General features: G+C 41.9%; 1 protein-coding gene across 1 annotated transcript; it reads right to left on the reverse strand.

The window, feature by feature from the left end:
- Positions 1-32,652: 32,652 nt before the first annotated feature.
- On the reverse strand, positions 32,653-102,076 carry SDG2 (SET domain protein 2). The gene is made up of 21 exons (XM_087370758.1): positions 99,727-102,076; positions 99,575-99,637; positions 97,872-99,383; positions 97,319-97,722; positions 96,422-97,186; positions 96,064-96,218; positions 95,091-95,949; positions 94,795-94,989; positions 94,435-94,506; positions 71,874-71,984; positions 71,664-71,764; positions 68,734-68,833; positions 68,525-68,620; positions 68,214-68,381; positions 68,000-68,116; positions 67,847-67,900; positions 67,487-67,734; positions 67,292-67,400; positions 66,899-67,204; positions 33,098-33,667; positions 32,653-33,017 (listed from the first exon to the last, which is right to left on the reverse strand). The coding sequence occupies exons 1-20, from the start codon at positions 101,711-101,713 to the stop codon at positions 33,488-33,490; spliced, it is 7,602 nt and encodes a 2,533-aa protein (XP_087226884.1). The 5' UTR covers positions 101,714-102,076; the 3' UTR covers positions 32,653-33,017; positions 33,098-33,487.
- Between the last annotated feature and the right edge of the window lie 42,103 nt (positions 102,077-144,179).

Below are 144,179 nucleotides of genomic sequence, written 5' to 3' on the forward strand. Positions count from 1 at the left end.
TTGTACATAACCAGGGTAAAGGCACAGTGACCTTTAACCCCCACAGAAAAAATGCGTAGGAAGCCTATCAATCATAAGGACCTTCTCATCCTTAGTTGATTGAGAGCTTCAAAAAGCTCTTTCTAAGGGGGGCTTGTTTAACTTGTTGCCTTCAGAGGGTCAATCCTATCTTTCAGATTTCGCATAAGGGATGTGTTCCCAATCTGGTTCATGGGGAGGAGCCTTCCTGAGTATTCCCTTAACATGATTGAGAAACAAAACGCCATTTTTTTGGATGTGCTAGCATCATTTCTCTTGTTTGCTTATTCGATCCACTTCTTCCTATATCATGGTATCACTGCAACATCTACTTTAAAGAATATAGTTTATAAGGACCTTTGCAACTCCTGCTACACAACAAGCTTCACCAACGACGGTCCCAACAAACTCGTCTCTCTCCAAGGTTCTCATTTGGTCAAGACTTCAAAGTAACTCTTGTTGCAACCTCAGTGCTACAATCATTGCATGAGCTCCTCGTACCTAAGAAGAATATTGTTCAAACTTATCACTACAGCATCATCGGCTTCTATTTCTTCCTCATTTGCAATGTTGATGGAACCAGGTGCTGTGTGATGTTCCATTTGGGAGGTGGACGCATTCTCCTGACCTATGTTGGAGGTGGAAGCTTTTGCATGAGAGAGTTGTGCATCATATATGGACATGTCTGCATCCCTCATTGAAACCAACATCATCAAGAGAAACTCTTCCATTGTCTGGTCTTTGGAACCTAAAACCTTGGGATCTTTGACATTTGTGTCAACATCGAACCCTGATAGTGTTGAGATATCGAGCTCCACTCGTGATATGCCAGGGTGATCGTTGTGCATTTATGTCACTGACTTGTTAGCTGCAGATGCGGTTGGTACACTGCCCATGAATAATAGCTGGATGACAGCTATCTTTATGTACTCTAGTTAGTGGCTCAGTTAGTATGCCACCTTAGTTAGTTGAGTTTGGTTTGAGACCCACATATAGGGTTTACCTATTCTTTTGTACTTAGAGTTCTTTTGGATTTCACAACTAAGAAGAGGAAAATTGTTTTTAGCCTCCATCTTTGTGTATATTCCCCCATTGTGTATGTGAGAAAGCTGCAAGTGAGACTCCTTCCTTCTCTCCCACTCTCTTCACATGGTATCAGAGCTCGGTTCATGATAAGGAGCTCAAGAAAGCAAACCAAGTTCGTGGTGTCCTAGTAAGAGGATCAGTGTTGCTTTCCTTTTTTTTTGAGTTTGGGAGCAAATCTCTGTAAGTAGCACAGCCAGAAAGTGCAAGAGTGCGCTGTCTCAAATTGGGATGCCCTTCATGGTGTGGCAAGAGGGCAGTATATGCAGGCACTTTCGAGGCCATTTTAGGCCCCATTTTGGTGGCAGAAGTTTTTCGCAGGCACTTAGGAAAGTGCCCTGTTTTTGCTGTGTGACCATTGTACTACAAGTCAGTGAAAAGTTATTGTAGAAAATACATCGTATGCCTATGCACAGAGATATTGGGAGTGACAAAATCATTCTTATTGCATGTTGATGCATAATCGTCACTAGGAAGTGACTGTGTGGTCAAATACCACTCTCATCAATTTTGCATATTTGCCCTTGTGAGGCAGAAGTTGTGGTTTTTTTGCAATGACAGAATATTTTGCAGTGTTCTATAATGGCATCTAATGCTCTTTCATATATTGTCACTGAAAAGCTTGACAAGAACAACTTCCAAGCATGGAAGTTTAGAATGACGAATTTTCTTAAGGGAAAAGGCTATTGGGAGTTCATTACTGGAGCTGAACAAGAACCAGTTCTTCCTAATGTTCCCAATCAATAGGAGTTGCGAGCATTTAAAGGCTAGCATGAGAGAGCCAGAAAAGTTATGTACTAGCTATCTATCAATATTTTAGATTCTATGATTTTGCATATTTAGGATGCAAGCACGCCAAAGGAGGCGTGACATACTTTGACAAAAATGTATAGCACAAATACGCAAGCTAGGAGCTCAAGCAGGAGCTGCATAATGTGTAGAGAGAAAATATGAGCATCAATGACTACCACATGAAGGTGAAAAAGATTGCAGATGCACTTGCTTATATTGGGTTGCCAATGGAAGATGATGATTTAGTTTCTGTGACCTTGAATGGTCTAGGAAAGGATTACGCACAATTTCAAACATCCATTGCCGTCTGTGAGAATTTTCCTGATTTTGAGGAGTTGATTGCTCTTCTAATTTGTGAAGAGCAGAGAAATGGTGGTGCATCTTCTTCAGGACGAACATCAAAAGAAACTATCTTCTACTCAAATGTTGAAAGAGGTAGAGGTAGAGGTAGTAGAGCAGGCCAATTTGGAGGCCATGGTAGAAATCAGAATATGTAACAAATTCAAGAAAACCAGTCCTATGGAGGAGGACGTGATAACTTTAGAGGCAGGGGGAGCCAAAGAGGTCATGGTGGATGTCAAAGAGGCCAAAATGCAAACAACAATGTTGAATGCTACTACTGTGGTAAAATGGGTCATATGGTTAAAGAGTGCTATAAAAAGCAAATAGACATCATGACTGGAAAATTGCAGTAAGGCAATTATGCATCCTCTAGTAGACAGGGTGATGACAGAAATGAGCATCTGTTTATGGTGCAGCACATGACCAATTCTGTGACAAGTGCAGAAGAAAGCAATGACGTGTGGTATGTTGACTTAGGTGCATTAAACCACATGATAAGTCATGCAGAATGGATGCAGGATGATGCAAGGAAAATGGAAAGACCAGGATTTGTGGAGACTGGTGATGATACTACACATCCTATTGTGCAGATTGGTAAAATTCCTTTGTCTATGTAGGATGGGAAAAAGAAATACCTGTCTGATGTATTTCATGTCCTGAATATCACCAAGAACCTGGTTTCTGTTGGTCAAATGGTTGAGCAGGGCTTGCAGGTCAGATATAATCCTCATGGATGGTTTATTGAGGATATGAAAAATAAAGGTCGCTTGATAGCAAAAGGAAGAAGAAGGGCAGGATGTTTATGTTGGATGCGAACATGCCTGAATTGAGTGCAGCAATGTTTGCACAAGGAACTGGTGTAGTTGCAGATATTGATATGTGGCATAAACGCATTGGTCATGTTAATGTATAGCGACTTAAATTAATGCAGGCCCAAAATATTGTTGCAGAATTGCCTAAGTTCAAGGTTGCAGAAATGGATAAGGTATGTGAAGCCTATCAATTTGGAATACAGGTAAGGAAACCATTTCCTAGACATCTTCAAGAGAGTAAGAGGCCATTGGAATTAATCCACTCTGATATGTGGACTACTAAAGCTACATCTATTGGAGGCTATCATTATTTTGTCACTTTTATTGATGACTACAGTAGAAAAGTTTGGGTGTATTTTATGAAAAAGAAAAGTGAAGTGTTTGGGAATTTCAAAGATTTTAAAGCTATGGTTGAAAAAGAAAGAGGCCTGCAAAATAAAATGCCTAAAGTTAGATGGAGGGGGAGAGTACCTCTCAAATGAGTTTGCAAGTTTCCTACAAGAGCATGGCATAAAGCAACAATATTCATGTAGTCATACCCCACAGCAAAATGGACTTGCAGAAAGGAAAAACAGGCATATTGGAGAGGTATCTCATGCCATGCTCAATGAAAAAGACTTGCCAGATTATTATTGGGCTAAAGCAGTTGCTATAGCAGTCTACATAATGAGCAGGACTCCCACTATAGCAATACATGGCATGATGCTAGAGGAGAGGTATACTGGTAGAAAACCAGATATTTCTCATTTGAAAGTTTTTGGTTGCATTGCCTATATTCATGTGCCAGGTGAGTTGAGATCCAAGTTGGATCCAAAAGCTGAGAAGTGCATCTTTATTGGTTATTCTCTGCAGCAAAAAGGGTATAGATGCTATAAGCCTTCTACTCGTAAGTTTACAGTGAGCAGAGATGTTGTTTTTGATGAGATGAGCAGCTAGTATAAACCAGTAAATGTGATTGATGATGTAGATGCACAAAATGGTAATGCTGCATAGAAATCACAGCAGCAGTCACAAAATATTAGTGGACCTATAGTTTCCTCTAGCAGTGGTTCACATACTTTGCCATGGATAGGCATATTGAAATCAGGAGGATCTCCTCAAAGCAATGCAGATAGTGGTATGCAAGTATCATGAAAAGGAAAAGAGAAAGTAGATCAGCCCATGGTTGATGTGAATCCAAGTCACTCTTATGTGGATGGTGAATCTAGTGGCTCAGAATAGAGCCTTGATGATGAGTTGGGTATTCCTTCTATTGTTACACCTCGAGTAAGGAAGATAAGGGATGTTTTGAGAGCACCTAGTAGGGAGCCTATTTTGTGCAAGTCTACTAGAGCTAGGTACCCTATGGATATGCTAAAATATGATGGATTTACACCATTCACTATGCTTATATGGTCAAAGTGATACATGAACCAGAACCCACTTCTTTTGAGCAAGCCATAGGAAAAGAAAAATGGGAGAAAGATATGGATGAAGAAATGGATGCCTTGGAAGCAAATGCTACATGGGAATTGGTGCTTTGCCTAAAGACAAGAATGCAATTGGCTGCAAGTGGGTTTATAAGGTGAAGCACAATACAGATAGTTCTGTGAACAAATATAGATGGTTCTGTGAACAGATACAAGGCTGTCCAAATATGGGATGACAGGCTATAAGCCTATTTTAGTTCCTTTGGAGCAAAATGTGAAGTTGAGCACAGATGCAGGTGAGCTTCTGGAAGACCCTACTATGTATAGATGCATAGTAGGAAGTTTGATTTATATGACTATAACTAGGCCAAATTTGAGCTATGTTGTTGGGTTGGTAAGTCACTTTATGCAAGCTCCAAGGAAACCGCATTTGGATGCGGCTAGACGTATACTGAGGTATGTGAAGTCCACATTGCAGTATGGACTATTTTATGAGACTGGAGTTCAGATACAATTGCATGGATACACGGATGCTGATTGGGCTGGTAGTATTTTTGATAGACGATCTACAAGTGGATATATGTTCTCTTTTGGGAGTGTTGCAATCACTTGGAGCAGCAAGAAACAGCCTACAGTTGCCTTGTCGAGCATAGAGGCTGAGTACAGGGGTGCAGCAATGGCTGCATGTGAGGTAACTTGGTTGCATAAGCTACTTTATGATATGCATCAGTCTACAGATGGGCCAGTTGTCATTTATTGTGACAACATGAGTAGTATACACTTGGCAAATAACCCAGTCTATCATGCTAGAACAAAGCACATTGAGGTGCATTATCACTATGTGCGGGAGAAGGTTCTAGTAGGTTTTATTGATCTAGTTTATGTCAGCATAGAGGATCAGGTAGCTGACATATTCACGAAGGCATTGGGTGCAGAGAAGCTGCGCAAGTTCAGAGACCTGCTTGGTGTGCAAGAATTGGGATTGAGCTCGAGGGGGAGTGTTGAGATATCGAGCTCCACTCGTGATATGCCAGGGTGACCGTTGTGCATTTAAGCTGCAGATGCAGTTGGTACACCGCCCATGAATAATAGCTGGATGACAGCTCTCTTTATGTACTCTAGTTAGTGGCTCAATTAGTATGTCAACTTAGTTAGCTGAGTTGGGGTTGAGACCCACATATAGGGTTCACCTATTCTTTTGTACTTAGAGTTCTTTTGGCTTTCACAACTAAGAAGAGAAAAACTGTTTTCAGCCTCTACCTTTGTGTATATTCCCCCATTGTGTATGTGAGAAAGCTGCAAGTGAGACTCCTTCCTTCTCTCCCACTCTCTTCACAAATAGGACTTCGAGTTCCTCATTCTCTCATAGTTCAAAAAGAACCTCTATGTGATGAAGGAATACGTACTCTTCTCCATCGATGATGAGGGGGGACAAGGATCATAAGTCTGTGATTCTAGGTGAGCGGTCTTCGATGCAGATTCTTGCTCTACTGGGGCTCTTGAAGTAGGCTCAATGCTTGAGCTGCTTCCATCTCCTCTCTTGCATGGTCAAGACTCTCTTCCATATACATGTTAGAGTCTAGTCTAGGGACGAGCAGATCAGCAGTTCTACTAGAGGGGGTGCTGGACGATGAGGCTTCTTCCTCTAAATTTCCTTCTTGGAGAAGAAAGATAAATGTCATCTCCCATAAAAGGTTTTTAGTGCCTATATTTCCCATGATCCCCACTTCTAGGATGTCTTTTACTTTGACCGTCCTAAACCATTCCTCTGTAAGATTATCAGAAAAGCGGGCCAAGCGCTTCACAAACTTGGGTTCCTCTAGGAACAGATACTTGATGCAATCTATGGGAACTCATCTCTTCGAAGAGTGGTCAAGTGTATAAACAAAATTTGTGAAATTCTCTTGCATGTGGAGGATGAGATCTGAGAAGTCATCCTTGGCTCACATATATGTGCCTAGGACATCTGAATTCCTATCAAACACTAAAAATAGCACAACTTGCAAATGCAGTTCGTGAGATGAAATCATGGAACGCAATTCTAGCTGAATCCATAGCAAATAGCGACTGATGGAGTTAGTAACTTTTGAGGGTGGGAGTTTCTATAGCTCTCTAAATGTGAAAGTGAGAATGTGATGTAAAAAGAGCCCTTACCCTTTAATATATATCAAAACCCCCAAAAAAAAAATCATAAAATCCCCAAATTTTTTGAAATACATTTACCATGAAATGAAAGGAGAAAACATCAAAAGAAATAACATTTCAATTTTATTTTCCATCATCTTTTGAAGCAATAACTAGGATTTGACCCAAAATTAAATGCTGCACTAGTCAAACACATTGTTAGCAATCTACAAAGTTGCAGGAGGAATGAAATTGGCACTATGCATGCACTTCTCCACATGGCGGCTGATCTTACTACCATTTAAGGTAAAGTAGAAGGACTCTGACATGCCATCCTCCATGACCAATAGGTGTTCTCACACATCCCTTAGAGTCCATTGCGATGTGACATTCACATTCTTGACATCTCCCTCTTCAACATCAATAGACAAACTTACCCCCGTATTGTCTTCATCATTAGAGTCTAGGAAAAGCCACCAGCCATTTGTTTTCTTCGAGCACCTGTATTGAAAAGTTAAGTACAACATTTGGCATGACAAATGGTATCTAATAACCACATTGTCTTTACATGCATGACATTGAAACACATCACCCTCTTGGTCGCCTAACCTGGTTCCCCAATTCATCCCGAGTAAATCTTCAAGAGCATTTTCATCTACACGCTTGTAGGACCACATAGTTTTTGTTCTATGCATATGTATATTCTGAAACAAAGAAGCAAAAATGTGCAAAGGAATAAACCAAGATAACCTTGCCCGTTTGGATCCAAATGTAAACTTCATGGCCATGCCCACATCCTTTGCAATCTTGTCCTCTTACGATTGCAATGTCCTCGAGTCCACATTGCTGCAATCCATGTCTTGAAGTTGTGGTGGTGCAATGGTCTGCAGATGGCCATAGCTTGATGATGTCGTTGGAGTGATGTATGTTGCATTATACCAATACACATTCTTCATTCGCAAGGAGGCCAACTTCTCCCCTACATGCATTTGCTTACCTAAATCCTCATTAATCACAGTAGTGAACTTGCCTATGAATGATTCAACTGGTTCCCACTCCTCGAAGTCTAAAGGAAAAACATCTACCACTGTGAATAAGAGCTCTTAGAAACCAAACACAAATTTTTCAAATGGACTCATTAGACTTACAGGTGAAAAAGGTGCATAGATGAAAGGATAGTATCCTATATTGATTGAATGATGGAGGAAGCCGCATATCTTTTCCCATGTAAACATGTTGCACTTTTGTGAGGCATCCTTTCTTCCCAAACTTGAACTTCAAGATGCGCCCCTTCCACTCATGCAAGATATCACCTCTCTTGTTCTTAGGAAGCTTATGTGGACCTTTGGCTGATCCTTTCATCACTATCCAGTCATTTAAGCTATAGGTGCAAGGGATCCACTCATCCAATGCATTTCTAGAGTCATGGAAGACACAAGAGGTCACAGCATTGCGTGGTCTTGTACCCTTGCTCCTCACCATGCTTGTAGAGGTTGCAATAGCAAGAATGGGACTCCTACACAGGGCAATGTAGCTCCAACAGAGGCACAAAAGAGGGAGAAGGAGAGGGACAGAGGAGTAGCAATAGAGGCATAGAAGAGGGAGAAGGAGAGGGACAGAGCAACTCCAACAGAAGCACAAAAGAGGGAGAAAGAGAAGGACAGAGCAGCACCAACAGAGGCATAGGAGAGAGAGAGAGAGAGAGAGAGAGAGAGAGAGAGAGAGAGGAGCTGCAACAAGCAGGCCAGAGCAGGAGGGAGCAAAGAAAGAGGGGGAAGAGGGAAAATGCAGAGGGGAGGCAATTCAAAAATGGAGGGAATTGGCAAGCCGAACCAGAACCAAGTGGGAAGAGGCCTTAGAAAGAGGGAGGGGAGAAGAAAAATTCACCACAATGGCCCTACCATCCCATTAAAGGCAAATTTGGGCTCATGTGGGGGAGGTGCACCTGGTAGGAGGGTCAAACATGGGTTAAGAGGGGGGGATGGTTTGGGTGGTCCCTAGTGTAAGGGGAGCAACCAATAGGGGCTCTCTGCAGGCTTGCTCACCCTCCACGTCAACATACCATTGCCCCACACCTTCTAGCACTCTCATTGGTACACCTCAAATCCCTCTCTAATCCCTTGAAATTAGGAAATACTTATTGGAGGCCCTTTTGAGACCCCATTTCTCCCCTAATGGCTAGGACTAGTGATTAAGGAGCTATTGGGACAAATCACATCCCACAATAAAGAAGGAGAGTCCAAGGGCGTGTTTGTTCTTTTTCATTATCTTAGTCATTTTAACGAGACAAAGATGGTAATGAGGACCATACATATGATTTAGAGTGCTCATTAAAGCTAAATCCCAATTATTAGGACATATAACCATGAGATATTAAATATGACTCTTGGTTGCAATAGTATTAGGGGTTAATATTGGGGGTTGTAAGGAGTAGAAGTTAACATGGTTAACATGGTCACATTCTTACAACCCATAAATCATGAAGGTAAATGTATGTGGTTATTGACAGGCACATGCATGTAAATAATCAACTACTAGTAGGGAGGCATATCCAAATGAAATATAAGATTCAATCAAGAATTACCGCATGGAATAAGGGTATCAATAAGGCCAACACTTGTTCCTGTACTAGATCGTGTGTGCAATTCTGGTTAAGAAAACAAGTGTGTGTGTGTGTGTGTGTGTGTGAATTCTTCAATAAATAAATGTAGAAAATTAGTATATTTATTCTTATATCTCCCAAGTAGAGAGGTTTACCTCTATCCATCTTTTTGTAAAAAGTTATCATAGTTTCTTTAACAAACATTGCTACAACTATCCCACTACATCCTTGTCTGGGGGTTACCAGAATCATTGAGAACCAGTAACAAAAAGGAGCTACTTCAACGCATCAAAAAGTAAAGTACATATGCTCGTACTAGTGCTTGAAATGACTACCTGGGGCACATTTGAAACAATAAATTCATAATAAAAGATGTTCCCAAGTTACTTTACTACATTAAGCTTCAAAATTATCAACCAAAGGCTAGAACCAAAATAGTATTTTCTAGAAATTCATAACAATGTGCTAAAAAATGAGTGGCTTTGTTGTGATATTTGTGATCAAGGGCTTGCTCTAAGGTGGAAGTGTGCATCTAGTAGTCACATGTATTGTGTGTGTGTGTCTGTAGTGAAGCACACTTAGTGCTATGGACCATGACATAGGTGATGATGTAATGCAAGGCCCCCTCTAAAGGAGGTGCCTATGATATAGGAGTGATCTCCTTTGATGTAGGAGAGGTGCCTTTGATTTAGGCAAACCTCCCACACACTCTATAAAAGAGAGTTACCTCTCTCACAATGAATGGAACACTATTTGGCTTCATCTTGTGTTCTCTTGCCTTGAGTCATCATGCATCTATTCTACTCCACCATTTCCAACACATGGTATCAAAGCTCTAGGCTCTAGTGAACTCTCTAGCATCCTAGCTGCCATCTCATCATCTTCTTCTTCACTCTCCACCTTCTCTCTCATTTGCCTCCACTTAGCCATATTTTTTTTCTTGCTTATTCTCCAACCTTAGTGCACCATTTTCCCAATCCTTCTAGCCATAGACTCCTCTACTAGAGGTGACCCTATAGCTCTAAGAGCTTTTCTGGAAATTGTCCCACCATAGCCAGTGTCGATGCTTTCTGTGTTCGATGACCTTTCAACAAATTCAACCTGTGTACTCTAAATTGGGAGACATCAAGACCTAACTTGTGTCCAAATCTAAACAGAAATTAGTCCACTAGGCAAGGAGAATTCTGCAAAAGACTAGTCAGGATAGGCACAACTCTCGCGGGCAACTTCGCACATAATTTTGTCAATCCTCCTTGGTGGACATGAGTTGGTATAAGATCTTTAAATATGCAATGAAAGCCTCTCAGATATGCTTCAAATTGTTTGAATTGAGGCCTTGGTCAGTTTTGTCATTGGATGCTTGATGCAAGCTTAGAAATGTGTTAAAGATGATTTATTGAGACAGTAAATTTTTAGTTGGTAATTATTATTCACAATGCCTAGCTCCTGTTTCTCTTCTAATGCTAGATATGTGAAAGAAAAAGGGAAGAAGAAGAAAGAAGCACCTAGATATGTCAATAGAAAAGTGACAAAGCTGTAAAGAAAAAGCCATATAAACCATACTATTGTTTTGATGCAAAAAGACTAGGATTCTCTAAGGTCATTGCTTGCAATATGCACTTGTATGGTTGAGATTTATAACCATTTGTAAGAGAGTAGTCACTGCCTAAACCTAAAGGTAAGACCCTCTCATGGCTACCTTTAAGATAGACAAATTCAATGGCCAAGTCTTCCATACTTGGCAAATGAAAATTAAATTTGTGCTTATGAAGGAGAATTTGTGGGATTTAGTCACAAGAGGGTGAATCCACCACAACCAAAGGCTTTGGAAAGGCAAGTGACTCTACTTCAACAACACCAGCAGATACTAAAAAGGCTAGAGAAATCCCATGCCATCATTGCATTGGAAGATGATTATGTGCATATATTTCAGATTTGGAATCTCCTTCTGAGGCTTGGCATAAGTTAAATGTACTATTTGGTGCTAGCCCTGATAACTCTAAATTGACTTTGAAAATTAAGTTCTTTGAACTTAAAATGGATGGAGATTGTGTTGCAACTCATGTCAACACTATGAGAAGCCTTATAACACAATTGACCTCAGCTAACTCTCCAGTCACTGAAGATGATACTGAAGATGATGCAATGGTTGTGCTCTTAAAGAGTATGCCTCAGGATTTGGATGACGTTGTGACTACTTTGAAGAATCTTCCCCAACCAACACTAGAGAGCATCATGAGTGCTCTATAATAATAAGAGAGAAAGAAGAATTCAAGGAAGGTAGAAGATCAAATTCAAGCACTTACTGTGAAGTTCTCATCAAAGGGCAAGTACAAAGCATGCAAGCATTGTGGAAAGACAAATCATCTTGACAGATTCCTACAGGATCAATCCTTGCCACTTATTGTGGCAAAAACAATCCTTCTAAGAAGTTTTCCAATGAGAAGAAGAAAGTCAAGGCAAATATGGTTGAAGAAAGAACTTCATCAAATAATGAGTAACAAATTTTATGGTAGCATCAGCAAATGAAGAAACAAATTTTGGGGTAGAGGAAGATAAAGATTGGACCTTCTAAGTCCAACATCTTTGAACTTTTGTCATCACTTGGTCATGTAGTCAATTTTGAGGTTCTCTACCTAGAGTAGTACTCCCAAAAGAATGTTATGGTTATGTGTTATTTTCTTATAGTCTTTGTAAATCACCTCTGGTCACCATATGATGTAGTCCATGTGATATGTGTTTGCCTCCATGGTACCTCTTATAGACATGAGAAACTAGGTCCACACAAAGGCCTAAGATTAATCCTTGTACATGCAAGGGAGATAACCATTTGGGGGGGTCTAATCGTGTTTTTGTAAACCTTGACCCTTGGGTGCCCTTGCTAGCATGAGGTCCTAGCCGTAGATTTATCCTTGACCACCATGAGATGGCATGTGAAACTATGTGACTAGATGCATCCTTGACATAGCGTAGGGCAAACCTTTGAGGGGCGGTACCTTGGGATATTTGTGATCAAGGGCTTGCTCTAAGGTGCATGTGTGCATCTAGTAGTCACATCTTTGTGTGTGTGTATGTATGTGTGTGTGTAGTGAAGCGCACTTAGTGCTATGGACCATGACACATGTGATGATGTAATGCAAGGCCCCCTCTTAAGGAGGTGCCTATGATATAGGAGTTCCTATGATATATGTGTGATCTCCTTTGATGTAGGAGAGGTACATTTGATTTAGGCTAGCCTCCCACACACTCTATAAAAGAGAGTTACCTCTCTCACTTGATGAATGAAACACTATTCGGCTTCATCTTGCGTCCTCTTGCCTTGAGTCATCATGCATCTATTGTACTCCCACCATTCCCAATAGGCTTAGTAGTCCCCTTGCCAAAGGACTAGATCCCTATAATACCAAGGCAAAATTGTGCTGGAATAGCTTGCAAGCATAAAGTATTGTTGCACCCAAATCCAACCATAGCATCCAAAGGAATCATGCAAACCTTTTAGAAAAGTACACCAACTCACTTGCCACCATCCAACGCAAGCTGTTTGTAGTGGGAAGACACGCTTCACTACTAGTGTAATGTTGTCATCCATGTCCTCCTACATAACTTGCAAACTACCGTCCTAAGAGCTATGTAACAAATTCATGAACTTGTGCATATTGAAAGTGGTTCTCCATTTACCCTTATATTTAATTGTGTGTCACAAAGCATAAAAATTCACCCTTTTTCTCAAGGTGCCAATAAATGCCTAACTTAGTGGTTAATAATTGGTTGTCCAAAATATTACTAGCCAAAGCACCAAAATATTACTAGGTCAAAGCACATATAGGCTGCATAACCCCCTGCCAGTACATTGATTTTTAGTGTTCAAAGCACAAACCATTTAACTTATCATTTTTTAAAGGGAGAGGGCTTATTGGCTAGTTAATATGATATACTAGTCTTTTCAAAAGTAAACAAGTTGAATGCTCATAAATCATTCATAAGGGCTATCTACCTTAGATGTGGAGCATGAAAAAGAAGATAGAGTGGAGAGAGGGAAAGAGAGAGAGGGAGGGAGGGGGTGTGAGAGAGAGAGAGAGAGAGAGAGTAAAGGAGGATTTTTTTGGGAAAGAGAGAGAGACCGGGGATTATGTGGAAGTTAAAGTCTAGTTGCATGTGGAATATGTCCAAAGATGGGAGAGAGAATTTTGGGAAAATAAAAATCATAATTTCAATTCTTGAAGATGAGTTTCTTTACTAAGGCTACCTTTCAGGCAGGCCAAAAATGCCTCATTCTTAGCGCAAGTACAGTAAACCTTGCCAACATCTACATTATCAATAATTTCCATAACTAGAAGTCAATGCAGGGGCCTCTCTCCTCAGACGATGGAATTGTTACCCGTCCCAGTCCTTAATCGAGTAGTATAGTGGCAGCTAATACACCATGTTGCTTCCAATGTTTCAAAAGCAATTTATAATGAGTGCTACCTACATTCTGCCACCATTACAGTATGCGTGAACATACACAACTAATATAATTGGTCTCTCACCATGTCCTCGTATCCCATTATCGAATTACTATTCCAAATTCTATTAACAAAGCCACCCCTCCATCAAGCTGCATTAGTCTAACGAATTAGGCCTTGTATGGTACCTCGGTGTGGGATACAGGGTCTTTGGCTCATCTCCCAAGCTTTTGTATTTGCTGAAGACCAAAGGTCACGTGTATTAGTTATTTTTCCTAAAATCCCATCAGTACCTTGGGGATTATATAACATAAATGAACTTCAATAGAGGTATATCATTGGCCACAACTAGCCAAAAATCAGCACAAGACTCTTCCCTTTCTCAAACCCAAGGGGTCCTATGCCATGCCTCAAGGGTTGTAATCCACTCGACCCAAAGTAAGGGTTAATTAAGTATAAGTGTGGCTTTTCAATACTACATGTTCCCTTCTATATACTTATACATATATATATACCTATATAAAAATGTATATATACACAAACATAGACACATTTATACCGACATATATAAATACATTTGTTGTGAACATTAATCAAAAGGCTAGAGTAGAGAGAGTTTTCTTTAATAACTTTCCTTGGGGCAAGGGTTTTTAGCAAGGTCATAGTAACTAAAGCTTTCTCTATCTATACCATAATCAAGTCTCAAGGGTTTTTAGTAAGACCATATACCGACATATATAAATAAATATGTCATGATCATGTATCAAGGCTTTATTCAAAATCCATACTAGAAAGAGTTTTCACTAATACCTATCCTTGGACCAAGGATTTTTAGCAAGCTCGTAGTACTTGCACTTTTTTTTATCTTTATGGTAATTTATTCCCAAGGGTTATTAAAAAGGCTCTATTGACTGAAGTTTTGTTCTTTAACTCTGCTTCACACACACACACACACAGAGTAGGTTTCCGTGCATGCATGCATGTGTGTGTGTGTGTGTAGCCACACACACACACACAGTAGGTGTGCGTGCACGTGCATGTGTGTGTGTGTGTGTGTGTGTGTGTGTGTGTGTGTGTGTGTGTGTGTGTGTGTGTGTGTGTGTGTGTGTGTGTGTGTGTGTGTGTGTGTGTGTGAGAGAGAGAGAGAGAGAGAGAGAAAGAGAGAGAGAGAGAGAGAGTATGCGTGTCTGTAACCATATACACAAGCCAATATGTTTCTATAAGGGCCTTAAAGCCATAGCAATAAATTTGATAAATCAAGCTTTACCCAATATACTCGTATTCAAAAGGGTACCTAACCCAAGGGGGGCTTGTGTCCTATATCTTTCATATGGCCCTTGTTTCTTTCCTATGTCCATAAGGTTTAGCCATTAGTTCCCCCACCATATTTATTCAATTTTCTTTCCAAAGGGGGGTCCTCACCACAAGACCCTGACACTGTTCTTGTTCATGAAGTAAAAAATTGTTCCCATGCCTCAAGGAATATAGAATACCCATTATTACACCGAGGTTCACCTTATTCTTTTACTTGAACTTACAACACTCCATTAGCATAGGTGTATCTCTGTCAATGCTGTCCACAATTTTTTCAAAATCAAAGTGAGGGGGCCCTATGTAAGGTGGCAGAAGCACGCGTTACATAGGGATGGAGTTTGTAGGGATTTAGCTGGCAAAGGGACGGACATCTGCAGGGTAACAAAGTCTGTCCACCTGCCAACACAAGGAGGCTATTCGGTGGTGCTGGTGGCAGCTCTATGTCATGAACACGAAGAGCAGGGCAAACCCATGCTTACCTTGGTCTCATAGTGCTTGCGAGTCCTCCAAGGTCCAATCGCAACGGGGTGCTCCAAGTCTCCAAGGTCTCCAATGGCCAAGAGTTCTCTAAGGTCTCCAAGGTCTCCAATCTCACAGTATAGGGAAGGGGAGGCCAAGAGTTCGGGTTCCAGGAAGAAGGGGAGATTCGAGGCAACTGGCATGATAGAAGAAGGGGGGGGGGAACTATAGGCATGTGGCGACTATCTCATTCAAATCAGCATCAAATGTGGTGGTCCAAGGTCCTCTTCCACCAAGTCCATTATTTACCCCACTATGGAGTAAATGACACAATAGCTATATGCTAATCCTCTTGGCATCTTGAGGCAGCAAAGCCTTCTCGAAGCTAAGGGATATTTTGTGTCAATTGAGAAATGCCATTTCCTTCATTGAACATAGTTCCATGAAAGCAATCTTACATTTAGGCGTGTGCTCTCTTCTCTAAATTTCATATTCAGTACTATCTACTTTAATGGAGCATTTCCTAATGTCATTAGCATGGTATGTAATCCCATGACACATCAATGATCAAATCCTCTTATGATTATAGCATAGAATTGGAGTGAGGTAAATAAGAAGAGAGAGTTTTAGAAACAAGGTCATGCCAATAATATAAAGACAATCACCATTCTCTCATGAAGGCAGCTGAAAAGCTCGTATGTATATCCTCATGAAGGTATATAAAAATCACATATGTGTATCATGATGCATCTCAGTCAAATAAAGACATTCACCATTCTCCCAATAAGGTAACCAAAAGTATCATATGCGATCATCATGCATATGATATATCTACATTATGGATTGCAACATTTAACCAACTGCTTCATGAGCCAAATAAACCAACCACATTTTGTAATGTTCCACAATAGGCTAGCATGCTAATACACAAGATGAACATGTATCCAAATCAATGCACAAAAATGTGGGTTGTACCATTGAAACACATCTTATACTTACTTGCTTCAAATAATCCTCCATCATAATCATGCTAAAATGACAAACTCTATGATCGTAGGCAACTCTTAATACACAAGTATGGTTGTTGATGATACACCCCATAGTATATAGTCCTAGATCGTTATCAATATATCATTCTATGTCCAAAGCAATGGCCTTCTAAATTGTCTTGAAGACATCACAAACCAAAATGAAGGCCTGGCCCTTCAATATGACTCTAGTATGAGAATGAGTGTGTTGCAATTAGACATAAAAATGGTTGTTTACAAGGACTGCTAACTAAATAGCCATATTCTTGTCAATTTGTACACACACCAACAAGCAATTCATCTAATTTAAAACAAATAAATTGACACGTCAAGCCTATAAAACTTTATACGGTCATGTAAGCATCCAATAAGAACCAAGCAAAGCATACACAATCAACATGCAAAAGGCAAACTACAAGTGCTTGCAAACATTACACAGATAAACATGCAAGGGAAGCTATGGCCTTTGCATGAGGTAGATCTCTATAAACCTTTTAAAGGCTGATTACAACGTGAGATCATGAAGACTAAATGGTGACTCAATTCACTTAAGCACAGTATATTTGTGGCACAACGACGATGTCTAAGATCTAATAAGAGGTCATAAGCACGATATCTTGACACATCGACTTGCACATCCACTCAGTAACACGTCATTTCTTGGAACAATCACATATAAGGGTGCTAACCCTTGAAGCACACACTTTGGACTATGTTCACCTTGTTTTTGCATAGAGGTTTTCCTCCAAAGTGGTTTGTGCCTAGCCAAATCTAAGCACCTCCTTGATCAATCCATTATTGCATAATGTCAAAGTTGTGCCTAAATGAAAGAGCAATTTCCAGTTAGATTGCTAAATAAACTTAGAATTTAAACCATCAATACTTAGAAATTCACACACATGCACATAGGTAGAGGAAATTTAAAAAAAGTGGACTCCATCACCTAATGATGTAGTCAATCTTGATATTTTGCTGAGATCGAGCTCTACTCCGAGGGATTTTAGGTAAATTACTATTTATGTCCTCAACCTAATGGCTACCTAAGATCTAAAAATTCAAGATCTTCACAACCTTCCATCAAATTCACGTGGGATTTTTTGCATTGCAATTGTAATTTTGAGATCTAATTGACTATGCATTTGGTATTGGCATTGGATCAATACAAAAACGTAAATTTGCAGGAGTTGTATACAAAATTCATCTCCACCTTGCCCCTCTGCCTCCGCCTCTGCCTCATCGCCCCACACCCTACCTCCTCACAACTGCCTCTACCTCGATAGCCCTTCCCTATCCTCTGCTCAACCCCACTACCCTTGTCTCTCTCGGAATTATCTCGACGCTCTTCTCCCCTTGCTTGCCACTTGGATTTTGTGAATCACAGACATGGTTGGGAAGCTGATTGGATTTTGCGAATCAAGGACCTTACAGGCAACGTTGAATGGAGGTGATTGGCAAAGGGCAATCGGCATCGATGATAACACACAGAGGGAGTAGCAGCGGGAGTGCATGGCGAGTGCAACAATCAGAGGGAGGGAAGCAGTAGCGGGAGTGCAAGAGACTTTGCGAAAAAGCAAAAGAAAATAAACCAAAACAAAATCAATGTCCAAGCACGAAGGGCTCAGGAGGGGCTCCGTGAAAAGCAAGCGACAGTGAGGCAATCATCATAGGCAAATGGAGCAGCAGTGAAAGTGTAAGAGGCAGAGGGAGAACTCACGAGGTGCAAGAGGCAGAGGGAGGACTCACAAGGTGGAGGGCAAGAAGAGGGAGCGTCCACAGTCGAGGTGAGGAGAATCGAAATATGTATGCATCCATGGCGGTTCTCAAGATTTCTCGAGGCGCAAGGACACGTGCCTTCTCCCAATTTTTCTCTCCCCCCCCCCCCTTCCCCATGGACTAATGCAATTTTTCCTCTCATAGCCCCCCTATTGATGTAGTCAATCTTGATATTTTGCTAAGATCGGGCTCTACTCTGAGGGATTTCAGGTAGAGGAAATATGTTGATGCCAACATATTGAGATTCTAATGAACTCAATGTTGATATTTTGCTGAGATCGGGCTCTACACCCCCTAAAATCCATCAGAGTAGAGCTCGATCTCAACAAAATATCTATCAACATTGAGTTTATTAGAATCTCAATATGTTGGCATCAACCTATCTCTTAGTCTCTAAAATACATAGATTTTAGATTTAAAATAGCTAGAGTTAGAAATTCTAGTTGAAAAATCCGTAAGAGTCAACGTTCTATCACACCAAACATGTCCACAATTCTCACAATTCAAGGAACATAAGTTTAAAATAAGTAAAGTCACTTTCAAAAGTGGCTAAAGAAGAAAAAAAAAATCCTAACAAAAACAACATGAAATCTAATCACAATTTCAAATTTTGCAAATATACTTACCTCATGATTTGTCAACTGAAGCAAAATTGAGAGGGATTGCAATAATTATCAGACTAGCAAAAGTGGGGAACAAATTTAGACTAGAATTTGCCTATAAAAGCAACTTCACAATGTTAGAACTGAGCTATAGGTGGAGGAAATTCAACTCCAATTTTCCAAGGAGGTAGTCTAGGTGCTATGAATTGATTTCAAACATTCCCTTTGCTATAGAACATTCTTTGTAGGTTAGCCACGTCCCAAACAGTTGCAAGCTTCTCCTAGATTAATTGCATGATAGATAGGGGCCTCCTCAAAGTGAATATGTATGGGAAACAAGTGTGAGTTGCAACATTAGGGAAAAAGGGAACTCATTTTGGGGCCCTATAAGAAATTCACTATTTTTTGATTCATTTCTCTCCTAAAAGACCTCAAAAATAGAAAAATACAGAAACGTGGCTCAGAACTGTCAGTAAGGACTACAGAACTATCAATTCAAAAAGGAATAAGATAATCTTTTGTCTGACTAACACGATTTTGCATTAAATATCTCCTTAGATTTTTTTTTGTTTACCAAAGATTCCGCATCTCTTTTGTTGACGTGTGCAGGCCTTTCATAAAGAATCCATCACTGAACTTGGTGATTGCAAGTTTTCAAAATATTCACTTGGATACCGCCACACTTCCACGATTCATGTTACAAAACGACTATGAGATTGAAAAACAAACTTCGCAACCTCAGAAGCACAAAAAATGGCCGATACTAGTGAGTCACTATCTCAGAAGAAGCGATTACACCATCTTCACATCGACTTAGAAGAACAATATGCTCCAGCACAAAAAAGACGAAAGGATATGGTGCTGAATGCTCAACAACGGGAAAATATGAGAAGAGAAGGGCTTCAACATATTGACTTATGGTGCGATGGAAGCATATATCCAAAATGTCAAGTAAAAAACTCTACACCTCCATTTGTCAATCCCACCACATTACTGAGGTTTGTCGGCGATGGACAAAATGGACTTCTTGGTTATATTTCAGCGTAGTCTGTATTTATGGAAACGTATAAGATGATGTACCTACAAGAAAAGGGGGCCAAGATGCAAGAGATAGCCATTCGTGCAAAATTGGAGCAGCAGTTGCAGAATGAAATTGAGGAGCATTCAAAGAGTAAAAAAGAGTTGAGAAGAGCAAGAAAGAAGAGAACTGTGCTTGGAGACAGACTACGTAGCAGGAAGATTAAAAACATTGCAAATTTGAAGGCTAGGACTGGTGGATGCAAGCGACGAATTCAAGAAGCAAGGTTAGATTGAAATTTATCATTTTGTATACTCAAAAAGGCTCTCAAATGACTATATCTATTTCGTCGATTATCGCAAAACAAGAATGGAGGTGCTAAATGATATAGGCATATTGTGTTGTTACTACAGGAAATTATTGGAGCCTGCAAAAGAAAATATGGACCCGAACCTTCTTCCTGTTAAACAAATGAAAGGATTGCTTTCTTGCGGTGTAGCAAAAGGTTTGATTGAGGAAAAAAAATACAAAACAGTCAAACGCAATGTTGTAGAGGACTTTGTATCCAATAATCAAGTTGATGGCACTATAATCCAAGAGGCTCTTGATGTTAGTGGAGTTAGCAGGAAGGGATATAGTTCGATTTTCCATGCGATATTCTCAACTTTGCAAGATGAAAGGATTAAACGAGTTTTACAACCAAATGCAGCAACCGTGTGGAGGATAAGAGGTCATTTGAATGAAAGTATAGATGAATTTATTGGGCAATATATCCATATTGAAGAAATATTTCATGGTGGTAAAGGAACCACTGTGTATGATCCTTGGAACAATATATTTGTAGATCTACAACAACTTGAAAGAAGAATGGTCGAGTTTTATGGAATAACATTTGAGGAGTGCAAAGGCATTTTGAAATTTGTTATCAAACTGGATGAGTGTGAGGTTGTAAAGGAAAAGAAAATGGAAAGAGTTACTATTACATTGATGAATGGAGCAATTGATACATCATTGACTGAAGTGAGTTCGAAGTATTTTAGTGTGCAGTCAGAGAAACACATATGGTGGTTGGCTCGTTCCAGGTATGATCATTTTTTGTTTTATACTTGATTTTGGTCATTGTTTTCAAATCTGTTATAGTAAGACTTTTGTTTTCTATAATCTAGCAGGTGAAGATAGAAGACCATGAAACACTAGATTGGGTGTTTCACCACATGGAAATACCAAGAATAATCAAAAGACAAGTGCAAGGCGAGAATCTCCATGTTGCAGGAAAAGGTGATTTTCAAGTAGAGTGGCACATGGCCGGGGATCTTAAAACACTTAAGTGCATGTATAACATTAGTAAAGGAGGCAACTCAAAGTCTCCTTGTCTTTAGTGCAAAGAATCAGCTCAAGTAATGGATTCAAAATGGTGGAAGAGAGCACCTAATAGAGATAAAGTTGACCCTGACTTCAAGGCCATTCTGGACATTCCACTATGTAATGTTCACATCTGCACATTGCATGGTCTATGTCGAATTATTGAGAAATTGGTATTTTTATATATTGGATTTGCTTGGAAACTCCGTCCCAAAAAAAATAGAAAGGATGCTCTTCAAGCATTGGAAAAAGTGTTATCCGATATAGGTCTGCATGGAGGAGATGTTCAAATCACAAAGGATTTTAAAAAGTCTACCAATGGCAAGGAGGTACCAATCAAGCCCTCTATTGGTGGTGTTAAGGCAAGAAGATTCTTGTCTCGACCCAAACATAGTAAGCAAGTAAGGCAAGGTAGAACAGTTTCAAAGATTAATTATGGATTGTGGAAGCAAGTCCATAATGCTGTGAAAGATCATGAGGTGGATGGGGAAGCACGAAATAGGAAGGCAGAGGTGTGGAGGTCTCTTGATCAACTCTTCATGTTCTGTGACAAAGTAACACGGACATACAAGAACTTTGAGGAGGCAATTAAACAATTTGGGAAGTCAATGAAAGACGCATGGACAGCTTGCAATATAACTCACTACATGGTAAGGTTCTGTCTTTTTCTTTTACTTAAGTGTGATCCTCTTTTTTTTATTACTTACTATGCATTCTTATGTCTTACAGCATATCATCTACAACCACCTTCCCTATTTTGTCAAAAAGTATGGATGCCCAGCAATTTGGTCTACCCAAGGCATGGAGAACTCTCACTACATGGCACGTAATGCATTTTGCAGACACACACAACACTATGGAGGGAGTCAGAAGGCAAATAGTCTGAAGGAAGTCTTCCAATGGTTTTACCGAGGCATACTACAAAGGCTGCATGCTAAAAGAAAAGTTGCTAGCTCCAAAATCAAGCTTGCTTTTCTTCTAGCCCAAAAGCAAAGACGAAGACAAACTCTAGACAATTCAATGGCAGCAGAGAGACATAGACAATGGAGGGAATCGAAGATATTTAGAAACCATAAATGGAAGTGACTCTTGGTGTTATGCATCAAAAGTATTTCTTTTGTGAAACATATGATCTAAACGTAATACAATTTGTTCACAATTTCAATATATTGTTTGTTTAATATTTAACAAAACCACTCTATCTAAATGTACAAATCATTCATCTTCAACTTATTGTTCATTTATACAAGATCATACCAGATATCAAAGACTTTGTACAAATCAGTTCAACTTTAATATAATGTTTGTGCTATATTTGATGACTAAATCCTATTTCTCCTAGGGCCTGCCAATCGGAACTCTCTTTTTGATCTTGATTGGAGTCTTTTTCTTCTTTATTGGCTTGATGTCGACTGTCTGTTTATCAATGCTTGCCTCTGTTGCTTGTCTGGGAGGGGTATCCTTTTCTTCAGCTGTCTCCACCTGTTCTTCTTCTTGGATTGTGTGGCCTGATGCAATCATGGGTGGCTCTCAAAACCTTATGAGCTTGTGTTTTCCATAGCCCTCCAGACATTTGGGCTCCTTAACACCACATGCTAATGCATAAGAAGTGTAAGACAAAAAGTAAGCAACCCTAGAGGCTTGCTTATTCACATAATCTCCAAATATATCTATGGTAGACAACCTCTCTATCAAAATGATCTTTTCCTTTTGCCATGAAAGATCATGTCCACCTAAAGCCCTGGACAAACATTTTAGGAAGTAAACAATGACTTCTCCATTGTTGCTCAACTGCCTATGGTAAATCAAGATCTTAGCACTGCCTAGATCATGAATATAATGAGCTAGGCCTGACATTTTGCGAAACCCAACCGGCCTGCTTCCACTTGATCTCTAGAGGAATGTGTCATCCTCAATTTGTAGCTGCCACATATCAAAAGATTGGAGTGAGCCTAATACACAACCTACAAAACAAAGTTAAGCAGAAGACAAAGTATTTGATTTGAAGTACCTTCTCATTTTCATCAGCAACAAGCAGTTCATCTTTCAAAGATTTATTCCTCTCCCCTCTTGTCCAGTCTCTTTTAGGCTTTTCTGTGTATAGTGCTGAGAGATTCATAGCTTCCTGTGTGAGCTAGAAGGCAGCTTCATCTGGCTCTTGGAACTTTTTAGCCTCTTTGAAACAAAAAGTAAGGGCCTCTGCAGGATCAAAAATTGTTTCCAAAGCCAGTAGTGAATGGTCATTCTCTATGCCAACCTCCTTGTCAAGCCTTGAAGCCTGGGCAATAAGGGAAATGGCATAGTCCTCCCTCAAATTGAACATACACTCTATATCATGGAGGAAAACATTTTCCACCAATCAAGACACCTGGAAGCATGGGCACTGCATAGTTGCTGCTCTGAACATCAAAATCTTCAACTGGCTTTGCTCCCCTCAGATTTTTTGTCCTCAGTTGAACAAGGTCAAGAGCAGCCACTTGCAGCCCCTCATCCTGAAGGTTGATATCTTCTTCTTGCTCTGCCAATTCTGTTACCAAAGAAACATCCTCTTTTTCCTCTGCTTCAGATGTGTCTTCTTCTTCAGTCTCCTGCCCTTGTTCATCCAAAGACTCCTAACTGAAGACAATGTACATAAGGAATGCCATGGTTTCCTCAAGCACTCTGCACTTTCTGGTGTGCAAGTTATAGTTGAATTTATATTAATCAGGCAGGCTGTCAAATCTTCTGTTCACATGGTACCTCAGCCTGTCAATGGAGACAATATGATTTATATGCACAAAAACCTTTTCTCCTTCCACAATTCTTCCTGCCTCTGTCAGTTCTTTAAAGGTATCCCAATAGTCTGAAAGAAAATCTTTGTGATGCTCTAGTACAGAGCTCATTGTGAACTCCATGTTGAAAATATTGTGGTATATGTGGAAGTTACTCTGAGCCTTGCATTTGTGAAGAAACTCAAATAGGAGCAAATCTGGAGAATTGTCCTCTTCTGGTTCCTTTTGTTTTGTGATGGAAGAATCAGCATTCTGCTCCAGTCTTTTCTTTTTGCCTGTTCAAAAACTTATATACTTTGAATTCTATATGCTGACATATGCAATCAGTGAATGCATAGGATATCACCAGATAATTCCTTCATGAGCTCTCATGACTCACCTGGTGATTGCTATGGTCTAATAATAGCAGCAGAAAAGTCCAGCTTCCTCTTGAAAGGAGGGGCCTAGGAGTCAACTGTTCCAAAGCAAAAACATTTTTCATCATCAAGGAAGAATTCCACAGGGCTAAAGATAGCAAAACAATGAGGTAGACGTGAGAACCAAATCAGACACAGGAATTTGCAGCAAAACGCGATGGGGGACCATTTGGAAAATATAAAGCACTCTCCTCGCATTTTGTTGCAAATTCTCCAGTTCTGTTCATATGCATGTCAAATCAAACACTAGGTTCATCTCATTGATTCCTGGACAGTATGATTTGATATGCAAGAGAAAGGTTGAAGCTGAGTGAAGCTTTTCATGAGAAATGTGTCAACAATAGGAATTTGCAGCAAAATGCGATATGGGCTATTTAGAAATGTATAAACCACTCTCCTCGCATTTTGTTGCAAATTTCTAGGTTCTATTCATATCCATCTCCAATCAAATTTCTGGGTGATTTACCACATTCTTGGACAGTATCAATTGAATATGTAACAAGAAGGGTGGAGCTGAGTGAAGACATTTGGACATCAAAAATCCAATGGATGGAAGAAATATATGTCAAAAAACATTAAAAACAATCTAGAATTCTGACCTTTTTTTTCCTTTTCCATGCTGTTGGAGTTGCACTCTGGTGAATCTCCTGCTCTTTCACTAGCTTGAACTCTGCACTCTAGGTAACCTGGAGATCTGGCAGTGGTAGTAGTCTTCAGGCAGGTTGCAGTCTGGATGGAGTGTGCTGGGTAGGAAAGGATCAGAGAGAGAAGGAAATGGAAGATGCGAGGGTCCTGGCAGGGATGAAAGATTGGGAGGCAAGGGAGGGAAGAGTGGTTGTGGAATTGATTATGAAATCATGAATGGCACAAGTTCCAAGGCATAAAGTGTAGCTTTCACACGTGCCAAATTTCATACTCCAAGAGATCTGGGTCCCATCCACACGTGTGAAAAACGACTACATTCTACACGTGTGGGATTTAGAGGATGCCTTATTTGTATTTTGCACTTATTTGTGGTATCTTGTTTCAGCCCTCTTGCCCTCCAATCTCTGCTCTCTTGCCTCCCTACCTCCATACTCTGCAACATCAACATCGTGACCAGCAGCACAGGTTCATCCCCATCACAGGGTACTCATCAGCAGCACAACACATCCACAGATAGATTTCAGGTTAGTAATAATGGATTCTTCCCTCAGTCTCTGCAATCTTCTTGCCTACCATAGAAACAATCCATCCTGCATGGAAATGCATAGACTCATTCCATATTTTATTTAGTTGTCAAGATAGAGAAATCACTGTAGGAATGCAGATCTTCAAGTGTGATATTTGCATGTGAGGGTAAAACTGTACTTATGGGTTCTTCCTTTAGTCTGTGCACACTTCTTGCCTTCCATAGACTCAATCCATCCTGCATGGACATGCAAACACCTTCAAATGACTGAAGGCATATTCCAACATGCTGCCTCATGAATTTGCAAGAAAACGCGAGAAGGCCTTAGGAATTTCAAACAGCTGAAATCGCGTTTTGTTGCAAATATTGAAATGTCGCTTCATCCACCCCTGTCATTCTGGTTTTGTGACTTCCATAGTTATCCATGGCTGTACTCTTCTTGCATAAACTCCATTCATACTGTATTTAGTTGTAAAGACAGAGAAATCACTATAGGAATGCACCAGCATGTCATTTCAGGAATTTGCAGGAAAACGCGATCTAGACCTGTTGGAATTTCAAACTCCTCGTATCGCGTTTTATTGCAAATTTTTCTATGTTGCTTCATCCACCCCTGTGATTGCCTTTTTTTTGTTAAAACATGTTCTCCATGTCTGTAATCTCTTTCCATTGCTTTGTATGCAGTTTGTCAGAGTGATGGCAAGAACCAAGTCAACTGCAAGGAAAGCTGGCAAAGGGCCAGGGCTTGTAGCAACAGCAGCTGGGGCAGGTACCAAGAAATTTAGTGTGCCTCCAAAAGGAAGAGCTGCACATGGCAGGAAGGGTAAGCCAATGAGCCTGCTCAAGCAAAAGGCCAAGAGATTGAATCATGGTGCAGGTGTGCTAAGGGAGATCAGGAAGCAACAGAAAGCTATAGGCTTTGCAATCCCCAAGGCACCTTTTCAAAGACTGGTGAGAGAAATATGTGATAGTTGGCACCTTGGGTTCAGGTGGAACAAAATTGCCATTCTTTCCTTATAGGAAATGGCAGAGGATTACTTGGAAAAATATTTTGAAGATGCAATGCTGGTAGCAGCCCATGCTCACAGGGTGACTTTGATGGCCAAAGACTTCAACACTTTGTCCAGAGTGAGATGGAGGTATGACAGGCTTGTTCATCCTGTGGAATGGCAGGACATAAAGATGAGAGACATATTGTTAATTCCACCTACAAGGAAGTTGAAGGTAGATAAGGTTAAGGTTGTTGAAGTAACCCACTCAAAGAACACCAGAGGGAAGACTACTTATGAGGAGTCACTGAAGCAGCAAATAAAAGAAACAAAATCTGTTATAGATGTGGAGACTAGAAAGAGGGAGCTACAGATACATAGAAGGTTGCAGGAGCTGGGCCCTAATATAGTTGTCCATATTGAGGATGAATTTTCAGTGAATGATTTTGACTTGACAAAACCATGCTTGGCAGCATTGGCTCATAAGAATGAGTATTGCTCAGATACTATCATTCTTGCAATGCTCTAGTAAGTGTCTATTATTTTATATTTTTTGTAAAACAATCCTCCTTGTATCTCCTTTATACCCTACCCTAATTATTTTTTGGTCCTATGCAGCATGATGAGAAGCTAGCTTCACCCCTCTGTACAGCATACAGTCCATATCATTGATCCTGCCATTTCTTCTAAGTTTAGAGATGCAAAGGAAACTCCCGTCAGTATTTCCAGCTGGTTCAGACACTGCAATTTTGAAGTAATTGATGTTTTGCTACTTCCATACCATAACAGGTATTTGGGTGACTACTTCTTTTAAGATTCTTCTTTAAGATTGAGAACTCTTGTAGCCTTTGATTTCCTAATGCTTTTTTCCTTATGCAGTGACCACTGGAGTTTTGTTTCTATTGACATCCAGCAGAAGCAATGCTTTATATTCAACTCTCTTAAAAACACACACAGAGAGCTGAAATTATAAGTGCTGTGTGTGCTTTTTGAACTTAAAACTTCATTATTTTGATATACTAACTAAATTATATATATTGCAATTGTATTAGAAGGCTTTTAGATGCATTGGATCACTGTCCTCCCAATGTCTCTCTTTTGGATTCAATAGAGCCAATAAATCTAGAGGTAAAAAGTTGTTTCCTCTACTGATGTCTATTTCATGCTATGTCTTTGAACTTATTGAATAATTTTATTTTGTTCAGATGTTAACAGTTTCTAACATATCTTTCCAACTGTACAGACACCACAACAAGATGATTCAAGTAGCTGCGGGTGGAGAGTGCTGATCAGTGCCAAATATCTACTTTCAAGCTATTTTGAGAAAGAACAGCCAGACCTTGTAAGAAAAAATAATTTTCATTTAGCTTGAAGATAATTCATAATGATACAAAGTGTTCTAAATTATCATATGCCATTGCAGATGAAAGAAGATAGCTTCAGCTCAAACTATGTATATAATTTTAGAGCTCATACAATTTGGAGGTTTTTGAGCTATGCCTCTCCCAAACTTATTGTACCAGCTACTGTGGAGTTGGGTGAGAGCTCTAAAGTACAAGAAGGTATCATACACCTTGATGCCACAGATGAAGCACCTAGTGCTGAGGAGGAGAAGCCACAGAATCAAGCACCTAGTGCTGAGGAGGAGAAGCCACAGGAGCAAGGACCTGCTGCTGATGTTGAGGAGAAGATGGAGCAGCAGCAAACAGATGCTCCTGGGGCAGTGGAGGAGACAATGGAGCAGCACCAACATATTGTACAGGACAGGATGGAGCAGCAGAAAAAAGATTCTCCAAAAAATGATGATAGGGAGATCTTGGACCATGTAGAGCACTCTCTGGATCAAGCTGTACATAAATAGAAAATGAATGTCAGAAATATGTTCTACATGTTTAACTAAACACTTCTGTACAAAATCTTACTTGATTGAATACAAAACCTTTGTCTATGAAGTCTGTGTTATCTCAATTTTTAAATTTTCAATGTCTTTGATTTTTATTGAGCTCTCTTCTTTTGAGCAACTGCAAAAAAGCAATATGAATCAGAGCGGTAAAGTAAACTAATAGCAATGCTTAATGAGACTAGGATAAATCAGATGGTGTACCTTTTTATTGTTGTAGATAAATAAAAAGTCGTTTGAAATAGAACCTTCTGTCTCAAACAAAATGTCATTGTGCAATTGAGCTAGGGAGCAACATTCTCTTAATGAGATATTGACTAGCACATCACCATTCTCAACAACATCAATATCAAGAAGTTTATTTTCTGCACCAAAAGAATCTTCATCTTGATCCATTGGGACTAGTTTTGTGCCTAGCATTCGACTGCGCTTGTAATAAAAAGAGAAAATAAAATTTTGTGATGCAACCATGTACTTCAGTTGCATAGAAGGTTGGACAACCTCACAAAACACTAAACTACATGTCTTCTTATCCCAACCTTTATCCAAAAATTGTGGCATGCATGTCGAACTTGTTACTTTAACTGTGAACATTGTTTTTGAAACCTTCACTGGAAATGTATTAAACAAGTTCACAAAAACTATGAGAGGCATGTATAAAGAAATTTTTATTATCCTTGTCGCAATATTGAGCCTCAGAGCTTTCTGTACTTCTTTGAAAAGCTTGGCCCTATATGCCTCTGTAACACTAGAATGTGGGTGAGGCCAATCCACTGAATTCCATGCCGGAAGGTCTTGTTTTATTAACACACCATGTGTGTTAGCATTGCCCAGTAACTGATAATGTGATCATTAAAAAATATACCCGATTGAGCTAGCTCTGTTGCACATCGACCTTGGTATTGTTGTTCTCCTATCGATCCATGCAGAACATCTATAAATCCCAGAATACAATCGATGTTTTGCCATGTCTCATACGATGAAGGATATAAATCTGAAATAAAACAACACAAGAATGTCAATAAGCAAAGAGAGAAAGCTTCATCTTAAAAATCCATACACCTCGTAAAGAAAAAAACCACAATAGAAAAATATACAATTAGGCCTGTGTTGCGGAAGATCTTTTGGATAGTCTCGCAAGACAAGTTCTTTATGCATGTACATATGCTGAATCAAAACTTCTTTCACGGATATCTTCTCTCTGGTGATTTTAAAATCTCGTACTCTTCCCTTCCATGACGCCAAGAAAATATTTTTTGTTTGGGGTCTTTTTCTTTTGCTAGGTTGCATGAGCACCCATGCTCCTTTCAAAACACTAAACCTTTCCCAAGTTCCTTCCATTTTGACTGTACTTGAATTCTCTACCGACGAAATAGAAGCAACAAGTCGACGGGGTAAGGATGTGTGGTATAATTCTGCCTTCATAGCATTATCATCCACAGAGCGTCTTCCACAAGAACGACCATGGTTTTTATTCACCATGGAGATTTTCTGAATCTGTAACAATAGCAAAGTAATGTAAATAAGATAACAAATTGAAGTTTTAAGAAAGAGAAAGTGGACAGACAAACAGTTGACAAGAAACATCTTACTCTACGCCAAACAGGATCAAGGGAGCAGTTTTAGAAAAGAAGAGGCTGCTGCACAATGAGGCAGTGGTGTAAAATGGTAGACCTTTCAAAGGAAAGGCGGCACAACATTTCAAAGTTCAAATAAAGGTGGAAGCGAGAAGGCCCTTGTCATATAAAATGTCAGTTTAGATTCTATCTTCTTGTCCAAAGATCTTATGGAAATAAAAAACCAATCTTCACATTAATGTAGCACGCTTGTACCTACATAAAGTATTATTTCTTTTTTCTATTTTCTCTTATTTTCGTGAATTTCCAACGTTACGTTGACCCTCTATTGATTGATTGAGAGCTTATTTTTCCAAACCGTGAAAGATCCCAAAATGAGCTCTCTTTTTTCCTAATGCAAGATGATGGAAATTTACAACAATGCTTTCTTATATCACCTCATTGGAAAGTCGAAAGCCCTAAAAGCTTAGTAATAAAACAAGTTTAGAAAATCATTGAAAGTTTCAAAAAACAAGTTCTAATACTTAGTTTCTAACTTCAATACTTAATTAGTTATTCTAGGTTTGAATACTATCTAGTAATTAGTATAATCTTTTAATTACATCTTTACATAATTTCTACCCCATGAACGCTCTACCCATGTATACATAATTAATTAAACATGTAGATCCAAACCAAATACAATCCTCAGCTTGCTAAACCCACAACTTGACCTATAGAACTAAGAATTTATCCAAACTGAAGTCTATCTTAAAGACCTCAACATGCTCTATCTAATATGATTGAGTGATCAAGATGTTATCAGTGGATGTGGAACTGAAGATCCATCACTATACTATAGCTTCTGTAAGCAAGACCATACTCTAACATAGTAAGAATAACCATAATGAAAATGAAAGAGTCATTCTCAAGATTACAAATCCTGATAGATCACTCTAAAGGTGATAGTTGGAGATGTTGAAGGGTTCATGGCCACGCTAAAGGTTTCTAAGACTATACCCAAGACAGCACTGTAATCACACGGAAGGAGACATGGTCACACTAAAGGTGACAAGCTACACTAAAGATAGCATACGAGGTGATTATCCATGATAAGAACGTGCTCCAAACTGCAAATAACCATGTAAACAAGATTTATAGAAGATAACTTGCTGAGGGGGTGAAGTCCTATCGCAAGAACTTGCACAAAGAACTCACATGGAGCCAATACGATAAGAAAGTAAATGAAAATAAGACATCTAAGAATGGTCCATAAATGTAGTGTCAAAAAAAGGGTAGGTCTCTTCTACATAACCACTCTCTCCTTTGGTTGTATCTCTTCCAAGGCCACAACATTTAACATTTATATTTAAACAAAAACCTACAAAATATATTGATAGCTCAATTACATTTATAATCACCCTGTGTCTTTGGCATTAACCATCCCATCAAGATTACAAGGCCATATTAAAACATTGTAGACAACTTAATGATAAAAAAACATCTGATTATGTAAGTTATGAAATGAACCAATATAGCCATGCCCTCCGTCAATGCTATGTCCAAAAAAGTACTAAAAAAGGGTAATGATGATTCATTATTATGGCAAAGTATGAATGTATCATATATGAGACTATGGCTCAAAAAATAACCTGAATCATATATGTTAATCAGGGCTACAGTATGGCACTAATATTATGTCATAGCCATAAATGATGGACGAGCAAACATAATCGTGGCAGTACTATGTAAGTGATTGTTATCATCAAATCCCATCCCATCATGCACGTGCACATGCTCAGCTGCAAGGAAAGAGGGCATGTGAGTGTCCACACGTGCACTCCTTGGAATGCATTATAACAGGCACCAAAACAATCATGTCCAACAACTTTGTCCACGTACAAAGATTGTATGTCCGTCCGTACATGGTGTAACCCTTTCCACTTGTCAATCATATATTTTGAAACATATATACAGAAATGAATTTCAAAACCGCAGGTATCGCTGCTACTGTCCTTGTTCTCCAAAATTTAAGAAGTGATCCCACATACAATTGCCTTGAAAGCATGTCACTATCTAAGATCTGCTTATCAAAACCCCGCAGTTTTCGGTATTTCTGAATTTAATATTTTGGCCATAGTACTGCAGTCAAAAACATACAGCTGCCTCTCTTCAGATTTTTTTTTTCCTTATGCAGTACAGTAGCTTACAGGTAAAGAGCCAAATGGCAAGGTAATTGCAGTCTGCAGACGAATTCAAGCAACTGTAACTCCGTCGTTAAAAGCTGCTTGCTGAAAGTACCAGCCGAGAAAATGGGAGGTTTCAACTTCCAAACCAACCCAATAAACTGCAAGCAGATCATCACCTTAAGAAAGATACAATTAAAAGGCCATGCTAATTTGTTCACTGCATGTAAGTTGCACTTAAGATGTTCATCCAACATGGTATTACATCTATTGTCAGAGAAGTCATTCATCAGTCATATTCAACATGCTAAGCAAAATTTATGTAGCATGACTAACGAATCTGCATCCAATAGTTTAGCAGTTAGCATACACCAATGAGGATGAGATTTACTTGGTGATGCTATACATATTACAATACTTGATGATAGTGTGTATCCTGGTGTAGCAAGTCTAGCATCACTGAGCAACCTGCATCCTTATTGTTGTTAGATAAACTGTGGGATGCAGAGTCCTCAGTGATGTCACATTATTTACAAGAAATGTTGAATATGACTGATAACGCCTACAACATTGCAATTAGAAGAAAGAGACACAATTGGAAACAGGAAAATTTAAATTTTATCAATAAGAAAAGCCACCCAATGGGTAAATAATGTACATGGACAAGAAAAACCCTACCCCACCATATAAATAGTTAGTGCAAAGTTGCGATGGTGCAAGGCTTACAGACGAAAAAGAAACTCTTTGATTTAAAGACTTCATCATGGGAAAGTTGTGATGGTGACAGCCTTTCGGCCTAAATACAAACCCCATCATTTAGCTTTATCGTCTGCACCGTCTTCAACCTGCAACAAATGAACTCGATCAATATAACCATCAAAAGAACATCATGTTTAAACAATTTTGACAAAACGAATCAGCTTACTGTTTAGATTGCTGAACTCGGTCTACGTCCTTTGTGCCTCTTCAGACATATTGTACATACAATTCACCACCACAAACCCCTTTTGGCAGATCCATCCATCCATCCATCCAGTACGAGAGTCTTCTAGGAATTTCTTAAGGCACTCGAAATCACAAGCTTTGAGTCGAGCAAAGAATAACTTCACAAAGTCTCCAAAGGTAGTTTCCAAAGTAAATCAGACCTAAGGGGAGGCTGGATCTTCACAAAGAATACAACCAGAAACAAGCATCTCCTATACAAGGATGATGACTGTCAGCACCACTGTTTTCAGATGATTACTAGCTCCAATGCAGGTACCGTCCTCCAAAATTTGGCTCTCAAATAATCATCTCAAAACAAAGTGTCACACTTCTATTGATTATCCCATGGACCCTTGAAATCTATTTCCCGTTTCTTCAACCAGTCCATCATCTCTTTATTTACAGTAGTTCCCTGGCTTATTGCATCCATCATAGGACTCCCAAACAAACCTCTGTTACTCTTGAACTCCCAGAACTCTTGCCTTGGCCACTGTTTCTGTGGCTGTTGCTCCTGCATTTCAGAAAATTCAGCTGAGCTCTCTCTCTTTCTTTCTCTCTCTCTCTCGCCCCCCCCCCCCCACACACACACATATACACAGCAGTGGGCATTGGGACAGGGTGGGTTCCAGAGACAGCATTCCACTCTTGATCAGATCTTCACCCTGTGGGCAGTCATCGAGGAGGTGAGATCGAGATCCCAAAATGTTTACGCTGGCTTTGTAGACTTTCAGAAGGCCTTCGACAAAGTCCCACAATCTCGCATGATTCGGCAACTTCAAGAGATGGAGATCCCACGATTCATGATTTCAGGGGTGATGAGCATATATGAGTCTGTCAGAGTACCCCTAGAGGCCTCTCAGATTGGGTCGAGAGCACGATAGGAATGAAGCAGGGGTGCCCCCTCTCACCGACAATATTTGGGTTCTACATTGATGAGATCACAACCTTCGCCTACGATGTGATGGATCGCTGCTGGTTGATTTGATGATACAGATACTGTTGTATGCAAATGACATAGTCCTTCTATCCTCTTCAGCAGTAGGCCTATAGACACCTAAAGACCCGAGCGGTGTTTCGTAGAGAGAGATACTTGATACTTGATAGTCAAGGTCATGATTTTCAACACCTCACGCGCATCACTTCAGCCACAACTTCACTTACATAGAAGAGCCAATGGAGGGCCAATCAGCAAGAATGAGTGGCGGCATTTCGAGAGGCTGCAAGTGATTATGGGATCCAAGATGATTCGGGGTAAGCCTTCAGTCCCCCACTAGATCCAAGAGGCAAAGCCCACGACACCACTCTAGGTTGATGCCATCTTCCAAACGCTCACTTATCCTCACAAGGTCTGGGCCTTACCTAGAGAGAGGCTACCGAGGTTGGCATTGGACTCATCTCTACGACTAGCCGAGATTGGGGTCCATACCATCTATCCAGATGGTTGGACAGCCACGGTATTCAGATGGACCATCTTCCCCCCCTTTCCATACAGCTTGGATCCCTGTAATCCCTTGGTCCCATGAGATGAGATCGATTGTATTATACGGTTGGACCTACTCCAACTTCATATGTCACACACTTGGGGAGGGGACTAGGAGTTCCCTAACAAGATACAACTCTACCGCGACCACTTGTTGAGAGTATCGGAAGATGGAGTGCTTATCAGACCCCAGTACCTAAAGGACATACGAGTCTCACACGCCCTAAGGATTGCCATCGAATAGATACACGTCTCCTCCCATCAATCGAGCATAGGTACGCCTAGAGAGCAGCAGATTTGCCGATTATGCACGTTAGGTGAAGTAGAGACAGAGGAGCATTTTGTGCCTGCCCAATTTATTATGAGATCTGAGGAATGGTATGGCAGCCTGATAGTCTCCGCGTGACTGGGCTGCTAATGTGGAGGCACCACACTTTGGAATAGGTCTCCATCCTTGCATATCCTTTCTTGTTCACTGCTCTCCTAGCAATAGGTCTCCATCCCTAGCCCAAGAAGCTTGCACACAGCCCGAAACTATCACTAGTGCCCAACTAGTCATCCATCAGATCAAAGCAGAGAAAGAAAGCATACCAAAGCTTTCTCCACTGTCAAGGACTGCCATGACCAATAGTCTCTCACCCTAGGCTAGACCTTGGCTGTCTTCTAGGGCAGCAAGGTGTTGCGATCATCTTCTAGAGCAGCACTTCAGGGAGCAGGAGGAGCAGCAGACCAGCAGCCTATGAACCTACATCCAGGAGGACATAGAGATTGGAGAGTTGCAGACCTAGCTCAGCAAGGTGCAGGCTGATTCACAGGCAGTAAGGTGGAGAAGAACACTCTGGACAGAGAGTCTACATATGCTCGAGGTGGAGCACAGTGCTTGACATCTAGTAGGAGAACCTTTTGGTACTGTATCCTGTCCTACTTTGTGGACGGACAGAAATATAAAGAGTTTCTTCTATATTTCTTTGAGCATTGTCTATTTACTAGCTTGCACATCTATGCACATTAAGTTAAGAAGTTTGTGATTCCACACGCCACACCACACTGTGTGAGCTCCTGAGCAGTTCTATCAGTCTTCCGCTGTGCGTACCCTCTGTTGGGTCATTTCTAACATCAAGCAGTAAGATACATCACTGATCTGTTAGCATACAAAGCTAATCCCTACAAAAGCATCCATCTCTTGTCACAAAGCTGGCCAAAGACGTGTGCACTGCCTTTACAAAAGCATCAGTACATCGATGCCCTGCATGCTAGGCTTGAACTGCTTGTAACACCAGAGACGACCATGCATCTGAAGGAATTCATCTCTGAGAGTATAATGCAAATGTTGTTGTCCATCAAACAACTGATCATAGAACCTTGCAAAATCCACATCCTTTGCATATTAGTCCTTCATTGCATCCAACTCAAGACTCAACACATATGCTTCTCAGATAACGCAGTCGGAGTGAGGAATATATCTCAAGGTCTGATGATCTGTCTACACAGTGAAATCAGCCCCGAGCAAGGAATGCTCCCACGCAAAAAGAGCAAGAGCCACAGCCATCGACTCTTTGTTTTTCTTTTTTTCTTTTTTTTTCAAAGAAAAGAACCTTCTATTAATGCTTGAAAGATTTCATACAAGACAACAGCCCCAAAGGTGTTGAGTATGAAAAAATCGGAAAAGGCTGAAAGAAAAACCGGCCTGTTCGACAAAAGCCCAGCTCACTGCCTAGGGGATCTCGAGAACTGGGGCTAACAGCCAAGTCGGGGGACTGTACATCCAGCGAATCCCTCGTGGAGTGAAGATGTAGAAAACACCTGCAAGCCAAGCCTTGCAGAAACGAGCACACCTCTCAATAATCGCCTTGGAGCCTGGAGTCCCACGCTCCCAGGTGGACCGTAGAGTGTAAATGATATCCTGCCAGATGGCAACCAAGGTAGCCGAGGCTGGAACCGGGTGCTGTCCCATCAAAAGACTGCAACGAGCCACCCAAATGTTCCAAGCTGTGATGCTGGCTGCCACCTCCCAAACATTGTCTTCCCTGGGAGAAGGAGGAGCTAGGGCGTCAGGGGGACCTGCCTAGTGGAGTGCAATCCTCTGACTGCTCTCACCCTATATCTGATAGACTGGGGGAGATCTCATCAATCTGAAACGCGTGTCCTCCCTCTGTCAACCAAGCCACCATCCCCCAAGTATAGTCTCTGAGAAGACTTTGCATGCGTGTCATGATCCTGAGGGCTCTCATCCAAATCCTCGCTGCGCTACAACAGCTCCATAGGCAGAGTGGGATAGTCTCCAAGACACCATCTGAGCAACAATGGCACTGCCCCTCCACTCGCATTTGCTCCAACCACGGGCCGATGGGCAAGCCTCCGTGGGCTGCCAACCAAAAGAAGTATGAAATCTTCCTCGGCTGCAAGCTGGACCACAACCGCATCCAAAACTTGGAGCGAACATCCCGAGGCACTCTTTGGATCACCCAGTGTCTCTCCCTCGAGGGAGTCCATCTCGACGAGCCCATCCGAAGTCTCCTGCCATTCCGTGTGGTGTAGAAAAAGAAAGGCACCTCACTTATCGTCTCAGCTAGGCCGCCCTTAGGGGGCCAGAACCACTCCCCCAGGTCCCACTAGACCTCTCTCAAGGGTCTACCCTCCCATAGCCAGAGGCGCCATCTAGAGGCGTCCTACTCTGAGATATTGGGAGAATCAATGTGCCACTCCTTCCCCAAGCGTCCTATGTCACCACAATGTAAATATCCTAACTAAAAGTGCAGTTGACCATTTATTTGATCATAATTAAAGAGTTTTATATGTGTTAATTATGGTCAAAGAGTTCTTTTAATGGTCAAAGAATTGACTACGGTCAAAGATACTTGACTATGGTCAAGTAAACCTGACCTCGATCGAGGAGACTTGGTTTATTACCAAGAGGGTTAACTACGGTTAACCAGAGAACTACAGAGCTGACTACAATCAGAAAGTGTTGACTTCGGTCAACGAGACTTGGCATGCGCCAAGAAAGTTAACCACGCTTAACCAAGATGTGCCAACTTCGGTTGGAGAGTTATGCCAACTTCGGTTGGAGAGACTTGGCTATAATTAAGGCGCATCGACGCTTGGTCAAAGCTTCTAAAAAATGATCAAGAGCGTTGACTTCGGTCAACCAGAGAATAAATATATAATTTTATATTTGTTATGTGTGCACATGTGTTCAGTGGGGACACCCACCGTGACTAGAACTAGTCCACAATGTATTGTTTGCATGCGAAGCGCTAACAATTAATGGGTGCCATGGTGGTGCGCTTTAATTAATTGTTGCAGGTACTAGGAAAAGTTATTTTCCTAGGTGCTACGGGAGCCTAATCAGAGTCTGGGAGGCGGTTCGCGTGACCGAGTACTTCGAAGACTCCAGAATTGCCCTTAGTGGCATGTTATTAGGAAAGTAGTGTAGAAATTGACAAGTGGCTTGTTGCCAAGAAGGGGAGCCTGAGAGCTCATGTAATGATTCATTCATTCATTCACATTTTGGATTTTCATGTATGAACAGCTCTACGCTGAACTATGTACTTCATCTTCTCTCAAGTAATAAAATCCTTGGGGGGGGTCCAGCCCGACTGTTGTCCTGGGCCCTGGTGTCTCTATTGAGAGAGGGAGAGAGGGAAAGAAATGAGAGTGTCTCTGCTGTATTTTACGACTAAGGTTACAATATAGAGAGTGTTGTTGGTTGTTTTTCTGCGGGCAATATTTCATTGGTATCAGAGCAAGGCATGAATTGCCTTCTATGGCAATCACGATCAGAGAAAATAATTCATGTGTGACGATGTAAAAATGAGCAAGGGCTTTGCTCATAGTTTGACTAACAATATACTTGTAGGTTGACGAGAACGAGGACGAGCAGAGAGGCTCCATTGATTTGGGCCTCGGGTTTCTGTGTGAAGGAAGTAACGATATTGGCGAAGCATTTGCAGAGGTATTTGCGTAGCACTAATAGAGATAATGGACACCTTCACACAGGTGCACATGGCGATAGTGCGACGGATTCGATGGGATTCGTGACGGACGTGATGGCGACTCCAAGGGTCTGGGCTCTCCATGCTTCGGGGTAGATCCAAGAGGGGCCTAACGGAAGAATTCGTAGCAAATGAAGTGCAAAGATTGATTATGCTGGCCACACCTTCACGCGGATGCTTGGCGAAGGTGCGATGCACGACGTCGTAAGAGAATCTGTCGCTCGTCTTCACCTAAGGTCTCACACCTTAGGTGACGTGGCTTTCGTGACGTGGCAGACACGTGTACTGCGCTGACATGGCACCTAGCCAAGCAACTGATGACGTAGCAGGTAAGCAGATGTCATGGCGCACACACATGTGGTGCTGATGTGGCAGGGCTGACAGGAAGCTGACATGGCAGACAGGTCAGCTGCTGATGTGGCAAACCAGTGGTTCAGTTAACTTTGGTTAGTTCACCCTGGTTAGAAGTTCAATTAGTTGGTCTAACCAAACCAAATTGGTTAGACAAACCAGGTTTGACCAACCAACCTTGGCTGTAGTTAACCAGACCATAGTTGGTTAACTAGAATACAGTGGTTTCAAAATCAGAAAAGAAAGAGTACCCCAAGGTTGAAAAGAAAGGGTTTCAGCCTCAGAAGCCGAGGGGTACTCAGTTTTCAAAGACTTACAAAGGCAATTCCCATTCACTCCTGAACAAATAGCTAAGTTTCGCAGAGATGGGAAATGCTTTAAGTGTGGGAAAGAGGGGCATGTGGCTGCCCAGTGCCCAGAAAAGCCTTCAACTTCGAAGGGAAAAGAGGCAGAGAAGCCATGGGGACTGCAAAAGCCAATGGCAGGAGGAATTCCTGACATATTGAGTCATGTTTCAAACCCAAAAGAATCAGAATTGCTGCTATCATGGGGCAAAGTCGGGGACCAGCAAGCGCTAATTTTATTTGATCCAGGGGCTACTGATAATTTCATATCAAAGGACCTAGCCCTGAGGCTGGGAATAAAGACGGAGGAGTTGGGCAGGGCTTTGGATGCCGATCAGATGTTCTGTGGAAACCCTATGGCAATCACTCCCTTGATAGGGAAGCTCCGTCTTCATATACAGAGTTATGTGGATCAAGAAGACTTCTTCATTTCTCCACTGAAACATCATAATGTAGTCTTAGGTATGCCTTGGTTTCATCGCAAGGCAATGAAGTTGACTCTTCCTGAAAAAGTGCCGGAGTTTGTACATAGGGGCAAAGAATATCGTGTGATTGCTAGGAATAGAGAGGAAACTATTCCCATTGTATCAAATAGTTGTGTTGGAAAAGAAATAAAGTCTGAAGATTTAGCTTATATGATTTTTGTAAAAGAGAGAGATGTGGAAATGTATGCTGAAACAAGTGAGGCAGATCAGAATAAATTTGAGTTTATTGAAAATTTTAAAGATTGCTTTTCTGACCCTTTGCCAGGGGAGTTACCCCCTGAGAGCCCTAAGGATCATGGCATAGAACTCATTCCTGGAAGCGAGCCACCCAATAGGCCCCCATACAGAGTTAGTGCAACTCAACGAGAAGAGATTATGACTCAGGTGCAAGACTTGTTGTCCAAGGGGTTGATTCAGCCCAGTTCTTCTCCTTTTTGTTCCCCTGTACTGCTAGTATAGAAGAAAGATGGCTCATTCCGTATGTGCGTCGATTACCGCGCACTGAACAAAATGACCATCAAGAATAGATTCCTTATTCCGCACATTGATGATGTGCTGGATCAATTAAATGGAGCTTCAGTTTTCAGCAGGATAGACTTAAAGAGTGGCTATCACCAAGTGAGGATATAGCCTCAGGGTGTGCACAAGACACCGTTCCGCACTACTCTTGGGTTGTATGAATATCTGGTGATGCCTTTTGGATTGACCAATGCCCCAGCTACCTTCAATAGGATGATGGATCGTATCTTCCGACCCTATAGACAGTTCAATGGTACCTTCTTCAATGACATAATTGTCTTTTCTAAGTCCGAAGAAGAGCACAAGAAACATCTTGCTATAGTGTTTCAAGAGCTGAGAAATCATCAGCTCTATGCAAACAGCAAGAAAAGTGAATTCTTCTTGGAAGAAATCCATTATCTGGGGCATATAATATCCAAGAATGGGATACATATGGATCCAGCAAAGATCCGTGCCATTCAAGAATGGCCAGAGCTGAAAACTGTGCATGAAGTTCGAAGTTTCCTAGGCATGTGTTCTTACTGTAGAAGGTTTATCAGGATTTTGTGGATATAGCCGCTCCACTCCACAATCTTACTAAGAAAAATGCAGCTTTCAGATGGGGAATTCCTCAAAAGACAGCCTTCACCACACTAAAGAAGAAATTGACTACAGAGCCAATCTTAATCGTTCCAGATTTGTATCAACCATTTGATGTGGATTGCAATGCTTGTGGGGAATGTGTTGGGGCTGCATTGCATCACAATGGTCATGTAGTGGCTTATGAGAGCAGGAGACTCCGGGATGCAGAAAGATATATGGGAATCTATGAGAAAGAGTTATTGGCTGTAATTCATGCCATCCATACATGGAAGCCCTATCTTTTGGGTGCAGATTTTACTGTTAAAATAGATCACCCAAGTCTGAGATACTTTTTGACTTAGACCAAGCTTTCCTAGAAGCATATGAAATGGGCAAGCATACTGTCAATTTACCATTTTCAGATTGTCCATACCCCACGAATTCAGAACAGAGTGGCAAATGCCTTGTCCCGAAGGCCCCAAGTCAATAATGTGACTATTGCTTATCATCAGGACCTAGAAGGCATGAGGAAGCAATATGCTAGTGATGCAGATTTTGTTGAGATTTTACAGCAAATGCAAGAGGGGCAATCTACCAGTCACTATTCCCTGAAAGATGGGTATCTAATGAAAGATGATTGCCTATGCATCACCCAAGAGATGAGGAAAAAGATTTTGGAGAAATGCCCTGCACCTCCCTATGCTGGACACAGAGGAATTACAGCAACAACTCTAGCACTATTAAAGAGGTATTTCTTTTGGCCAAGGATGCGGAAAGATATACATCAGTTTGTTACTGAATGCCTTACGTGTCAGAAAGTGAAGTATGATAGACAGAAGGCACCTGGCCTACTTATGCCTCTTCCCGTGCCTCAGGCACCATGGGAAAGTATTACAATGGACTTTATTTTTTATTTGCCAAGATCAAAGTCAGGGAATGATGGGATTTAGACTATCATTGATAGATTCAGCAAGCAAGCTCATTTCATTCTGGTTCGCAAAACCATAAAGGCAGATCATATGGCTAAGCTTTTCATGGCACAGATCTTTAAGCATCACGGTATGCCTGAGTCCATTGTTAGTGATCGAGATCCCAGAATGACCAGTCTATTCTGGAGAGCTTTATTTGATAACATGGGTTCTTCTTCTTTCCATCCCCAGACAGATGGTCAAAGTGAAGTAGCAAATTCTACAGCATTGGATATGCTGAAATGCTACGTGGGTGACCAAGGTTCAAACTACCTACCATTGGTAGAGTTTGCTCAGTACACAGCTCTACACGGAAAGCCCCCTTTGAGGTCATTTATGGGAAGGTGATTTTGCCACCTATCCTAAGGACCAAGGATGAAATATTTGCAGCTGATCAGTTTGTGAGAGACCTCCAGACAGCTTACAGCCAAGTCCGGACAGCAATTGAAAGGTCTCGAGAGAAACATAAAAGAGCTGCAGATAAGCACAGGAGACAGTTAGATCTCAAGGAAGGGGATTGGGTACTTTTGAAGTTTGAAAAAGCTAGGCTCCACAATGCAAAGTTATCTCCCAGATACTATGGCCCTTTCAGAGTTACAGAAAGAATAAATGAGGTTGCATACAGGTTATCATTGCCAGAGCATTGGAGGATTCACAATGCATTCCATGTGAGTCTTCTAAAGAAATTCCAGAGGCTAGAGCCTACAGAGCCAGTATCAGAGGATCCACCAGAAGTGGATGAGCTGGAGGAGGTCCTTCAACCAGAGCAAATTGTGTACCATACTGTACGCAAAGGCCCTCAGGACAAGGAGTTTTACAGGTATCTTGTAAAATTCAAGAATTATATGGCATTAGATGCCAAGTGGATGGACGAAGACATGTTATCCGATCATCCACAACTTTTGGATGTTTACAAGGAAGCTTTTCAATTGAGGTCAACTGAATAGAAGCCGACAATGTAAATATCCTAAGTCAAAGTATAGTTGACCATTTATTTGATCATAATTAAAGAGTTTTATATGTGTTAATTATGGTCAAAGAATTGACTACAGTCAAAGATACTTGACTCTGGTCAAGTAAACCTGACCTCGATCAAGGAGACTTGGTTTATTACCAAGAGGGTTAACTACGGTTAACCAGAGAACTACAGAGCTGACTACGGTTAGAGAGTGTTGACTTCGGTCAATGAGACTTGGCATAAGGGGCTAACGCTCGAACTCCTCTTTGCATCTGGGTGACTAGTCTCTGCCAAACCCAATGAAGACTCCTCACCAAGGGAGAGCCCTTCCCCGTAAGGGGGCCCTCTGACAAGATCCATCTATGTGAAGGCTACCACTATCCCCCAGTGTGTGGGGTGTTCCTCAGAAGCCCTCTTTGTAAGAGGAGCTTCCAAGGCTCGGCACCTGGGGTGAGGCCACGAACCACCAGATTGCCCAGAAGGACCCTGCTCTACATCTCCAGATCAATGACACCCAAGCCTCCTAGTGCCTGCGGCATGATCATTGTTTGCCAAGCTACTCAAGCCCTAGTGTTCCTCCTGCCGTCTGAACCTGCCAGAGAAAGTTCCGTACCAACCGTCGGAGCTGCCCAATGCATCCTCTGTGAAAGCACCAACAGGAGGCAATATACCGAGCGATGGCAAGGACCTGGTTTGCCACTAAGGCACGACTTGCCAGGGAGAGTTTGATCGACCTCCAATAGAGACGCTTACGCCGAACACTCTCAAGGACCGGGGCAATCTGCTGCTTTGCTGTAATGTCAATACCTACCAGGCATCCAAGGTATCTCGTTGTCTGGCCCCGCGGTATCCATCTAAAACCAATGTCACTCCACCCACTCACGGATCTCCTGTGTCTCCTCAAAGCCCGTGAAGAAGCCTATGGATTTCGTCCAATTGATATGTGCCCCCGAGGCCTCACAATAGATAGCCAAGGCGCCTCTGACTCTCTCTAAACTCGCTGTGGTGCCCTCAACATACAAGGCCGTGTCATCTGTAAACTCCGAGTCGAGGAGCTCATCCTCCTGCCTGATTGGGAGCCTCAACCCTGTGAGACTCGCTACGTGTGATCTCAAATAGTAGCCCAGAGCCTCTACTACAAACAAGAAGAGGAAGGGAACTAGTAGGCAGCCCTGGCGAGCCGAGCGAGAGAGAGGAAAGGCCTCGCCTGTGTGTCCTCTGATAATCATCTGACTAGAGCTCCCTGCGTATAGCGTTGGAACTCCTCTAACCCATCTATCTAAGAAACCCAATCTCCTCATAGTGCCCTGCAAGAAAGACCACTCCACCATGTTGTAGGCCTTCTCAAAGTCCACGAGAAGGATGGCCAGTGGCTATGACTCCTCCCTGGACCAATCCACTGCCTCCCAGAACGTGAAGATGTTGTCCAAGATGCTGCGCTCCTGGACAAACCCAGTCTGTATGTCATGGATGATGTCGGTAAGATGAGGCCATAACCGCAAACTCAAGACCTTGACGAGGATCTTGTATGCAGTATCAAGCAGAGTAATCAATCTCCACTGTTGAATATCTTACCTTTCTCCCCCTTTCAGGATCAAACAGATCCACCCCTTGCACAAGGACTGAGGGAGAAGGCCTGTGTCAAAAATCTCCTCGCAAGCTAAACGAAAAGGGCTAGAGATAATCTCCCAGAAGTTTCGGAAGAAGGCTGGAGTCAAGCCATCCTCCCCCGGGCACTTTTGGGTCGAGAGAGCCGTGAGGGCTTCCTAGAGCTCCTCATCTGTGAAAGGCTCCTCAAGTCTGTTGCATAAGTCCCACGAAACTACTGTCGGAACATGATCCCAAACTAGCTCTCGAGCCACAAGACCAACTGGGGTCATCCTCTTTGTCTGAAAGAGCTGGCTATAAAATTCAGTGGTCATGTCAAGAATCTCCTGCGGGTCAGTGTGCATGATGCCCCGAATACGCTGTAGTTGTGTGCTGGTCGATCGAGGCCCAATGGTCTGAAAGAACTGCTTCGTCATCCTGTCCTCCTACTATACCCATCCGGCCTGGACGAATGGTAGGAGAACTCAGTCCACCGCAGCTCTGTGTCCTGAAGCTCGAGACGAGCGCTCTCCAATCTGTCACTAAGTCACTGAGAAACTTTGTCATGTTCCCTGAACCTCTCGATGGAGGCGAGGTCTCTCCTCAAAGCCCGCTCTCGCTCCTGAAGGATCCTCCTCCACCTAAGGGTGTAAACCTGCAGCTCCACACTACTCTGAATCGCATCAACCACCCACGCAGCCAACCCTCACTCGGTGTCATCTGTGAGTGCTCCCAGATCTCTACCATAACCTACTGAATGTCCTCGTCCTGCAAGAGGTCCTTTCGAATGCGGACCCCCTTCTGGGGGAGACCTCGACAAGACTAATCCAAGTGAAGTACCACTAGAGAGTGATCAGACATCGTGGTACCTGTCGAAATCCCGATAGAACCGCCTCTGTATAATTCCCAATCCCCAACATAGAAGCAGTCTAATCTCCCTGTCGGGGACTCTAGCACTGTGCCAAATGCCCGGCCAATGGAAGAGAGGATGGAGGCTCGATACTCCTTGGGAAGCCCTAGGAAGCAAAGTGTAACCGAAAAACCGTGGAACATGGTGTGTCGTATCCATGTCCTCCACTGTAAACCCATGATACCAAGGAAAGAGGTAGACAAGATGTGGGCCAAGGAGAATGGGACTCTGCTCCACAAGTGTCGAGGCAGTGTCAGGGGAGCTCAACTGGTGAGGAAAACGCCTCGTCCATAGATGGTGACCTCCTGGATGTGGTCGCCCTCTAATGTCAAGCTCACCTGGATCCACTCTCGCACCTGTCTCCGTGTAGGCGTGAGGCCCATAATTCTGTCCACAAGCGCCTTGTCCTAGACGGGGACTAGACTGCCTGCTATACTTGTTGCTTGTCAGCTGGGAAAAGAAGAACCTTAACGGTTGTGGAAGTCAAGGGTGCTGCCATAGAGCCCCTCTGGCTAGACCAAAGGTCACCACCAAGATTTTATTTCACCGTAACAAACATGAATGCTCCCGCTACACGGAGGCAAATGAAAAAGGGACGATGCGGAGAGGCCGAGGAGAGAGAAGGAGAGGACAGGGGAGGAAGGAGGAAGCAAGGAGAGGAGGAGAAAGGAATGAAATGGAAGGAAGCGAGAGAAGAGGAGAAGAAGGTGAGAGAAATCTGTTACAAGAGTTCAGCGTAGAGCTGCCTGTTACAAAATTCAACGTGAATCCATATTACAAGAGCTTCAAGCTCATTCAAATTGGCAACATGCCACTTGTCTAAAATCTAGACTAAGTCCTATTACATGCCACTAAGGGCAACTCTAGAGTCTTCGAAGCACTTGGTCATGCGAACCGCCTCCTAGATGCTTGTTAGGCTCCCGTAGCGCTTAGGAAAATAACTCTTCCTAGTACCTGCAACAATTAATTAAAGCGCGCCACCACGGCACCCATTAATTGTTAGCGCTTTGCATGCAAATAACACACTGTGCACTAATTCTAGTCACGGTGGGCGTCCCCATTGAACACACGTGCACACATAACAAATATAAAAATATATATTTATTCTTTGGTTGACCGAAGTCAACGCTCTTGATCATAATTAAGGGGCTTTGACCAAGGGTCGAGGCACCTTAATTATAGTCGAGTCTCTCCAACCGAAGTTGGCACAACTCTCCAACCGAAGTTAGCACATCTTGGTTAACCATAGTTAACCCTCTTGGCGCGTGCCAAGTCTCGTTGGCCGAAGTCAACACTCTCTGACCGTAGTCAGCTCTGTGGTTCTCTGGTTAACCGTAGTTAACTCTCTTGGTAATAAACCAAGTCTCCCGACCAAAGTCAGGCTTACTTGACTAGAGTCAAGTATCTTTGACCGTAGTTAATTCTTTGACCATTAAAAGAACTCTTTGACCATAATTAGCACATATGAAAAATGATCAATTGTACTTTGACTTAGGATATTTACATTGTGGTGGCTCGCCTCAGCTTCTATTCAATTGACCTCAACTGAAGGGCTTTGCGTACAGTACAATCTGTTTTGGCTGAAGGACCTCCTCCAACTCATCCACTTCTGGTGGATCCTCTGATATTGGCTCTATAGGCTCTGGCCCCTGGAATTTCTTTAGAAGACTCACATGGAATGCATTGTGAATCCTCCAATGCTCTCGCAATGCCTGTTAGAATTATAGATATAATTCAGCAGTGACCAATGTAATATAATAAGCTAGTTAGGGGCACTTTTCCCTCACTAAGAGGTTTTTCCCCCTAACTGCAGTTAGTTCACTAACTATGGTTAGTGACTACTAAGGTTTTGTCACTAGGACAAAACCTTATCCTTCTCACTTTGTGTAGTACTCTTTACACTTTATTCTATTGCAACTACGTCTTCAGCTTCTAAGCTTCCTGCACTTTCAATCTCTCTTGCTCTCACTCACTCCCTCATCCTTCATTTGGTATCAGAGCAAGGTTAAAGAGCTCCGTGCTCCCTGCTCTATTCTGCTCCAACCTCCCCGTCTAGCTTCAGCCCGTACAATCGTACGGTATTCTGCCGTACAGGTGCGCCGTACATACCTGCTCCCCGTACATCGTCGCCGTACAAGCTCCGTACGTGTCGCCATCTGCCACCGTACATCGCCGTACAAGCTCCGTACGTGTCGCCATCTGCCACCGTACATCGCCGTACAAGCTCCGTACGTGTCGCCATCTGCCACCGTACAGCGCTCTGCTCCCATACCTGCGCGCCGTACAATATCCGTACATGCTTTTCGTACAGCTCCCGTATCTGCTCGACGTACCTACGCAGGAAGCCGTACAAGGTTACCGTACAGCTCCGCACTTCAGAGCCGTACATCGTCGCCAGACTGTACGGTTAACCGTACAGTCCCGTACAGCTCTTGCTTCCCGTACTGTACAGTCTGTTCCACACTTACCGTACAGTTCGTACAGTCTGTACGTGCAGATCTACACCGGTTGCTGTCAGCCTCGGGTGTTCTTTGACAGGCTCATCCTGCAGAAAACTACAGTTTGGTGCAGTTGTTTTGGAGTACATTTGGGGCATTTTGCATATTGCAGACATTGCAATCATTGTGCAAGTTTGGAACTACATCTGGAGCAAAATTGCAGATCTAGTCTGAAATTTGGGGCTTTTGTTTAAAAATTGCAGATTTGGGGCTTTTAGTAATTTTGCCCCTTTCTGGCTGCAATTTCTAGCCACAAATTGGGGCTTTTGTGTTGGGAGAGCATTTTTTGGAGTATTCAATACATACTGCCTTTCTTGGAGTGTTTGGAACACTTTTGGCAGATTTTGGAGAGTGTTTGATGCTTGGACAGATTTCTGACAGCTCAAGTACAGAAATCTAAGTTGCATATACAGCCCGTGCTTGGCTGTGTTTTTGGGAGTTGTGCATTTTATTCCCAGTAAGGGAATTCAGCTTTGTATCTGCTTCAATCTCTTTCTCAGATATGGCCCATCAAAATCAGAATGAGTTCCAGTTCGGTGGTCTTTCACAGGAAGACAAGTTGGATGGTACCAACTACTCCCTCTGGAGTTTCATGGTACGTAATATTCTGATTTCTCGCAATTTATGGGATTATGTCAATGGGGATGAAATCCGACCAGCAGATATTGCACCTGCTACCCCTCCTCAGCAAGGAGGTGGAAGAGGTCGTGCACAGGGTGCAGCTGCAGGACAAGTTGTTGGTGCAGCTACAGTCAATACTCCAGAGCAGAAGAGATGGGATTCACGAGATGCCTTAGCCTTGTCATGCATCTCTCTTTCAGTGAAAAGATCAATCATTCCACATATCCGGTCGTGTAAGACCTCCAGGGCAGCGTGGGATATTTTGGAAAGCATGTATGCAGCACGGAATGATGCCAGGGTATCTTTCTTAAAAAGAGAGTTGAGCAATACACATATGGAGGAGGGTGACTCCATGTCAGTCCACCTCGCAAAGCTACAGGATCTCAAAGAGCAGTTGTTAAACATAGATGAAATTATTCCTGATTCAGAGATGATTACAACCACTCTGAATTCTCTTCCTGAGTCTTATCTCAGCTTTCACACTTCGCTGAATTTATCATTGAGGGGGGGTGCAAATCCTCTCTCTTTTCATGAGTTGATAGGACTTCTGCTTCAGGAAGAGCAAACCAGGAAAAATTTGGCTTCACGTGCAGGTGAACAAGCCATGCTCTCAAAATTTAAATCAAAAACAAAGGGACAGGCAAAGACAACAGCAAATCAGCCTTCCAGTGGGTCAGGACAGCCTTCACAAAAGGCTAAAAGTGATGCAAGTAAGCCCAAAAAGAAGGGTTTTTGTCACTACTGCAAAAAGCCAGGTCATCACATAGCAGAATGCAGGAAAAGGATTGCAAAAGAAAAGAAAAACAGCTCAGGAATGGCTGTTTCAGATTCAGCCCCTTGTGCATCTGACAGTGGGGATGCTGCAGCCAACTTTGTTGGTCAAGATTATGCCTTTTTATCTTGCATTTCTGATTCTAGGTTGGCTGTTCCAGATGCTCGGGATAGTACAGCCTCTTGCAGTGATGATACATATGCATTTTTGACTTGCAGCTTTGACTCTTCTACAGATGCATCTGCTTTCAGTGTTAATGAAACACTGAACACGTGGTATTTTGACAGCGGTGCATCCAAGCACATCACTTCTAGGAAGTGTCTTTTTACTTCCTTGCATCCACCTCCTGTTGGTAAGAAAGTCACTTGTGCCAACAACTCCTCATATTCAGTACGTGGCACAGGAGAAGTTGAGCTCACTGCAATTGATGGCTCAATTTTCAGACTTTCTGATGTCTTATATGTGCCTGGCATAACCAAAAATCTCCTTTCAGTGTCCACTCTTAACAGAGGGGGATTTCAGGTCATCTTTGAGGATGACAAATGTGCTGTCCGAGACAGGGAAGCTAACTATGCCTTAATGTTATCTGGTACTCTGCTGCGTGGGCTTTTTCAGCTTGATATTTTTCAGAAAAGAGCAGCCCATGCTTTGGCAATTTCTACCCCTACAGCTGCCATGCAAAATACAGAATTATGGCATGCCAGATATGGCCACATGCATTACAATAGCTTAATGACACTTCAGAAATTTTCAATGGTTGATGCCTTACCACCTCTTGAGATACCTCCTCCACATGCCTGTGAAGGGTGCATTTTAGGTAAAATGCATAGATTTCCCTTCAAGAAGGATGGTTCAGTTAAAGCTGTTCGCAAATTGCAGCTTATACACAGTGACGTCTGTGGTCCCATGAGGACTCCGTCATTGGGTGGTCATCTCTACTTTGTCACATTTATTGATGACTACTCCAATTTTACTTGGGTTTATGGGCTGAAAAAGAAATCTGAAGTGTTCACAGAGTTTAAACACTTTTCAGCCATGGTTGAAAATGAAACCAGACTCAAGATACAGACATTACGCACGGATAGAGGTGGGGAATACCTATCTGCAGAATTTGATGCTTTCCTCAAGCAAAAGGGTATTGTGCATCAGCTCACAGTCAGGCTGACCCCTCAGCAAAATGGCAAAGCTGAGAGGAAAAATAGAACCCTCATGGAGATGGACAGATGTATGCTGAAAAGCAAACACATGCCTCATAAATTCTGGTTAGAGGGTTTGATGTGTGCCAATTACATTTTGAACAGGGCTCCCACTAAGGCTTTAAAAACAAAAACTCCTTTTGAGCTCTGGAATGACAGGAAGCCTTCAGTGGATCACTTCCGAGTCTTTGGATGCCTTGCCTATGCACATGTGCCAGTTGAATTTAGGCACAAATTGTCAGATAAAGCCATCAAATGCATATTTGTTGGATACAGTGCAGAAAGCAAGGGGTATCGTCTCTACAATCCTGCTACACGCAAAATCATTGTAAGTAGAGATGTGATATTTTCTGAAAATTCAGCTCACACTCAGGCTGATTTTCAAATGCCTTCATCTTCAGAAGATGTCTTTCAAGGGTTGCTACCCATTGCTTTGGGTTCCCTTGCTGATTTTTCTGATCCAAATCAGAATTTACAGCAACCTTCAAATGCTTCAGTTCCACCACAGGATGTCTTGCCTCCTCCACAGGCAGTGGAACAAGTGGTGCAGCAAGAAATTGCAGACATACATGCAGCAAAAACAGTCCCAAACTGGCTGTTACAGACTCTCAGGGAGAGTAAACTTGATGCTCCGTTACCTGGCAGGACTCGCAGTGCAGCAAGGCACATGGAAGGTGCTAATTCAGTGGAATCAGCATATGCAAGTACTCTCCTTGATGAGGAGGAGCCTGCCACATTTGAAGAAGCAAAAGGTAATGTGCATTGGATGAATGCCATGCACGATGAGTTGCAGTCCATTGCAAAAAATCAGACTTGGGATGTTGTGGACTTGCCACAGGGTAAACATGCTATTGGCACACGATGGGTATTTAAAGTCAAACGGAAGATGGCTCCATTGACAGATATAAAGCCAGGCTGGTTGCTAAGGGCTATGCTCAGAAAAAGGGCATAGATTATGAGGAGACATTTGCTCCTACATCCCGGATGACCACCATCCGATCAGTAATTGCAATGGCTGCCCATTTTGAGTGGAATGTTCATCAGTTGGACATAAAAACAGCCTTCTTAAATGGGGACTTGCTGGAAGAGGTGTATGTCAAACCACCTCCGGACAGTAAGTCATCCTTCTTTATGTCGATGACTTACTGCTCACAGGGTCCAATGAAGAAAAAATTGCAGATTTCAAAGCTGATTTGCAGACCAACTTTGACATGTCAGATTTGGGGCTGCTTCACTTTTATTTGGGGATCCAATTCTCTCATGAGAGACGTGGCACTGTTATGTCTCAGTCCAAGTATGTTCAGAAACTCTTGGACAGATTTAACATGCAAGAGTGTAAGCCCATATCTACTCCTATGGAACCGGGGCTGAAACTCACAATGCATGCTGCAGGAGAATCAGTTGATGCCACACTTTACAGTCAAGCTGTTGGATGCCTCATATATCTCTGCAACACTAGACCTGATATTCAGTTTGCAGTATCTCAGGTGAGCAGGTACATGCACAGCCCAAAAACTATGCATTGGCAGGCAGTTAAGCGCATCTTCCGTTATTTGCAGGGCACCAAGTCTTTTGGCTTACTATTTCCCAGGGGGGGTGACTTGCAGATGCATGCCTACAGTGATTCAGATTGGGCTGGTGATTATGACACTAGGCAGTCCACTAGTGGCAATTGTTTCTTTTTGGGTAAGTCTTGCATTTCATGGCTGAGCAAGAAACAATCTACAGTGGCTACCTCATCATGTGAAGCTGAGTACAGGGCAGCTTTCACAGCAACAGTTGAATGTGTCTGGCTGAGACGTTTATTTGCTGATCTTCATCTGTCTTTGGAGGGTCCTTCTCCAATTCTCACTGATAGTCAAAGTGCCATTGCAGTGGCAAAGAATCCAGTGTTTCATGCTCGCACGAAGCACATTGAGGTTCACTATCACTACGTCAGAGAGAAGTTGCATGCAGGAGAGATCAGTATGATCTTTATGTCCACACATGACAACGTTGCAGATATTTTCACCAAAGCGCTACCACGTGAGAAGTTTGAGACATTTCGCAGTGCCCTGAACTTATATCCGTTTGGTGATTGATCAGCCTTGTACATGACATTGGCACTGCAGGGGGGTGTTAGAATTATAGATATAATTCAGCAGTGACCAATGTAATATAATAAGCTAGTTAGGGGCACTTTTCCCTCACTAAGAGGTTTTTCCCCCTAACTGCAGTTAGTTCACTAACTATGGTTAGTGACTACTAAGGTTTTGTCACTAGGGCAAAACCTTATCCTTCTCACTTTGTGTAGTACTCTTTACACTTTATTCTATTGCAACTACGTCTTCAGCTTCTAAGCTTCCTGCACTTTCAATCTCTCTTGCTCTCACTCACTCCCTCATCCTTCAATGCCAACCTGTATGCAACCTCATTTATTCTTTCTGTAACCCTGAAAGGGCCATAGTACCTAGAAGATAACTTTGCATACACTTTCTATTTGCCTTTAAACTTGCAGAGCCTAGCTTTCTCAAACTTTAAAAGTACCCAATCCCCTTCCTTGAGATTTAACTGTCTCCTATGCTTATTTGCAGCTCTTTTATGCTTCTCTTGAGACCTTTCAATTGCTGTCCGGACTTGGCTGTAAGCTGTCTGGAGGTCTCTCACAAACTGATCAGCTGCAAATATGTCATCCTTGATCCTCAGGATAGGTGGCAGAATCACCTTCCCATAAATGACCTCAAAAGTGTTGGGATATCTCAAGGTGTATGCCTCAGGCACACCTTATGTTTCTATGTGTGAGTGCTAAAGGCACAGTTAGGTGCCCACAAGCACAGTTAGGTGGTGGAAAGCCACATAGGATGATTGAGAGAATCTAGGAGCAGATTGAGGAGATGATTGTGGAGCTCTGAAGTCATCAGTGATGTCAGTGAGTATGTATGAGGTGCCTACTTAAGGACCTCACTCTTCTTCATTCTACAAGCAAGTAATGCAAGTATTCTGAGTTTGTGTCCACTCTTCGCTTTCCTTTCAGTTCACCAACATGGTATCAGAGCCCTTTGATCCCCCTTGAGCCCATTTCTGCCACATCATCTTCTTCTTCTTCATCTTCTTCTTCCCCATCTTCCTCCTCCTTCCCAAAATCTTAGAGAGCTTGGTTCTCCGCCTACAAACGACCATTGCCCAAACCCTTTGAGCTGGAAACTCCTCTAGTATGGGCGAACTTCCACCTACAAGCAATTGAAGAAAAAACGTCTGTGGTGGCTGCCATTCCCCAAACAGCACATTTTTCGCCATTTCTGCTACTGCTCAATACTCCCTGCCTGCTCCGCCATTGCCTAAGCCCTCTTAGGAGTAGATGGGCGACCTCAAGACGAAGATTTTGAGCCATTTTTCAGGTCATTTGGTTCAGTAACGAGGGAGAATCGTCAAAACTCAGTTTCAGCCTGTAGCAACTCTCCCGAACAAAAGTGCGCACCATTTCGTCCAACCTCTATGCTGGAGCCTCTCTGGTATATGAGCTTTCTTTTGCTTCAGAAAGCCCTCTTTTCCTTGCTTTGAAGAGTGAGCTACAAGCCCTCCAAGTTCAGCTTTTCAGTTTTGACAGTTTTGGACAAGTTTTTGAAGATGATGCTACATAAAATGCTACTCTAGCATTTCTGGTTTTTTGAAGCTTTCAATAACTTCAGTACAAGTGTGGCTTCAGTTTTGTTTTGAATTACTAGACCTGGTTTTGATTGGAAAGTATTTATTTCACCCACTTCTATGAAGCATGTAAGAAGAAGCATCATTGTTTGAAATTTGGTCACAAGACTTTGCTACATTAAATGCTTATATTTTGAAGCATTTCAGTTGTTATTCTAAGCCTTGTAAGAGAGAAGACACTGCCCAATACCTAGGTTAGACCCTCTCATGGCTTGCTTATGCAAAATATGTGAAAAGCCAAAACATAAAGCAATGTCTTGTTATGCTACAAAGGATGAAAATGCCAACCTAACTTCCTTGTTGAAGATTGCCAAAACAATGGTTGCCAAAAAGGAAGGAACTACAAAGCCCGAGATCTACCCTCTCCTGGCACTTTTATTTAACTCCAAGTACAAGAAAAAGATGAAGGTCAAATACCTAAGATATGCTTCTCTACACAACTATGGAGATGACAAGATAATTGTTCTCTTGAAGGATATGATTTTCAGATCCACTTGTTCTATCATAGTACCATCTTATAAGGCACTAGACACTGCCCATGTGGTAAGACCTTGCCTTGACATGGATATTTTGCCTCCACAAGATGAGGCATCCCATGAAGATTATGCATTTTAAATCATCTCTATGTATGCTCCAGATCTCTCTTTTTATGTCAAGGTACTCAGCTTGGATAGTCCTCCAAAATGAATGAAAATAAACTATTGTGTTTTGTAAACACCTCTGGTCACCTTATGATGTAGGCCATGTGTATGTTTTGCTCCATGGTACCTCCTACAGACATTGTGTGCATGTACATGCAGGGGAGATAATTGGAAGGTCTTTTTGTACCCCTTTTGTTTACCTTACACCCAAGGGAACCCTTGCTAGCATGAGAACCTAGCCATAGATTAATCCTTGACCACCATGAGATGGCATGAGAAACTATGAGACTAGATGTATCCTTGACATAGCCTGAGGCATTCCCTTGAGGGGGGGTTTGTTGGGATATCTCAAGGTGTATGCCTCAGGCACACCTTATGTTTCTATGTGTGAGTGCTAGAGGCACAGTTAGGTGCCCACAAGCACAGTTAGGTGGTGGAAAGCCACATAGGATGATTGAGAGAATCTAGGAGCAGATTGAGGAGATGATTGTGGAGCTCTGAAGTCATCAATGATGTCAGTGAGTATGTATGAGGTGCCTACTTAAGGACCTCACTCTTCTTCATTCTATAAGCAAGTAATGCAAGTATTCTGAGTTTGTGTCCACTCTTTGCTTTCCTTTCAGTTCACCAACAAAAAGGGGCTTTCCCTAAAGAGCTGTCCCATGTATTATTGTAAGCAAACTCTACCAATGGTAGGTACTTTTCCCAGTCTAAACCTTGCTCACCCACATAGCATTTCAGCATATCCAATGCTATAGAATTTACTACTTCACTTTGACCATCTATTTGGGGATCAAAGAAGAAGAAAAATTCAAATTCGTTCCCATATTATTGAATAAAGCTCTCCAGAATAAACTAGTCATTCTGGGATCTCGATCACTGACAATAGACTTAGGCATACCATGATGCTTAAAGATCTATGCCATGAAAAGCTTAGCCATATGATCTGCCTTTATGGTTTTGTGAACCGGAATGAAATGAGCTTGCTTGCTGAATCTATCAATGATAGTCCAAATCCCATCATTCCCTAACTTTGATCTTGGCAAATCAAAAATAAAGTCCATTGCAATACTTTCCCACAGTAGTGCTTCAGGCACGGGAAGAGGCATAAGTAGGCCAGGTGCTTTTCGTCTATCATACTTCACTTTCTGACACATAAGGCATTCAGTAACAAACCGATGTATATCTTTCCGCATCCCTGGCCAAAAGAAATACCTCTCTAGTGCTTGAGTTGTTTCTGTAATTCCTCTATGTCCAGCATAGGGAGATGCATGGCATTCCTCCAAAATCTTTTTCCTCATCTCTTGGGTGATGCATAGGCAGTCATCTTTCATTAAATACCCATCTTTCAGGGAATAGTGACTGGTGGACTGCCCCTCTTGCATTTGCTGTAGAATCTCACCAAAATCTGCATCATTAGCATATTGCTCCCTCATATCTTCCAGGTCCTGATGATAAGCAATAGTTACATTGTTGACCTAGGGTCTTATAGACAAGGCATCTGCCACTTTGTTCCAAACTCCTGGAGTATGGACAATCTGAAAATGGTACATTGACAGCATGTTTGCCCATTTTATATGCTTCTCAAAAGGCTTTGTCTGAGTCAAAAAGTATCTCAAACTTTGGTGATCTGTTTTAACTGTAAAATCTGCACCCAAAAGATAATGCTTCCATGTATGGATGGCATGGATTACAGCCAATAACTCTTTCTCATATATTCCCAGATATCTCTCTGCATCCCGGAGTCTCCTGCTCTCATAGGCCACTACCTGACCATTCTGATGCAATGCAGCCCCAACACATTCCCCACAAGCATCACAATCCACATCAAATGGCTGATTTGTAGTCACTCTTTCTTTGAGTGTGGTGAAGGCTGTCTTTTGAGGAATTCCCCATCTGAAAGCTGCATTTTTCTTAGTAAGATCATGGAGTGGAGCGGCTATATCCGCAAAATGCTTGATAAATCTTCTGTAGTAAGAACATAGGTCTAGGAAACTTCGCACTTCATGCACAGTTTTCAGCTCTAGCCATTCCTGAATGGCACGGATCTTTCCTGGATCCATCCGTATCCCATCTTTGGATATTATATGCCCCAAGTAATGGATTTCTTCCAGAAAGAATTCACTTTTCTTGCTGTTTGCATAGAGCTGATGATTTCTCAGCTCTTGAAACACTATAGCAAGATGTTCCTTGTGCTTTTCTTCGGACTTAGAAAAGACAATTATGTCATCGAAGAAGGTACCAGTGAATTGTCTATAAGGTCGGAAGATACGATCCAACATCCTATTGAAAGTAGCTGGGCCATTTGTCAATCCAAAAGGCATCACCTGATATTCATACAACCCAAAAGTAGTGCAGAACGCTGTCTTGTGCATCTTGAGGCTGTATCCTCACTTGGTAATAGCCACTCTTTAAGTCTATCCAGCTGAAAACTGACGCTCCATTTAACTGATCCAGCACATCATCAATGCGCGCAATACGGAATCTATTCTTGACGGTCATTTTGTTCACTGCGTGGTAATCGACGCACATACGGAATGAGCCATCTTTCTTCTGTACTAGCAGTACAGGGGAGCAAAAAGGAGAAGAACTGGGCTGAATCAGGCCCTTGGACAACAAGTCCTGCACCTGAGTCATAATCTCTTCTCGCTAAGTTGCACTAACTTTGTATGGGGGCCTATTGGGTGGCTCGCTGCCAGGAATGAGTTCTATGCCATGATCCTCAAGTCTCCCAGGGAGTAGCTCCCTTGGCAAGGCGTCAAAAAAGCAATCTTTAAAATTTCAAGAAACTGAAATTTATTCTGATCTGCCTCACTTATTTCAGCATGCATTTCCATATCCCTCTCTTTTACAAAAATCATGTAAGCTGAAACTACAGACTCCAACAAAACTATTTGATACGATGGGAATAGTTTCCCCTCTATTCCTAGCAACCACATGATATACTTTGCCCCTATGTACAAACTCCAGCACTCTGTCAGGAAGAGTCAACTTCACTGCCTTGTGATGAAGCCAAGGCATACCCAAGACTACATCATGATGTTTCAGTGGAGAAATGAAGAAGTCTTCCTGATCCACATAACTCTGTACATGAAGACGGAGCTTCCCTATGACTGGCACAGGGTTCCCATAGAACATATGATCGACATCCAAAGCCCTATCCAGCTCCTCCATCTTTGTTCCCAGCCTCAAGGCTAGGTCCTCTGATATTAAGTTATCAGTAGCCCCTGGATCAAATAAAATCAGCGCTTGCTGGTCTCTGACTTTGCCCCATGATAGCAGTGATTCTCATTCTTATGGGTTTAAAACATGATCTAGTATGTCAGGAATTCCTCCTGCCATTGGCTTTTGCAGTCCCCGTGGCTTCTCTGCCTCTTTTCCCTTCGAAGTTGAAGGCTTTTCTGGGCATCGGGCAGCCACATGCCCCTCTTTGCCGCACCTAAAGCATTTACCCTCTTTCCTGAAAGTTTCAATCTGTTCAAGGGTAAATTGTGCTCTTCCCTTATAGGGCTTTTGCACCTGGTTTCCCCTCGGCTTCTGAGGCTAAAATCCCCTCTTCTGAGCCTTGGGAAACTCTCTTGTTTCAAACTTGGGGGTTGCTGGCTTTTTATCCCTTGGTAACCCTGCCTGTAGTGAAGGCACACCAGTAGGATCCTGCATGTACATGAGACTAGCCACATTGGCTGAATGCATTAGATCTGATATTTCTTTGATATCTTTGGTGTTCACTTGGGCCTGTATCTTTGGAGTGAGTCTTGCCCTGTACTTCGAGTTGAGTCTTACCAAAAAAATCTTTGAAGGAGAAACCTGCAAGTATGCATCCCAAAATTTCTGGTTGTAAGACTCAACTGTATCTTGTGCTTCCATATGAATGCTCTCCCAACCCAGAAGGACATGAATCCACATGATCCCATAACTGTTTGGGAATAAACTATTTATAGAAAGCTTTCTTGAAGTCCTTCCATTTCCGGGGAGCTACATAGTTGGCTGTTTTAGCTATCCACCATGTACTAGTTGTACCAGTCAGGTGTAAACCAACCATACGAAGTTTTGAGGACTCAATGAACTTTTCCAGGCTAAAGGCAGCATCAAACTGCCTTATGAACTGCATAGCCTTTTCAGCTTGGCCATACTAGCCATTGTAAGTGGCAAATCTTACTGACTTCCCACCGTCCTTGAATTCTTTAGTCTCTGCCTTCCTACTGGACTTCTTCTTCTTCTTCTTCTTCTTTTTCTTCTTTGACTTTGAAGATCCCAAAGAAGGAGGTGATGTCGAGGATGAAGAGGTAGAGCTAGAAGATGAAGCCGAACTAGATGAACTGTGATGATGCTTCGCCTTCTTCTTCTTGGGAAGAGGAACTACACTTTTCCTCTTTTCGCTCACCACCACTTCTTCCTGGTTTGCTCCAGAGGGAGGCTTCTCTCACTTGTTGCCTCTCCCAACTGAGTAATCAACTCTCTGTAGGCATTCTCTTTGTTTATCTGTAAAGCTTCAGCATGTTGCACCTAGTTAGACTCTGCCATTCCCTCATGGGATGATTGGGCATGTTGTTGTGAAGCCATCTCTGCAACTTATCTGAGATCTGCAACTCTCACACACACAGTGTATACAACTGATGCACTCAGCCTTTGCTTTTCAAAGAGAAAGTACCTCAACAAGAGGTGTCTTGCATTCGCAACTTGTGCCAGTAATGGGCTGTCAACTCAAAGCATAAACCCACAAAGTTGCCAAAGCATCAACAACTGTATTGCCCCTTTTCTGGCGGCTACAAAAAGCACTCAGAATGCATTTGATTCATCTTTCCAGTGCACAAAGGCATGCATTTTCTCTTTTCTGCAAATCTCTGATTTCTCTGCTTTTCTGCTGCTTTTCCGACAGTAAAAGTCTAACAGATAGGTGAAAATTGATGGCCAAAACTGTCTCTGCAACTGTCTTTTTTTTTTTTGACAGTAACTGGATGGGTAACCGGCTGGTTACACTAACCAGAATAGTTCTGGTTGGCTCCCAACTGAACTCAACCCACTGTAGTCTAGTTAGCCAGCTATGTTCTGGTTAGCTAGAACCAGGGTTAGTTGGTCAGACCTGGTTTGTCTAACCAGTCTGGTTTGGTTAGACCAACTAATTGGACCTTTGACCAGGGTCAACTAACCAAAGTTAACTTAACCACTGGTCTGCCACATCAGCCTGCCACCTGTCTTGCCAGGTCATCTGCTGAGCTGGCTGCCATGTCATTTCTGCACATGCTTATGCCACATCACCCTTGCCAGGTCATCTGCCACATGTCACACAAGCATGCACATCTGCCAAGTCAATTGGACCTACGTGGTTGTATGCCACGTCACCCTAAGGTTAATCCTTGGGCTGAAGATGGGCAACGGATTTTCTCACGGCATCGCACATCGCGCCTTCCGGGTCTACATTCGCGTGATCACAGCGTCCTTAGTCCGACAGCACCCATCGTTTGGCGCCTCAATTTGTCCGTCAGGCACCTCTCAGGTCTACTCATCGGTATCTCCGTCAAAACAAATGGGCATGTGCCATGTATCCCCATTAAGGCATCGCCAAACACTTTCCGTCTGTCGTTCATCCACAAGCCTCAACACTGGAGATCGCTTCCCCAAATTGCACTCAACCTTGATCGCATGCAAGAGTTAGCATAAAGGGATTTATCATCGATGCTAGTTCTTCTGCTTCGCTGCACGACGATGGCTGGTTCGCTGGTGTGTTAGACCATGGTCTGACAATGCATTGCAAGATCTAAGCGAGAGGTTCTTCACACCTCAGACACCACACGGAATGTTTGGAAAAAAAAAAGTCACCAACGCACGCGTCGGCGTCTTCGTTCAGCGCTCTCTCCTGCTACACACATTTTTATTTTCCATCGTCACACAGATACGAATTGTCCTCTGTGATCGTGATTGCCATAGAAGGCAATTCATGCCTTGCTCTGATACCAATGCAACCTCGAAGGTTTTATTCATCCTGCTCTTTGCAATACAAACACTCTCTCTTGCTCTCCCTCCCTCCCTCTCTCTACAAGCACAATAGGGCCCAGGACAATCGTCAGGTTGGACCCCCCCGAAGGTTTTATTCATCAAGAGAGAAATCTATTACAAGATATCAGCGTAGAGCTGTCTGTTACAAAATTCAACATGAATCCATATTACAAGAGCTTCAAGCTCATTCAAATTGGCAACATGCCACTTGTCTAAAATCTAGACTAAGTCCTATTACATGCCACTAAGGGCAACTCTAGTCTTCAAAACACTTGGTCATGCGAACCGCCTCCTAGATGCTTGTTAGGCTCCCGTAGTGCTTAGGAAAATAACTCTTCCTAGTACCTGCAACAATTAATTAAAGCGCACCACCATGGCACTCATTAATTGTTAGCACTTTGCATGCAAATAGCACACTGTGGACTAATTCTAGTCACAGTGGGCGTCCCCACTGAACACACGTGCACACATAACAAATATAAAAATATATATTTATTCTCTCGTTGACCTATGTCAACGCTCTTGATCATAATTAAGGGGATTTGACCAAGGGTCGAGGCACCTTAATTATAGTCAAGTCTCTCCAACCGAAGTTGCCACAACTCTCCAACCAAAGTTGGCACATCTTGGTTAACCATAGTTCACCCGCTTGCCAAGTCTCATTGACCGAAGTCAACACTGTCTGACCGTAGTCAGCTCTGTGGTTCTCTGGTTAACCGTAGTTAACCCTCTTGGTAATAAACCAAGTCTCCTTGACCGAAGTCAAGCTTACTTGACCAGAGTCAAGTATCTTTGACCGTAGTCAATTCTTTGACCCATTAAAAGAACTCTTTGACCACAATTAATACATACGAAAACTCTTTGTTTATGATGAGATAAATGGTCAATTGTACTTTGACTAAGGATACTGACATTGTGGTGCCACCATACCAAAGCGTTCTTCACTGTCCAGGACTACCATGACCAATAGTCTCACCCTATGGGTCGCGCATATCCTGATACAATAACTTGTTTCCCAAAAGAGATCTAGCATCACAATACAGCAAACACTATGGCAGTCACACCTATACAATCCCTCTCGAGGTTCTAGGGATACTTCTCATTCCAAGCATGGATTCCCGACCCCAACCTACTCAGCAACGAGGCTATACTCAAGATGTGCCATCTGCCTAGCAACCAGTGCCTGCATGTGACCCATCTCCTGGAGAAACCAAAAAACAAATTCCCACATGGAACATGTTACCAGCCAAGGCCAGTAAATAAGATACACAGTGAATTCAATCCCACTTGCATTCAATGCATCTTCCGCTCTCAATAGGCATCAGAATTCCAAGCATTAGTCCTACTGAGCCTTGCTCTCACACCCGTAACAACAGGCATCCACATCAGTGCTAACACTTGCATAAGAACCAAAGAGCGTTTACTAGCACCCAAACAAGGCCACATGCTGCCCGTACAATCACAAGTGTCCACTGACTCACTAGAATACCCAAAGAATGGGTTGAAGCGTCACTGAACTGCCCACAGAGATCAGAAGCATGAACAACCTCTACAAGCATTCATTGTGAATCACCCTGCCAAACAGGCCTCTCCAAACACAGCTCACAAGCTGAGCAAGGATAAAGAGAAGACAACCAGCTTACCCTGGTGAATCAAGGACTATTCAAACGAGCTCTTACACGAGCTTGGGCAATTCAGCCCCCAATTATACATTGCCATGTCTGTAAATCAGTTTAGCCTGCTCATACAACAGCAATGGCTGAGAGAAAAGGGAAAGAAAGAGACAATAGAACGAGAACACCCCCTTCAGGAAGCGATTTGTGGAGCAGCCAGGCCCTCAAGCATTGAAGCAGCCAGCCCTCAAACAATTCCTGCGCTGGCTGTTCTCTGTACCAGCAGCCCACAGAGCTGCAAACGGACGCCCAGACTCCCGTACGGAGTCCCAAACAGCCACACAACAACCAAAACTGCTGTGCGCAGTCCCTGAAGCAGATCCGTGCGTCCAGCCCATCCGTGCGTCCAAAGTCTCTCTGTCCGCTCCCGTACGTGAAAACGTGAGTTTTCCAGCCCTTCCTCCACATTGAACCTTGCTAAAAGCATCTAAGGATGGGAAAATGCCATGTTGCATTCCCCCCCTTCATTTGCTGTTTGCCCCCTCTGGTGGGACCTTTTTAAAGTCTAGCCAATGAGTTTGCCCCTTGCCCCCTCTAGTGGGACCTTTTTAACACCCAACCAATGGCCAACTTTGGATCCTAAGGGTCGTTGGGTCCCTCTTGGCCCTAGACCTCTCATTTTCCTCCAAGGCACAAATGCTAGGGATTCTAGCACATCAAGCAACCCTTGACCTCGCTCTTTGTTTTCCCACGGTCCTGGGACTTGCGCACATCCAGGCCAACATGCATGCGCCAGAAAGTGACAGAACACCTCGATTGCGATGTGTGACTGGCATTCCTCTCGAAAGGACTGAGAGATGGTGGCATACCTTCTTCCTGAAGGGATGTTGCGACTGAGCATGTCCTTCCAAGGTACTAAGGAAGTACTAAGGCTGATGAGCACACCTTAGATGAATCGATCGAATTGATGTCATCACCAAGGGAACTACCAGCATAGACATTGGTCACTCCTACTGCTAGGGGCTCGTGATCTAATGGAGAGGACACTGTATGACTAAACTCCCAGAGTGAAGGACACAATAATGGGAAGGCGTCATCACCCTCTCTACTGACTGGTACTGCACCTACGGCCTCCCAAAAGAACTCAAGAGGGAACTGCATGACTCTCCTCACGGACTGCCGAGGAGTCATCAAACTTATGTACTACAAATACACCTGATACTCCAACTGTGAGGGTACTCCCTCCTGCTAGGCCTGAAACTAGTTTGGCTGACTCTTGAGTTGCCCCCTCCTACTAAGCCTCAAGGCCAGTGGGCCTAGAGATTGAGCCCACTAGTCCTGGACACTCCTGACAAGAAGGTGAAATGTAAGTCCACCCGAGTAAAGTTGATGTGGACAACTGAGCTCCAAGGGTGGAAGAACCAGAGGAGCTGACTATAGCTCATGAAGAGGCCTGATGGATGTAAGACCCATCACCCCTGTCTACAAAGTCTAGGTTGTCCCTTGGGCGGAAGCCCCATAAGAACGAGCTGTAGAGCTAGACAACCCTCTCGGGTGGTGGACCCAAGAGGCTCATCTACGTCAACTGTTGATAGGACTGAGATGTCTCCAAGGATGGAAGACCCATCATTGAAAACTATATGCTCCCTAATAAATAGATCCAGCTGATTGAGCTCCTTCGGAGAAAGACCCATAGGAACCACTTGGATATGATGAAGTTGTTGGAGAAGTGAAAAACCCATCTAACTTAACTGTACTAACTGAATGATCCCCTTGGGTGGGAAACCCAAGAGAATGAGAATAAGCTATTGTAACTGGATCGTCTCAAAGGGTGGTAGACCCAAGAGGCTCATTTGCTAGGTGTGCGGACTGAGCTAAGCTAGTCCCAGATATGGAAGACCCCTGAGAGCTGGTTGTATTAATGGCTGCAATACCCCCATGGGTGGAAGACCCTGCGAAATTGCATGAAGCTAAGTGAATGGTCCCCTGGACTGGTAGACCCAAGGGAATCCCATGTCTAAACTGCTACAGAATGGTCCGCTTAAATATGCTCACAGATGAAAGACTAATGAAGAGTTGTCTATGGGTACAGTAGAAGGATAGTCTACTACACTGTGCTCTTAGGGTGGGAGACCCTTGAGCAGATGATGGACGCACATGATGGACGCACACTGGGAATTGCTGATGAGGAGAGGAACAGTGAGCAAACTGTTAGAAACTACTAATGCTGTAAAAGCATCTGCTTTCGGTCTCAATTGCGCTCGAGCTCACACACAACCAAGTCGTCACGACATCTCGATCGATGTGCGACCGCCTCAAGGCGTTCTATCGTTGCATCCTCCTTTGTCTTCTTTTCTTGATTGGGAGACGGTTCTGCTCAAGGAGATGATCCTGCTCCCTGAACGCTTGCCTGAGAGCTGCTATACTAGATGGGTCCATGATGAAAGACTGGTAGACCCATCAACTGCTGCGACAATGACTACCAGAGGAGGGAGGGGGGGGGGGGGGGGGGGGGGGGGGGGATCCCCCTAAACCTTGCCCTGCAAGGTGTCAACGCACACGAGGAACATGGGAGAGGGCAGATGCGTGATGAAGGGAAGGCTGCTCATTAATCTACTAAGAGGTGGGGTGTGCACAAGGCAGCCATGATTTCTATTTGAAGGAATACTCTATGCAGACCTCCTTATAAGGACGCAATCCCTAAGAGAGAGGATGTAACAATCTTCATTCAAAGGTGGTAGCTCAAAAAAGACTTGGACATTGTATCCCACAAATGGTTTGAGTAAATAGATATGAAGCACATCATGAATTTTTGAAGTGGGAGCTAACTCCAACTCACATATTAACTCTCCACATGATCCTGTAGGGGCCATAATACAAGTGGGCAAACTTTGGGAGGTATGGAGTTATTAGTGCGCAAAATCCCCCGACATACTTCTCTACCCATTAAATGTTCACCCTCTCAAACTAAACATGAATCTCACATGGTCCGCCATATTGCAAGTGAGTATGGTGTCCAATGCTATAAAATAATATCCGCCAAAGATGACTCACAAAATTCGCATCTAGACATTCTAGAGTACAGTGCTGGGCATATACAACCCTCCTGCTATCAATCCAAAAAGTGTTAGAGTGGTGATCTTCTAGGGCGACACCACGTGGCTTCAATCTATTGGTTTGCTGTGCTGGCTTGTGTTTTGGTAGAGCCATGCAAGAGTGCTGGGATCAATTGGTGGACTAAGTGCAAAGCTTCCTGGAGATCCACAAGTGGCAAGTGGCTTTTGAGAGCTCTCTCGAGACTTGGGCGTCATCATCAATGGCGGTTTAGCAAGGCGGTATATATGCGCTCAAGACAATCATCTCGTTCTTTTTATCATGAAGGCCTCGAGCCTCAGTCACTGTCCATTTGGTGTTAGCATTAGCAGCTAGCTAGCTTGGTCTGTAGGGTCCTTAGTCGAGTCACTTCACAGACTTTGTAATAGCCAACAAACCCCGTAGGGTTGAGGCTCATGCTATTGAAGAGAAACAGTCGGATTGTTTTCCATGTTGCACGTCTTTCAATAACATGTGTTATCACATGTATTAACTCCTTTTTATCTTATGTAAAGAACAGATTTGCAAATAGAATAATGTTCAATTGCCAACAGTGGTGTCAGAGCGGGATTGATCAAGTCCTATGTTGAGAGGTACGAGTTCACAAGCTTGCAGGCATGTCAAAAGGATTCGCTAGAAGATTCGAGAGAAGTTTACTGGTGTTTCCAAAGCCCGTTTCCAAACAAAAAATGAAGCATTAAAAAAGCAAAACCAACTTTAACTATGACAAGATTCAAAAGCATCTCAAGGTTGGCTAAGATACCACTATATGTATGTAGCCCCAAGTAATCACCTTGAGTAAGGATTTCCTCACCTATCAAACCATAGCGAAGACTACGATTGAGTTGGCAAGCTCACTCTCAACTATAGGTTCAATGCCTTCAGCCACCCCCAAGCCTGAGATCAGCTAACATGCATCCCATACCACATGCATGCATCACCAAGCACTATGCCCGGCAATATATTGAATCTCTAGTGTATAGTTAGAAGCCTAGCTCTAGCTAATTATTAACATCCAACTCTTCATAAGATTTGCACCCTAATAAGCGGCAAGCCTGCTTTTACATAAATCCCTACTTTTCCCAACCCAACCCCTTGGCCAATACCGATATTAATTTAGCCTCGTCTCAACCCTAGCTATTGCCAACCTAGATAAACTGTTCCTAAACCCTAAATCTATCCAGATCCTAGATTCATCTGGCTTCAACCCTATATCTTGCAATCATGATTAAGCATTGGTTAGTCCCATCAGGGACATCGCACTAGTAGCTTGGCAAATATATTTTGGATGGAATCTGTTTTGTTGATCCCAAGACCCTACTTCTTTCTTCCTTTCCACTTTCAATTTTTTGTTTCTTGTATCCTACTTCTGACGTTATCCTCTCTTCTAATCAATAAGTCTTGATTAAAAAATTTTAAACAAACCAAACAGAACATGTGCTCATTGTAGCATCATGAGTAATACTAACCATTCGCCGAAACATCTCCTTTCGATGCTTACTGCCATAACGAAGCCGTGGATTCTGTTGAGGTGACTTTGTATAGCAAGACATGATATCTGGAAGAACTAGACAACCCCTCTGGGCTTTTGTTAAACTGAAACCAGGTTCTGCAACATTATGCTTGTACCAGAAAATAAGCTGCCCAAGTACATAGTCCTTGCTGTAAGTTTTGTGCCATTCCTGAGATGATGATGCACCCAGGGCATGAGCATGCTTAGGACCCAAATCTAAAGGGTTTATCGTAAGAGAAGGAGATGTGAACGTAGCGTAGTCCTGCACAGAAACATATGTGGAGCTTCAACCCTCCACATGCAATAGGAAACAAAAAGAAGACGAAGAAATGATGGCTTTTCCCAATACCTGGCTTGTAAAGAAGAGCTTTGTATATGCATACATGTGAATGAGATCAGCTGCTGCATCATGACGACTCAAACATGCTATAGGTGCTTTGCAGAGCTCATCCCTTAGCCTATACCAAGCTTTGAACAAGTTAGAAAATGAAAAGGGAAATAAACCGACGTATAGCACAAACTGCAAATATCTTCAAGAGCTCACCAGAGAAGGGACTGCCGAAGGTTGTTTTCTACATTCCCCGATTCTGACGGTTCATGTTCTTGAACTTTGCGCTTAAATTCCAACAACTCGTCCTTTGAACCATGATAAGCCATACCACGGAGTAGCTCTGCTACAACTGAATTCTCATGCTTCCAGATCAAAGAAACTAGCTCTGTTGGCTCCAGCTTCCTCAAAGGAGGAGGAGCAATCTTGGGGTCACCATACAATTCCTTAAATGCATACCTCACCTGTAATCAAAAAGAACATGTTTTACTTTGTCCTAGCGCCAATAACCCACAAAGCAAACGTCATAAGATTTGAAAACAATGTTTGCAAATTTACAAGGTGATGAGTGAATACCTTATCAAGGGTTATGGCAAGATTCTGAAGCCTTCCATTAAAGACCCCATCTGCCTGCTCCCTCAACACATATTTACATTTTAAAATACAGTCCACAAAAGATATCACCAAAAGAATTATTGTAACTCAATAGGAAAGCAACCAATAACATACCTGAATCTCTGCTTCAAGAGCTTCAGATTCACCAGGTGTTTCTAGTCTTCTTTCCTTTACAATATTCTTCAGGATTTCTTTCGGGAGGCACTTGCGCTCAATATTCATGAATCTTACCTGAGGTCCAAGATTGTACAGGCCAGTATCAATAATGCATTCACATTTACTGATCCAAATTAGGTGATTGACAACCTACAAAGACAGATACACCTACCACGCCAGCAGCATATCCTATGGTCCAATCAGGCAGGCCTTCAAGTAGACAAGACCCTAAGCCTGCTTGCTGGAGATCTTTCCAATCTTTCTTTGATGTATGGCCGCCTCTACAAGCTTGTAATAGCAAATGATGGCGATGTAGCAAGCCATGGCACTCCTTCATGATCTTAAACACACTCAACACAAATATGACTCAGATAAGAAGAGCACTACCCACAGCAGAAATGCCAACGCTGCCAAAATCAGAAAATTTGGATCTGCCCCTACCTTGCTAGTATTGTAAATAAAAGCAGGAATGATTGTACATACCTCTTGAAACGTTTCAGGACCAGCAAGATGCAAGTAGCTTCCTCGGCATCCCTGGCTACCACATAAACAAATTGATGTCTCGTGCTCCTCCTTGCTCTGAGACCAAAATGCAGAGGAGAGCCAAACTCACTCATTCTCATCTAAAGGGCCAACTGGGTCAGAAAGTGCCAAAACAGAACAAAAATCTAACAAAAGTATACAACACAAACCTCAGTTATTGAGTTGTAATCAAAAGTAAGCTCCTCCCCATACTGTACAGGGCGGAGGGTATAAACACCTATTTGATACCGCCCATTCACGGCTGTTACCCTGTTATGCAGTCCATCAGCAAATAAGATATACAAGAAATGCAAATTTGGTACTCATGTCATGACTTATGCTAGCTCAAATCTGTTCACATGCAAGAAAAGTACACAAACGGGAATCCATCCATAATACAAAAGACTGACAAAAAAGACTTTCCCAAACTCCTCAATACAGCACAAGACTGACAAAAAGACTTTCCCAAACCAAAGCGATATCCAGATTCACTTATAGATGATATGTGCAAGAGTATACTTCAAGCAAGCTTACAGATGTACAACAAATTAGGACAGACAAAATATCAAGTAGCATCAGACCAAACGTAGTCCATCTATATCCGAACCTTGAGCATACTGTGCTGGAGGGAGCCCCTCTATTTCCAGTACATTATGCACATTTTCCAACGGCCAAAAGAACACTCAGCTCCTCCAGGATGAGCAGCAAAAGGCTCCGGGGCCACAGGCATAGAAAGTCAGCCAAGGGATCCCTCTCATTAAATTTTCTATGCTATATGTTTTTTAGGGCATTTCAACATTTTGAAATTTGTAAAGGATGCAGCCTCATTAGGGACCACATTTGACAACCACACAACTGTTTACCTACAACTCTGAATTTTAGAGCTGTCTAAACTCCATAAGGGAGTTACTGCAAAAATTACAAACCATCAATCAACAGACAAGGACGCATATGATGAACCGAACGCCAAAGCCATAGAAATTTTATAGTATGCCTAAAGAATGCAGTCTTTGCCCAAGTGATGTATTTGAGAAAAGCATTGGAGGTATGAATGACACTGAATTCCATGTACAGGTTCACTGCAATCCCTCCATGAATAGAAAGCCAAAAGAAAAGAGTGATCTTTCTATTCCTGAGGGATTTCCAGAACCTACACCAAAAGTTCTTCCACACAACTGCGAAAATCTGAAAACTATCCCAATGTAGCACTTTAGAGGGCCTCCAACCTCTACTGCTAAGCTATGGTGGTGAAGCTACTAAACGAGCATCCACACCAATGCAAATGCAAAATATGCAGAATGTCAGTACTAAATCCTAGATACAACATAGTCATGTTATGTCGGTATTCTTACATGCATGTAAACCTCCACAATCATGCCCGTAGGGATGCGTGGAGGTCAATGTGTCTTTTAGGAATACAATCAAGGTTTTTGCTGTGATTACAATCATAGATGATAGCAAAGAGTTATATAGATAAGATTTTTGGTGTGATTATAGTCTCGCATATTTCATAAAACAAAGATTTATATTTTATGTTAAGTTCATCTTCAAACCAAGATCTACTACATGCTCTTCAAGTCTTGAATATTTTGAACCCTAACAAGTGATATCAGGGCCATCTCTCTTTGAGCATGTGGTCTATCTATTATTAGATCTCATGGAGAATTATTCGAAGTCTTTGTCCAAGTTTAGTATATTAGATACATCAGTCATCAAGATTGATGGTAGAAACTTCCCTTGTGAAAATTGTTTGTTCGTTTACAAAAAAGGATTGTGGGGGGTCATCTCAGGAGCAAAGAAAAAGCTTGTATATAATCAAGGGCTAAGAGTGTGATAGAAGGTCTGTGAATGACCAAGGCTGGCCCTCTACAAGAGCGGCGACAGATATGCTAGTGATGACTGCAGCTAAAGGTAGCAACACAGGCAGCAACGACCAGCAGGTGCAGAACGTCTTCTTTACAAAAATGGCGACTAGCAGCTCAGATGTCTCCAGAAGCAAGATGACGACCTGAGTAACGGCACCCTTAGCAGTGCCAACAAATCTGATGCCAGAATGGCGAGTGGAAAATGTGAGTGTCGATCAGCTCCAGCCTCCAAGAAAGAATCGGCCAGCTGAAGCAAAAATCAACATCCTCTGATACCACTGTTTGAAAGAGGAGGTAGGAAGTAGAAGTGTATGTTGCCATACCGTACCAACAGTACCAAAACATAAGTACAAAAAGAATATATGAAAGCCCTGGTGTAGGACAGCCCCAAGTAGGACTAACTGTCATATGCTGACTTAGTGTACTGGCTATCCTATCTAAACGTACTAATGGTTCCAAACAGTACTATAGTATTAAAAACTACTAACTGAACTAGAAGGCCGTAGCAGGCTAGATATACGCTACAGAAGGAAGAACTAGTTCACAACACGTACATATACCCTAATATCTTACTCCGCAAAAGTCCTACTTGGTGATGATTCTCAGCCAAGACGAGATAGATTCATAATTGGCTAACCTACTAAGAGATCAAATGTTGGGTCACTATGCCCAACATATTGCATTTTCCATTTGAGGTAGCATTGCCTTTCATCGGTTTTGAGACTAGCTCATTACAAAAAAAAAGATTTGGTACAGACCAATTTACGAGAAGTCTTGGTCTGTTAAAAGATCCATAGTCTATGAGTATTTCTAGTCTTTACTCTCCACATATTTCTTCATCATCAGATAGATATTTTTAACAGTGGCTCAAAACTTCAATCTATCCTATCAGTCTTAACAATCTTTTCTCTCACCAGCACCATACATCCTGAAAGGTCTCAAGAGGACTTCAATGCAATCATATCATCTCTCTCTCTCTCTCTCTCTCTCTCTCTCTCTCTCTCTCTGAAAAAAAAATCATGCTTTCGTGTTCAATTGTGACAAAAACTAGCATCACCAAAAAACACGTGCAAGAATTGGGAGCGCACTAATAGCACCAAGCACTTAGGCTCATGTAAAACCTGACACCACACCATATCCCTGACAGTAACTCCGGATGGCAGCTGCAAATCCTTACTTTTGAAGGGACTGATGAAAGTAAACGAAATCACTTTGTTGAAACAACTGATGTATACCTTGCCTCACAATTTGGTCTGCAAGAGTGACATATCCTGCTTGCATAGTTGGCTTTATGCATTGCATCAACTACAACCAAATCATAGCCTAGTGCATCCCCCTGCACAGTTTAACTAGTAAGAAAGCTGGACATTGCTTATTTGCATAATGTATCATAATATATCAAATCCTAGGATACTACTGTAACAGACAAATGAGAAAACAGAGACCTTTGGTCTCTCCAAAAATATATTGTAAAATTCTGGGGCAGGATCCTTATCCTTCTTTTGAAACGACCTTATCGCATCCTGCTTTTCAAACCATCTCCAAGCAGGATATACCTGTTGAAACAATGAAAAAATATTTCAAACTCAGCTTGTGTGTGCATCCTGTGCATCCATCTCTCTCTCTCTCTCTCTCTCTCTCTCTCTCTCTCTCTCTAGGAGCACCAGCTTGAGAATGATTGCAGGCACACCGACACTAGGAACTGGAAAATTCAAAATATATTGTTTGATGCATATGTAGTGCAGACAGTATTATATGGAGTGGAAGTATGGGGAGGCAGCATTTCAGCCTCTACATGGAATGATATTGAGAAAATGCAAAAAGCTTTCCTAAGGAGACACCTTGGTGTCAAACCCACTACTCCATACTCAATCCTTCTGTTGGAAATGGGAAAGAGACCTATTGAATTCATGCATTTATCAGAGTTATGCAATACCTAATAGAGGTGCAGCAAATGCAACCTGATAGGCTGCCTCATAAAGCATGGAATGCCAGCACAAAGCTTCAAAAGAACTACAAAAGTAAGGTCATCTGCACAGGATGGGCAACCGACATAAGAAAATGGTTCAGCACATGGAAAGTGGAAGCATATTTGATCATGCCACCTGAAAAAGTCAACATGCAAGAGTTTCAACTATCTTTACTAAGCACTTTGCGGAATCACTGGTTGACAAGTGAAAAGAGGGTAAAGCTATAATATTACCAAGACAACATAAATCCCACATATTGGTCTACATACATGTCCATAGAGACTCATGCTTAGTCTTATATTAGCACACCTATCCCCCTTCTATATCGTAGAAACATGCCAGGTTCCATACCAGATCTCATACATTTGCCATTGAGCGGGGAGCTTGGATACAGCAGCCTAGACATGCTAGAGTCTGTACCCTTTGTGACATGCAGACAGTTGAGACGGAGGCACATGTAGCTCTACAGTGCCCCCGATATGCACATATCAGAGAGGACTACCAACAGATACTAGGGGACTCCGCTCAGTTGACATCAGTTCTCTCCACTGCCTCTCCGCCAGCATTGGGATCTTTTGTCACTCGTCTTTTTACCTGTCGTTAGGAACTCATAGACTCCTGACCCCTCTCCTTGAGGAGACTCTTTTTACATTGTATCGAGACAGGTCCCATGGGTCATTTTTGGCCCCCCAAGGACGCTAATAAATTCTACTTCTACTTCTACTTCTCTCTCTCTCTCTCTCTCTCTCTCTCTCTCTCTCTCTCTCTCTCCATTTGGACTGCACCAACAGCTCCGAATGGGGGGTAAAACCCCAACGCGGCTGGCCGTCGGGATCCTTTTGCGCCAGTAATCGACATCCATGTTCGGGACACCTGCTCCTCTTATTGTCTGTCGCGCGCGGCGATCGCTACTCGCGATTTAAGTTTGAGGCATCTCTTCAACTCAGGCCGCAAATCTGAGGCCACCATCAGCTTTGAAAGGGGGGTAAAACCCCAACGCAGTTGACCGTCAAGTTTTTTTACACCCCCTCATCCCTCCTAGTACTTTCATACCTGTTGTACTTGTTTTTTATCGTGCGTGCGCTGTCAATCGCCAGTTTCTTGATGCGCCACAGGCTCAACCATGGCTTCCACCAGTCTCAACAAAAGAATCAATAGGAGTGGTCTATCAGCACATTCCACTCCCTTGGCAAAGAGCTCTGGACGCAGTATGAAAAACTCTCTATATATAACGCCAACTAGAACAAGTTCTTTGCAAATGACAGCAATTTCTGAGCCACCCACCATCATTTTAGATGGACAGGCAGCCCCATTCATTCCTGCACAAGGGAACATTCTGATAGCTCCATTCATGTCAGTTCAAGGTGACACAGCAGACACTTTCTCTAATGAAACTGGAATCTGGACATTTTTGACAGCTTTGCAAGGCACAATGGACCGCCAACAGCAGGAGATACATCAGCTTTCACTGAAATGCCAACATCTAGAATACAAAAATGCAGATTTGGAGCAAAGAGTGGCCATGCAAGAGAGCTCCATAGCCAGCTTGGAGCAAAAGACTGTTATCCAAGAGGAGAAAGTTGCTGAAATGGAACAGATCTTGGAAAAAATGAGGGCAAATATGACGCAACAGCCTCAATTAGATTGCAAGCAAGATATAGGCACCTCGGGGACATGGGCAAGTAAGGTAGTAAATGGGCATGCTCAGACAAATGCACACATAGAAAAGGGAAAAAAAATAGAAGAAGGCATAGATGCCAATGAGTACAAAGAGAGAGAAAAAAGGTCACAAAATATTGTCCTACGGGGTCTATCTGAAAAAGAAAAAGAAACACCTCTCTCACTTGCAAAGGACATAGAAGACTTTTTTGCTGAGCACTTTGCCATGCAAGAGGTTGTGGTCTTTGGGGCACACCGGGTAGGAAGAAAGAGGGATGAAAATTCAAGTCATCGGGCAATTGTTTGCACAATGCTTGACACACGTAAGAGAGAAATCATCCTGAACAGCAGCAGGATTTATTTAAAAGGAACACCTTTCTACGTGACAGAAGACCGCACCCCTATGCAACAAGAAGAAAGGAGACGTATGTATGAGACCCGAGTCAAAAAAAGAGAGCAAGGAGCTGAACAAGCTCAATAGGAACGCAAGGCCTATGGGACCCAGAAGAAGCTGAAAGTCATGTTTTGGAATTGTAGAGGCTTTCCTTGGCATAAAGGAGCTGGCCTGAATGAAGTGTTACATGATGCAGACATTATCTTTCTTGTAGAGACTTGGGAAAGGGATATACGCAGGATTCCTAAAATGGATGGCTATTTGGTGCACTCCGTCTGGCAAAAGCAATCAGGCCTACGAGGGCAGGGAGGGGTAGCATGCATATACAAAGACCATATACACGACAAGATCTCTATGGTCAAAGATGACATCCATAAGCGCTACATATGGGTTATGGTAAAAGGAAGCCCTTTGCCATTGTATATTGCAGGATGCTACATTCCTCATAGAGAATCCCCCTTCTACCAGAGGCATGAGCTTGACCCATCCCAGCCATTTGGGGACCTATGCTTAGATATTGCTATGCTCAGCAAACAAGGAAATGTTATGCTTATTGGGGACCTAAATGCACGCATAGAAGACTCACAATTTCAATATCACACACAGCAAGAATACATAAAGGAGCATGAGATAGACATTGACCCCAGCTGGTGTAGATGCTCGAAGGATAAAGTGGTGAATGCACATGGTACAGCATTGGAGCATTTGATGAATGGTATGCACATGTTGGTGGTAAATGGCACAGCCCTTTTCCCAAAATCTAATTCCCCTACTTGTTTCCCTGCCAGTGGGGGGGCTAGTGTAATTGACTATGCATTGATTCATCTGGAAGCTTGCAATCTTATACACAATTTCTCACTTGGCCCGAAATCTCTTGATTCGGATCACATATCACTCTATGTAGAGCTTAATATATTGCTGGCCAAGGCGATTTTGGAGGAGCATAAAGCAGCTGAGTGTGGCTATCAGGTGAACGAGGCAAAAAAGGTGGAATATGCTGAAAGTTTAGAAGCATGTCTGCTGAGAAAACAGAAATTTGGCTGGGCACAATTGAAGAATGCCATTCTCACCACAGCTAAGACAGTTTTAGGGTGCACAAAGAACAGTAAAGAGCGTAAGAAAGGGCTGCCATGTAATGACTGGTTTGATGCTGAATGCAAGGCAGTTAGGAGTGCACTAAAGGGGATTCCAATGGGAGATGAAAGAAGAGCAGCCGAGAAGCAGTTCCATGCTCTCACACGTAAAAAGAGGCGTGTTTATATTGAGAAAAAGGAATCGTCATATGCAATTGATTTTGTCAAGAACCCTAGAAGAGCATGGAAAGGAGTTAAACAAAGGCCAAATGACATCATGTGAGATTTTACAGAAATAGAGATGCTTGAGTATGTTCAACAACTCTACATGCATCCCAAGGCTCGGCCCATGGCGAGCATGTCTCTCAGTGGTAATACTCAAGGTATTTTCTCATTGGAAGATGTGCAAGATGGCCTATAACCGACTCGCTACTGAAAGACAGCTATTACCACTCATAAAAGACAGTAATTGTGCTTTCATAAGCTCTCCCTCACTCCCTCTCTCTGAAGATGCACTAGGGCCCAGGACAAAACGTCGGGCTGGACCCCCCCGAAGGTTTTTATTCATGAGAGAAAATCTGTTACAGAAGTTCAGCGTAGAGCTGTCTGGTAACCTCTACATTTCAAAACGTGAAAAATCCACTTTATTACAAGAGCTTCAAGCTCAATTCAAATTGGCAACATGCCACTTGTCTAAAATCTAAACTAAGTCCTATTACATGCCACTAAGGGCCATTCTGGAGTCTTCAAAGCTCTCGGTCACACGAACCGCCTCCTAGATGCTTGTCAGGCTCCCGTTACGCTTAGGAAAAATAATTATTCCTAGTACCTGCAACAATTAATTAAAGCGCACCACCATGGCATCCATTAATTGTTAGCGCTTTGCATGCAAATAATACACTCTGGACTAATTCTAGTCACAGTGGGCGTCCCCACTGAACACATGTGCACATCTAAACAAATATATATAAAAAATATATTTATTCTCTCGTTGACCGGAGTCGACACTCTTGATTATAATTAAAGAGCTTTGACCAAGGGTCGAGGCGCCTTAATTATAGCCAAGTCTCTCCAACCGAAGTTGGCACATCTTGGTTAACCGGGGTTAACCCTCTTGGCGCATGCCAAGTCTTGTTGACCGAAGTCAACACTCTGACCGTAGTCAGCTCTGTGGTTCTCTGGTTAACCGCAGTTAACCCTCTTGGTAATAAACCAAGTCTCCTTGACCGAAGTCAGGTTTACTTGACTAGAGTCAAGTATCTTTGACCGTAGTCAATCCTTTGACCATTAAAATAACTCTTTGACCATAATTAACACATATAAAACTCTTTAATTATGATCAAATAAATGGTCAACTGTACTTTGACTTAGGATATTTACATTGTGGTGACATCCCTTCGGCTTCTATTCAGTTGACCTCAACTGAAAAGCTTCCTTGTAAACATCCAAAAGCTGTGGATGATCGGATAACATGTCTTTGTCCATCCACTTGGCATCTAATGCCGTATAATTCTTGAATTTTACAAGATACCTGTAAAACTGCTTACCCTGAGGGCCTTTACATACAGTATGGTACACAATTTGCTCTGGCTGAAGAACTTACTCCAGCTCATCCACTTCTGGTGGATCCTCTGATACTGGTTCTGTAGGCTCTGGTCCCTGAAATTTCTTTAGAAGACTCACATGGAATGCATTGTGAATCCTCCAATGCTCTGGCAATGCTAATCTGTATGCAACCTCATTTATTCTTTCTGTAACCCTGAAAGGGCCATAGTATCTGGGAGATAACTTTGCATACACTTTCTGTTTGCCTTTAAACTTGTGGAGCCTCGCTTTTTCAAACCTCAAAAGTACCCAATCCCCTTCCTTGAGATCTAACTGTCTCCTATGCTTATCTGCAGCTCTTTTATGTTTCTCTTGAGACCTTTCAATTGCTGTCCGGACTTGGCTGTAAGCTGTCTGGAGGTCTCTCACAAACTGATCAGCTGCAAATATTTCATCTTTGGTCCTCAATATAGGTGGTAAAATCACCTTCCCATATATGACCTCAAAAGGGGCTTTCCCTGTAGAGCTATGTACTGTATTATTGTAAGCAAACTCTACTAACGGTAGATACTTTTCCCAGTCTGAACTTTGGTCACCCACATAGCATTTCGGCATATCCAAAATTGTAGAATTTGCTACTTCACTTTGACCATCTGTCTGGGGATGGAAAGAAGAAGAAAAATTCAGATTCGTCCCCATGTTATCAAATAAAGCTCTCCAGAATAGACTGGTCATTCTGGGATCTCGATCACTAACAATGGACTTAGGCATACCATGATGTTTAAAAATTTGTGCCATGAAAAGCTTAGCCATATGATCTGCCTTTATGGTTTTGCGAACCGGAATGAAATGAGCTTGCTTGCTGAATCTATCAATGATAGTCCAAATCCCATCATTCCCTAACTTTGATCTCGGCAAATCAAAAATAAAGTCCATTGTAATACTTTCCCATGATGGTGCCTGAGGCACGGGAATGACACGCAAGGCATTCAGTAACAAACTGATGTATATCTTTCCGCATCCCTGGCCAAAAGAAATACCGCTCTAGAGCTAGAGTTGTTGCTGTAATTCCTCTGTGTCCATCATAGGGAGGTGCATGGCATTCCTCCAAAATCTTTTTCCTTATCTCCTGGGTGATGCATAGGCAATCATCTTTCATTAGATACCCATCTTTCAGGGAATAGTGACTGGTGGATTGCCCCTCTTGCATTTGCTGTAAAATTTCACCAAAATCTGAATCACGAGAATATTGCTCCCTCATGCCTTCCAGGTCCTGATGATAAGCAATAGTCACATTATTGACCTGGGGTCTTCGGGACAAGGCATCTGCTACTCTGTTCCGAATTCCTGTGGTATGGACAATCTGAAAATGATACATTGACAGCATGTTTGCCCATTTCATATGCTTCTCGGAAAGCTTGGTCTGAGTCAAAAAGTATCTCAGACTTTGGTGATCTGTCTTGACAGTAAAATCTGCACCCAAAAGATAGTGCTTCCATGTATGGATGGCATGAATTACAGCCAATAACTCTTTCTCATAGATTCCTAGATATCTTTCTGCATCCCGAAGTCTCCTGCTTTCATAGGCCACTGCATGACCATTCTGATGCAATGCAGCCCCAGCACATTCTCCACAAGCATCGCAATCAACATCAAAAGATTGATAAAGATCAGGGACTACAAGAATAGGTTCTGTAGTCAACTTCTCCTTGAGTGTATTGAATGCTTTCTTCTGTGATATTCCCCATGTGAAGGCTGCATTTTTCTTAGTAAGGTCATGTAATGGAGCTGCGATATCAGCAAAATGTCTGATAAACCTTCTGTAGTAAGAACACAGGCCTAGAAAACTTCGAACTTCATGCACAGTTTTCAGCTCTGGCCATTCCTGAATGGCACGGATCTTCGCTGGATCCATTTGTATCCCATTCTTGGATATTATATGCCCCAGATAGTGGATTTCTTCCAAGAAGAATTCACTTTTCTTGCTGTTTGCATAGAGCTGATGATTTTTCAGCTCTTGAAACACTATAGCAAGATGTTCTCTGTGCTCTTCTTCTGTCTTAGAAAAAACTTAGATATCATCAAAGAAAGTACCCGTAAAATGCCTGTACTTTCGGAAGATGCGATCCATCATTCTATTGAATGTGGCTGGAGCATTTGTCAACCCAAAAGGCATCACTAAGTATTCATACAACCCGAATGTAGTGCGAAATGCTGTCTTGTGCACATCCTGAGGCTGTATCCTCACTTGGTGATAGCCACTCTTTAAGTCTATCCTGCTGAAAACTGAAGCTCCATTTAATTGATCCAGGACATCATCAATGCGCGGAATAGGGAATCTATTCTTGATGGTCATTTTGTTCAGTGCACGATAATCGACGCACATACGGAATGAACCATCTTTCTTCTGTACTAACAGTACAGGGGAACAAAAAGGAGACGAGCTGGGCTGAATCAACCCTTTGGACAGCAAATCCTGTACCTGAGCCATAATCTCCTCTCTCTGAGTCGCACTGACTCTATAAGGTGGTCTGTTTGGTGGCTCACTACCAGGCATTAACTCTATCTGATGATCTTCTGGTCTCTCTGGGGGTAACTCCCTTGGCAAAGTATCAGAAAAGCAATCTTTAAAGTTTATAAGAAACTGAAACTTATCTTTGTCTGCATCATTCATTTCAACATGCATTTCATTCTCTTTTTCTTGTTGGAATTATATCTATAATTCAGCAGTGACCAATGTAATATAATAAGTTAGTTAGGGGCACTTTTCCCTCTTTTAGAGGTTTTTCCCCCTAACTGCAGTTAGTTCACTAACTATGGTTAGTGACTACTAAGGTTTTGTCACTATGACAAAACCTTATCTACACTACTTTGTGTTGCACTCATAATACACTCTATTGAGCAACTACTGCTTCTCAGCTTACGACTCTCTCACACTCTCTTGCTCTCACACTCTCTATTCCTTCATTTGGTATCAGAGCAAGTCCAAGAGCCTGGTGCTCCTTGCTCCCTCTAGTTTCAGAGCCTTACCTCGAACTCCAGCCCGCTCCAATTCGTCCGTACAGTCCGTACGACTGTACGGAAGCCTTACGAAGGCATCGCCATTTGATGCCGCCGTACATCGCCATTTGCTGCCGCCGTACATCCTCGTACCATCTCCTTCATTCGGAAGTTTCGTCATCTGCGTTGTACTTCACCGTACCTGCGCGCCGTACACCGTACAGCGCCGTACACCGTGGACATATACCGTACGCCGTCGTACCTACCTGTTCACCGTACCTGCGCGCCGTACATCTCCATCTCCTTCATCCGTACCTGTCAACGACGTACCAGCCGTACGGTGCCGTACAAACTGTACGGCATCTCCGTACAGTATTCAGTACAGTAAATCTGTACTGAATCTGCTTCAGTACAGCAGCAGGTATCTCCTTGGTTTTGGACAAGAGATTTTTGGCAGGTGATTTTTTGGCAGGCTCAGTTTGCAGACAGCCATTGTTTGGCTAGGTATTCTGCAATACATTTGGGGCCTTGTTACAGATTGCAGACATTGCAATCATTGGGCAAATTTGAAGCTATCACAAGAGCAAAATTGCAGATTCTTCTGAAATTTGGGGCTTTTGTATTAAAATTGCAGATTTGGGGCTTTTGGCATTTTTACCCCTTTCTGGCTGCAATTTCTAGCCACAAATTGGGGCTTTTGTGTTTGGAGAGCATTTTTTGGAGAATTCAGTATATACTGCCTTTATTGGAGTGTTTGGAACACTTTTGGCAGATTTTGGAGAGTGTTCTATGCTTGGACAGATTTCTGACAGCTCAAGTGCAGAAATCTAAGTTGCTTATACAGCCCGTGCTCGGGTGTGGTTTTTGGGAGTTGTGCATTTTATTCCCAGTAAGGGAATTCAGCTTTGTATCTGCTTCAATTCCTTTTTCAGATATGGCCCATCAAAATCAGAATGATTTTCAGTTCGGTGGTCTTTCTCAGGAAGACAAATTGGATGGTACCAACTACTCCCTCTGGAGTTTCATGGTACGTAATATTCTGATTTCTCGCAATTTATGGGATTATGTCAATGGGGATGAAATCCGACCAGCAGATATTGCACCTGCTACCCCTCCTCACCAAGGAGGTGGAAGAGGTCGTGCACAAGGTGCAGCTGCAGGACAAGTTGTTGGTGCAGCTACAGTTAATACTCCTGAACAAAAGAGATGGGATTCACGAGATGCCTTAGCTTTGTCTTGCATCTCTCTTTCAGTGAAAAGATCAATCATTCCGCATATCCGGTCGTGTAAGACCTCCAGGGCAGCGTGGGATATTTTGGAAAGCATGTATGCAGCACGGAATGATGCCAGGGTATCTTTTTTAAAAAGAGAGTTGACCAATACACATATGGAGGAGGGTGACTCCATGTCAGCCCACCTCACTAAGCTACAGGATCTCAGAGAGCAGTTGTTAAATATAGATGAAATTATTCCTGATTCAGAGATGATTACAACCACTCTGAATTCTCTTCCTGAGTCTTATCTCAGCTTTCATACTTCGCTGAATTTATCATTGAGGGGGGGTGCAAATCCTCTCTCTTTTCATGAGCTGATAGGACTTCTGCTTCAGGAAGAGCAGACCAGGAAAAATTTGGCTTCACGTGCAGGTGAACAAGCCATGCTCTCAAAATTCAAATCAAAAACAAAGGGACAGGCAAAAACAGCACCAAATCAGCCTTCCAGTGGGCCAGGACAGCCTTCACAAAAGGCTAAAAGTGATGCAAGCAAGCCCAAAAAGAAGGGTTTCTGTCACTACTGCAAAAAGCCAGGTCATCACATAGCAGAATGCAGGAAAAGGATTGCAAAGGAAAAGAAAAACAGCTCAGGAATGGCTGTTTCAGATTCAGCCCCTTGTGCATCTGACAGTGGGGATGCTGCAGCCAACTTTGTTGGTCAAGATTATGCCTTTTTATCTTGCATTTCTGATTCTAGGTTGGCTGTTCCAGATGCTCGGGATAGTACAGCTTCATGCAGTGATGACACTTATGCATTTTTGACTTGCAGTTTTGACTCTCCTTCAGATGCATCTGCTTTCAGTGTTGATGAAACACTGAACATATGGTATTTTGACAGCGGTGCATCCAAGCACATCACTTCGAGGAAGTCTCTTTTTACTTCCTTGCATCCACCTCCTGTTGGTAAGAAAGTCACTTGTGCCAATAACTCCTCATATTCAGTACGTGGCACAGGAGAAATTGAGCTCACTGCAATTGATGGCTCAATTTTCAGACTTTCTGATGTTTTATATGTGCCTGGCATAACCAAAAATCTTCTTTCAGTGTCCACTCTTAACAGAGATGGATTTCAGGTCATCTTTGAGGATGACAAATGTGCTGTCCGGGACAGGGAAGCTAACTATGCCTTAATGTTATCTGGTACTCTGCTGCGTGGGCTTTTTCAGCTTGATATTTTTTAGAAAAGAGCAGCTCATGCTTTGGCAATTTCTTCCCCTACAGTTGCCATGCAAAATGCAGAATTATGGCATGCCAGATATGGCCACATGCATTACAACAGCTTGATGACACTTCAGAAATTTTCAATGGTTGATGCATTGCCACCTCTTGCAATACCTCCTCCACATGCCTGTGAAGGGTGCATTTTAGGTAAAATGCATAGATTTCCCTTCAAGAAGGATGGTTCAGTTAAAGCTGTTCGCAAATTGCAGCTTATACACAGTGATGTCTGTGGTCCCATGAGGACTCCTTCATTGGGTGGTCATCTCTACTTTGTCACATTTATTGATGACTACTCCAATTTTACTTGGGTTTATGGGCTGAAAAAGAAATCTGAAGTGTTCACAGTGTTTAAACACTTTTCAGCCATGGTTGAAAATGAAACTGGGCTCAAGATACAGACATTACGCACGGATAGAGGTGGGGAATACCTATCTGCAGAATTTGATGCTTTTCTCAAACAAAAGGGTATTATGCATCAGCTCACAGTCAGGCTGACCCCTCAGCAAAATGGCAAAGCTGAGCGGAAAAATAGAACCCTCATGGAGATGGACAGATGTATGCTGAAAAGCAAACACATGCCTCATAAATTCTGGTTAGAGGGTTTGATGTGTGCCAATTACATTTTGAACAGGGCTCCCACTAAGGCTTTAAAAACAAAAACTCCTTTTGAGGTGTGGAATGACAGGAAGCCTTCAGTGGATCACTTCCGAGTCTTTGGATGCCTTGCCTATGCACATGTGCCAGTTGAATTTAGGCACAAATTGTCGGATAAAGCCATCAAATGCATATTTGTTGGATACAGTGCAGAAAGCAAGGGGTATCGTCTCTACAATCCTGCTACACGCAAAATCATTGTAAGTAGAGATGTAATATTTTCTGAAAATTCAGCTTACACTCAGGCTGATTTTCAAATGCCTTCACCTTCAGAAGATGTATTTCAAGGGTTGCTACCGATTGCTTTGGGTTCCCCTGCTGATTTTTCTGATCCAAATCAGAATTTACAGCAACCTTCACATGCTTCAGTTCCGCCACGGGATGTCATGCCTCCTCCACAGGAAGTGGAACAAGTGGTACAACAAGAAATTGCAGACATACATGCAGCAAAAACAGTCCCAAACTGGCTGTTACAGACTCTCCGGGAGAGTAAACTTGATGCTCCATTACCTGGCAGGACTCGCAGTGCAGCAAGGCACATGGAAGGTGCTAATTCAGTGGAATCAGCATATGCAGGTACTCTCCTTGATGAAGAGGAGCCTGCCACATTTGAAGAGGCACAAGGTAATGTGCATTGGATGAATGCCATGCACGATGAGTTGCAGTCCATTGTCAAAAATCAGACTTGGGATGTTGTGGACTTGCCACCGGGTAAACATGCTATTGGCACACGATGGGTATTTAAAGTCAAACGGAAGCCAGATGGCTCCATTGACAGATATAAAGCCAGGCTGGTTGCTAAAGGCTATGCTCAGAAAAAGGGCATAGATTATGAAGAGACTTTTGCTCCTACATCCCGGATGACCACCATCTGATCAGTAATTGCAATGGCTGCACATTTTGAGTGGAATGTTCATCAGTTGGACATCAAAACAGCCTTCTTAAATGGGGACTTGCTGGAAGAGGTGTATGTCAAACCACCTCCGGGTTTTGAAATTACAGCAAATGCACTTCAAGTCTGCAAGCTTAATAAAGCTTTATATGGGCTGAAACAGGCCCCTCGTGCATGGTATGCCAAGATACATGCCTTTTTGACCAGCAAGGGGCTGCACAATAGTCCTACTGAGAGCACCCTCTACATCAAGATGGATGGGGGGGAAATATTAGTCATCCTTCTTTATGTTGATGACTTACTGCTCACAGGGTCTAATGACGACAAAATTGCAGATTTCAAAACTGATTTGCAGACCCACTTTGATATGTCAGATTTGGGGCTGCTTCATTTTTATTTGGGGATCCAATTCTCTCATGAGAGACGTGGCACTGTTATGTCTCAGTCCAAGTATGTTCAGAAACTTTTGGACAGATTTAACATGCAAGAGTGTAAGCCCATATCTACTCCTATGGAACCGGGGCTGAAACTCACCATGCATGATGCAGGAGAATCAGTTGATGCCACACTTTACAGTCAAGCTGTTGGATGCCTCATATATCTCTGCAATACTAGGCCTGATATTCAGTTTGCAGTATCTCAGGTGAGCAGGTATATGCACAGCCCTAAAACTATGCATTGGCAGGCAGTTAAGCGCATCTTCCGTTATTTGCAAGGCACCAAGTCTTTTGGCTTACTATTTCCCAGGGGGGGTGACTTGCAGATGCATGCCTACAGTGATTCAGATTGGGCTGGTGATTATGACACTAGGCAGTCCACTAGTGGCAATTGTTTCTTTTTGGGAAAATCTTGCATTTCATGGCTAAGCAAGAAACAATCTACAGTGGCTACCTCATCATGTGAAGCTGAGTACAGGGCAGCTTTCACAGCAACAGTGGAATGTGTCTGGCTGAGACGTTTATTTGCTGATCTTTATCTGTCTTTGGAGGGTCCTTCTCCAATTCTCACTGATAGTCAGAGTGCCATTGCAGTGGCAAAGAATCCAGTGTTTCATGCTCGCACGAAGCACATTGAGGTTCACTATCATTACGTCAGAGAGAAGTTACATGCAGGAGAGATCAGTATGATCTTTGTGTCCACACATGACAACGTTGCAGATATCTTCACCAAAGCACTACCACGTGAGAAGTTCGAGGCATTTCGCAGTGCTCTGAACTTATATCCGTTTGGTGATTGATCAGCCTTGTACATGACATTGGCACTGCAGGGGGGTGTTGGAATTATATCTATAATTCAGCAGTGACCAATGTAATATAATAAGTTAGTTAGGGGCACTTTTCCCTCTTTTAGAGGTTTTTCCCCCTAACTGCAGTTAGTTCACTAACTATGGTTAGTGACTACTAAGGTTTTGTCACTATGACAAAACCTTATCTACACTACTTTGTGTTGCACTCATAATACACTCTATTGAGCAACTACTGCTTCTCAGCTTACGACTCTCTCACACTCTCTTGCTCTCACACTCTCTATTCCTTCATTAAGTTACATGCAGGAGAGATCAGTATGATCTTTGTGTCCACACATGACAACGTTGCAGATATCTTCACCAAAGCACTACCACGTGAGAAGTTCGAGGCATTTCGCAGTGCTCTGAACTTATATCCGTTTGGTGATTGATCAGCCTTGTACATGACATTGGCACTGCAGGGGGGTGTTGGAATTATATCTATAATTCAGCAGTGACCAATGTAATATAATAAGTTAGTTAGGGGCACTTTTCCCTCTTTTAGAGGTTTTTCCCCCTAACTGCAGTTAGTTCACTAACTATGGTTAGTGACTACTAAGGTTTTGTCACTATGACAAAACCTTATCTACACTACTTTGTGTTGCACTCATAATACACTCTATTGAGCAACTACTGCTTCTCAGCTTACGACTCTCTCACACTCTCTTGCTCTCACACTCTCTATTCCTTCATTTCTTTTACAAAAACCATGTACGCAGAAATTGCAGACTTTATTGCTTTACCACATGAAACATCAGATACAATGGGGATAGTGTCCCCTTTATTCCTAGCAATTAAACGCTGATTTTTCCCTCTATGCACAAACTCCAGCACTCTTTCAGGAAGAGTCAACTTCACTGCCTTGCGATGAAACCAAGGCCCCAAAACTACATCATAATGTTTCAGTGGAGAAATGAAGAAGTCTTCCTGATCCACATAACTCTGAACATGAAGACGGAGCTTCCCTATCAAGGGAGTAACTGGCACAAGATTCCCACAGAATATCTGATCAGCATCCAAAGCCCTGCCTAACTCCTCCGTCTTTATTCCCAGCCTCAGGGCTAGATCCTCTGATATGAAATTATCAGTAGCCCCTGGATCAAATAAAATTAGCGCTTGCTGGTCTCTAACTTTGCCCCATGATAGCAGTAATTCTCGTTCTTCTGGGTTCAAAGCATGACCCAGTATGTCAGGAATTCCCCCCGCCATTGGCTTTTGCGGTCCTCGTGGCTTCTCTGCCTCTTTTCCCTTCGAAGTTGAAGGCTTTTCTGGGCACTGGGCAGCCACATGCCCCTCTTTGCCGCACCTGAAGCATTTCCCATCTCTACGGAATTCTGCTATCTGTTCAGGGGTGAATAGAGATTTGCCCTTATAAGTTCTTGAAAACTGAGTACCCCTCGGCTTCTGAGGCTGAAACCCTTTCTTTTCAACCTTGGGGTACTCTTTCTTTTCTGATTTTGAAAAATCAGTTTTCTTTTTATCAGCACGTCCTGCATGCAAGGATGGCACTGTAGATGGATCTTGTAGCGGCACAAGACTCGCTATTGAAGCTGAATGCATAAGGTCTTGAATATTCTTTGCCCCCAAAGCATTCACTACTGCCTGAATTCTTGGAGTGAGACCTACTCTGTACTTTCTCATTTGGGTGCCTTTGGAGATCTTTTTGAAAGGTGCAACCTGCAAATAAGCATCCCAAAACTTTTGGTTGTACACATCCACTGTATCTCCTGCATCCATATGCAAGCTGTCCCAATCTTGAAGAACATGGTCTCTAAACTGTTTAGGCATAAACTGCTGCTAGAAGGCTTTCTTGAAGTCCTTCCACTTCCTTGGGACTGACCCATCTGTGGTCTGTGCACTCCACCATGCACTAGCTGTTGCTGTCAAGTGCAAACTGACCATTCTTAACTTGGAGGATTCTGAAAATTTTTCTGTACCGAATGCAGCATCAAACTATCTGATGAACTGCAATGCTTTGTCTGTATGACCATACTGTCCATTGTAGGTCATAAACTTGACAGATTTTCCTCCCTCTTTAAATTCCTTGGTCTCTTTGGACGTCTTTCTCTTCCTAGACTTCTTGTGTTTTCTTCTTTTCCTGGATGGTTTATCTGATAAGGAAGAAGAAGACACAGAAGTCGAACTCGAGGTAGAAGGTGATGGACTAGGAGATCGGTGATGATGCCTCGATCTCTTTTTACTATGGGACCGTCTCCTATGAGATCTCTCTTTCTCAGACTGTACACGAGAGTGTGCCTCTGGCATTGGCACGTCATATACTGGATTAGGCCTAGCTTCTGCTTGAAACAAATGCTGAGCCCTTGGATCCCTTTTGAGATTTTCCATCTCTTGTATACGAGTGCGTACCATCTGTTCAAATTCTTGTTGAGTTTGCGGCACACTTTTCTGTCTTGGATGTACATCCCTATCTTGTGAATCCCACTGGATAGGTGATTGATCCATATTCTGACATCTGCAAATTTCTCACACCGTGTAGGTAACTGATGCACAACTAACTTTGCCTTTCCAACAGAAAAATACCTCAACAAGAGGTGTTTTGCATTCACAATCTATGCCAGTACTGGCTGTCAATTCAAGGCATATACCCACACAGTTGCCAAAGCAACAACAACTATATTGCCCTTTTCTGGCTGCTACAGATGGCTTCAAAAAGGCATCTGTTTTTCCCTCTTTTCACTGCTCAAAGGCATGCATACTCTTTTTCTGCAAATCTCTGATTTCTCTGCTTTTCTGCTGCTTTTCTGACAGTTTCTCTGTTTTCTCTGTTTTCTCTGTTTTTCTGCTGCTTTTCTGACAGTAAAAGTCTGACAAGTAGGTGAAAATTGCTAGCAGAAACAATCTCTGCAACTGTTCTCTTTTTTTTTTTTTTTTGAAAAGAACAGTAACCAGATGGAGTAACTGGCTAGTTACTCTAACCAGACTGACTGGTTCTGGTCTGGTTAGCTTGCAACTGGACTAACTGGACTGGTCACAGTCTGGTTACAGTGACCAGACTGGTCTGGTTGGGTCAAGTTAACTAGACCTCTGACCAGAGTTAATTTAACCACTGGTTTGCCACATCAGCCTACCACGTGTCTTGCCACGTCATCTGCTGCGCTGTCTGCCAAGTGCCGGTGCCACGTCATCTGCTGAGCTGTCTGCCACATGTCAGTGCCACGTCATCAAGCCCATTGCTCATCTGCCACGTCAGCTGGTGCCTTGCCTGCCACGTCACCTGGGCTGCCACGCTGGCTGCCACATCAGCCAAAGCCTAAGGTTCAAACCTTGGCTGGCTCATGGACATCGCACGTCACGCCGGCGCCCTTTTTCTTCAGCAACGCCTCTGCAAAGTGCCCCGCCCGTGCCTCGGTGACCGTAGCTCGGAGCTGGTCTATTCTCACGTCGCCAATTTTGGTGCACAAGCTATTTCCACATCAATTGCTCGCAATCGCGGGAAAACAGGAAGCGCCCCTTTCCAATGCACCAGTCCTTAGCATAAGTCGTAACTCCTATGCTCACAGCGTCAAGTGACGCGTCGTCTAGAAATCTCTATCAGAGGCGTCACATAAGCATTTTCTTCGTCGTTAGCACAGCCTTCGTGCAAGCTTTTGGAACGGCAATTCATTGCTGGAGGCATCAATCTCGTTCAGTTAGCTTCGCACATCGTCAATTATCAGAAGGATCACAGACTCAGCCAAAGCATTTTTTCGCGACTTCCTTCCATTTGTGTCTGGACGTATTGCCCCCAAGGCATCAATGCTCTTGTTGACAATTTTAGCATTGCGACAAATTTCGCCGCTTTTTCCCTTTGACTCACACGCAGCTTTAAAGATTTCTCTTCTTCCAAAAAGGGCTTTTCTCCAGGTGCTTCCAAGACCGTCATGATTTTAAAAAATCAGGAGGCTGAGCTCTGATACCAATATAACCGACTCGCTACTGAAAGACAGCCATTACCACTCATAAAAGACAATAATTGTGCTTTCATAAGCTCTCCCTCACTCCCTCTCTCTGAAGATGCACTAGGGCCCAAGACAAAACGTCCGGCTGGACCCCCCCGAAGGTTTTTACTCATGAGAGAAAATCTGTTACAGAAGTTCAGCGTAGAGCTGTCTGGTAACCTCTACATTTCAAAACGTGAAAAATCCACTTTATTACAAGAGCTTCAAGCTCACTAAGGGCCATTCTGGAGCCTTCAAAGCTCTCGGTCACACGAACCGCCTCCTAGATGCTTGTCAGGCTCCCGTTACGCTTAGGAAAAATAATTCTTCCTAGTACTTGCAACAATTAATTAAAGCGCACCACCAAGGCACCCATTAATTGTTAGCGCTTTGCATGCAAATAATACACTCTGGACTAATTCTAGTCACTGTGGGCGTCCCCACTGAACACATGTGCACATCTAAACAAATATATATAAAATATATATTTATTCTCTGGTTGACCGGAGTCAACACTCTTGATTATAATTAAAGAGCTTTGACCAAGGGTCGAGGCGCCTTAATTATAGCCAAGTCTCTCCAACCGAAGTTGGCACATCTTGGTTAACCGGGGTTAACCCTCTTGGCGCATGCCAAGTCTTGTTGACCGAAGTCAACACTCTCTGACCGTAGTCAGCTCTGTGGTTCTCTGGTTAACCGCAGTTAACCCTATTGGTAATAAACCAAGTCTCCTTGACCGAAGTCAGGTTTACTTGACTAGAGTCAAGTATCTTTGACCGTAGTCATTCCTTTGACCATTAAAATAACTCTTTGACCATAATTAACACATATAAAACTCTTTAATTATGATCAAATAAATGGTCAACTGTACTTTGACTTAGGATATTTACATTGTGGTGACATGGCCTAAAGAAAATGGCAAATGGGAAGGCAGCAGACACTATACACCTCACAGCAGAACTCATTAAGTGGTCCAATGAACACACGCAAAGGCACATAGTAATGGCACTAAACCAAGCATTCGTGTATGGTTTCCCAACCGATTGGCAAGAGAACTGGATCAAGCCAATTTACAAGGGAGGTGACCGCAATCAAGTGTCAAACTACAGAATCATTATGGTACGCTCTACTCTAGCCAAGCTATATAGTACAGCAAAGCTGAGTGCTTGGGCAGAGAAAGAAAGGAAGAGGGCAATGGGACAAGCAGGTTTCAGGCCCAAACACTCCACTGTGGATCATCTAGTTACTCTCCGAGTGTTGATGGAGGACAGCCGCCTTAAGGGGAAGGCACTCTTTTGTTGCTTCATTGATTTTAAGAAGGCATTCGATACGGTGCCTAGGGATGTGCTATGGGAGAGAATGGAATGCATAGAAGTGCCTCAGGAAATAAGGTTTGCTGTCTTTAGACTTAATGAGAAAGTAAAATGCCAATTAAAATGTAAGGATGGGATGTCACAAGAATTTTATAGCAATATGGGGGTCAAACAAGGATGCCCATTCTCACCCACCTTGTTTGGTTTATGCATTGATAGACTTGAGGAACTGATGCACACAGAAGCACGTACAAGAGGGTTGTCCAGCCTCTACCTAGCAGATTTTGAGATTCACTTGCTTCTTTATGCGGATGATATGGTTGTTTTCACTAATAGTGAGGGTAAGATGCAACAACTGATGGATATCCTCAGCATGTTTTGTTCGGAAAGTGGGCTGGCTGTGAATGTTTCCAAAACTAAACTCATGATAGTCAAGACTATACAGCCAAGTAATCCCCCTTCAATCTCATATATGGGTCAACTTGTTGATACAGTGCACTCATTCAAATACTTAGGCATTGAAATTCCAGCCAATAACAAATGGAGCAGCTGTGTGCAACGGAGAATTGATGCAAGATGAGGAAAGTATTATCAATTTGAAAATGACTGCAGCAATACCAACACAAGAAGGTGGCAAGTACGAAACATGATTTTTGGGGCATATGTGGTACAAACACTGCTCTATGGGGTAGAGGTGTGGGGGGGGAGTATACCATCATCAAAATGGAATGATGTAGAAAAAATGCAGAAATCTTTCATTAGAAGACACCTTGGCATCAAGGCTACCACACCCTACTCTCTCCTACTCCAAGAGACAGGATGCATACCCATAGAGTTGCATGCCTTGAAGAGAGTACTCAAATACATCACAAAGGTCAAGCGCATGAATAATGAAAGGCTGCCAAAGAGGGCATGGGTAGAAAGTCAAAAGTCCCAAAAGACGAATAAGGATAAGATTTTGGCATCTGGTTGGGCACTAGATTTAAAAAAATGGTTCCAAAAATGGGAGGTAGAGAGGTACTTGGACTACTCTCCAGAGGAGGTAGATGAGGATGCCTTTCATCATGACCTGCTGAATGCACTACACAGGAAATGGCAAACAGCTGAAAACAGAGATAAGTTTGAGTACTACCGTACATTTATTAGCCCCGAATATTGGGCTACTTATACAGGAAGAGAAACAGCCACGCAGAAGTACATTTGCACACCTATGGCAATACATAAGCGAAGAGCTTTGGCCTCACTTCGCACCCGATCACACCAGCTGCAGATTGAAATAGGAGGATGGAAAGATACGCCAAAAGAGAGCAGAATATGGCCAATTATGTGACCAGGGAATGGCAAAAACTGAAGAACACATGGTAATGATATACCCTTACTATACTCACATCCGGAAAGCATTTAGCTCTCTTCTCGAGGGACAGAACAGACTGGCTGATATGCTACATAGCGGGTCACCCCCAGCTTTAGGAACGTTTGTCTATAAGCTTTTCAAGCACAGGAACTCGCCTAAGACATAAAGGTAGTTTCTCTTAATACCCTCCCCTCCAAGGGAGGAGTCTTTGTGTACGAGGATTTTGTATTGCTCAGGTCCCATAGACACTTTTCAATGGAACTTAGCACATGTCAAAGCAGCCATGCCTAGCATTGAATGGACGGTTGAAGATGATGATGACATAGCAACTATATTAGAGGACATGCTATCATTATGCAAATCACACAAAATTTACAATCAAGCTTCTTTGCTTCTGGATAGGACTAAGGTATGGATAGCTGAGGAACTCACACGAGTTCAATTGAAGAATAAGGCAACGGAATTAGCCCAAGGTCAAGGCTGCTAGTAAGGATAAAAAATGAGCAGTATACGTGAAGGCATAACAATCGTTAAAGAATTTAAATCCAAACCAAGACTCTAGCCTTAAACTGATGTACGGCTGATTATGTTTTTCATAGTATTGCGTAGGTATTCTAATTTCTAAATAACTGGAGTTCGTTTTGCACTCCTTGAGAGCTTCCATGTGCCCTCCCTAAGGAGATGTACTAAATGGTTTTTTCATTGTCCCATAGACCAGTTGCTCTGCCATGGACATTAATAGACTGTACTGGGCTCTACCTGATGGAAATGTGACTACACAAAGAGACACTACTACGACATATCAAAGAGCAACAGGGTGGGACCACTGAACCACAGGGCACTAAGGTAGACCGAGCACAGAGATAGATCACGGATTTCTATGCATTTGACACAGCTCCAGGGCACTCTAGGGTAGAGGAGGAGGAGCTAGCCGACATGAGAGATGTATGGATCGATGGAGAGAGCCGACACAGCATTGCTGGACGAGGGACACAGAGACCGTACACGACGCGACAGGCGACGAGAGCACACACGATTGAGGTTCGACCTATTTCAGCTCTCCTCAGGGGAGATCGCCCAACGAGGCGTCACCCTTGACATAGCCCATTGGATCCAGAGATCGAGGAGAACACACCCTCCTCCACCACGGGAGACAGCCCGACAGATGCAAATACGTGAGCTCTTTGCATCTCATCAGACAGCCACCATGGAGCCTGGATACGTGGAGCCAATTCATGCACTTGGGACTCTAGCTCTGAGCACTTTAATATAGCATTTTAGTACTCAATCGGCAAGGGCCTTAGCCAGCCCTTTGCCCCAGCCCACAGTGGTCTGTATGAGTTACTTGATTCCGTACTTTGTCCCATGGGCCCGCGAGGCCTCCTGTGGACGTTAATATCTCTCTCTCTCTCTCTCTCTCTCTCTCTCTCTCTCACAATAGCCTTAAAACTGTGATATTGTTGATCGTGATTATGAGAAATGGCATGTGTGGTCTTTATTAAGGGAAGGGGGCTATTCCAGCCATCTGCTTTACCTGACCATGTGCATATTTGCTGCTCTCAGAAAAAAGATCTTAAAAGGATACACTTGTGCATGAAAAGACCTACTCTTATGGTCTTCATATCTAAGAGATGCCATTCCTAATAGTAGTGGAGGGTCTATTATAGATTCCTACAAATAGTAGAGGGTCTATGCAGAAAGAGCCTACAATATTCCTCCTGCTTGAATTGCAATGGCTCAATTTGGTCGATTCAAAGGAATGCCTAGGAGAAGGGAGCTATTGTATTAGACTGGCCACAGTCCTCGTGTGTTGAGAGGTACCCATGGAGCAGGAACATCCCCAACTTCTCAGAAAACAAACAAAGGGTGCCATCTTTCTCACCATCTAAGCATCCCACAAAGGCACCCAAACATGGGTGAAAACCATTAAGCTTCCAGACATCTGGCTTGCACCTATATCATGAGACCCCCATAATAGAAGGCCTTCAAACTGTAAAGACTCCAAAGCATGATGAAAGCTCGCATGAAGGCTAATCAAAAAGGTGAATCCAAACTACAGTAGCTTGTGAACACAAAAATTAAACCAACACAAAGGCAAAAAGTCTTAGAAAGGTTCCTTATAAAAAACGCACTGCCACAGATATACAGAACCCTCACAATATAGCAGGCCACAATTTGGACACAAGCTTCATAAAGTTGAAATCTGCATGTCCACTGATATGGCAGAGACAGATTATTCAGAAACACATGAAGTAGAAAGCGTGCAGGATTTTCTCCAACTAGAGAATTGCAAAAATTAAACACATGGCGCTGTATTTCTCCAATACCGAAACAGGAACTCTGTCCAGGCATAAGCAGATACCCTATCCATTGAGTACTTGACATCTACAACATAAATCTCAATTGGGTTGTATGTATCAGGACCAAGTGATACCTCGCCAAAAAACTCTACAACAAATTCATCTTTCTGAAAACCAGCTTGATGATTACAAACGACACCAAGCCCCTGCACAAGAAATACAAGATGACACCACATTTATCGTAAGTAATTCAATCCAACCAATTGCATGCGCTAACCAGCCAAGCTTTAATACAACCACAATGGACCTCCCAAATTGAATACAGATACATACATAAGGTCATCAGTAGAGCTTTGATCTAGCCACACCTTCTCTCATTGAGAAACAAAATGATCTAGTTAAACCAAACAAAAAGAAACTTCCCACCTTAGGTTGGAGTAATTTGCTATCCTATGTACATTGGAAAAAAATAAACAATAATGGAGTCAGATTACCTTTCTGTAGGCTATATATTTATCCTTAGGTCTATTCCGCATGTTCCTTACAAGAGCCAAACAGAAACTTTTAGTTGCGTAGTCCTTAGCTTGATGCACTACTCTTTCTAGAACATGCTCCAAAGGGTACTTGTTGGGTGCTTGCCCACTTCCTGTCAAGTGCCTTGCCTCTTGGTTGAGTGCTTTGAGGAGATCCTATAATTTGCATACAATGAAGTCCAGCAGTTTAGCCCTAGCACCATGTCCAGAAAACCTTGAAAGACACCAGTGTTTTAACAAGAGTCTAATGTGCATACCTCCTCAATGAGCTGGTGTCTTCTTGCATCTGAAAAATGTGGCATATTAACAGGCATAGAGTCCATTAACAAATTATGTGTATAGGGATCAATACCATAAACTTCCTGCTCCACAACCTCATCATGAACACGTTTTCTTGGCCTGAACTCCCTGACCTCAGGCATTTCAAGGTGAGAAAACTCCACTCCCCTATTTTTCTCCTCATAACCTTCTGGCAAGTTCACTCCCATTCGCTTGTTCACTTCAACCTTATCTGCCACGACTACATACTCTTCAATCAGCTCGTACTTGCGGGTGACAGGAGGAACCATTGCTGCTTTTGTCATTCGTGCACCCCAAATCCGATTGCTCCAATCTTGACAATTTCCCTCATCCTCTGATGAGCGCCCCTCACCACCCTGAATCCTAACCTCAGATTCAGACCCACTATCAATCTCTGTCTCAGATTCATCCTCGTCTGTTCCAGAAGTCTCTGTCTCCCACTCTTCTTCATCATCTTCAAGCAGATTCTCATCCTCCCCATCAGTTCCAGAAGTTTCTGTTTCCAACACTTTCTCATGTTTCCTTTTTAGATTGCCAAATCTCCGTCCTTCTTCACTTTTATCGTCCATACTGCTCTCATCTAAACCCTTTCTCCTCTTTGCCAACCCCTGTTTCCCGAACCCATCTCCCATCTCCCTCTTCCTTCGAACCAAGGAAGAACCAGACTGGTGATCATGGTATTCTGTCTTCAGTGATTTGTCACTGGAAACATCTCTGGAGGGTGTGGTTTTCTCCTCCAGTTCACCAACAAGGCGGTACGTAAGTCTGAAGACAGTTTGGTCGACCTTGCAGTTCTTACCCTTGTCCACTAATGAGCTGTTGAAAATAAGGAAACTCAGAACATCTACGTATACAAAGAAGAATTAAGGATTACAAGAAGATTCAAACTGGAGACAAAGTAACTTGAAATATGCCCTCAAGGCCTCATACCGCAAAAGCTTCCTACACAGACCAAACAAGTCATCCTTGAACGCAGTGAGCCCGCCCTTGTTCCCACTGTACCACCCTCCTCGTAATCTCTCCTCAATCTCGGAAAATGGCAAGACCTGACGACAACTAGGTGATATACTTCTGCCATCTGAAACCTGGATACCAGCATGCCAAACATCATCGCCCTTGCATTACTATTCAAGACAAAACTAAGATACATGTGCAACTCTCTCTGCTTGTTTCCATGATCTATGAAATGCATTTAAGCAAAAACTGAAAGACTTGAAATCGAATTTGGGTGATGTTACACAAGAAATTCCCAAGCATATCCACCAATAGAAGTATGGGGATGCGTCACCTGATGTAAGAAAAATTTGTTTGTGTCTGCAACTTTTATCTGCTTGAGAATATAAGCCATCTCCCTTTCCAGCTTTTTATATCTTTCAAGAGCAAAGGTGGAATTCATCTTGGAGATGTGTTTATCAGCAGAAGGAAGCTCAGCATTCACTGTGTTGCCAACAAGGTACACTGACTTCTCCTTGTGTTTGCCTGCATGCATTCCCATCTGCTCTTTACCTCTTGCATGAGAATCTGCAATAGCATGAACAACCTTATGATGGGAATTCTCTGGTCCTATGTTTATGAGCTTGCCAGCACTGATCAATTTCATACGCTTTGTGCCTTCACTGGACCTGGCTACCTGGCTTGTCTCTGAATCTCGATCAAGAGAGTGGGGAGGGTCACAATCCATGGGGTCTATCATCCCATCTGAGCATGCATCCTCAATGTTTGCTTTCCTATCTTTGTAGTTTGAATCGTCTGACGAATGTGCATCCAGCCCTTCTAAATGCCTTGACATTAACAATGTTTTTCTCTCACCAATGAGCTTCAGACTTTTGAGTTTGCGGTGCGACCCAGCTAGTCCATGCTGGTATCTGGGCATGGCTTCAGAACCAACCCACATAATGTGAGGGAACATTTGAATAAGATCGTTCAATTGATCACAGCCATTTGCATCCACAGTTGTGATTGAACGATGCTTCTCCAAGAAAGTTTTGACAGCTGATGGACTCAACCTGGTGCAGCCTTTTAATGTAATCCTTGATAGTCTGTGTGCATGCTCCTGAGAAAAACCAATTGGCCATAAGAAATTAAAATGGACATAAGACAGACACAATATCAAAAAGAACAAATTTGACCCTGCTTGAGGACAAAAATAATGGAAAGCAGAACATCCAATCAGTCAGAGACTCACAGTGAGAGAGCGAAAAATAGCATCAGAACAGAGACTCCCCAGAGATGATACATCAACCTGTCTGGTTTCACTCTTGAATTTTTCGAGTGCTGTCCTCCAAGATTTGCAAGTTGCCGAAGCAAGAACAAGCGCCTTTATATCTACTTCTAGATAACTGAATACCCTCATCAGTAAATGGGGTTCCAATGTGCCCCAATCTTTCTTCATTGAACTCTTCATACTTTTTGACTGGAAACTGTCCTTCTCCTCTACCACTGCGTCCAAGGTGTAGGTTTTCCCTTGAGCATGATCTTCTATATCTAACAGGCGTCTCATTTTACCTGCGCGACGATTTTTCGGATGGTCCAGATCACTGCCCGATATAACATGTGTTGGTGGATTACTGCTTTGCACGCATGAAAACCCTACTCATCAAAAGGACAGGTTAGTAATGAAGCTAAACCCACAAAGTTTCTCCCCGGTGACCGTGACAATCAGCAAGACACTGAAATGAATTCGAAAAGCTTGATGTGATTATTAATTTCTAGACAAGAGATGTATCCGGAATTCAAACCTGAGTTTGTGACCACAGCAGAGGACAAGCGATCAGAAATATCAGACTCTCGCCGTTTGAGATCAACTTTATCTGCATCCCTCTTGGGTTCAAGAAGAGCACTTGTAGAGCGGGTGCTCAAATCCTGATTACGTACATTCAGTGCACCTGCAGGTACAGCAGTTGCATTGGCTGTTGAGGGGGGGTATATTGCTTCTACTGTGCTCCTCGATTGCTTGTCGATAAACCATCTCTCTGAGCCTTCAAGCAGTGTAGCTGGAAAATCTCGACTTTTGTAAGACTTCATAACATATTCATGCAATTTCCCACACATGTAACCGATAAACTGTGGGTAAATCTGGTGAAAGTCATGTGATAACTCATGGCCTTGGCCTGCATGCTCTTCTTTACTGTCCACTCCAACTTGTTTTGAGGCACTGCTGACATCCAATTTGGGCATGCCGATATCTTCGAGGACAGGAGCGATGAAAAATGGAACCCATGTGTCATCACTTTTTCTGTATACAGAGCTGCCATCGTGAAGGGATCCACCTTCAACCTCTGATTGCAACTGTGCATATGAAAACGGGCCAATTTCATGGCCAGCTCCATCTCTGTAATACCAGTCCCCTTCTTCTAATTTAAGGTCCTCTTTTCTAGAGAGCTGTTGGACTGGCTTGACATAGTCGACACTCTTTTCATCCACCTCTTGCAAAAGAGCGTGCCTCACAGGCTCAAAATTCGAACAGTCGAGTTCACTGGAGGCCAAGCAGGTCGAAGAACCTTCACAGGAATTAACCTTCTCAGGCTGTTCAATGGAGCCATCAAATGTATTATACATATTTTTGGGAGCTATTCCTGAGTCTACTATCTTGAGAGTCTGTGACATCTTCATGCCCGTTGAGCCCACAGGGGCTATCTCCACCTTCTGATCAGATGTACAGTTGAACTTGAAAGCTTTGGACTTATTTGGTCCCTCAGAAAGTAATCCACCCCTGGGGGTAGAGAAATTATTGATGGGTACTGAATGCTGGGACTTTGGAGTGGATACCCGCAGCCTCGGTGTTACATTGATACTTGTTTCCATGCCATCCGCCTTGACCTCCCAGAAGCGATAAGCCCAAGGTGGCAACTCGAGCGTTCTCCATTTAGAAAGTTCACAAAGGGAGGACTCTTGTGAACCTTTTCGAGGATCTGCTAAACCAGAATACCTACTTTCGCAAAGAGGAACACCCCCATTTAGAACCACTTTCCCTTTCACTGATCTTTCATAATTTACCTGACCTTTTGAGAACGCAGAACTTTCTGCCTGGCCCAACAATTTCCAATCACCCCCCCTGGAAGTCCACTTCCGTGCACTTTGAAAGCCATTGGCACAACCAACAATACATGCATTACTGTCCTCGCCAATTTTTGTAGCAGGCTCTTTTGATACTTGAGACTCCAAACAGAAGTTTTCAAAACCATGCCCATCACTAATTAGCTGGTCCTCCTTCCAATGTGCTGCAAGACCGCCGTGCAACTGTGGAGACTCTGCATCCAACAGCCTCAAGTTCAGTTCAACCTTATGGCAGACAAGAATTTTGGAAACCTGATATGGGGAGGTGTCTTTCTTGAGAAGAGGACACAAGGAAAAAAATTTACTAAAACGTGGAAAGACATTAGCAGCGATGCTACGTGTTATGTTCTCATCAATACCCAATTAACGACAGAATACCACTCACCTTCATTCTCCAGTTCCTGTTCATTCTCAATATGCACGCGCCTGGCTGCATTGTTCAGTGCTTCTGCATCCCACCCAAGTCAAATTAATCACAATTTGAAACAGGAGACTTAAGAAACGTCTGATTCATTGACCCAAAGTAAGAATACCTACCCAAAATCACCTCCTTCTCCCTGCCTGGGACTAAAGTAAAGCCTTCCATAAGTTGCTCTACACGCTCATCAATTTGGCAACTTGTGAAAGGATCACAAATATCGATGTCAAGTGCCTGCCTCTCATCAATAGCATACTCAACATCAACGACAGGTAGGGGTTGTTTATCGTCCCTCTCAGCTTCAGGTGGCTGAACTGGTTGGTACAGAACATCTGATCCCAAGGGAAGAGGGGGCACAGCTCGAGTGCAGCCTGCTGACGTTGCTCCAGCATGTTCTACTGTGACCCATTCATTACTTCCATCAAGCCTAACAATGTGATCAGACTGCAGTTTCCCATCCCTTAACAGGCTTTTTAACACGCTCAGTTCCATTGGTCCTTGTGTATTGCCGTCAAGGTCAATATAAACCCACCCTCTGCCTTCGTGCTCTACATCAGAACTAGCAGGAGCAAAGTCACTGTGCTCGTCTTGACCTGGATCAACAGCTCCAATCCATGTTACTTCAGAACACCTCCCTTCACTATCATCAGCAGGGGCAGGGGACAAGTCCATCGCCACGTCTGTCTCATTGGATCTAGAATCATCCTTACATGCAGTGACAGAAGGGCAATGGTTATGAGCAGCAGAGTCCTTGAGGCTAACCTTTCTCTCGGCTGGTTTTACTTCCAAGTGTCTCCCATCTTTGATATGCTCACGCTCTCTGTGGTGCCTGTCCTCAGTTCTCGTGAGGTGGCTTCTACCACCACTGCGATCTGAAACATGTCTCTGTAAACCGTTTCTATCTGTGGAATTGCAGCTCTTATGATGATCTCTTCCGTGACTACTGGAGCCACTCTTCTCAGGAAAAGAATTCCTTCCTCCATCCCTATCAGAGAGATTTCTGTGGTTGGAAGAGTCGACATAGCCGACACTAGACCCACTCTCGTGTGACTTGTAATGCCATCTAGTACCGTGGGAGTCTCTCTCTCCATGACGATGGAACACTTCATCTTTGCCCGCATGGTTGTCTGAAGCAAGAGTGCAACGATTAGAAGCCGCTCCATTTTCCTTTCCTCTCCTACCAACCCTTGAGGACGAGTGCAATGAATCGTGATCAATCGATTCACAACCCTTCCTTTCCTTTGCTTCTCGCTCTGAACTGTGATGACCACTGGTGGAGTGCTCCCGACCATGCAATTTGCTCCCACCATCCTTTTCGTTTCCTTCCCTATTGTAAGGATAGTGAACACCTCGATTATGCCCCGTTAATGTAGATCCTCGGACTGTGGTACGTTTGTCCCGTTGAGGCACAGAGGAATTTGATGCATGATCCCCACCAGCCTCGTTGAAATGACTATCCCTATAAGAAATTCTGTGTTGAATTTTTATATCTACATTCCGCTTTCCATGCAAATGTCCTTTATCTGCACCCTCTTCACAACCCCATTCCTCCACATCATTGTTCTTGTCCTCCCTAACAACGTCCCCACACGAATTAAAGCGACCTTTCGTCCTGACAACGTCTCCAAACTCTTTTCCGGTTTCCTCAGACAAAGAACGCTGTTTCCCCCCTTCTCCTGATCCTTCATGACGAAGACACGCAACTGCCTCTTGCTCTGGGTCTTTTCTGAGCTCGCAGGCAGGCTGCTCGGTCATAAGATTCTGTCCGTCGCTGGAAGGCAACGAACCGTCTGTATTCTTATCACATCTACGGAGATCCTGCTCCCTCAGCTTGTAATCATCATCATTCCCTGTTGTTTCCCCGACCTGGGAAGAACGACCAGGCTCCATCTCACTAAATGCTACGGAAGGCCATAAGCAACTGTTGCCATCATCTGATACTAGCAACGGAGTACGTTCCGTAATCGGAGCGAACCCTACTAAAGAAGAAAATTCAGCCGCCCAGTCCCGAGTACCCCTAATTTGCTCCCTGTGGCACGCGTCGGAGTTGCGAAATTCAGCTAGTGGATAGCGAGATGACAAGACGGCGCATCCTCCATCACCCATGGAGCTCCTAAAGACGGCTTGGGAGGGGAATGACTATCCGGTGGAAAGCCTGCTTGCGCTTCCGGGGAACCTCATGCAGACTAGATTGCCAGGTCCAGAGGGGAAAGAGCATCGGGCGAGCAGAGAAGAAGCCCGGGAGAGTGAAAAACCCAGCGCGCATGATAGGGAAGGAGCTGGCAGCTAGCTGCAGGCAAGGGGGGAAGAAAAATACGCAAGGAGGGGGGGGAAAGAGGGAAGGAGTGGGGAAAAGTTTGAATCAGGGGGTCGAGCCAAACCCTAGGGGGCGGGGGGAAGCAATTGCTGCTGCATTAAGAGGCAGGAGAGGGCTTATGGAGGGGAGAGAAGAAGGGGAGGAGGAGCGAAAATTGTGCAATGAAGGGGGGGGGGGGGGATGGAGGAGAGGAATCGGAGCTGGGGGGGGGGGGGGGGGGAATCTGGGAGGAGAAAGGAGGGAGGGGGAAATTTGGGAGGAGAAAGCAGCGAGAGAGGGGGGAGGGGGGGAGGAGCAGGAAACAGGAAGCAGGAAAAATGGCTATGGCGATGGTGAAGCAGACGATGAAGACGATGAAAATGAAGAAGATGAAGAAGACGAAGAAGAAGACGAAGAAAACGACGACGACGACGTAAATTCATCACACGAAAACGAAAAAGACCCAAAATGAAATAAAATCAACAAAATGAAGACACTGAAGAAGGTAACTCCGGTATCCTTAATAATAATATTTTTTATTATTTCTTCTTTTTAACAAACCTTGTTTTTCGTAGACTCATCCAAAACGCCGTCATCCCCCCGTTATCTTTGCCGTCTTTTCCCCTCCCACGTGGCCTGCCACCTCACCACACGGCCCTCCCCTTTCACCCACGTGGCCCGCCACCTTCCTCCCTACTTTGGCCCGCCTCCTCCGCCACCTCCGCATACGCTCCTGCCCAGACGCCTTTTGACTCTCTCCTCCCGGCTACGTTTCTGCCACGCCAGCCTACGCCCCTCCACAGCTTATCTCAGCCCTATTGACCAACTCACGCATTTAGGTGGTCAAGTGAGCCTTGCCATTTCCGACATCTCTTAACATTGTATCTTGTAAAGAATATTGATGTTGGTTGTAAGCTTCTAGGTTGTACCAAAAGCTTATGTCATGGAAGGAACCGTCCTTGCAAATGGTTGTCCCTCTCTCAAGCTTCTTTCTTTTAGAACCCATCCTATTTCTTGAAATGCATAACTCAAAATGAAGATAAGCATTAAATAGGGAAGAGTTAACAAGCATGAGCAAGGGGTATACCACTATTAGGATTGGAGCTCAATGCCATATATAAGACAAAGCGATGTACACCTTATATTTTTTTGGATGAATTTCAATTGAGTGTTGACAACCCACAAGTAAGCGCAAACGAGAGACACCAAAATGAGGGTTGGAGCTCAAGGCCAAATAGCAAACAAAGGGATCATACATCTAATGTTTTTTGGATGAATTTCAAATAAGTGTTGATGTGAAGCCAACGCAAAGCAATAAATGAAGATAAGCATTAAACAAAGAAGAGTGCAGCAAGCAAGCAAGAGTTAGGGAGTTGGAGCAAAAGGCCATAAATAGAACAAACGGATCATACAAATTTTCATTTCAATAAGGGAGCATACCTCTAATTCAAATTATTTTCATGTCTATCACATAATGTTGTAAGCATCCTTATTCAAGTTACTACAAATTACTTAATCAATCAATAAACATCATTGAGAGACTTATAATGACCTGAATCTAATCATTTTGAACAAACTCTAAGATCCCAATTGATTGCCAAATGACATGATTGCTCTTGGGCACTCAATTTGTTTTGTGTGAGTGTGTGTGTGTGTGTGTGAGAGAGAGAGAGAGAGAGTTTTCACCCCCAAAAAAAAAAGTGTGTGTGTGTGTGCGTGCGTGTGTGTGTGTGTGTGTGTGTGTGTGTGTGTGTGTGTGTGAGAGAGAGAGAGAGAGAGAGATTCCCAAAAAATATAGCACTTTTCATGGAGAGGGTGCTAATATTCCTTAACCAAGTGTTATCTACTACATGCATGAACCACTTTAGTTCAATTGCACATTGCATGCACGATATGTAATTGTCAACTTACATTTTTACATGAATGCACTAAGCAAAATCTAGAGGACAAACTTGCACTCTTGCAATCTCATCTTGTCATATACGATACCCAAGGCGTCAATGTGATCAACCAACCAAACTTTGTAGGCCTTTCACAACAAGTCCATGTCGGCATGCCCCCTTCTATAGGGTTTGACCTCAAGCAACACCCATTAGATTTTTAAAAATACACCCATGAGATCAATATTGCACTCAATCATGACAATTGCCATTCCCATCATACCATGTGTCATGGTACATCTAACAAATAGTTCCCAAATTAAACCCCCTATTGGCTCTCTCTAAATTCCTCCATTAGTTTGCTCATATGCACTTCCCATTAACATATTATACAAAATGATCCCATGCATATAGTTAATAAACCTAAGGGAAGTATTGGAGAGGCCCTTATCAACTCTATTATGTAGGGTATTGGGTTTGAGCTCGACTGCTTAATTTCAGCCTATGACACTCTTGTACTAAATTCAACATTATATCTCTCAGAGATACTTGACACCTTTTTTTCGGTGCATATGAAATTTTTAAAAGCTAAAAATAAAAAATGCAAGTGTAAGAGCTACTTTTACAATACATCTTGCAAAGCTTTAAAAGATGCAATGAGCTCAAGCCTATTACATCTAAAAGAGTGAAGCAATGTATTGAACTCCGTCTACACACTGTTAACAAAATGTTAGGTGGCTTTTCGCAATGAAAAACTAAAAAGTTGTGCCACCTCCAAAGAACTTGAGTTACCCCTGCACAAATTAATTGCCCTAGTTTAAATTGGTTTTCAGTAAAAACACACTTATCTCCTAAAATCGTGACCTCCAATTTGAATAGCAAGTATATTTGTGTTTTCACCATCCACTTGAAAATTCACCTACAAAGATCTCGTACCACACGACACTGCCATAGCAGAGGCTAGATAGAGGGCATAAAGAAGAGAATCTGACTAGAGCTAGGAAATCCATTTCGGCTGCTTTGATACTAACAGAGTCTACCCCCATCCTTTATACCCTATTGGTGGAAGTAGAGGCATTTATGCAGGATAAGGAGCTAGAACAGGTGGAGTGGGTTCGCATTAGATGCACACAATGATGGCTGTCAGTGGGGAATGGCCCAAGCAAGTACTTCTTCCAAGTAGTGAAATGCAAGCAGGAGCAAGATCTAATTGATAGAATCCACGATCACGAAGGCAACTTGATTACCGTATTTTGGCATGTGGTTGACATTTTTAAGTCGAAGTTGAGTGCTATAATGGGAGAGACCGCCGTCCACGATGAGCTTTGGATCTTGGCTATGGAAGATCTCCTGGATGGTCTACAACCCAGGATCTCTGACTATGCTCGTTTAGTACTCGATAGACCCTTCACCACTGAAGAGCTCAAGTCTGCATTGTTTGCCATGGTGAACGACAAGGCATTGGGCTTAGATGGCTTCCCCCCTGAATTCTTTCAAGAGTTTTGGGATTGCCAAGGTGGAGACTTCACAACCGTGGCGAATGCTACTGTAGATAGGAGGTTTCTCTCGGGTAATGTTAATGCTTGGTTAGTCAAGTTGTTCCCCAAGAGGAAACTTTCCATGAGGGTGGGGGATTGGCGATCCATCACCATGCTAAACACGTCCTACAAGGTCATTGACAAAGCGTTGGCGATAAGAATTAGAGAAATTTGCACTGAGATTGTGGATCTAGAGCAGAGCGGGTTTGTGAAAGGTCGAGACATCTTTGACAACATTCTAAACGTGTCAGATAGGACTTCATTCTTAGAGTTCCCAACAGGCTTGGTTTTGGTGACCGTTTCATCCACATGGTTGCCACCTTCTTTGGTAATGCTTCTACTATTTTGTGCCTCAATAGCGACGTGGTAGGTACCTATGAGCTTAGGAGATCTATTTGGCAAGGTTGCCCCCTCGCCCCTTTGTTGTTTGTGATTTGCATAATCTGGCTCATACATCGCATTAAGCATGTGGCTTTATCAATGGGGTTTCTCTTCCCTCTAGGGATCAACTCAATACGCAACTCTTCGTCTCACTAATGACATTGTCTCCTTCTCGATGAAGAGAAAGAAAGTGTTGATCATCGCATTTCTATTGTTTTGAAAATGGTCTCTATGTAGCTAGGCAAAATGTTCACCCTCTGAACAACATGATCCTAGAACTATCAGGGAATTGGAAGATCTATAACGCTTTTCATGTTAATCTTTTAAAGAATATCATGGACCAGAAGCCACAGAAGTAGGTCTAGAAGAGCCACCAGAGGTGGAAGTAATTGAGGAGATCCTCCAACCAGAACAAATTGTGTATCACACTGAGAAGAAAAGACCCGGAGGCAAGGTTACCCGTAGGTACCTTGTCAAGTTCAAGCACTTTGAGTACCCCCAAGTTCTACAGTTGCATCAAGAAGCTTTTCAGTCGAGTGCGATTGTATAGAAGTTGAGGGTATGTCATGCATTTGTTAAAGAGCACTGTGGGGATGCCCACAAGGGACTAGAAATTGTCCAAGAACTAAAAGGCATGCATTTGGCTAACCTCAAATGGGTTAAAGTGTTGGACATTTTTTTTCCAAGGTTTAGGACTTTGGAGGTGCTTAATTTTCCACTTTTTAAGGGAAAAAGCACTAGACAAGTGGGGCCCTTTAAATGAAGGCCCACTTGAGCTTATGGCATGAAAGGCACCCCACTTCATGGAGAAAGCGTTTGCTTTTGAGAAAGCTCAGCTTTCTAGGTAAAAATAGCCTATTCCAGGCAAGAAAGCAGGCCGAAGTTTTTGAAAGCACATGGTTTCCAGGTGGCTGACCTAGACTAGGCCTTTAGGCTCTTAGTTGCATTGAGAATTATACCCAAACTCTACTCCCTCGAGAGCTGCCTTGTACAAACAGATTTCTATTGCAATAAAGATCTTTTGTAGGGGGGGACTTAATTTGGCTATAGGACACGCAGCTGCAGGTGATTAAAAGGGGGGAGATAGTGAGGTGTCTCAGGGCTTCTGGGGGATGGGCCCCACAGTCCGACAAAGATTCGATTGGTTTCTGAATAAAATCAAAGTTAAGATGAAGAATTGGCTTGGCATACAGCTAGGTTGGAACGCCATAATCCTTTATCATCCAACATGTTCTCTTAGCCACCACAGCTTATGTAGCCATGATGTGGAATTTCTCCAAATCTAATTGGATTGAAATCAAAAGGTTGCTAAGAGCCTTCATGTGGACAGAATACGGAGGTAAAAGAAAGATGCATCATATTCCTCGGGAGTCACTCAAGGTTTTGAAATTTGAGGGTGGACTTCGGCTTCCAGATGTTAGGGTTTAGAATAGAGCTCTCGTTTCTAAATGGCTACCTCATCTCTTCAATGGCCATTCCCCATGGGTTGAGCTTGCTAGGGGATTCATTGAGAGTGAATAAGGTAGAGGGGTGGGCCCATGGGTCGAGTTATCATAGTACGACCACTTGGTCTCTGGGTTTCCATTAAATTTGTGGCTTGCATATGGCAATTTGCATGGAAGAGAAGAGGAGAAGAAGAGAGAAAAGAAGAGAAGAGAAGAAGAGAAGAGAAGAGAAGAGAAGAAGATTAGAAGAGAAGAGAAGAAGATAAGAAGAGCAGAGAAGAAAAGAGAAGAAAAGAGAAGAAGAAAAGGGAGGAAAAGAGTAAGAGAAAGAAGAAGAGGATAAGATAAAGAAAATTAAAAAAGAGAGGAGAATAAGAGTAATGTAGCTTGGGCAAACTAAGGATCTAAAAGGTGTTTAGAGAGCTTCCCCCTTGTGGGAATCTATTGATGCATCACCTTTTAGAGGAGGAAGTGGGCTTTACACGTGACACAATTCTTCCAGAGGGAATGGATTCTTTGCTACCACCATGCATGGCCTCTCCTCAACGCCCATTTTTGGTTGAGATTAGGGATCAAGGAGCCGCCCTTCAAAAGATGGCGATGACCTGGGTCGACAGTTTCCTGAGTCGAGTCTTCCCCATGACCCATTAATCTTCCCTCTAGTGAACTAAGGCCATAGTATTCATAGGCCACTCCTCAGGTATCCACGCCACCTTGTCATCGGTGAGGCGCACTCTCACCGTGATCTACTCAACCAGCCAAGTAGCAGCATCAAAATCCCACAGATCCAACCAAGTCCTAAGACCTTTCCAAAAGAGGCTATGAGCCTTGTTGAGGTCATGCAAGCCAAACGATTTACTACTAAATGTGGAGATTATGAGCCACCTTCTATGGCACTACATGGTAATCCAAGAAGTATGGCAGAAGATTGAAAGCACGATTCGAGCGTCAGGTTTCATGTCTAAATTTTACAGGGGGTCGAGGTGGAGATTGGCATTGTTGGATGAAGATGCCTATCTCCCCTCATCCCTAGTAGCTTGCTTGCCATATATCCAGGCCTTCATGTTGGTTGCAGTGTAGGAGTTCAAGAATAACCTTGTGTTTCATACAGCGGATGGAATTGGCTACCGGGGAATGCTATCATGATCTTGGTGCAAGGGGTCCTCAGGGATTTGGGTTGGGTGTTGACTCATAAGGACCTTGTTGTAAGCAAGAATCTCATTTTGGTAAGCTCCTGTGTTTGCACCTAAGGTGCCCTTTTGTTGCATGCAGTGTAAGTTGAGGGCGTGGCCCATCTGGTTTAGCCAATTTTTGTAAGCAATCTTTTTTGGGCCTGACTAGAGCCCCTTAATACATCTGACTTTTTTGCAAATGAAAAAGAGAAGAGGTCAAACCATTAAGCTACATAAAGATGTTGTGATAAAAGTAGACAAAAAGAGTTTTAAGCAATTCATACGTAAGAGGGAAGGTTGCCCCTCCCCTCCTACAAAGAGGACAAGGGTTTTAAACAGTTCCCCTCATAATATGTCCCCCCATTGAATAAAAATTCAAAATTCAATTACTATTAGTTTGGAGTGCTCTAGAGGCTGAGGGTGCCATTAATGTATTCTCTTTACTACTTCCCTTGCCTTTCCACCCCTTCCCTTTTCACTAATTTAGACATTTATATAAAAAAATGCCAATTGGGGGAACCTATTGACTTAGTGTATTACTATAATGTATGTTCAACCCTCTCATCTTCTATCACCACATCTAATGTTGTATCACGAACATAAGCATTGGTGGGAAAGCCAAAGTTACTCTCATTTAAAGCTTTGGGGTTGTTTATGCTCTAGAAAAATCTTATCATTTAGAAAATTATGTTATTGGAAGATTTTTTAATCCAAACGAGAATCCTAATCAATTAGGCCAATAAAGAGTCAAAAGGTGCAACAATATCCAAATGAGAGTTCTCATCAAATAGGCCAATATAGAGTCAAAAGGTACAACAATACCCACTTCAGTCAGGTACATATGGACCCTAGATCCTTGAAGATCATAAACTTCAACAAGGCTAATGATCAATTATTACAAGGCAAAGAGAAGTGATAGACTAGCACCAAGAAGAAAGAAAGAAGAAAGTAGTACTGTGCAAACCAAGGAAAAGTCTTCTCATGAGCCAAGAAAAATAACTTGGCAGCAAAAATGAAGAAGTGATTGCAAGGAATTTGAGTTAAACTTAGCTCAAAGAAAAGGCAACAAGGGCTTGACTCCTCCATACCAAGACCAAGTGCTCAACAAAGTTTGACAATGCTTGCGTGAGAAGCCAAGTCATAGTGACGAGGAATGTTGGTTAAAAAATAAAAGGACTATTGGTACAACAACAAAAGAATAGTAGGTGTTAAGCTATGCTCATTAAAAGCTCTAGGGCCATTTGTGCTCTAGAGAAATCTGATCATGTAGAGAACACGCATGCACGTGAGCACTAATTTAGACATTTTAAAAAAAAATTCCCAATTGGGGGAACCTATTGACTTAGTGTATCTCTGTACATGTATGTGCAACCATGCTCTAGACAAATCTTATCATGTAGAAAATTAGGTGAGTATAAGATTTTGTAATCCAAATGATAGTCCTGATAGAATAGGCCAATCTAGAGTCAAAAGGTGCAACCATATCCAAATGAGAGTTCTCATCAATTAGGGCAATATCGAGTCAAAAGGTATAATAAGGCCCACTTAAGTCATCTACATATAGACCATAGATCCCTGAAGATCATGAATTTCAGCAAGGGTTACAAGGCAAAGAGAAGTGAGAGACTAGCACTAAGAAAAACAAAAGAAAGAAAGAAGACAGTAGTAATGTACAAACCAAGGAAGAGTCCTTGTCACGAGCTGAGAAAAATAACTTGGTAGCAAAAACGAAGAAGTGATTGCAAGGACTTGGAATTTGAGTTAAACCTAGCTCAACAAAAAGGCAAAAGGGCTTGACCTTCTCCATGCCAAGACCAAGGGATCAATAAAATCTTACAATGCTTGTGTGAGAAGCCAAGTCATAGTGACAAGGAATTTTGTTAAAAATAAACGCACTATTGGTACAATAATAAAAGAACAGTGGTTGTCAAGTTATACTCATTAAAAGGTCTATGCCATTTGTGCTTTAGAGAAATCTTATCATGTAGAGAACATGCACGTATACACACACACACACACACACTCATACATACATGTGTGTGTGTGTGTGTATGTACACACACATTCACATTTATGTAATAGCACTAGGTTGGTAGCAAAATTGGACATAAAAGTGTCCTTTTGAGGTCTTGGCAAAATTTTCACAACTTGATATAGATATATCTTTTGAGGATTCCCTCTCTAGAACTTAAGCTAGACTCATAAGACTATTTTTACAAAACATAAGGATCATAAAAAGGCATCACATATGATTACAAATATGATTACAAAGTACCCACCACAAAAGTATATTAATGCAACTTTTCAGCCTTGTAGGATTCAAAACAGGTTTCACAACAAATCTCATGTTTATAGCTTTGAAGTATCCATAACTTTTTTTTGTTTTGGTATCACTCATTCATGACTAGGGCCACTCCATAAGTATAATTTAGTCTTTGAAGGTTCCTATGATATCACTTAATCCCAGTGTCTTGACATGAGCATAAGGTACAATGTAGCAAAAAATCAAAATAAGGTTTGAATTTGATGTTCTACATCATATTAGAGGTATCCTAAAAATTTCATAATAGCATATTGAAGACATGTCCAATGTTTGGTTGAGTTTGAAACTTCTTGTACATGTCAAATAATGTGCAAAAGATGAAATTTTATAGCATTCACAAATTTTATTATTATTTCTTTGAGCAAAACAAAGTTTAATTTTGAGTCAATAAAGGATAGTAAATATTATTATCTAACTCCAAAAGTAATCAAAACATATGTTATACAGTGATTATTAGAGTATGGGAATTAAGAACTGTGAAAACTCATTCTAATCAAGAAGTATGGCCCTTTTATCTCAAAGTTGAGAAAAGAGCTTGAAATGGTGGTGAATAGCTTGACCTCAAAACTTTAGGTAGAACTCAAAGTCATAGGTGTGAGTTCACCTCCATAATAATTCGGAATTTTTTTTAGCACATAAACTATTATGGTCAATACTCAAAACCTCAAAACACCTTATCAATGCCTTGGCATAATTCTAGGAAGTGGCTAATGTAACAGTGCATAAAATTGTCCTACGACATTTTTATGTCCTAGCAGCAAACTAGTGATATATATGTGTGTGTGTGTGTGTGCATTCTAATTTTTTGAATATACAAATATATAAATAAGTATATAAACAAATAAATGTATGTATGTATGTACCTATATCTATATGGCCACTCTCTCTCTCTCTCTCTCTCTCTCTCTCTCTCTCTCTCTCTCTCTTTCTCTCACATAGGGTACTCAGTTATTTCGTTAGTTAATCAGTCTCTCTCCCTCTTACACACTATTTGTGTGTGTGTGTGTGTGTGTGTGTGTGTGTGTGTGTGTGTGTGTGTGTGTGTGTGTGAGAGAGAGAGAGAGAGAGAGAGAGAGAGAGAGAGAGAGAGAGAGAGAGAGAGAGAGAGAGAGAGGTTTGTGGTGAAGGGTTTGCCTTGAAGAGAGTTTACCTTGATGAGGGTTTATCTTGACGAGGGTTTTAAGCTACATAAAAAATGGTGTAAAAAAATTAAAGGAAAAGGGTTTTAAGTAACTACCATCATACAAATCAGAGGGAATTATCGTTATACATTAGAGTAAATATGTTGTTAAAAAAGTAAAGCGAAAGGGTTTTAAGCAATTACCATCATACATCAGAGGGAAGGGTGTCACTCCTCTCATACATGGAGAAAATGGGTTTTAAGCAATTCCCCTCATAATATGTCCCCCCATCGAATTAGGATTTGAAGTTTAGTTACTATTACTTTTGAGTCCTCGACGAGGGGGAAGTGCCGTAGATAATGGAGAAAGGAACATATTCATTAATATCCCCTCCTAAGTCTTCTCTTTACCCCTTCCCTTGCCTTTCCAACCCTTCTATTTGCACTAACTAAACATTTTTCAAAAATTCCCAATTGGGGGAATCTATTGACTTACTATTTTACTGTACATGTATGTGCAATCCTCTCATGTTCTATCGCCTCTTCTAACATGGTATCATGACAATCAACAACATAATCATAGGTGGGAAAGCCCAAGTTATGCTCATTTAAAGCTTTGGGGTTGCTTATGCTCTAGAGAAATCTTATCATGTAGAGAATTAGTTTAGTAGGAGATTTTGTAATCCAAATGAGAGTCGTGATCAATTAGGCCAATATAGAGTCGAAAGGTGCAACAATACCCAAATGAGATTATGCTTGTGTGAGAAGCCAAGTCATAGTGATGTAGAATGTTGGTTCAAAAATAAAAGAACTATTGGTACGACAATAAAAGAATAGTGGGTGTCAAATTATGCTCATTCAATTCTCTAGGGCTGTTTGTGCTCTAGGGAAATCTTACCATGTAGAGAACATGCACGCGCATGCGCACGCGCGCACACACACACACAATGGCAAATGACTATGCCAAAACAACATTGTTATATGTACAAAGTTATCTAATCTATGCTCAATGTGTGTCTAATGTTCCTTTGGGCTCCTTTCTTAAGCCTCATTTTCTACAAGACTCTCTAAATGAGGCCATTCACACTTTCTCTTATCCACTTATTACTTTCTAGATGGGAAGGCTAAGGTGCACAAATGCACACTCTCACACTCACACTTATAGATGTATATATGCAAATCTATATATCTATAATATTACTAGTTTGGTAGCAAAATATGACATAAAAGTGCCCTTTTCATGTTTTGAGGATTCTAAAATGGCCTATGGAAAATGAAAGGGGTGTGAAGCTTAGATCAACTAGCTGCAAAGAGGGCGACATTAGCTATGTTAGTGTCTCCTAAAACAATGTAGAAATGGCTTAGGTGCACAATGTGAAAGATTTTGACAATCAGAAGGGCCAATGTGGCTCTAGCGGTGAGCGGTTGAACATAGCAATGCACGATCATCCTGATTCGATAAGTCTATGGGCTTCAACAGAATAAGAAAAGGAGAGACAACCTAAGTGCAAAAGTCATTGCTAGAGTGACAATGTTTTGGCGTGAAAATACAAGAGTTTCTCCAAATAGAAAGGACATCTGTAAAAAGCGGACGGGATGCAAGGCGTTTAAGGAGTCTGCACAGCATATGGGGATTTTCAAACAACCACCTAACTAAAATAAGAAAACTTTCTTGTTTCTGCATATGCATCATAGGGTATCGTGATGATTGTGAGAAACTATGAAGATAGGGGAGCGAGTTCAAGTTTTCCCTCTACGTTCAGATGGAGTGACAAACAATGCAAAGACAAACAATGAGTCGCCACAATTTGGGGAGAGTTCTTGAGATAATTCGTATATGCTTACAAAATATTACGCTCACATATTATTGACACTAAGAATAAACCAACTGTCTTTCTAGAGACATTTAAGTATTAACATGGAAGATGGTCGACACAAAATTAGGTATTACAAGCACCATAGATCATGGATGATGACAGTCTGAGAAAGTCCACAAGTCCAAGAAATGCCTGCAAGACCTTTACTTTTTTAAAAATACAACAACATTTTGCGGCTCAAGGAAATTCAAAACTCCCGACTATCTTATCAACCTCTCTATAGTAGCAAGCATCTCCCAGTTCTTTAGGCCAATTTGATGAGCTATCGCAAACCTCATTACATGCTAGGACCACCAACTGCTTCTGCATTTGCCAACTTGTATGTCCATAGTAACTCCTCCTTTTGCTTAGGGTCCTCTTCATCTAGGTATTGGTGCTCTATACAACTTCGTGCCGCCATCATGTCCTACCAAAAGAAACCTACATCATGAGCCTGACAAGTGCCTTAAAGGAGAAGGAAAAATAATAGCCATGAAAATTAATATTCACCATCTTTGCCGACTCTAAGTCATACAGCCAATTGCGAAGCATGTCCTCCTTGTAGCTTTTATCCTCCCTCTTCTTCGGGTCTAGTTCTGTGAGGTCATCCAACATTGTTCTCAGATAGAACATGAGCATTCCAAAGTCTCTTGGGTATTCCATAGATTTGCAGTAGGTGGATCGATGTACAGAGTTTTGAAGCTAGATTTCATAATGGGCTCTTAGTTGTGTCTGCACTGCACTTAAATAGGGAGAGAGTTCATTGAGCCTAGCCTTCTCATTATTCTTTCATACAATTTGACGTGTCCACCTCTCATCATTTAGCTGAGGTGGATAGTCTTCTAGCATGTTGGGAACTCTAGTAAAGATATGCAAAGATAATGTGCAAGCAATGACTTCCATACATGGAAGTTACAAAAGGAATCACAAATACATGGGGTGATGCCATAAGAATTTATGTGAGGACCTGTAATTACTCACCTACCAGTTACCACCACCGGGCTTGCATGATTAGACTAAGCTCCAAAACATGTCTACATAGTTTGAAATCTCCTCACATGGTCTTTCCTCCCCCCTTGCACAATCCAAGAGCTCCTCACACAATCTTTCCTCACCCTCTACAACACAGTGCGGGAGCCTCTCCTCCCCTGATCTTGAAATCATGACATCTGAGAGCTCCTCACTTGCTCTTCAAAAGCCCAATTTGGATTCTCTCATCAACATCACTAGTGGTACATGAGATGAACATGAAGGAGGGACAAATAGTCTATCAAGGTCAGAAGATTACCATCACTAAAAGCATGATTGAAAATTCACTAAGCATTCCTAGAGGCATTTTGCAAGCACACTTCTTTGAGAAGCAGTGGAAGAGAGGATATTCTAGATGTATACCTCAACGCTCAGATTAGTAAAGATGGTCGAGTCAAGCTTTCTAGCTTGCCAATAGACCTCTAGGATGTGCTGAAGAAGACAATGCACTTCTTTCCTGATAGGAGAGGATGTTCTAGCAAGTTCAAGCAGCAGTAGAGCAACTGAAAGGACATGATGTCTCTTTCTCAAGGGTGATCTCTAAGAGCATGATAACAACCCTGAAGAATTGCATGGATGGAAAATCCAAATTGTCATCTTAGTCTACTAGAGTTGCAATGCACCTGATGACATCTACCCTCAAAGGGATTTTTGAGCAATACGATAAGAAGATGTCTCAGAAGGTGAATTTTCTACAAGAGAAAGCCATGCAACAAAGGCAACACAACCTGAGAAAATTGTTTGGGAGGGTGCAAAAGCCAAGGTGGAGGCGGCAAAAGCAAGGGCCTTGCAGAGGCATGAGAGAAAGTTGAGCCCACTGCAAAAATGGTTATGGAAAGGCATAAAATAGAAGAGACAGAGAAGCGCACAAGGAGCTCCGAGATAGGCTTGAAGAAGCTAGACTTGATGGTGGGGACATCACAGACAAGGAGCTAGCAATGATGCGAAAGGAGCTTGAAGATTGGAAAGCTGAAAAGGAGGCTCTTCACAAATGGCTCTGCAACATGCAGAACACATTGAACATTGAAATAGACTAGATGATGGAGGAACTGAAAAGGGAGAATGCAAAAAATAGAGCGGTGATGCAGTAGCCTGCAAGAGAGCTTCAAGGCTCGAAAAGATGGGGCAAAGAGCAACTGGGGTGGAGAAGACAATGAGGCAGCTCTTTAGTCCATGAAAGATGTAGAGAACAGCCACGGTGGAGCAAGTTAGAGTAGCCACAGTGGGGGTTGTTATCTAGAAACACTACTAGAAGTTCAAAGAGTAAGCTACAAGACCTTAACAAGATTACGATAAGGTTGTGCACGAGCTTGCAGTGGCTTTTGAAAGTTTTAAAAAGCAGTCCATTGTCATGAGAGATTCCCAAACTAGAGTGGAAGTCTTGGGAATGGCCCAAGTTGATGTTTTTAAGCAATTTAAGTAGCGTCGAGAGATGCTGAGGGAATCAGATGAAGCTGTTGCATGGAGTGAGCAAAGAGTGGAGGAGATGAAGGAGAACATTCGCAACCTTAGGATGAGGGAGGAAGCAATCAAGAAGCAAATTCATCATGTACAAAGCAAGACTATTGTATTGACGGCCGAATAGTTAAATCGAATGCCTATCCTATTATGTGGCAAGGTCTGAAATGCATGGTCTAGCATACCCCCATCATAGATGACTGCATGATTCGATGGCCTGCATGCTACCACCCTATGCATTTTTTTTTAATTTTTATATTTTGTGCATGCAAGATCGCTATGTAGAGAATGTCATGTGCCATTGCCCAGGTCATGGATATACCAAATGTGCCTGCTTACTACAAAAAATGCAAATGACAAGGAGCTTGAATTGAAGAAGACCAAGCCCAAGCCTGATTGCAAGAAAAAGGAACCTTAAGGGAGGAACCAACCCCCTTCAAGAAAGGAGCAAGAAGGGCCAAGCCCACAACCAGGAATCTCAAAACAAGGAAAGAGGAAGCGACATGAAGGGAGAGGCTAGGCCCCTAAAGGAAGGAACTAGCCCCCTTCAAGAAAGGAGCAAGGAGAGCCGAGCCTACAATCAAGGAGCTCAAAAAGGTGACCTACTCAAAACTTGTGGAACTATCCCCCCCTAAAGGAAAGGAGTCTTTGAGCCACCAGCATGGTGATTGGTTGCACACTAGGAATATAACTGCCACCAGTGTGGTGGTTTGCTTCTATTATTATTATTATTATTGCAAGACAAGATGAATGGCATACAGTTCGTTCATTTAGGAATTGTGGATTTGTGGATTAGTTATGGGATTTCATATTTCTCAATGTAAGTGCAGTTGTTAATATATATATATATATATATATATATATATATATAGAGAGAGAGAGAGAGAGAGAGAGAGAGAGAGAGAGAGCAATAATAATATATGTATATGTATATATATGCAAGATTATAATATTTCCAAAGTGATTGAAGTGATGTTTGCTCAGCTATGTGACTAGATAGTGTCCTTTGATAGGCCAAGGACGAAATATTTTGATTAAATGGAGTTGAAGATTTGAAATAAAGTGGTTGGATAATGCTAATGAGAGAGGAAGAGATGTCGCTATAATGACGGTAGCACTTAGTATGGCATGAAAATGCTCTGAGTCTAAAAAGTGTCAAGACAACCATAATGTCAGATCAAATATACGCATATATCTATATGTTTGTATATATCCAATTTTATAAATGATGTGATCAAAGTGATGTTGTACAAAGCTCCAAAGTGATTGAAGTGATCCTTTGCCAAGATAAGGACCATAATGTTAGATGAAAGATTTTCTATATCTATATACATCTATATGTCTATATGTTGTAGAAAGATCGCTGAAATTTGCATGCTCTTTGATACAAACCAGTGAAGGAACAACGAAGGAACATAAATGGAAAGCCACGATAGCAACAACACTTCTTTAGCCTATTGTTCTTTGATATAAACCAACGAAGGAAATATGAAGGACCATAGATGGAAAGCCACAATAGCAACGATATTTCTTTAGCCTATTGTCCTACATTCTACTGAGCATGCAAGCATGATGACTAGTAATTAATTGCACTCTACTTAGCATGCAAGCCCAGTGACTAGTAATTAATTGCACTCTAACAAAGGCCTTAAGAATATTGTAGTATGTAGAGTGTTCCATGAAGTGAAAGTGGATGAAGTGCAAAGGAGAAATGGTGACTCAAGCTTTATAATATATAAGATTTGTGGCATTTTGCATTTTACTACGTTGCTCTCATCTGCCCCTACTCTGCTACTTTGCTTCACGTGCTCTGCTACTTTGCTCCACACACCCACACCCTCCTCGAGCTCTCTTTTGCCCCTGGTCTCCCTCCTCCAACTCTCGTCACTCATTTGCTCCCCTGCTCATCCACTCCACTACTTACCCACTCATCTTCACCATGTCTATTGTGACAACTACCACCCCTTGAAGCAACTTGATCGCAATGTTATCTGCCTTCTCGTATAAGGTGAATGTGTTGCACTCACCTGGACTGGAAAGGCTGGCTCTAGTGGACACCCTTTATTCCCATGGTTGATTCCCCCCATATTTGCATGTCACCACCTTGGATGATGGTCATAAAGGGCCTCTAAATCATTGTGTTGTATGGTTCCCCATAGATGTCGACAATGGCCTCAGGATTTTCATAGAGCAAAGTGCTCTCATCTTGCTAAGGGGGCCGTAATCTGAGTCCTAGCAATGTGCATGGTCTTTGGCCTCTCCATCATCTCCTCCATTGGCTCCCTAAAAATTTTTAATGCAACAAGTTGGGCTGGCAACAATACTGAGTTGTACAAATTTCCTCTTGCCCAATGAGGCTCATAACCACTCAGTAATGGCTAGATGTAATCTTTTTGCCTTGAAGGCTCTCAGTGATCTTTTGGCTCGTTGGATGTACAGTGATCTTTTGGCTCGTTGGATGTAATCTTTTGGTCTCTAAGGCTCTCAGCAATTGCTAAGTTTTTACATTTATGTAATCTCTTTTGTTCAATTTGAGGCTCTCAGTATGCATTGTTGTTAACTTTTATATTTGAGTGGCTATTGTCGCTAGATGTAATCTTTTGGCCTCTAAGGCTCTCAACAATTGCTGAGTTTTTATATATGTAAGATCCTCTGTTCAAATTTTGCTCAGTATAAGTTGTTAAATTTTATATAACCTATTATTGGATGTAGATGCAATCTCTTTTGCTAAATTTTCACTCGATGAATATTAGTTGATTATTTGGATGGCACCATCGGGCCTCCAGTCATCGCAGTGGCTCAGAATGCTTTTTTCCCTCATTAGGATTTACTGCAACAAGGACTCAGATACCAGCAAAGTAGGACTACAATTTCCTTGGTTTAGGACCAAAATAATGCTAAAATAGCTCCAACAATCCACCGATGTGGTTGCATAGAGTATAGGCAATCGCACAAGTGTGCGGCAGTATAGCAATAGGTACGATCAGCCATACGACTATACAATAGTACAGTAACAGGTGCAGCATAGAACTAAATGGCAAAAGAAGAGGCTATACATATGGGAGGTACATGTTCTACGGGTGACGTAGGTATGTACACCTGGGCAGAAAAACGTAGGAACTGACACAATGAGTCAAAAATCCAATGAAATGATCCTAGATTCAAGAATGAAGGTGTTTCCAAGCTCCTGAAGTGAAGTGGACACCAAAAGCAAGCAATAGTTGCCTCCACAAGTCAATATGGAGTCTTTGTCGTCAAACAGAACAGGGAAAAGCTTAGAAAATGACTTTTTCTTTGAAAACACTTAACAGGCTCTCAAAACCACTTCGCAAAACCAAAGTGGCTTTTCCAAAGGTTCCTCCAAGGTCTCTGCACACTCAGATGCAAGTAAAGTCACCCACAAAGCTTCCCACGAAGCTTCTCCTTTCTCCCATAGAGCTGCTAAGCTTCCAGGCATTCACACATGCTCAAGTAGATCACCCGGGCTCTGATAGCAGTTGAGAGTGCTCTCAATGGAAGCAAGAATGGAAGAGGGAGAGAGAGAAATAGAGAGCCACACATGTTTTGGTGGGTGCAGAATACCCTAATCTTCTTTTTCATTCATTTATATATGTGTTTGAGTATTTTACATAACTGGGGTAAAGGCACAGTGACCTTTAACCCCCACAGTGCACTCCATCTTTACAGATAGTGTGTCCCAAAAAGAGAATCTCAAACATAAAGAATTTGCTCTTCTTTGCATTTATGACCAGTTTGTGTTTGCTAAATTCTACAAATACTATCGTCAAATGTCTCTTATGCTCTGTCTCATCTTTAAAGTACACTATCATGTCATCAAAGAAATGCCCACAAAAGATCTATGCTCTCAGAAGATTTTGTCCATCATCTGATTAAAGGTGGTAAGGGCATTCGTAAGCCTAACGGCATAACCAAGAACTCATACCCACAAAACTGGTCTTGAAAGCTGTCTTGGACACATCGTCTAGACGAATGCGCATTTGATGATACCCACTCTTGAGGTTTATGCAGCTGCAGATAGCAGATGCAAGATATCATCTATTCTTGGAATGGAGAATCTGTCCTTGATGGTTGTCTTATTCAATGTATGATAGTCAATGCACATTCTCCACCATGAACCATCTCTTTTTTTCACCAATAGCACTAGTGAACAGTAAGGAGATGAACTAAGATGAATTAGCCCCTTCTCTAAAAGACCCCTAACTTGGCCCATGATCTCTTCCTATTGGGTTGCACTCACCCTATATGGTGGCCTATTTGGTGGACTATTGCATGGCACTATATTAATCCCATGATCCTCAGGCCTCTCAGGTGAAGTTCCCCTGGCAAAGAGTTTAAAAAACACTCTCCAAAGTGATTAAGAAAACCTGTCCACTATTTATCCAGCTTAGAGACAACAATTGTGGATCATTAGATAAATACCTTTGTAGGACTAGAATCTATCCAATCGTACAAATTCAAAATTTATTCTATAGTCCTAAAATCTTTTAATGAAAATAAAAGAGTAAAACGAAAAAGAAGAAAAATCAGCTAACAAAAATAAAAAGCAAAAGTTAGATATACTTAGCAAGCAAAGCAAAGATAATGTTATCATTAGTACCCAAGCATAAGTAGCTATACTAGGTTTCTAAAGACCCATGGAGTCTCTTGGGCAAACCCAGTGCTTACTAAAATACGTCCCAAAAGATAAAAATAATAAAAATAATGATAAAAATAATAAATAATAAAACATAAAATAAAAGGAAAGATAACAAGAAACAAAGAAGAGAAGAAGAAGGTGATTAAGCAAAAATAAACAAACAAATCAAGAAAGAAAAAATAGGAATAAAATCAAATTTGGACACTAATCCCATCCATTGGCTCTCTCTCTCTCTCTCTCTCTCTCACACACACACACACACACACATAAGAAAGAAAGACAGAAAGCATGATTTAATAACAACATAAAAACTAAAGGAGCCTCATACACTTTTGTACTGACCCCTACAAGGATGCATTAATAAACTAAGAAAAACAAAGTCTATTTAATTCTTTGTCAAAACTAAATTCAGAGATATGTGGATCATTAGTCTAGAACTAAATTCTCTTGTAAAAACTAAATATGCAAAAATATGGTGTTTCATTACTAAGCATATAGCTAAAGCAGATACAACAGGGCCTGACCCTCCCTTTAAGTTTGACGTCCAACACATGTGTCTTCCCTCTATGCTCTAGAGTAAGCTTCCAATTATAAGTATCCACCAAAGCATGAACTCTGTGACACCAAGGCATTCCCAGCAAACCATCATAGCCCTCAAGAGGAATAATACAAAACTCCCCGCTGTCCACAAAGCTCTAAATGTGCAATCGGAGATTTCCAATGATAGGGGTGGCCAAAGTGCTAAACCCAAGACAAGCCTGGCTCACTCATAGGCCCCATCTCTTCCGCACAAATTTCATGTTTGCTTGTCAACTCTAGAGAGATAAAGTTTGCACAAGCCCTTGGGTCAATGTCATTAGATCCCTCACTTTGCTCCATGCCCTGCATAAATCCATAGCATCCCCATTGGGCTTCTCACTAATAACATCACGCATCAATCCTGCAAGGCCTCTTGCCTTTATTCTCTTCCCTATCATCCAGTTTCCCTTTAAGCGCTACCAATTTTCAATTACAAAACATCATGAAGCTTACCAATAAGCGGTCTCATGTGGGCTACCATTCTTCAATTACAAAACAAGTACATCTTCAAGAGAGTGTGAGAAATCTAGGCTAGGACCCTTGAGACATCTGTGGAAGGGCAAAGAGGCCTATGAGACCAAGTCAGATCATAGCATGTGAAAACACCACCCCTTAGTACATCACTTGGGGAAGAACCCTCGGGAATTTGCATTGGGAGGTATCATGGTTTCTCCATCTATGGCAATGTGCGTAGTAGATGGATTGCCTTGCCCTAAGGCAGGGGCACTCATTGGAGTGATGGTTGCCATTGCAAACCCCGCACCGCACATTTTCTCTCTAAGGAAACAAATGGGGGCTGCTCGACGCCTTCTTGGAGGTCCCTAACTTCCACTGCTGGCCTAGCTGATTTAGTAGATTTGAGGCCAACTCACTCATATCCAAGCCCTTGGGCTCATTGTTCTCCTTCTTGGTAGGCTCCACATTGGAAGACCTTACCAATACTAATACTTATGATGGGGTCATAGTTTTGTCCTGGGCAACCTTGTCGATCATATTATCACTTATGTGGATAGCTACCTTGTTGCATAGAACACATCTAAGCATTTGATGTCAAAATTACAAGTAGAAGAGAAATACATCGATGGGTGTGTAGGTAGCAATTTGTGTGTGTGTGTGTGTGTGTGTGTGTGCATGTAACCATGTCACATAGGTTGTCATCCACGTATAGGTCCGTGCAAGTTCTGGCTTCAAACTATTTGTAAAGCCACGTTAGCTGAAAATACAGCTTTTGTACAACATCCCTCTGCCTATGCCTTCCATACACACCTTGTTATCTTTCTATACATGCCATGTTAGCTCTCCGTATTATTACTATACATGCCCTGTCAGCTTTCCATACTGTGTTTCTATACTGTTGGTGCCTTCCATACAGGTTCTTTCAAAATTTGCCAAGATTTTGTATAGGCATTGCTTGCTTTATCAGTGCATCTCTACCAAGGTGCCTGTACAGTCTCTACTAGGGTTTCTATATAAGTTCCAGGGTTTCAACAAGCTTTCCTTTGTTAATTGTATCTATTGGTCTTGTAGCTTCTTGGTCATATCTGCTGGTCATCAGCTTCAACTGCCCCTTTTGCTACTACCTATCATCCCTATGTGGGTTTTTGATTGATCAACATGGCTGCATATGAATTTGACCAAACTTTTGAGAAAGAAAGGCAGGGACAACACAAGAAACAAAAGTAGTATGAGAGTTAGGATGACCCTATTCATGACTCCTTTGAAGCTAAATTGGTATATGATGTAATGCATGAAGTCTTTGAGGACACTCACAAAGCCTGAAAAGATTCAGCCCCTATAGTTGGACTTATGGTAGACGTGGATGTCATAATCGGATCCTGTGAGGGATTATGCAAAGCATGCTATCATTATTTTCTTTCCACATCGTATGCCTATTTCTGCAAATGCTGGGAATTCATTGACCAGAACCCTTGGTGGCTCTTTTGTTCGCAAGGTCCACTATGCAGCCGGGTTTTTCTTTAAGGTCATAATGACAGATGAGGAGTATAAGCAAATGCTTCTCCAACACTCCTCTTTTTTTGGGCAGCAAATGGTACATGTCCTTCCATGGTCATCACTGACTAGGGCTTATGACACACTCATCAGACATCATTGTCCGGTTTGAGTAAAGGTGGTGGATTTCCCCAAGTGTTTGGCCTCCCTTTTGCCTAAATTTGCTACCTCTTTGGGCAAAGCGGTTTGTCCCCCGAGGCCAAATGGGAATTCAAGTAGATTTTGCATCTTATGGGATATTGATAATCCCATACTTAAATCTTATTCTCTTATTGTAAGTAATGTTTCTATGGGGAGTTCTTTTTACAAGCTCAAGTGGAGTTTATTTGCAAGAGCCTGTTTTGAAAGCAAGAAATTTGGGCATATGGCTTCACAATGTCCTTTACGTGTGCAAGGAATGCCACAAGAAGCTATGCCTACACATATGCAGAATATGGACACCGGTGGGACTTCTAAATAAAAAACAAAGGCAATAAACAGGTTTATGTAGCACAAGATAAAGACAAAGCACCAATGGTTTCTTCTGGGAATGCTCCTCACTGCCTTCAACTTCTCAATCTAAAGGCAAGGAACAAACATTACAAGAAAAACTCTTATAGCTAGGAGACCTTTACTGCCTTGCACATGGAATGGGATTGCCTCTAATGGTCATACCCCCAAAGAAAATTGGCATTACTTGGGCTATTGTTATAGCCAGTTGCTCTTTTTTCCCTAAAGAGGACATTGGGGGTTTGTTATCCTCTCATTAGGTACCTTTATAGAGGTTTTGATGACCCTAAGGTGGATATGCAAACTTGAGTCAGCTATGCTTTGACTATAAATAAACTATAAATATGTTATCACAAATCAAATGTTTGACACTCAAGGTACACGGTTTTGTGATACTAGAAAATGGAAGATGTTGTGGGTGTATCTCAATCATTTGTAGCTTGACATAGTGGCCTTGTAAGAGCATAATCAGCACATGTATGCTAGACAACATGGTTATTTTTTTGGTCATGATATCTTTTATGCTGGACAACACTCCTTTTCAGGAGTGGTTTTTTTAGTGAAGCATGATCTTCAGCCCACTGTTGCCTTCAATGATATACAAGATACATAGATGGTTATGCAGTGTCTTATTCAGGAAGAAATTTTTGAATTTGCCTTAGTGTATGCACCTTAATCCTCTCGTAGTAGAGGTATGATTTGGGATGACATGCAGCAATATCCCTGGAGGCATCATGCTTTTCTTTGTGGTGATTTTAACAATGCCCCTCAATAGGGAGATAATACATTAGGTTGTACTCATATGTTGGCCTTTGAGAGGCATTTTTGGTTACAATTACTCTTGCAATTCAATCTTTTTTATCTTTGGAAGGTCCTTTGCTGCCAAGCTTTACCTTCCAATATAACACATAGTCTTCTTATTAGGCTCGATTGGATCGTTGGTACAGGATCAACATGCAACATTGTGACATTCTTACTACTAATTTGTGGGTAGATTATGACTTTACGCATTTTGACCATGCCCCTCTCTCATTGAGGATCTCTTTTCACGAAATACCACATGATAGGCTATCACATAGAAGACTCCTCTTTGTGAATAATAGCTATCTGGAGCATGATGAATACAAGGACATGGTTTATGATGCCTGTCAGCCTCTTTTACATTAGATCCATATTGATATGGATTATGCCTAGGATGCCTTTATTCTCGAATGTAATCAGTTATTCGGGCTAATGGTAAAAAACACATGAAGACATTGAGAGATATTGTTGCTCAGGCCAAAAACACTTGTTAATCTTTGATTGAGCTCAGTCCTTTTCGGCCTTTGTCTTTTGAAGAAAGCACATCTTTATGTCAGGCTAGACATTGCCTGCAAAGCAATGATCATAGGAAATTTACTAAATGGGAGACAACAGCACGACAGAGGGCTTCCTTTGACAAAGGTTTCTCCTCAAAGGAATTTTTTACAAGTTTCCAATCCAAGAGACAGTCTACGATTATATTTGTCGAGCTATATGCCTGATGGTGTTTGGACTTCTTCTTGAGCCCAACTTGCTGTAGCTTGTGTGGATCACTTTTCCAGGCAATTTGGGTATACAGATCCTCCTTCACAAGAGGTTATTGTAGCATGGAGTCAATTATTGCAGCATGTTTCTCCCATCATCTCTCCTGTATAGGCTCTAGAGCTAGAAAGTCCTTTCATTGAAAGAGAATTATTGGATGTAATAAAATCCTATGGTAGATGGAAATCTCCAGGATGGGATGGTCTTATAGTTAAATTCTTTCAGGATATCCTGGATCATCTGATAGCATCTGACTTACTTCATGGTTTGGAAATTCAAGGAAGTAGTACTTTGATTGCTCAAGCTTATGTAGATGATTCCTTTTGTCCTCAAAATACATAGTAGGATCTCTCTTACTTGATGCAGGCTTTAGCTTTATATGGGTTAGCAGCTTCATGTAAATTTTTAGAAATCTAAGTTATTTCCATTGCATTCAAAAGAGTGGCATACTCTTTTATGGCTAGGAGAAATTGTTCCATCCAATCAGATGGTTCGTCATCTTGGATATCCTTTGGGTTGGTCAATTACTCATCATCACAAATAAGCTGACTAGTACTAGCAAAATTGAAGAAAAAGCTTCAATATTGGAAGCTGGCAACTTGGCCTCTACATGTCAGGTTACGAATCGTTCAATCTATTTTGGTGGCTTATATCCAGTTCTACTTGCCTTTGAAAATATTCAGCAAGGCAAAACTTACATCTTTTATGTCCATTGTTTTGGAAACTTTTTGGTGTTCAAAGCATGGTAAGAAGAGTTTGAGATTACTTTTGCTACATCATCTTTGTTTGCCAAAAATGCACGAGGGGGCTGAATATCCTTAAAACATTCAATGCACATTCTTGTCCACAAGGGGAAAGTTTCTTGCAGGGTTCTCAGCCTTGGGCTCCTATGATACACCTTTTGCTTTTACAACTTACCACTCCTGCTTTTGGATATTGGTAGCCTACACAATGGGACTTTATTTTGGTTTGTGTTGATGGCAAGATCAATGGTTGTTCTCTGGTCTCTTGTATGTTATTGGACTAAAAGCATGTCCTCTCCCATTTGGAATGGCATGGTCAGGACACTTTGTAGGGAAACTCTCTCAGAGCAGAAAGCATATATTGGTTGAAGGCTTTTGCCTTTTCATTAGCAGTGCAGGAGCCTAGAAGTACATATTTCCTTAGCTTGAAAGGGATCCACTCAATTGCAGACGTTGTTTATGATGATGATGGGACTCTCCTTTCTTTTCCTTTGGCTGGTGCAAAATTTGGTCTTGGTATGCATGACCGCTTCATGTGGCAAATTACTATTGGAATGCTCCAGCCTTTTAAGTCCATTCCACCATTGGAGCTTGAGGATCATCTTCAAGATTAGACTCTTTCTTCACCAGGGTCATCTTGTCATCCTTTGAGGCTGTCACAAATTACTGTCTCTTCTTTATGTAAGGTTCTTTTGCCTCCACCATGGGTTCCTCATTGGGTGAATCAGCTTTGGCAAATTAATTGCACTTCAAAGTGGTGGCGAAAAAGATTGAGATAGATTTGGAATGCAAAAATTAAATTTTGACAACAGGTCTTCTTATGGCGAGTTTTGTTGGGAGTTCTTCCATCTGTGCAACTTTTGACATGCAGGAAACTCTCAGCATGAGGTAGCGAGATGGAGGTGCACAAGGCTAAGTTTTGCCACCATTTGTCTAGGGCTATGTGGGTTCAGTAGGGGGACCAGATGACTAGACACTTTTTTCAAACCATTGGTCCCTAGTGGGCAAGCACTAAGCTTCAACAGTTGAAGTATATGCAGGGGCAGGTGCACTCAGACCCGCAAGAGATTTTGGAGATGATCATAGACTTCTATTGACAGTTGTTCCAAGTAGAGGTGCTAATCGAGGAGGCCCTTATCACATGCAATCTCCCACAATGGTTTCATTGAGTTTTTGGAGATCTCTGGAGGCCCCTTTCACTGACCAGGAGCTCAGAGAGGCCCTTAAGGCCCTTCCCTCCTAGAAGTTTTCTAGGGAGGTTGGCCTACCCCCGACCTTTTACCTAAGCTTCTAGGAGTTTATCAGCACCCCCTTTTGGTTAGCCTATCAGTTCGGACTTCCTTTCACATTCCATGAGTAGGGGATGAATTTGCTTGATATGGAAAGGTAGAGATCAGTCTGACATTTGCTAGTGGGGATCACCCTTTTGAATACTGCTTACAAGATCTTGGCCAAGGTCTTGAGTTTGTGGCGCCTCATCTTTTAGATATCGTCCATGACACACATACAAGTTTTGTTTAGGATAGGATCATCTTGGACAACATCTTCACCTTTTGGGATGTGGTGGACTAGGCCAAGGAGGAGTCCCAACCTCTTGTGATCTCAAGAAGGCCTACAACAAGGTGGAGTGGTCCTTCTTGGAGGGGATGATGTGAAGGCTAGGCTTCTTGTATAGGTCAATCCGCCAATGATGAGGTGCATGGGAGAGAAGCTGAATCTAGAGAATGTGTCAAAGGGCGAGTTCTTCATGGTGATCTACGCAACTCAAATGACTGCAATTTTCATCGACAGGGTGTTAACAGAAGTACTTCTGGTCAAGACTAGGTGCCTTGTGGATGATTTCTATGGTGGGGCAATTTACATGGTCATTCTTGATCAATAGCTTATAGCAAAGATTGAAGGAGCATCTGGAGAGAAAGAAGTCCAAGGGAGCTTGTGCACTGTTAGAAGAATTGGACAAGATGAATGTTGTTGTGCAAAGGCTATAGGAGTAGGTGGAGAAGATCCTCAATAGAAAAATGTTCCTTTAAGCATAGAAGAATTGGACAAGATGGATGTTGCTGTGCAAAGGCTATAGGAGCAGGTGGAGAAGATCCTCAACAGAAAGGTGTTTCCTCTGAGCACAGGAGAGACTGAGGAACTGAGGCAATTTCTTGAGATGGTATTAGATTTCTCGATGGAGCTAGTCAAAGTCTAGTTTGTCCAGAATCCACGTTGGTAAGGTTTTCAAGGTGCTCATCAACTGTAGGATGGCTCTGCTCGACATCTACAGTCATGTCTAAAAGATATGGATTTATAGTGATCGATTTGGTCAAAATGATTGGAAAGCAACGAGGGGCTCATGGCCTGTGTCGCAGCTATGGTAGACGAAGCTCTCATAACAACAATGGGAGATGGAAAGTCACTTTCCCTCCCAGAGCCCATCTCTTGCACAAGGTCTCGGCCTTAAAGCCTTTCAAATGAAGCAAAAGCTCACTCTCTGATCCTTCTCCTTTGCCAAGATCAATCTATTTCTTCTACACCTTTGAGACGAAGCATACTATGATCAATCCGTTGCTTCTATGCCTTATTGAAAATAGAGTACGAGTAGAGTAGTAAATGAATGTATGTTTCATTGAACGAATCGTGCATACAAATAGAGTTTGAGAGATAGATACGAAGAGGTGTATGTCTCTTCGCATCACATTGTGGGTGCGTGTGTGAATACAAGATCTTAGTGGTCTTACGTTCCAATACTCCCCCTTAAGATCATTAAGGTCTTGAAGGTGATGAGTGTCGGGATTTATTCTCAAACAAGAATTGAGATGCACCCCCAGTTATTGTGGTGCTTTGCAAAGTTTAGACTATATGCTATAAATTTACAATATGCAATGCATTCAATCTATTCGAGATCAAGAGTTGCTTGAATGATTAGTAGCAGAATCAATTTATTGTCATGATCATCAGAATCCTCACGGTGATCTCCATCATGGTCTTCATGATCATTGCTATCTTGTGCATCTTCAGTTCCATCTGATTGTTGATCACTGTTGTCTTCAAGTTGATCAGTATCATCATCCAGAGTGTCATCTGCCTCTTCATCTGAGTCATCCTCATCTTCTTTGTAGGATTTGTCTTGATCATCTTGGTCATCTTGATCGTCACTAGCTTGGTCTTCATCTTCTTGATCATGCGCCTCGTTTGGGTCATTTGTGTCTTCACGCTCTTCTTGATTGCCATCATCCTCTAGTGCAGGTTCCTCTTGAGCATTTCCATCAGAAGTGCCTTCAATGTCATCGTGACTTTCAATGTCCTTTGCTATGGCGACAATTCAATTGTAGTCTTATGCATCAATAGGTGGACCATTGTATCCTATTCTACATGCAACATAGCCTACCACTACAGATTGTGCTATTTAGTTTTGTAGTCATCTGACGGATCCAAATTGTCAAAGCGGAATTTCTTGAATTACGATTCAGCTTTTTCGCCCGGATGAAAGTGTACGTCTATTGCGATGCACAGAAAAAGTGAATTCTTTTTCTCGACTTTTGGATCGACCCTCCGTTTTGCATAATTGATGATAACAGGATCATTCGTAGGGTTGTAGAAGTTAGCTTTTAGAATAGAGGCGTTGAATGAACCAAATTTACCATCAGATAGGTGTATAGTTTGCTGCAAGACGATGCTTGCATTTGTTTTGGCTTTTGCGCCATTTTTGATGCTCTCTCTCTTTAAATCTTTGATTTGCCCTTCAATTCGGGACTTTTGTGCGTCTGCGCAGGTCTATGTTTCCACGTTGGACAAATTTGTGTCCATTTCGTCCTACTTGTGGCTGAGGTGACCTTTGGTTGGCAAATTTGTGAGCTCTACCTTTTGATATTTCCCATCGGTGGGGCTCTTGTGCCCTTCATTGAGGGTCTTTTCTTGGATGCAATTTGCATCGTGTCTAGGCTTTTGCGCCTTGTACAAGTCTAAGTTAACTGCACATTGATTTTGCCCATTGATTATGGGCTTTCGCACGATTTTGTTATCTGTTGTTTCATCCTGACATTCGAAAAGGAGGAGGAAGCCTTCAGGATCGTTTCGCAGAAAGCGTAGGGGTTTTGGGTCCAAGACAAGCATCTGATACCATATTGAAGATAGAGTATGAGTAGAGTAGTAAACGAATGTATGTTTCATTGAACAAATCATGCGTACAAATAGAGTTGGAGAGATAGATACGAAGAGGTGTGTGTCTCTTCGCATCACATCGTGGGTGCATGTGTGAATACAAGACCTTAGTGGTCTTACATTCCAATATGCCTTTGAGACAAAGCAAAAGTTATAGTAAGTGTGATTCTTAGCACAAGCAACAAAGATTGATCTTTTCCTAAGGATCACAAGCAACAAAGATCAACCTTTTCCTGCACGAACTATCAAAAGAGAAGCCTAGTCACAACAATCACCTTCCTTGTCAGGAGATTTGCTCTGTCTTCTAGAGCTTTGATCCTACAATGCTTAGCACATGTGGCGCTACCACTCTCTCCATCCAAATAGACAATAGTAGAGAGCATGCTGCAGCACTGTGCACTCCAACAAAAACCAGCTCCTTTGTGTGTTATGTCCCTCCTCTGAAGGCTCAAGTGATATAGAAAGCTTAATCGAGGTAAATATAGGCGAGAAGGGAGGTCCAAGGTCTTCCGCTATCAGCATTACAATGCTTGCATGATTACAAAGCAAGAGAGAGGGCCAAAGAGCTGATGGAAGTGGTGAGGAGGTCTTCAAGAGAAGGTGGTCTCCTCAACTTGCTTAAGTTTTACAACGACATGACGTCACGGTATGCTCAAGCACCGTTCTTCTTTCTTAGATTATGTAAGGTTCTCTTTTGCTCCATTTCCTTTTTCTTTCACATGCCACCCTTTTCTAAAAGATGTAATTATGTGCTACTTCTTCATTGTGTCATATCGTTACATCGCTTATGATAGTTAGTCATTTAGTCATCTTTTGGGTCTGTTCATGATTCTTGGCAGAGTATGGTAAGAAATCTACTAGAATCATACTGACTTGACTAGCCTTGTGAGACGTTGCATCTTTGTGTACGCTAAGCACTAGCCTCGATCCCACTCTCTTTCTCAAGGCAGTATCGAGTGGAGCGGTAGGATCCAGGATTATGGAGCTGTTCGGATAGAAAATTATCGATGATGATTTTACACCGAGAGGCTTTATCGAGAATATGGTAAAGGATCTTGAAACTGCTCTTAGAGAGTGTCAAGCAATGGGATCATCTCTTCTAGGATTGGTGTTGACATAGCAGTTGTATGTGTCCCTCTTAGCACATGGAGACGGTCAACTTGGAGCTCAAGCAATATTCTTTTCTCTTCAGCCACTCAATATTACTCCCCCTAATTGTCATTGGCTTGTTGTTTATGTGCCTAATGATGGTACTTTGTGTTTTGCTCTACGACTTGTATACAACCTTCCATGAGACAAGCAATAAGTGGCATGATCAGCATGATGAGCAAAAATCATAGTAAATTCTTCTCAAACAATGACAACATGTAGAGCCAGTTTAATTGCCATGAGTACCTCTCTATTAAAATCTATTCAATTTAGCTTGTTTGTTGCCCATAGTCTTTTGGCTCCTTTAGACCTCTGAATTTGGAAGTGTAACTTTTTGGTGTGCATTAAGTGAACGAAAATAGGGATTTTCACTATTTATAAAATCAAATAACCAATCAATTACAAGCAAGTAAATGCATGCTATGGTGTATCCATTTAGTACTCTTTTGGCAAAACATTTACTGTCCTAGTTATAGAGCATTTTGGAACTTTGCGAGTATCTTTGGATTCTATCCAATGGATGGTAACCAAAAATTACATGTGGATATTGGCAATAAAGTGTTTGGATATTGGCAATATTGCGAGTATCTTTGGATTCTATCCAATGGATGGTAACCAAAAATTACATGTGGATATTGGCAATAAAGTGTTTTTAGAAACTAATGAGTAACAAAATGTTATATTATTTTTGTCATTAGTACATACACCATAGCTTGCATTTACCCAAGTTCTTGCATTAATGGTTTTGCTCCTTCTTTCATGCTTAAAACATCTCTAACTCTCTCGCTCATGTTGTTCTGAAAGATTCGACGTGTCTCTAATATACAATTTGTTGCATGCGTGGCCAGTGTGGAAGGAGCTAGAGAAGGCCAACAAATATTTTTTTGAGGATTATTTAAGCAGGAGGCTAGCAAGATCTTCTCAATTCAGCCAAATTTTGGAGGAAACAACAAACATACTCTCTGATAAAAAATTGGCAAAAAGAGATAGTCATAGTGACAAAAGAAGCCACAAACCATTGAAAGATAGTGCATTCAATCACCGTTCAAACAAACTGGTAGGAATCAAACTCGTATATTTTATTCTCCTTTTATGGTTGGTATCCTTAAGGGATGTCTAGGTTTCAATATGTGTACCGTAATACCAAACGTATTTTCAAGACTCTAGCTTTGGGAAAAAATTTATCGTACTAATTCAATTATCATTAAAAGTAATAAAAATCTTCTTTTGATATATAGTCCATTTTCAATGTATTCTTTCCATGTTTCGAGGATGTCAAGTACATATACGTACTAATTTTGACCACTAACATATAATTCTCTTGAGTGGTAGTACAAGACCAGCTCTACTAACGTTCAGGTAAAATATCAGCATCCTATGCAGTAATGCTATGCTACTACTCTCGATGCTAAAAAACTCAATGCCTAGGGCAAGCCTCGTTTTCTCGGATTATAATTCTTTGGGGAAGAAAGCGCGTCACCTCCCCATCCACACTATGTATGGTTACTATAATTACAATATATATTATCAGACAAAAATATTTGATTGATTGTTGTTTGTCACCCACTTATTATTTGATAATCTAAGTTCATTTCCTTTTTTTTTGTTTGAGGTGCTTGTGCAAAGCAGACACTGTGATTCGATGCATGCTCCCCTCAAAGTTCCAATCATCTCAATGTTACACGACCAGGTGCTTTCCTTCTTTAACTTTGTCACGGAATTGTTATTGAATTTAGGACTAGGATACACACACTAGGTGTGCAATATTGCTTTTGCCTACAATGTATATCCATTCGTTTGACAATAGGCATACTAGAGTAGTTTCTTCCATGTTTGCCTACCACGGATCTAGTTATATATATCCTTAACTATCCTTATCTTTGACATTATTCTCCTTAAGGTGCTTTACTAGCCCCTATTAGGATTATAATATATTATTAGCTCCTTTGTTAGCACTCCCTGAAAGGCACCCCTCTACTAAGAGTTTTTTAAAAACTATCCTTCCAATGACTTTTCAATGCTTATCTCATCCTGCCAATCAAATTTGGACACTAATCCCATCCATTGGCTCTCTCTCTCTCTCTCTCTCTCTCTCTCTCTCACTCTCAACTATCCATCTACTTGTCTCGCAAACACATCATGTGCTCCCTTGTTAATTAAATCAAGTTATTTTTGAAGATTGCTAGCTGCTTCTAGTACTCGTAGTCCTTAAGAACTACCTCAGCATAATTCATGTCTATATGTTGGCCTTCTTCCATCCTTCAATAGCATCCTCGACAAAGCTGAACATGTTCGACCCAGTCTCTGGGAGAGATATATATCACTCGTTCATCAGAGCTGTATAAGGATTCTCAAGCTTGACTTTTGACCTACACTCTAGCCAACTAGCTACCATAAAAATAGAGACCTCCACCAATGGGTAATGAAGACAAGCCACTAGGGCCTTGGACATGAGGGATCCTCTTAGGGTGCATTCGCTTGAAGGACTTTAGTGCAACTAGGAAGATATAGCTTTCAAGGCCTTCCTAAATAGAGTAGGATTTCTAGATATCTGCAAGGCCCAACAACAAAAAAATGGTCATCATAAGTAGCAAGCTTTAAATGTAAGCACCAAGCTTGATAGGGTGACATGAGAAGCCTAGTGAAAACCTTAGATCAAACTACTGGCAAAACAAAGCATACTTTCCAAATAGTTTCATGCATAATTGTTCATTCTGTCCTGATAATATAATGCTCATCCTCATCCTCACTAGAGGCACTATAACATTTCAAGAATTCAAGGTGTCTGGGCTCATTATCACACTCATCCTCATCCTCATTAGAGACACCCGTCCACGTTGAGTTCGGCTGCTACACACGAACAAAGGGTGGACAAAAAGTGGAATGCGAGTTTTAAATTTAGCTACTTGTGCATGAAAGATGACAATAAATAGGACATAGTGGGTTGGTTGAATAGGAAAACTGGAAAAGCCTAAATGTCTTAACATATGAGCAAGCTCGCAAGTTAAGAAAAAAAAAGGAAGAGAGAGACATTTAGCTGTTCGAAGGTCACACAGTCTTCTACATTCTTAACTCAGACAAAGGACAAAGGCTATAGGTTCTCAGAATGTTGGATACTAATCCAAAGCTGCAGACATCATTCTTTTCCATCGCCTTCATGGTGGACCTATAGTCTGCACAGAATCATTGTTTTCCTACCAAATCTTAGACTACTAAGCATGGAAATTAAATTCCAGACAAATATAAACATGAGAGGAGAATACCTTTTGGTGAAGCTTATCAATATGATCTAAGAACTAGTAGTAGAATGGATAATAATGCCTTAATTAAGGAATAGTAAACCCACACTACTAGCAAACAAATCATCTCTTTTAAAAGCTAACCTAAAGGATGCTACTAGCTAACCTAAAGCATCTCTTTTAAAAGCTAACCTAAAGGATCCTACTAGAGCAAACCTTTGTGAGTTCTCGGCATCTCTTTAAGAGATCATATTAAAAGTGAACGGAGATTATCAAAGCATTGTCTAAGCTTGTATTGGATTGCAGTAAACTGTATAAGATATGCATTTAATGTGATATTGAACTTTAAGTCTCTTTGATTCATATGACCAGAGTAGAGCACTAAGTGAATTATATATTATCTCAATGTATAATTTGAACTTTAATGTGTATATTAATATAGCTTACTATGTACATTCTATTCTGTAATGGAATAGTGTGGACATTCTAAGACTCAGCATGCTTAGTGTGCACATTCTACTTCGTAATGGAATAGTGTGAACATTCTAAGATTATTTTATTTTATGTATATATATTGTCATAGACTTCTATGTGCATTACAAGGAAAATGTATAAACTTAAGTGTACTTTCATGTGTATATTGATATAGATTATATTAATATACCTTAATATACATTCTACTATGTAATGAAATAGTGTAAACATTTTAAGACTTCATATGCTTAGTGTGTACATCCTATTACATAATGGAATAGTGTCAACATTCTAACACTACTTTTGTTTATATGTATATGTATTGTTACAGATTGCTATGTGCATTATACCTTTTTAAAGTGAATATGTAAAATAGAATATTATGAACATTCTAAGACTTTGATTAGTAGCTACATTATGCTCTCTTTGTGTGTGTGTGTGTGTGTGTGTGTGTGTGTGTGTGATGCTAGATAATAGCTAGCAAAAGCCATAAAGGAAGAGCTAGTGAGCGCAACACTCAACCTCATTTTATATCCTTGTCTTTTGTTTTAGGCTATTCAAAACACTCATCTCATGTATTGTATAAGCTCCTTTATAGTAGCATGCCTATTTTATTATTTAGTGAAACAACATGGTCATTTTAGACATTTGCTTCCATGTGTATTATACTTTTTCAAGTGTATACATTCAATTTTGTACAGCATAAACATTCTAAGACTTTGATTAGTAGCTACATTATGCTAGAAAATAGTTAGCGATATCCATGTAAAAGGAGCTAGTAAGATCATCACTCAAACCTTGTTTTATATCCTTAATTTTTATTTTAGGCTATTCTAAACATTTGCTTCATGTATTTTATAAGCTCCTTTATAATAGTTTCCGTATTCTATTCTTTAGGGTCATTTCAGACATTTTTTTCCATATGTTGTTTGAGCTTTTAATGATGTTACCATTTCGTGCTTAAATTACACTAGTGTCCTCATTCTGTTGTTTATGGAGTAGTGTGGCTATTCCAAGAATTGCTTCATATGTAGCTTATATACTCTCCTTTATTCTAACACGTTTATTTTGTTCTTTAATGGAACAATGAAGCCATTCTAGATATCTTTGGATATATTATCAACATTTGAGATGCTTTGAAGCTTTCAACATTTGAAGACATTTAGTTTATGTAGTGTCAACATTAAAAGATTTATGAAGCTTCTATGGCTTGTAACCTCCAACATTAGTCTCATAAGCAATGTTGTCTTCACTTAGCAACCAGGTACATTGATAATGCATTTTTTAACATTATCTCCACTATTAACTTACCTTTTTAAAGTAGTTGTTTGTATGTTGTGCTTACATGCATTGATGGAAATATCTTTAAATGTGAATTTTCCAAGATTCACTCTCTCACTTTCTATGGATGTGTCAATTTTATGAGCAAAAACCTATGAGCGGGGTTATCCAAGCAGGTTTTTCAAGAGATTTAAAAAATTGTATTTCTTTAGGAAACATGGTTTTTACACTTTTATTTTCATTAGGACTAGATTCCTTTATCATAAAAACATATAGAATTGTTACTCATTCAATTTTACATATCATAAATTTTCTTCTTCATAAACATCCTTTGTACCCTTGTTATTACCTTTTAAAAGTTTTGAAAAATAATTCCTTTAAGAAACATCCCTCATAACCACTCTCAATGTAATAATACTACACATATATAATTACTTATTAAACACATTTATATTAATATGGCAAGAGCTTTCTAGTATTTTTATAGCATAAATAACAAGATATTTCTGGATATGTTTCTAAAAAGTTTAAATTACTATAAATAAGTATTAACTTGGGCTTTATATCACTCTCATAAAATATATGTAATATTTAATACTATATATGCAAGATTTTCCAAAATATAACCCCATTGGTGTGTTCAGATGGGATTTTCTGATCAATTTGAGTGGCTGAATGACTATATTTGAACATTGGATGTGAAAGTTATGCCACTTTTAAAAGTATTGTCCATGGTAGTTTCGCCAGTGAAACTAGCTTGGAAGACCTACTTCAAAGGGGTTTTGCTAGCAAAACTACCTTGATGGCTTACTTCAATGAGTTTTTTTTGGATAAACCCTTTCATGAGGCTAGGTTGAGAGAGGGTTTTCAATGTCACCCCCTATTAAGTAAAAGTTGTTAGAAGGATCATAAGGGAATTTTCATATAGAAGTCTACTCTACATGTGGGTTTCTTCAAAAGCCTTCCCATTATGTTACTCACCATTCCGAAAGATTTATGTAAAGATTTGTGTATAAAATAGGCATTGCTATAATACTTTGCATATTTCTAAGTGAAACTATGTTTTGTTCCAATTTATTTTTGCCATATTTTTACATAGTTGGACACTTTTTTTTTCCTTCACTCGTACGATCGAAAGATTTCGCTCGAAAAATACTCATCCCCACTTTCTATGAGTATTTACTATATTCAAATGTTCTAGTTAATGGCACATTTAGGAAAAAAATGAAAAAGAATAGATTTATTAAAGATATGCCAATATTATTCATAGTGTGTAATAGCATTAGTAAACATGGATGAGGAGCAACTTAGAAATGCCTTCAATAGTGCTAGTAAGGGAATATATGCTTTGATGAAAAATTTAGCAAATGTTGTATTTAGAGAGCTCTATACTTAATAGAGTTGTTAAATTAAGGATATTTAAGAGGAGAATGCTTTAGGATCATTGGACAAATTGATGTATTTACAGTCACTAGATCACCAAATTTGTACTCATCCTCATTTTCTGAAGATTGCTTTGGTTGAGCAATTATATAAAGATTACAATGGCAAAGGTAATTTCCTGAAAGATTAAGTAAATGTGTAACAAGTTCACAATGCAACACCTATGCCAACATTATTTGAATCTCCTTCTCTCAAATTGCTTCATTATAGGCAAGTTATTTTTCTATCAAAAGCTTACATAAGTGCTGGTGTATTTACACAAGCCAACAAGGCAAAGGTTTTAGAGAAGAGCATCAAAGAGTCGTACATTAAAAATATTCCAATCTCTTCTTGATGATAGTGTAGATGCATTCCAACAATACAAGTAGAAGTTTGGACATGTTGCGCTTAAATGTCTTGATACTAATCCCCCTTGATATTGCAAGGTGCAAGATATCTACTCAATTTTTTAAATATAAGAAAATTAGTGAAATGAATAGAATGTAATAATACACCTAAAGCAAGGTTTGTGCTTAACAAGTGACATGATGTATTATAGGGGCACTTTCTCTTGGTGGTAGCCACATCCTACTATTGATGACCTTTTTGAGACAATGAATAGTGCTGATCATCTTGGGATACTACGTTCTACAAATTTAAGTCTTCGATGTAACAATGAATGAATACAATTTGAGACTTATTATAATAAGAACGAATTTGTATTTTTTGTGTGCGTGGGTTCTTAGGATCTCTTTTTTGAGTTGTTAAGATCTTTTAAGAATGTTAGAAGTATTTTGAGTCTTGAGGCTGTAGAAGAATTTTCATCTTGGACAATTGGATGTGAAGACTTCCATCTTGGACAATTGGATGTGAAGATAGCTTTTCTTCATGGGGATTAGGAGGAAGATATGTATATGCCATAGACACATGGATACGAGGTCAAAGGGAATAAGGAATTTGTATGTAGGTTGAAGAAAAGCCTATATGGATTAAAGCAAGCTCCAAGTTTGTAAACAATAATATTATGCAAATACGCATCAATAAAGATCATAATAAATGAGAAACATCAGATGAGAGAACATGTTACCCTGGTAGGTTAGGTGATCACCAAGGACGAAATCATCACATTGTCTATAAGGTTTCAAAATCAAGCAAGAATTTGATGTGATTTGATACATAAATGTTGTGGGATTTATGGCTTTTAAAGTCCACAACCAAACCACCGCATCAATACATTTCCTTACCTATTGATCCACCAACCTACTCCTTGCCTAATACTTGTTCCAACAATAAACATCGGTTCTTTGTCCAATACTTGTTCCAAAATCTTATAGGTGTGGTGGATTTTTGTAGGTGTGGTGGTTTTGTTGCACTAAACAACAAGATGTATGCATCCAGAGAGTAGTAGCATGGGCATAAGCAGACGTATGCATCCAGTGAGTAGTAGAATGGGCATAAGGTTAGGCATCCAGTGGTAGTAGCATGGGCATAAGAAGACTAGGTCCATTCTTTGAGTTTGGGATTCAGCTTCCTATGTGGCTTTAAGTGCCACGCAGATGCTCGGTGTGTTTCGAGCATTAACACTCAAAGCAATCCAGAACAGTCTCAAACAAAGCATTTTGAAAGCAATATCAAACAGACTCAAAGCAGTTTATCATGGCTCCATCCACAAAGCATTCTCAAGCCACCCTCGAACAGTCCCAAAAATAGGTGTAGTTGGTGTTTTATTGCTTAGGTAGTCAAAAAGCAGTTACAAAGTAGCTAAAAAGCACCAAGAGTTGGTACCTTTATTACATGTGCTCTTCATTATGGCCCCCAGTAGCCACAAAGCATTTCAAAGTAGTCAAAAAGCACGTCAATACAAATAAAGTAGTCCATGATGGCTCTAAATAATCAGAAAGTAGTATGAAAGCATTCTCAAATAACAAGCTAGTCTGTGAATAAGGGCAAGGGCAAGTCTTGTGGTTTCATCCATCTTCTTTAACTACATCAATCTAGCCCTGACTTCCTCAGATCTTGCTAGGTATTGTTCACACATCGGTCTTATAGCTGATATTTCAATTCCAAATAGCACTACCGCTACAATCCCATATAGTAGCTTAAGGACTTCTTGATCTATATCAAACCTTGATTGTACTCATAGACCTATAAGTAGTGAAGTCATTGGATTTGCCATGTTGATGCTTATCTATTGTCAAAATGGTGGTACTAACTTGCAAGATTTACATCTACTGCAAATTTTCTTGCTAAGTCCGATTATGCAATGGTGCCCATGTTTTGAGGCATCTCAGGTTCTATTTTCAGAAGCGGTCATTACCATGGGACTACGATTTCTTGAGCATACCTTATGCAGATCACTTTGGTTGCAGTTTGAGCAGTGTGCACTCATTCGTGGTGTGCATTGGGTTGCAGTGGATGATTTATAGGCCATTTGGATGCATTGCGGTCCTTATTGGATGAACTGATAGGCCCAAATTGCCTTGTGGGATGCTATTTTTATGGATGCTTTGCACATGGATGCTATTTTATGCTGAGGGACAGCTTTGACACATTGCAGATGATGCATTGATAGTGCTATGCTCTCTTGGATGAGATATTATTAATGCATATGCCAGTGGACGGTGTTTATGCTTGAGTCATTTGGCACTTATTGGCATTTTGGATTGCCATTGCAGTTGGCATTTTCTTTTGGGCCAGATTTGCTCATATGGATGCATTGTATATGCACATGAGTCAGATGCTTTGAGACATGAGTTTTGGTGATATTTCACTCTATTGTGGCATACACATTTGGGTGCACTTGGTATTTGGTGTGATTCTCTCTTGCAGGCACTAGCATTTGGGATTTTTGCTTCATTTGCATCATGGCATCCTCTTCCATGTCTGAAAAGCAGTTTTCTAGCATTAAAAAGTTTGATGGGACAAACTTTTCTTTGTGGAAAGAACAAATAAGGGATGTGCTTATTCAAAAGAAGTAGATTAAACCCTTGGCAGGGATTGAAGCTAAGCCTGCAAATATGTTTGAGAATGATTGGGATGAGTTGGATGCATTAACAAAGTCTACTATTAGACTTCATGTTGCAGAGTTAGTTTATTTCACAGTAGTAAATGAGCAGACTATGGAAGATTTGTGGAAGAAACTGTGTGCCACTTATGAGAAGGAAACTGCCTCTAATAAAGTTTACCTCATGAAGAGGTTGTTTGAACTGCAGATGAAGGAAGGGGTCTCCATTGCTTCTCACTTGAATGAATTCAATATTATTTTTAGCCAGCTTCAGGCTCAGAAGATGAATTTTGATACGGAGACTAAGGCAATATTTCTCTTATGTTCATTGCCATCCTCATGGGATACCTTCCGTACAGATGTCAGGAACTCTGCACCTAGTGGAGTACTGAAATTTGATGATGTTGTGGGTAGCTTGTTGGCTGAGGAGATTAGACGGAAGTCTATGGATGGCAACAAGCAGGATGCAGCCTTAAATGTGCAAAGGGGCAGATCACAGTTCAGGGGGAAGTCCCAAGAAAGAGGGAAGTCTCATAGCAAATCTAGGGCATGGAACATTGAGTGTTACCACTGTGGCAGGAAGAGCCATAGGAAGAGAGTCCAAGGGAGGACAAAGGAAAAGTGAAGATCGAGGAGATCAATGCAGTCACACATGATAGTGACAATGACGTTCTCTTCATGTCTAGTTTATCTGCAGAGTTGCTTACCACTTCAGATGATGCATATTCCCAAGATTGGATTTTGGATTCTGGTGCTTCATTCCATGTTACTCCCCATAGGGAATGGTTCTCCACTTATGACAGTGGAAAGACAGGTTGTGTGCATCTTGGAAATGACTATGCATGTGACATAGTCAGAGCAGGTGACATAAAGTTTTCTTTTGCAAATGGGTCTGCATTTATTTTGAAACATGTGAGACATGTGCCTAAGTTGACCAAGAGTCTTATTTCAGTGGGTCAGCTAGATGATGCTAGTTTTCACACCACTTTTGGCTTTCAGAGTTGGAAAATTCAGAAGGGCTCTATGCTTTTGGCCAGGGGTGCCAAGTGTGGGACTTTGTATCCCTTGCATGTATCAGGGGTATTTGATCATGTTCTTGCAATAACCGAGCAGCCAAGCACTTCTTTATGGCATTACAGGTTGGGGCACATGAGCCAGAATGGAATGAAACTCTTATGCCGTTTGGGTTATGTACCGCATTTGAGTTTCTTTGATTTTGAATTTTGTGAGCTTTGTCTCTATGGGAAGCATAATAAATCAGCCCATGAAAGAAGGGGAAAGAAAGAGTTTGAAAAGCTTGATTTGGTGCATTTAGACATATGTGGTCCCATGCCTACACGGTCATTAGGCGGGGTTGAATACTATGTGACATTCATTGATGATGCAACTAGGAAAGTGTGGGCTTATGCTATAGCTCGGAAGAGTGATGTGTTCTAGATATTTCAAAAATGGCTGGCCTTGGTTGAGAATCAGTTAGGTAGAACGCTTAAATGCCTACAAACTGACAATGGTGGAGACTATCTCGCTCATGACTTTTAGCATTTCTTTGATACATGTGGGATTAAGAGGGAGCTCACATCCCCTCGTACTCTAGAGCAAAATCCAGTTGCAAAAAAGATGAACGTACCATTCAAGAAAGGTTGCAATGCACGATTTCCAAAGCAAGTCTTTCTGGTGGTTTTTGGGCTGAGGCAATGAAGACTGCAATGCATGTGATCAATAGATCACCTAGTAAGAGTTTGGATGGTGGTATTCCTGAAGAGGCATGGAGTGGCAAGAAGCCCTCTTACTCTCATTTGCATATATTTGGGTGTGAGGCATATGCACATGTGCCAAAAGAGCTTCGAAAGAAGCTAGATCCTAAGTCTAGGAAATGCATCTTTCTGGGTTATGGTGAAAGTGGAGAGATGGGCTATCATCTCTGGGATCCAGAAGCAAAGAAGATCATACACAGCCATGATGTAGTCTTCAATGAGAAGAAGATGCATAAGACACCCATGAGGGATGTGGAAATGAGGAGAATCACTTTCCAGGATGTGAATCCACTTGCATATGTTGATAGATAGCAAGCTGTCCTTGCACCAAATATGCAAGAAATGGTACCACCAAGTACTCCCACAGGTATACAATCAAGGGTAGATGATGGATCATTTATTGGTGGAAATGATGAGCCAACTGTGGCTGATATGCAGGTGGGACAGCAAGCTGAAATGCCCTTGAGAAGATCATCTAGAGTGTCTAGACCACCTGATAGGTTTGTTCTAGGGGTAGACTATGTGATGCTTACTGATTGCGGGGAGCTTAGCTTGCAAACTAAATGCTCTTTGCCCTTTTCTTCAAAGCCTTCCGGCTGTACCATGTAAATTTCCTCATGCAAATCCCCATGCAAGAATGCTATCTTGACATCCATCTGCATAAGCTCCATATCCTCTAATGCCACTAGTCCAAGCATGCATCTAAGTGTGGTCATCTTCACAACCGGAGAGAATATCTCATCAAAGTCCACACCCTTCTCTTGCTTGAACCCTTCAGCAACCAAACGGGCCTTGTACTTAGGCACATCATCACTTGTGACCTTCATTTTGTAGACCCATTTACATGGCAATGCTTTCTTTCCATGTCGCAAAGAAACCAAGTCCCCAAGTCTTATTCTTCATAGGTGAACTCATCTCTGATTGCATAGTCTACTCCCACTTGCATTGATCCTCATGCATCATAGCCTCTCTGTAGCAAGCGAGCACCTAGAGAATGGTATCAGAAGTTTGATGCTTTCATTCGGTCCCAGGGTTTTAGAAGGAGTGAAATTGATCACTGCCTCTACACTAAAAGGGCTAAGGATAATAGCCTGATAATCTTGGCACTATATGTGGATGATATGCTATTGGCTAGCAAGAATACTTATGAGCTAGATGCATTAAAGGCCAAGTTGCATGAGGCCTTTGATATGAAGGATTTGGGACTTGTAGGTCATATTCTTGGTATGCGCATCACGCGTGATCGGAGTAGGAAACTCCTTTGGCTTTCACAAAAAGAGTATATTACAAAAGTATTGCAGCGTTTCAATATGGAGGGGGGGAAGGCAGTGAGTACTCCATTGCCTGCATATGTGAAACTGAGTCATACAGATAGTCCCAAATTAGGTGAGGAAAGGGCCATGATGGCCAAGGTTCCTTATGCATCAGTGGTTGGGAGTCTTATGTATGCTATGATAGCTACTAGATCAGACATTGCATTTGCAGTGGGAGTTGTTAGCCAGTATATGGCTAATCCAGGAAAGAGGCATTGGGAGGCAGTTAAGTGCATCATGAGGTACAT

This window comes from Dipteris shenzhenensis, chromosome 32 (genome assembly GCF_047967505.1).
Source record: "Dipteris shenzhenensis isolate YYH24624 ecotype China chromosome 32, Dip_SZ_1.0, whole genome shotgun sequence".
NCBI classification, from domain to species: Eukaryota; Viridiplantae; Streptophyta; class Polypodiopsida; order Gleicheniales; family Dipteridaceae; genus Dipteris; species Dipteris shenzhenensis.

What these genes read in the sequence shown, in the direction of transcription:
- SDG2 (XM_087370758.1), bottom strand. Translation starts at nt 101,713, where the DNA reads ATGGGTGATGGAGGATGCGCCGTCTTGTCATCTCGCTATCCACTAGCT. An exon ending in CTATTTTTCGCTCTCTCACT is followed by an intron (nt 97,187 to 97,318) that starts GTGAGTCTCTGA and finishes GGTTTTTCTCAG; the next exon opens with GAGCATGCACACAGACTATC. An exon ending in ACAAATTTTTCTTACATCAG is followed by an intron (nt 96,219 to 96,421) that starts GTGACGCATCCC and finishes GCTGGTATCCAG; the next exon opens with GTTTCAGATGGCAGAAGTAT.